Here is a 118,811-nt window from a genome sequence, read left to right as displayed (position 1 = left end):
GGGGAGAAAAATGCAAATTCAAAATGTGGGGGGGACATGTCCCCACCGTCCCCAGTGAAAGTTGCGTCCTTGAATCTGTAGCTATTTTGGCTGGCCAGCACAAATGAAACTGGCCTGATTTCTATTACAGGATATTGGATGACTGTCATTCATATTCCATTCACCCAGCTCAATGTAACATAGGTTTAGGCTACTACAAGACACTCAAACTTTCCCTAAAGTTTACAACATAGGTGTAAACAGACAGTGACGCCTTCAATACCGCCTTGCACACTGTTACCTGCATCTAGCTGATCTAGGGTGTAATCACTAGTCCAACAGTTGCAAATGAGAGTTTGTATTGGACAAATTTAGTTCCGTTTTCTTCCATTTAAGAAAGTGTTTTAACTGAATCGGCAGAATGAACATACCCCTGATCACATGCAAACGTTACAGCCTTATTCTAAAATGGATTCAATGGTTTTCCCCCCTCATCGATCTACACACAATACCCCACAATGACAAAGCAAAACAGGTTTTTAGATTTTTTTGGACGGATTTATAAAGTAACAACGGAAATATCACAATTACATGAGTATTCAGAGCCTTTATTCTGTACTTTTTTGAAACACCTTTGGGTATGATGCTACAAGCTTGGCACACCTGTATTTGGGAAGTTTCTCCCATTCATCTCTGCAGATCCTCTCAAGCTTTGTCAGGTTGGATGGGGAAAGTTGCTGCACAGCTATTTTCAGGTCTCTTCAGAGATGTTAAATCGGGTTAAAGTCCGGGCTCTGGCTGGGCCACTCAAGGATATTCAGAGACTTGTCCCGAAGCCACTCCTGCATTGTCTTGGCTGTGACCATCTTGTTTCCCATGGTCTGAGAGTCCTTTAGGTGCCTTTTGGCAAACTCCAAGCGGGCTGTCATGTGCCTTTTATGAGGACTGGCTTCCATCTGGCCACTGTACCATAAAGACCTGATTGGTGGAGTACTGTAGAGATGATTGTCCTTCTGGAAGGTTCTCCCATCTCCACAGAGGAACGCTGGAGCTCTGTCAGAGTGACCATCGGGTTCTTGGTCACCTCCCTGACCAAGGCCCTTCTCCCCCGATTGCTCAGTTTGGTTAGGAAGAGTCTTGGTGGCTCCACATTTCTTCCATTTAAGAATGATGGAGGCCACTGTGTTCTTGGGGACCTTCAATGCTGCAGAAATGTTTTGGTACCCTTCCCCAGATTGGGCCTCGACACAATCCTGTCTCGGAGCTCTACAGACAATTCCTTCTACCTCATGGCTTGGTTTTTGCTCTGACATGCATTGTCAACTGTTGGACCTTATATAGACAGTTGTGTGTCTTTTCAAATCATGTCCAATCGATTGAATTTACCACAGGTGGACTCTAATCAAGTTGTACAAACATCTCAAGGCCACAAAACCTTTCCAAGCCAAACATTCATATCATAACCTCGAGGCTTGGACGGGATACCATATATACCGTATACCGGGGTATTTGGGAAAAGCCACGGAATGCTTTTTTAATACCATCAATACAGTTGAAACTATTTTGTTGACGTTTTTAAATGCCTTTTATTATTTTTGCTACTTTTTATGTAAATACATGCAATGAATATGTTAGGACATAAAGAACATTACTTTCTTCATTTCACCTGTCACATTGTTATGAAGCTTATGGTAGTCCCCAGTCACGTGTCACATGTTGTTTGTTTACAAGCACACAACAACGATAGACCGGAGCCTTGTGAGTCACTCACTGTTGTGCAGCATGCGCCAGGTGAAATAATTACAGTATGGAAATCACAACTAAATGTTTGACAGCTAGATATCTTATAACTAAACTCAGCAAAAAAAGAAACGTCCCTTTTTCAGGATCCCCCCTTTAGGACACTAAAGAGGACTTTCTACTGACTCACCAAAAGAAAAACACCAAAAGAAAGATGCCCAGGGTCCCTGCTCATCTGCGTGAATGTGCCATAGGCATGCTGTAAGGAGGCATGAGGACTGCAGATATTGCCAGGGCAATATATTGCAATGTACGGACTGTGAGATGCCTAAGACAGCGCTACAAGGAGACAGGACGGAAAGCTGATCGTCCTCGCAGTGGCAGACCACATGTAACAACACTTGCACAGGATCGGTACATACGAACATCACACCTGCGGGACAGGTACAGGATGGCAACAACAACTATCCGAGTTACACCAGGAACACACAATCCCTCCATCAGTGCTCAGACTGTCCGCAATAGGCTGAGAGAGGCTGGACTGAGGGCTTGTTGTAAGGCAGGTCCTCAAAAGACATCACCGGCAACAACATTGCCTATGGGCACAAACCCACCGTCGTTGGACCAGACAGGACTGGCAAAAAGTGCTCTTCACTGACAAGTCTTGGTTTTGTCTCACCGGGGTGATGGTTCGGATTTGCGTTTATCGTCGAAGGAATGAGCGTTACACTGAGGCCTGTACTTTGGATGTGTCACAGCGATGTGTCACAGCATCATCGGACTGAGCTTGTTGTTATTGCAGGAAATCCTCCTCCCTCATGTGGTACCCTTCCTGCAAGCTCATCATGACATGACCATCCAGCATGACAATGCCACCATACTGCTCGTTCTGTGCGTGATTTCCTGCAAGACAGGAATGTCAGTGTTCTGCCATGGCCAGCGAAGAGCCCGGATCTCAATCCCATTGAGCACTTCTGGGACCTGTTGGATCGGAGGGTGAGGGCTAGGGCCATTCCCCCCAGAAATGTCCGGGATCTTGCAGGTGCCTTGGTGGAAGAGTGGGGTAACATCTCACAGCAAGAACTGGCAAATCTGGTGCAGTCCATGAGGAGGAGATGCACTGCAGTACTTAATGCAGCTGGTGGCCACACCAGATACTGATCCCCCCTTTGTTCAGGGACACATTATACCATTTCTGTTAGTCACATGTCTGTGGAACTTGTTCAGTTTATGTCCCAGTTGTTGAATCTTGTTATGTTCATACGAATATTTATACATGTTAAGTTAGCGGAAAATAAACGCAGTTGACAGTGAGAGGACGTTTCTTTTTTTGCTGAGTTTATTAAGTTAACTGTCTAAAATGTGTTAAATGCTCTGCGGTTGTGAATTTGGTTTGCTAATTTAGTAGCTATTTAGATATCTAACTAAGTGGTTAGCTTCTTCCAAAACCAAGCATTCGCTTAGTAACAGCATAAAATACCCTCCTGGATTGTTTTGTGCGTGCAGCAAGCTGTTGGTAACATTTTTGAGTCACTTGTATACTTGTATAGTTTAAGTCAGAAACTGTACAAAATGTTCCCAATGAGCTCGTTAGCATTTAGTTAGAATTCTCTATGGGATTTTACATTTACTTGTTAGCATTGCTAACCTTCGGATTAAAGAGTATCAGTTGGGGTTTGTAAACAGCACCCCTTGTGTTCAGTGCCGGTATTACCGAATATCTTGTTACGGCACAAAGTCGGTATGACAATCTAGATACTGCCCAAACCTAATAACCGCTAACCACTACACACAGCTTACATCGTTGTCACCATATTAGCTAACGTCATAGTCAGCATAGCTAATAGCGCTAACGCGTTTGTAAACCCTCTACAATCATGCGGTGCAGTGTAGAGTCAGCAACACAGAAGGTTGGTGGCACCTTAATTGGGGAGATTGGGCTCATAGTAATGTCTGGAAAGGAATTAATAGAATGGTATTGAACTCATTAAACACATGGTTTCCATGTGTTTGATACCATTCCATTCACTCCATTCCAGCCATTATTATGAGCTGTCCTCTACTCATAGCCATAGCCAGCTAGCTAACTTAGCATTCCTCTGTTTGAGCCAGGTGTTTGAGTAGGCTAAACTAGCTAGCTGCCTTTGCTAGCTAAGTAAGTGAAAGTGAAAAAAAATAGAAGGAAATATTTATAATTCTCTCTCTCTCACTTCACCTTCATTTTTGAAAAACTGTCAACTACTGTCTACGACTCACCATATTTTATGCACTGCAGTGCTAGCTAGCTGTAGCTTATGCTTTCAGTACTAGTGTAAGGGTTTTCGCAGGAGACGCACTGGAGACCAGATGTGCTGAGCCGGCTTCATGGCACCTGGCTCGATGCCCACTCTAGCCCGGCCGATATGAGGTGCTGCAATGTACCGCACCGGGCTATGCACGCGCACCAGGGACACCGTGCGCCTCACGCCATAACACGGTGCCTGCCCGGTCCCTCTCTCTCCACGGTAAGCACGGGGAGTTGGCTCAGGTCTCCTACCTGACTTATCCACACACCCCGTGTGCCTCCCCCCAATACATTTTTGGGGCTGCCTCTCGGGCTTCCAACCGTGCTGCCGTGCTGCCTCCTCATACCACCGCCTCTCGGCTTTTGCCGCCTCCAGCTCAGCCTTGGGGCGGCGATATTCTCCACCCTGTGCCCAGGGTCCCTTGCCGTCCAGAATCTCCTCCCATGTCCAGGATTCTTGCGATTTCGGCCGCTGCTGCTGCTGCCCGTTACCACGCTGCTTGGTCCTTTGGTGGTGGGTGTTTCTGTAAGGGTTTTCGTCCTCTTCTGAGGAGGAGTAGGAGAGATCGGACCAATGCGCAGCGTGGTAAGTGTCCATATTGTATTTATTATATGAACACAAAACAAAAACAACGAGAATGAAACAAGACAGTCCTGAACGGTGAAATACAAAACACAGAACAGAAAATAAACACCCACGAAACACAAGTGGGAAAAGGCTACCTAAGTATGATTCTCAATCAGAGACAACTAACGACACCTGCCTCTGATTGAGAACCATACCAGGCCAAACGCAAAAACACAACATAGAAAACGGAACATAGACAACCCACCCAACTCACGCCCTGACCATATTAAAACAAAGACATAACAAAGAAACTAAGGTCAGAACGTGACAACTAGATACATTCTCTGATCCTTTGATTGGGTGGACAACATGTCAGTTCATGCTGCAAGAGCTCTGATAGGTTGGAGGACATCGTCCCAGAAGTTGTCATAATAACTGTGTAAGTCTATGGAACTGGGTGAGAACCATGAGCCTCATAGGTTTTGTATTGCAGTCAACATACCCAGAGGAGGACAGAAGCTAGCTGTCCTCCGGCTATACCATGGTGCTACCCAAAGAGTGCTGTTGAGGCTTGTGTAGACCATTGCAAAACGGTGTGTTTAACTCAGTTATTTAGTATGTGATTATTTTTTAGATAAAACGATACTAAATATAATCACTTTTTTAATGTTTCACTATTTCATTTTTTCTGTAATTTACTGAGGAGGATTGGTCCTCTCCTTACTCCTCAGAGGAGCATCCACTGGTGTGCATGCATGCATGTATGTGTGTGTGTATGCACGGATGTGTACCACATATAGCACAAAAAATAAATGGCATATTTCCCAACAGACACTCACACAACAGTGAAAGAGAAGCCCTCCTTAACAAGCCTCAAAGTGGCAGGTGAGGAGAGAGAGGCTTGCTGGTCTGTGTGACAGTTCTGAGAATGAGGCTGCAGAAAGCGACAAATGGAAGATAGGCGAACCCGAGAGAGAAGAAACATACCATCTTCTATGCCTCAATGCCCCTTGCTCTGGGAAATAAGCCTGCCATATTATTGTCGTGTCTGTCAACGCTCGAAACTAAATGGAGGTCATCTTTGAAGAGCGTGTCAGGATTGAGCTGGGTTTATAGGAATGGTTCAAATACTGAAAGAGGGACGAGGGTATCGCAGCATCCACACACTTGGTCCTCTGTCATGGGCATACAGCTACTTGCACGGTTTGCCTGACAGACTGACTGACTAACTGACACGCAAACATGCACATGTTCGCATGATCACACTCACATGCAGACAGACGGACTCAGCTGTTTGTGGACCTCTATCGATGTCTCACTGACACATATAAACACTCCCGCACACACAGCTATCCTGACATCTGGAGCCTCATTGGTCTTCACTTCCCATCTTCTCCCCCCTAGAGAAGGAGCCTGCAAGTAGGCATTTTGTTGGACGGTGTATACCATGTGTATCTCGTACAGGTACAACATGTACAGGTACAACTTGAAACTTCATGATAATACTGCCAGTCTATTGTTTTTGGGCGAGTTCTTTTCCAATAGAGTAGAGGCTTACGATACAGATAAATGCTAATGAAGCTTTTCTGACCTTGTATTTTTGAGGCACTGGCCCAGTTTTAGTTTGTTCTACAGGGGGCATTACCGCATTACATCTATTTCAAATAACCACTCCAAAGTCTAATTCATGAACAATGAAACTAGGCAGTAAATATTCCAATATATGTTTCCACCCAATGCAAACTGAATGAGGGAGTAGCACTGAGAGCTGCTTTGATGATGAATAGCGGAGTTTCATTTGTGCTGGCCAGACCAAAGTAGCTACAGATTTATGACCGATGACGAATGGAGAGAATAGGAATTGCAGGTAGGAGGGAGGGAGGGAGGGAGAGAGGGAAGGGGATAGAGAGAAAGAGAGAGAGACAGAGGAGAGAGATGTTGTAGGAGAGGGAGCACATGAGAGAGAGAGAAAAAAATAGAGGGAGCAAGAGAGAGAGAGAGAGAGCACATGAGAGAAGTAGAGAAGGAGTGCAAGGGAGCAAGAGAGAAAGCACGACAAAGGGAGAGACTTCCATTCTATTTGAGTATTCCGTTCAGATACTCCATTCCCATGTTGTGGCGCTATAAGGACTGTCACAATAACCAACAAGAGAAGAATTATCCAGATGTACAGTGATGTAGAAGAAGAACTAAAATGTCACTTGGTAATGGCAGCCTGTTATGTTACTTTTCCACAGTCAGGAGCCTCCTTAAGGGCCTAGACATCCTCAGGGTGGAGTGTCATAAAAAATAACGCAGTAAAAAGAAGTGTGTAGAGATGCAGCATGAAAAATGGCCCCCATCTGCTGTGACTCAGCCCCAGAGTCCTAGGTAGCCTACAGAGGAATACATTCACCCTCTCTCTCTCTCTCTCTTTCTTTCACTCGCTTTCTTTCATTCTCTCGCTGGCTTGCTGTCTCTCTCTCTCTCTCTCTCCATGTCTCTCAAGGACACAGACGGACACATGACGGACGGACACAGGTTCGCTAAAACACATACACACTGACACACGCACGTATACACACAAGCAAGGTATAAAATACATGAATCAAGTCCACGTGCATACAGGTTCTCTCTCATTATGTGCAAAAATAGACACGTAAATCCAGGCACACTTCCTCAAACAATTGCCCTCTCACTTGCCTTTGTCAAATCAACCAGCACATTCCAGCTCTCCCCCTCTGGTTGACTAATCTGTTAATTCTATAGTCTCGGGATGAGGGAGACAATGAAGCCGATTGGCCTGAACCGCCAAATCCTCTGCTGGAGGATCTACATAGTAACATTACCTATTGTCATGGAGTGTAAATAGGGATATGTAAACATGGGCTACATGCTACTGTACAGATACTGTATGTGAGGGCGTCCGGCAATGTGAGGTGCTTCCCAATTGCATAGAACCACAAAGAAAGTGTATATTGTCTGCGCACATGGATGCACACACTCACTTACTGTACGTGCACGTACTTACTGTGCAGATATAGTAATGTGAGGCTGGCATTCATAATATAGGCCTGTAGAGAAATTACATTCACTCATAACATTCTGAATAATTCATTTCCTTCCTTCCTTCCACACACACACCACACACATAGACTGCATTTACACGGGCAACCCAATTATAGCCAAAAGAGTTGATCTGATTGGTCAAAAGACGCAATTGGCGTAAAAAGATCAGAATTGGGTTGACTGTGTAAACGCACACACACACACACACACACACACACACACACACACACACACACACACACACACACACACACACTTCCCCCCCCCTCTCTCTCCCACAGTTCAGGGTAGGTGCGGTGTCTTCACTCATCCATGGCCTACTCCGATGCAGAGGTGCTCCCCACCTCGTTAACCCCCACCAATGAGAGCTGCCCTTACGCAGCTGCGCAGCCGATAGGCCTGCTCTCTTGCTTACGCTCTCGCTCACCAGGCTGCTGGCTGGCACGAGAAAAACCACTATCGGCGAATCAACACACACATCTACTCCCACACAACCCATACACGTCTCCTCACAAATACTACACACAGACAGACATACCGTTCACCAGACACATGTATATTAGAATTGATAACCAGACATAACCTTGTTCAAGGTCAGAAATAAGTACTTTCAAATAGGCATTGGGAGGGGGGTTCATGTCAATTTGATATCTAGGCTTACTCCTACAATCTTCACAGCAGCACCGATTCCAACAACAGGCCATCTACCAACAAGATCTCCAAATTCAACGTATTAGGATGAACATCTATTTTGACACATTAATTCAGAGTGGTTACTGGACTCATTCAGCGTGGTTATCAGGTTAAAACAGAAACCAGTCAAAAGGTTAACAGTTTAAGCATTAATTCCATGTGGCTAAGGTTAGGGCTACGGTTTGGGGAAGGCTTAAAACCCAAATAGTTAAGACGTGCCAGGTATCATCAGTACTCATAGTATTCTCAAGGTTTGATATAGCATTGTGAACCATTGCAGCGCAGTGGCTCTGAGCCTCGTGAGTTGGTGCTCAGTGCTGGGTGATCTTTTGATGTGTTTTTTTTTTGTGTGTGTGAGCGCCGAGGAAGGCATATATCAACCTTCTCAGGACCTTTTCAAATGTCCGAATCCGGCCTGATGTGACTATTATCGGTGGTGGTGGTAACCATAGCAACTGCCACTGACTAGGGAGTGGAGGGTAGGTCAGGGTTTGAGTATTGTTCAGTGAAAAATTTAATTCCCTTGCCTATCTCACACACACACACACACACACACACACACACACACACACACACACACACACACAGAATATCCTCTCCTCACCCAGCTGAGACGGCAGCTCTGAAGATTGGCGTCCAGCAGAAGCAGGAGAGACTTGTCCTTCCTTCCTTCCCCTTAGCTCGCTGAGTGATTCTTTGCTTCTCTGACCCAGGCCTGAATCCCTGCTTCAGCCCCTCTAAGTGGGAGTGCATGGGCCTTTCCAATCTGGACTGGCCAGAATCTCCCTGAGGCTGGGGGTCGTTGCTGTCACCAATGCCTCCTGGGACTACCTGGGAACTGCACTAAGGTGACTCTCCTGGTTAAAAAAATTTGAATAATGAAAATGCCTGATTCACACTACTATGCTGACCTGAACCACACTGTGCTGGCTCTGATATTTTCTTTTCACATTGTCCTTTCCAGAACAGTTTCAGCAAGTGTGGTGGTAGTGGTGTAACCAGGCCAGTAGGGCTTGGTTTAGCTCAGACCAGTAGCATGAAAAGGGCAGGACCTATAAGACTTCATTCAGGACTGAGCCTGCCAAAGTAAATGATAGCTATGTGTTCTGAAATGTTTTAATTCAAGTCAATATGTCAATATCTGAAGTGGGTGCTTCCTGTACTCTTTACAACAACGGAAAACCCAACCGAACACCCACAGGTGGTCGCTTAACTTACCATCACCATGGCAACTGATCAGTGGAAATTGGAGGAGTTGAGTAGCGTTGGTCGGTGTGGAGAAGAAAAGGCCCTTTCACTTAGGTAGTGTATTGCCTGCCTTCCTGCCTAGCCAGTGTTGTGTGTAGGCGGTTGGTTTCCTACTTAGCTAAGTGTTTTAGGGCCCTCTTTGACTCATCATTGAGTCACACAGTATCAGTGGTGTGTCTCTGTATGTATGGGAGGAAGCCACCACTGCCCAGGTGGTCATGTAGCCCTCTGGGCTGGTCCACACACAGACCAGGGTTTGGGGTGGGATGTGGGGGCGAACTGGGCACTGAGGCCAGCCATCTGCCTGTCAGGGCTGCTCCATTACAGACCCCTAACAAACAAACACACACACACACACACACACACACACACACACACACACACACACACACAGATGAGAACACACACGAACACACAGATGAGAACACACACGAACACAGATGGGAACACACACAAACACACACACACACGAACACACACACTCTCTGGCTCCAGTGTTCCCTTCCCCACCACAGATGGACAGTGACAGCCCTTAGAGGGATCTACAGTATGTTAGTCACTCATGCCTGGGTCACAGTGACATTAGTGTGAGACCAAATGAAATCCAATTTTATTCATCACATGCTTGGTAAACAACAGGTGTAGACTAACAGTGAAATGCTTACTTACGGGCCCTTCTCAACAACGCAGAGACAAAGAAAATAGAGAAATAATACAAAAGTAATAACACGTATCAGGAGTCTTTGACCATTTGTAGGGCTTTCCTCTGACACCATCTGGTAAAGAGGTCCTGGATGGCAGGGAGCTCGGCCCCAGTAATGTATTAGATAGTACGCACTACCCTCTGTAGTTCCTTGTGGTCGGATGCCAAGCAGTTTCTATACCTAGCGGTGATGCAGCCAGTCAAGAATCTGTCACGGGTGCAGCTGTAGAACATTTTGAGGATCTGAACGAGCCATGCCAAATCTTTTCAGCCTCCTGAGGGGGAAGAGGCATTGTCGTGCAATCATCACGACTGTGTTGGTGTGTGTGGACCATAATAGATCCTTAGTGATGTGGACACCAAGGAACTTAACGCTCTCGACCTGCTCCACTACAGCCCCGGCGATGTGAACAGGAGCATGCTTGGCCCTCCTTTTTCCTGTAGTCCATGACCAGCTGTTTGTCTTGCTGACGTTGCGGGAGAGGTTATTGTCCTGGCACCACACTGCCAGGTCTCTGACATCCTCCATATAGGTTGTCTCATCATTGTCGGTGATCAGGCCTACCACCGTTATGTCGTCTACGGAGAGCGTGATCAAACAGTCGTCCAGAACAGCTGGTGCTCTCATGGTCCAGTGTTGCTTGCCTCGAAGGTCGAGGCTGGCTTTCCCTTTGTAATCCGTGTAAGTTTGCAAACTGCCACATCCGACAAGCGTTAGAGCCGGCGGAGTAGGATTCAATCTTATTCCTGTATTGACGCTTTGCCTGTACGATGGCTCATCGGAGGTCGTAGTGGGATTTCTTATAAGCATCTGGATTAGTGTCCCGCTCCGTGAAAGCGTCAGCTCTTGCCTTTTGCTAAGTGCGGATGTTACCTGTAATCCATGGCTTCTGGTTGGGATATGTACATACGGTCACTGACGTCGTCGTAGATGCATTTATTAATGAAGCCGGTGACTGATGTGGTAAACTCCTCAAAGCAATCGGATGAATCCTGGAACATATTCCAGTCTGTACTCGCGAAACAGTCCTGTGGCTTAGCATCCGCCTCATCGGACCACTTCCGAATTGAGCGTGTCACTGGTACTTCCTGTTTGAGTTTTTGTTTGTAAGCAGCAATCAGGAGGATAGAGATGTGGTCAGATTTTCCAAATGGAGGCTGAGCTTTGTACACGTTTCTGTGTGTGGAGCTTTGTACACGTTTCTGTGTGTGGAGCTTTGTACACGTTTCTCTCTAGTTGCACAGGGGACACGCTGGTAGAAATGAGGAAAGATGTTACGTTTCCCTGCACACTCCAGGGCCTACAGTATATCACGACAGTGTATCACCATCTCACAGCCTACAGGCTACTACACTGCTACTGACAATAGAGGACAGTCAGCTCCGGTTTGATTGACAGGGTCTGTTTGAATCAAGCCTAAGGGGTTAAGAGGCAAAGTGAAAATGTCAATAAGTGATATTTACACAGAGCACAAAGAGGAAGGCCCTCTGGAAATAAGAGACTCAATGTGCGTTACATGTCTTGCCCACTCGCTATTTTCCCTGGCTCTTTGGTCCTCCCTCTGTCTCGCTCTCTTTCCATCTCCCTTTTTTCCCCCCTCAAATGATCGGTCCTTCTCTTGCCTCGCATTGTATTTCTGTCAGTCGGTCTTTCCCTCCCCCCATCAGGTCTTTCCACCGGTGGTGATGGTAGCCCAGCGCTACCACGCTAATCCTGCGGGAAGTGGAGTCGAGGCTCTTGTGGGGTGGCTGGGAGTGGATTTGTAACAGAAACACCAGTAAGCCTCTCTTCTCCTTGTCTTAATGGCAGATTAGAGTGTTGGTCAGAGTTAAGATGACAAACGCACTGCATGGGGGTGTTAACAGGCAGGTACAGGAACAGGGCGGAGCAGCACAGGGCCCAGAGTAGACAATGTCCTGTTTTATGTTTAACCCTTTATTTAACGAGGCAAGTCAGTTAAGAACAAATTCTTATTTACAATGACGGCCTACCCCGGCCAAACCTGGAGAACGCTGGGCCGCCGCGTATCATTTTACAGTATGTTATTGTATAAGCTGTTCAAAAATGAACCATGTTGTTGAACATTTTGAATGGGTGGAAGTTAAAGTAGTACTGTAGCCTTCAAAGCAATTCAATGTAATGAGAGTAATACATGTAAGAGCTGTAGCCTCTGTAGTATCAACAGCACAGTGTCATTCTTTCTCTCCCTCTTCCTCTCCCTCTCTTTCCTTCTCTCTCTCTCAGGTTTTTATGTGACCACGTTTTCAAAAAACTCTGTTAAATATCTGTTCCGAATTAATATTCATAGATGTCGGCAGAAACAATAGGGTGTCAGCTATGACATGACACCTTGAGTTTAAAAACATGTTGGTTATTGAACTACAGTGAAGTGAAGTAGATTTACACCCGGTAACAGAATTGCAGTAATGGAATTTCATCATGTGTCCCTAATCTGTACTACACAGAAATATATTATTATAGATATGAGTGTCATTCTCTTCATGGTGATGTATCCTAAATAGGTACACAAAGGTATGCAATATCCTCCTTTTCATAAACGGGTATTATTCCACACACTGGCTATTATTTTAATGAGCTTCGCCACCAAACAAGACCCAATTTGGTTGTTCCTGACCAGACCAAATCTGAACCAATCATAGACATCTATGTTTCACAAGTTTGGACATCAAAGCACAACACAGTAGAGCTCAGTAGGTTACAGTAGAGTACAGTAGAGCTCAGTAGGTTACAGTAGAGTACCGTAGGTTAAAGTAGAGTACAATAGAGCTCAGTAGGTTACAGTAGAGCTCAGTAGAGCTCAGTAGGTTACAGTATAGCTCAGTAGGTTACAGTATGGCTCAGTAGGTTACAGTATGGCTCAGTAGGTTACAGTAGAGCTCAGTAGGTTACAGTAGAACTCAGTAGGTTACAGTAGAGTACAGTAGAGCTCAGTAGGTTACAGTAGAGTACAGTAGAGCTCAGTAGGTTACAGTAGAGCTCAGTAGGTTACAGTAGAGTACAGTAGAGCTCAGTAGGTTACAGTAGAGTACAGTAGAGCTCAGTAGGTTACAGTAGAGTACTGTAGAGCTCAGTAGGTTACAGTAGAGCTCAGTAGGTTACAGTAGAGCTCAGTAGGTTACACTAGAGTACAGTAGAGCTCAGTAGGTTACAGTAGAGCTCAGTAGGTTACACTAGAGTACAGTAGATCTCAATAGGTTACAGTAGAGCTCAGTAGAGCTCAGTAGGTTACAGTAGAGTACAGTAGAGCTCAGTAGGTTACAGTAGAGTACAGTAGAGCTCAGTAGGTTACAGTAGAGCTCAGTACAGTACATTACGTCTATGTGTGGGTCAAATGAAGGCCGGTCCATCTGTGGAAGTTGAATCAAGGCCAGGGTGGACTGACCAAATTTCAACTACTTTTCAACTTCCATGGATATCCGGTGTCGATCAGATCTCAGTGGGTGTGGATTCTGGTTACAGTAAATGTAAAGAGAGGTAGCTCAGGGGTAGGTGTCAGTAAGAGCCAGGGGAGGTGACATTAACTGAAGAGAAGAGAGAGAGCAAGAGCGAGAGAGAGAGGTTGTCCAGACTGTTTTAACCCTCTCGCTTTGACCTCCAGACAACAGAAAGAGAAAGAAAACAATTATGAGCTGAACATAACAGTATGCCAGTGGAAGAGAGGACAGTAGCAGGTCACCCAACGGTGGTTTGCGAATACTATGAATTCCCATTGTAGCAAATTCAATTACAGAAATGTAGTTACCAATTTTCTGAAATTTGGTTTCTCTCTCTCGACCCCTCTCTGTCACACACACTCCCAAATTTGCATCATTTTTTCAGACTATGGGGCAGGGGACATTTTCTGGTATATGTTTTCTAAGACCCCTTTTCCGTCTATTTGACAAGAAAGCAAAGCCTTTGCTTATACCAAATGTATATATATGCCTTCGTGTCACAACAATAGAGACGCCTTGCTTTCATTTGCCACTCAACTTGACATGCTCATGGAAATGGAAAGGACCTCATTCCTTGTCACGCCAAACACATGTTGCCATGATGAACGATAGAAAATAGAGTTGGCTGCGGCACACACCAAATGGAATCAGGCTACAGTGTGAAGAGAACCTGTGCTCACATCACATCCAATGACCTACATTGAACACATTCCGTGTAGCTTGCGACATAATGTGTCCCAATGGGATCCAGTGGGCCCCGAGTGACTCTACATGTCTGTCTGTGTCCAAAATGGCAGCCTATTCCCAAGCACACTACTTTTGTTTAAGAGCTCTGTCGCTTCACCAGCACCTGATGGGGCTCTGGCCATAGTAAGCGCATAGGGTGCAATTTGGGACACACCCATGGAGTAAGAGGCAACTACCCTATGTATCACATGATGTGAGTAGTGTCACATGCAGGGCACTGGGCATCTCTCCACCCATCATTTGTAGACTGACTTGTCTGTAAAGGTGTACAGTATGCCGTTTGACTGCTGATGCTCATCCCCAGTGAACCTGTCTCCTGATGCGTGGGCCAGTCACATCTTCCTACATAGAGAGACTAGAGGAGGATCTGGACATGGCTGAAATGAACACACACCCATACAGAGAGACACACGCAAGCATGCACAGTGCACAGATACACAACAAATACTCACGTTCACAAACACAAGACACGCATGCATGCATGCACACACCAACAGATACACAGAGACGCACAAACGGGCACACACTCAATCACAATGCAGACCTTTTCACGCTATCTGGACAGCCTATTAGTGGGGACAAAAGCATGTTTCCCTACTCAGTTAAAAAAGACCGGTGGATTTGCACAAATCGTGCCCAATTTAGACATTTCAAACAAAGCTTTCCTCTCTTTTCTCTCGCTCCCTCTTTTCTCTCTTCCTCGTGTCCTCTCTCTCTCTCTCTCTCTCTCTGTCTCTCTCTGTCTCTCTGTCACACACACATTCAGACATTTGCATCTTCTTTCAGGCTACGGGGGTTCTCATCCAAAAACCAGAGCTGGGAGAAAAGGGGATTTGAGAGAGGGAGGCAGAGAAACAGAACCAGAGGGATGGGGGGAGAGGGGGGAGGCGGGGAGAGGGGGGATCCTTCCCTAGAAGCTTAAGGCTGTTTTGAAAAAGCTTTGATCCCACTCTGCAGCCACACACCCAAAGGGTTAACACAGTCACACACCCAAATGGTTAACACAGCCACACAGCCAAAGGGTTAACACAGCCACACAGCCAAAGGGTTAACACAGCCACACAGCCAAAGGGTTAACACAGCCACACACCCAAAGGGTTAACACAGCCACACAGCCAAAGGGTTAACACAGCCACACAGCCAAAGGGTTAACACAGCTACACACCCAAAGGGTTAACACAGCCACGCACCCAAAGGGTTAACACAGCCACACACCCAAAGGGTTAACACAGCCAAAGGGTTAACACAGCCACACACCCAAAGGGTTAACACAGCCAAAGGGTTAACACAGCCACACAGCCAAAGGGTTAACACAGCCAAAGGGTTAACACAGCCACACACCCAAAGGGTTAACACAGCCACACACCCAAAGGGTTAACACAGCCAAAGGGTTAACACAGCCACACACCCAAAGGGTTAACACAGCCAAGGGGTTAACACAGCCACACAGCCAAAGGGTTTTAACACAGCCAAAGGGTTAACACAGCCACACAGCCAAAGGGTTAACACAGCCACACACCCAAAGGGTTAACACAGCCACACAGCCAAAGGGTTAACACAACCAAACACCCAAAGCGTTAACACAGCCACACAGCCAAAGGGTTAACACAGCCACACACCCAAAGGGTTAACACAGCCACACACCCAAAGGGTTAACACAGCCACACAGCCAAAGGGTTAACACAGCCACACAGCCAAAGGGTTAACACAGCCACACAGCCAAAGGGTTAACACAGCCACACACCCAAAGGGTTAACACAGCCACACACCCAAAGGGTTAACACAGCCAAAGGGTTAACACAGCCACACACCCAAAGGGTTGACACAGCTACACAGCCTCTGCTGCCTTATTAAGGACCTCTCTCTTTCTCTCTCAACTTAAATTAGCAATTCAGATGGAGGCTATTTGGCGCCCGGCTTCCTCCCCTCTGCTTTCCAGGCAGTTTGACAATATTTTTGTTAAGCACCATTTCCCCCTTACACAACTGTAGCGGAGGGGATGGAGAGGGAAGGAGGGGGGAGGGGGGGGGGGGGGGTGTGATGCAGTGGTGTGCAAGGGGGTGTGGGAAGGTCAAACAGGAGATAGAATGGCCTCTCAGCAGCTAGCTAATACTTGAACGAAGCTCATCGGAATGAATAAGGACCTGATCTGTTTATTTATTTGTGTATAACAAAGCAGCGTGGCTTTCTCTCATCTATTTGGTTTCTGCCACCTGGAATGATATGGAGCAAAATGCTATCCGGACAGTTTTGTTGTGAGAAATAGGATTGAGGAAATAATTGGGCCAAATAGGGCCAGCTACGTAGGTAAGTAAGGGGAAATACAGCTATAATATATTACACGGTAAAGTGTAAATGGTGACAAACACAGTCCTATTATTTCCAGCAGAGTAGAGCATCTTTATTATCCCCCGAGGACAATTAGCTTTAAAATACAGCACTTACAAACAGCATTTAGACATAACTAGTCAAATACAATATTGCACAGTGCTTCTTGAAACAAAATGGACCTACTACTGATGCATTTCATAGGACTCTTACGGATTGTAGCCAACACCTCGTATAAGGTAGGCATGATTATCCCATATGTTGGGGATGCCACCAAGATGGTGTGAACTATGTCAACACCATAAACTTTGCAATGACTTTCCTCCTGCAGCATGGTGGTGTGAGATTAATTTGCCTTATGTAGGCTTTGGTCAGTTCCCATTTACTAACCAATTACACTTCATATTTCCTCAGGTGATTGGGTCAGGAAGAGAGGATGATGGTGATGGTAGTCAGCTAGGATTTTTTATGGATTCATCTTCAGCGCCAGATCAGGCTTAATTAACATTGAGATTAAAGGTACTTCCAGAAGAAGAGCAAACTTAAACCTGCACGCACGCACGCACACTTCCATCCAGAGGACTGGACCGGCCCAGATTAAATATCCATTATTTCCTCTATCTGCCTTACTCCCTCTCTCGCTCTGCCTTGTGAGATCTGTGAATATGACAACAACGGCTAATGAGCCTGGTGCTGTAATATCTCCCTCCATGTGTGGCCTCAGCCTGGCCCTCATATCAAACCCAGCGAGAGAGAAGATCTGTGCTCCGGTCACTGAGAACAGCCCATCTCATTTAAGTATAATTGGATTCTCTGTTTACACAATGGTATCCTAAACACATAGAGTAGGAACTGAAATACCACACACACACACACACACACACACACACACACACACACACACACACACACACACATACACACACACACACACACACACATTTCCTCACTCTCTCTGTCAATCATGTCCAACTGATTAGTAGCATTTGTTCGTCTAAATGTATTGTATCAACTCCTTGCCAAAATATAATGGTGCTCCTTTCATGCATGGTGGTGGGGACAGTCTGTAGCACATCGCTAAGTCAGCTCCCTGGCTATTAAATAAGTCCTTTTCATTAAACAAGCTTTTCATTAAACATTAATTCATTCGCTCATCCTCATTTGCATTTTTTCATCATAAAAGCATTGATTAAACATTCATTTGTTCACTTGTTCTCATTTCCATCTGTTCAAATGTATTCTTAGAAGAGTTCAGATTTGAATAGGACAAAATGGAGAGAGGGTGAGGGGGAGAGAGAGGGGAGAGGAGAGAGTGGGAGAAGCAGGAGGGAGAGAGAGGGGGAGGGAGAGAGAGATGGGGGAGAGGTGAGAGAGAGACAGAGACAGAGAAAAAGAAGAAATAAATAATAGGATAGTTATTATGATAGACTATAGAGGATAGTTATTATGATAGACTACAGAGGATAGTTATTATGATAGACTACAGAGGATAGTTATTATGATAGACTATAGAGGATAGTTATTATGATAGACTATAGAGGATAGTTATTATGATAGACTACAGAGGATAGTTATTATGATAGACTACAGAGGATAGTTATTATGATAGACTACAGAGGATAGTTATTATGATAGACTATAGAGGATAGTTATTATGATAGGCTATAGAGGATAGTTATTATGATAGACTACAGAGGATAGTTATTATGATAGACTATAGAGGATAGTTATTATGATAGACTACAGAGGATAGTTATTATGATAGACTACAGAGGATAGTTATTATGATAGACTACAGAGGATAGTTATTATGATAGACTATAGAAGATAGTTATTATGATAGACTATAGAGGATAGTTATTATGATAGACTATAGAGGATAGTTATTATGATAGACTATAGAGGATAGTTATTATGATAGACTATAGAGGATAGTTATTATGATAGACTACAGAGGATAGTTATTATGATAGACTACAGAGGATAGTTATTATGATAGACTACAGAGGATAGTTATTATGATAGACTACAGAGGATAGTTATTATGATAGACTATAGAAGATAGTTATTATGATAGACTATAGAGGATAGTTATTATGATAGACTATAGAGGATAGTTATTATGATAGACTATAGAGGATAGTTATTATGATAGACTATAGAGGATAGTTATTATGATAGACTATAGAGGATAGTTATTATGATAGACTATAGAGGATAGTTATTATGATAGACTACAGAGGATAGTTATTATGATAGACTACAGAGGATAGTTATTATGATAGACTATAGAGGATAGATATTATTCCATTTCAGCAGAATGACCAGAAGATGAAAGTAGAAATGAGATTGCATGTTTCTCCACATCATTATGTAAACCCACTCACCATGAAACGAATAGCATGTTGCACAATACTGTACCACAGTATTTCCCTTTGGATGCCAGAGCATTTAACTGTAAATCGTTTGATACTTGATTAACTAAATAAATATACAGGGGAAACAAAATAAACAAGGAGCCTCGTGATATTTAAGATAAATAAAGCAATATGGTGACAATAAAGATTATATTATTCCTTATACCAACATTAACACACTGACTTTAAATCTGTTTCATTGGCCCTCTGTATGACTGTGCTATTTTATATACACTCATATAGAACTCAATGAAGAAAAGAACAGGTTTGGTCTACAGCAGAGCTCAGGGGTATGTGTGTGTATGAGTGCGTGTGTGTGCGTGCGCATGTGTGTGTGATGATTTGAATACTGATGGAGCGGTCGTCTCTAACCGTGGGAGTGTTACTTTCTTTTTCCTCCCCTCTCCCTGGGAGTGTAACGTTCTTTTCCCTCCCCTCTTCAGACACCGTCGGGGGACACATCAATCTCTTTGACCGGGGAGAGAGGGATGACAGAGAGGGAGGGGAAGAAGAGAGAGAGAGAGAGGTAGAGGAAAAGAGGGAGCAATGACAGCATAAATATCCCTCTGAAACCACAGTGGACATGGAGCAGGTATGACCACGGTTCTTCACACACGACCGCAGCTTGAACGCACGAAGAGCCATCAGTAAGGCTTAGTCGCAGAAGCCTGAGCCATCATAGCCACTGTCAAAACAGTCGGTGTGGCATCCTCACACTCGGGCATGCACGCAGACCTGTTAGTCATACATACAATCATGACCTCCAACTGCAATGATGCCCCCCCCCCCCATCCATCATGGAGAAACACTTGTTTTTTTAAGCCATTGGTCAGTTGGTCAAACCAAGGTGGCATAGCAGTTCAGGCGTCTTTTGTCCTCGTCTTGTCGTGTCCTGTATATATATATATTTACAACTTTTTCACGTACATTTTATTTTTATTTTCCATCAACTCATCTTCAAAACACTCTCCTGCAACCCGCCTCACCAATGTATATTTATAAAAAAGTATTATTTACCTCAGATCTGTAATCCTCCAAGAAGCTAGCCAGAAACTCCAGGAGGCTGGCCTGAAACTAGCCAGAAGCTAATCCAGAAGCTAGTTCAGAAGCTAGTTAGCTCCTTTACTGGCAAATCGTTAGTATTCAGCTAACCACGGTTTGTGGTCATCAGCTATCCTTTAGCTCGAAAATCTATCGCCAGTTCTGTACGGCGCAGCGCAGCTCGGAACGGAACATACCGGACCAATTTTTCTCTCCATGTCCCTGGATTTCGACTGCTCTCTGGACATTCATACCCGGATCTCACAGCTAGCTAGCTGCTATCCGTGTGACTATCGGCCTTCGTCGATTCCGGAGCAAACATCAATTATTCCGGAGCTAGCAAGCTCCGTCAATCACTCCTGAGTTCCATCAATCACACCTGGGCTGCAGTCACCTATCCGGACCCGTTTTACTGCTTTCGCGGAGCCCCACCGGGCCTTCACAACTGGACTGCCGACGTTATCTACCCGAAGGAGTTATTCGGCTGGCTCCTGAACGCCCATCTGCGGCCTGCTAACCGTTAGCTGTCTTACCGGCTGCTATCTGAATAGACAATCGGACAATTTTTTTTATATATATATTTTTTTTATTTTTTATTATTATTATTATGTTTTCTTCTTGGGCCTCTATAACTATATCTATTGTTTTTATTTTTGTTGTTGTTGTGTGATTTGGATTAATCCCCTCTACCACACGGAACCCCACTAATCTACTGACGGAACGCAAGAGGTAGCTAACAACAGACCTCCATCCTATGCTAGCTTGCTACCGATGCCCTGGCTAGCTGTCTAAATCACCAACCAACCTCTCCACTCACCGGACCCTTTTGATCACTCGACTAAGCATGCCTCTCCTTAATGTCAATATGTCTTGTCCATTTCTGTTCTGGTTAGTGTTTATTGGCTTATTTCACTGTAGAGCCTCTAGTCCTGCTCACTATACCTTATCCAACCTATTAGTTCCACCACCCACACATGCAATGACATCTCCTGGTTTCAACGATGTTTCTAGAGACAATATCTCTCTCTTCATCACTCAATACCTAGGTTTACCTCCACTATATTCACATCCTACCATACATTTGTCTGTACATTATACCTTGATGCTATTTTATCGCCCCCAGAAACCTCCTTTTACTCTATGTTCCAGACGTTCTAGACGACCAATTCTCATAGCTTTTAGCCGTACCCTTATTCTACTCCTCCTATGTTCCTCTGGCGATGTAGAGGTGAATCCAGGCCCTGCAGTGCCTAGCTCCACTCCTATTCCCCAGGCGCTCTCTTTTGACGACTTCTGTAACCGTAATAGCCTTGGTTTCATGCATGTTAACATTAGAAGCCTCCTCCCTAAGTTTGTTCTATTCACTGCTTTAGCACACTCTGCCAACCCGGATGTTCTAGCTGTGTCTGAATCCTGGCTTAGGAAGACCACCAAAAACTCTGACATTTTAATTCCAAACTACAACATTTTCAGACAAGATAGAACTGCCAAAGGGGGCGGTGTTGCAATCTACTGCAAAGATAGCCTGCAGAGTTCTGTCCTACTATCCAGGTCTGTACCCAAACAATTTGAACTTCTACTTTTAAAAATCCACCTCTCTAAAAACAAGTCTCTCACTGTTGCCGCCTGCTATAGACCACCCTCTGCCCCCAGCTGTGCTCTGGACACCATATGTGAACTGATTGCCCCCCATCTATCTTCAGAGTTCGTGCTGCTAGGCGACCTAAACTGGAACATGCTTAACACCCCAGCCATCCTACAATCTAAACTTGATGCCCTCAATCTCACACAAATTATCAATGAACCTACCAGGTACCTCCCCAAAACCTTAAACACGGGCACCCTCATAGATATCATCCTAACCAACTTCCCCTCTAAATACACCTCTGCTGTCTTCAACCAAGATCTCAGCGATCACTGCCTCATTGCCTGCATCCGTAATGGGTCAGCGGTCAAACGACCGCCACTCATCACTGTAAAACGCTCCCTGAAACACTTCTGCGAGCAGGCCTTTCTAATCGACCTGGCCGGGGTATCCTGGAAGGATATTGATCTCATCCCGTCAGTAGAGGATGCCTGGATATTTTTTAAAAATGCCTTCCTAACCATCCTAAATAAACATGCCCCATTCAAGAAATTTAGAACCAGGAACAGATATAGCCCTAGGTTCTCCCCAGACCTGACTGCCCTTAACCAACACAAAAACATCCTATGGCGTTCTGCATTAGCATCGAACAGCCCCCGTGATATGCAGCTGTTCAGGGAAGCTAGAAATCATTATACACAGGCAGTTAGAAAAGCCAAGGCTAGCTTTTTCAAGCAGAAATTTGCTTCCTGCAACACTAACTCAAAAAAGTTCTGGGACACTGTAAAGTCCATGGAGAATAAGAACACCTCCTCCCAGCTGCCCACTGCACTGAAGATAGGAAACACTGTCACCACTGATAAATCCACCATAATTGAGAATTTCAATAAGCATTTTTCTACGGCTGGCCATGCTTTCCACCTGGCTACTCCTACCCCGGACAACAGCACTGCACCCCCAACAGCAACTCGCCCAAGCCTTCCCCATTTCTCCTTCTCCCAAATCCATTCAGCTGATGTTCTGAAAGAGCTGCAAAATCTGGACCCCTACAAATCAGCCGGGCTAGACAATCTGGACCCTTTCTTTCTAAAATTATCTGCCGAAATTGTTGCCACCCCTATTACTAGCCTGTTCAACCTCTCTTTCGTGTCGTCTGAGATTCCCAAAGATTGGAAAGCAGCTGCGGTCATCCCCCTCTTCAAAGGGGGGGACACTCTTGACCCAAACTGCTACAGACCTATATCTATCCTACCGTGCCTTTCTAAGGTCTTCGAAAGCCAAGTCAACAAACAGATTACCGACCATTTCGAATCTCACCATACCTTCTCTGCTATGCAATCTGGTTTCAGAGCTGGTCATGGGTGCACCTCAGCCACGCTCAAGGTCCTAAACGATATCTTAACCGCCATCGATAAGAAACATTACTGTGCAGCCGTATTCATTGATCTGGCCAAGGCTTTCGACTCTGTCAATCACCATATCCTCATCGGCAGACTCGACAGCCTTGGTTTCTCAAATGATTGCCTCGCCTGGTTCACCAACTACTTCTCTGATAGAGTTCAGTGTGTCAAATCGGAGGGTCTGCTGTCCGGACCTCTGGCAGTCTCTATGGGGGTGCCACAGGGTTCAATTCTTGGACCGACTCTCTTCTCTGTATACATCAATGAGGTCGCTCTTGCTGCTGGTGAGTCCCTGATCCACCTCTACGCAGACGACACCATTCTGTATACTTCCGGCCCTTCTCTGGACACTGTGTTAACAACCCTCCAGGCAAGCTTCAATGCCATACAACTCTCCTTCCGTGGCCTCCAATTGCTCTTGAATGCAAGTAAAACTAAATGCATGCTCTTCAACCGATCGCTGCCTGCACCTGTCCAACATCACTACTCTGGACGGCTCTGACTTAGAATACGTGGACAACTACAAATACTTAGGTGTCTGGTTAGATTGTAAACTCTCCTTCCAGACCCATATCAAACATCTCCAATCCAAAGTTAAATCTAGAATTGGCTTCCTATTTCGCAACAAAGCATCCTTCACTCATGCTGCCAAACATACCCTTGTAAAACTGACCATCCTACCAATCCTCGACTTTGGCGATGTCATTTACAAAATAGCCTCCAATACCCTACTCAACAAATTGGATGCAGTCTATCACAGTGCAATCCGTTTTATCACCAAAGCCCCATATACTACCCACCATTGCGACCTGTACGCTCTCGTTGGCTGGCCCTCGCTTCATACTCGTCGCCAAACCCACTGGCTCCATGTCATCTACAAGACCCTGCTAGGTAAAGTCCCCCCTTATCTCAGCTCGCTGGTCACCATAGCATCTTCCACCTGTAGCACACGCTCCAGCAGGTATATCTCTCTAGTCACCCCCAAAACCAATTCTTTCTTTGGCCGCCTCTCCTTCCAGTTCTCTGCTGCCAATGACTGGAACGAACTACAAAAATCTCTGAAACTGGAAACACTTATCTCCCTCACTAGCTTTAAGCACCAACTGTCAGAGCAGCTCACAGATTACTGCACCTGTACATAGCCCACCTATAATTTAGCCCAAACAACTACCTCTTTCCCAACTGTATTTAATTTTAATTTATTTATTTATTTTGCTCCTTTGCACCCCATTATTTTTTTTTTTTTCTACTTTGCACATTCTTCCATTGCAAAACTACCATTCCAGTATTTTACTTGCTATATTGTATTTACTTTGCCATCTTGGCCTTTTTTGCCTTTACCTCCCTTCTCACCTCATTTGCTCACATTGTATATAGACTTGTTTATACTGCATTATTGACTGTATGTTTGTTTTTACTCCATGTGTAACTCTGTGTCGTTTTATCTGTCGAACTGCTTTGCTTTATCTTGGCCAGGTCGCAATTGTAAATGAGAACTTGTTCTCAACTTGCCTACCTGGTTAAATAAAGGTAAAATAAAAAAATAAAAAAAAGTTCCCATTCAAATAGGCCAGAACAGCCAAACATGCAGGGTTGTTCCACCTCCAAAAGCACAAGGAAGAGGATTCCAACACTTTCCATCTCAGATTGTTCTGAAATGGTTTCTGTTGTTAGAAACAGATTCCCGCAACACTTTGTTGAAATATAATTGAAGCTAATTGACTGCACCCAAATGTACAATTTTGATTTATAGGGTTCATATAATATTCTATGAATATAGCACTTAACATCTGATTTGGACCAAACTTTTTTCTAACAGTGAGTTAGACGTGAGGAATCCAAAGAAACACCCAATCACCCAGACCTACGCCAATCCCGACCCCAGATACAAATATATAGTATATAAAAAGTTAGCATTTGTTACAGTGGCCAGGTAAACAAACCAAAAGCATGGGTTGCTTCCATACCTGGTCCATAGACTGCAACACAGGGTAAGGAAACCAATGTACTTTTGTAATTTGGGTAAACTATCCCTTTAACAATGTGGATAGGGATTCTTTAAAACAAAAACACCTAACATAGTAGTCAGAAACAGGTAATATTAGGATGCAGTATGGGACATTAACCAAACAATTTCAATGACTAAATGCTCTGAACGGGGAGGGAGGGGGGGGGGACATCACCAAATTCAATGAGAATACATTACACAGGATAAATAAACAATAATCCGAGCCGCAGCTCAATTCTACTTGTCAAACGTAGAGAACTGATACTATATACTCATTGTTTTTTTTAAACCAGGATTCCTCATGTCTTACTCATAGAGAAAGGTTTGCTCCATATCCGATGTTAGGTACTTTAAATACTGAATATTATATGAATCCTATTTAAAATGGCCAATTTGGGTGCAATCAATTAGCTTAATTTCTCAGAGATCAAATTATACTGTATTATCTTATCTCTTTCTAACTACAGAAATAATTTCAGAACAATCTTCTGAAATGACATGAACCAACCCTGCACATTATAACCACTGAACACACAAGTTCAGCCACATAAACACACACCTCACACACTCAGACTCCATATACTCTCCCAGCCAAGCAAACACGCAACCCACAAAAGCGATGCTTTCTTTTAGACCTGCAGGTTCCAGAGCGCTAGAGAGGGCTGTAGGGGTCAAGGATCTGTAGAATATGGCGCAGACAGATATGGCAGCTCTACTTCTAGCTCCTAAGCAACTTTGTAGTATTTTGTTTTTAATTTCTTACTTATTACATTGTTATTTCTTACATTATTAGCCCAGAATTGTTTGTGTGTTATTACATACAGCTGGAAATAACTTTTGGATATCAGAGCGGCGGTAACTCACCAGCAATACGACCAGGAATACGGCTTTCCGGAAATGGATAGTTTGTTCGTACCCCCCAGGGCAATTGAACTTATTCCAGATGCTGCTCCAAAACACTGCCAGCGGAGAAGAGGTATTCGGAGTGGACTTCTAGTCTGACTCAGGAGGCGTGCACACCATCCACCACTTCCGAGTATATTACTCGCTAATGTTCAATCTCCGGATAATAAAGTAGATGAACTCAGGGCGAGGATCTCCTTCCAGAGAGACATCATGGATTGTAACATACTCTGTTTCACGGAAACATGACTCTCTCGTCCCCGTCCATACAGCCAGCTGGGCTCTCAGGACATTGCGCAGACAGGAATAAAGAACTTTCCGGGGAGAAGAAAGGCGGGGGTGTATGCTTTATGATTAACTACTCATGGTGTAATTGTGATAACATGCAGAAACTCAAGCCCTTTTGTTCACCCGACCTAGAATACCTAAACATCAAATGTCGACCGTATTACCTCCCAAGAGAATTATCTTCGGTTATAGTCACAGCTGTGTATATTTCCCCTCAAGCCGATACCACGACGGCCCTCAAAGAACTACACTGGACTTTATTCAAACTGGAAACCACATATCCTGAGGCTGCATTTATTGTAGCTGGGGATTTAAACAAAGCAAATTTGAGGTAAAATTTCGGTAGTGTTTTCTAACACATTGACTGTAGTACTCGCTCTGGAAAAACATTGGACCACTGCTACTCAACTTTTCAAAATGCCTACACGCCCCCCCCACCCCCACCCCACCCCACCCTCCCTTCAGCAAATCTGATATTCAATGCGGGTCTGACCAATCGGAATCCATGCTTCAAGATTGTTTTGATCACGCGGACTGGGATATGTTCCGGGTTGCCTCGGATAATAACATTGACACATACACTGACACGGTGACTGGGTTCATCAGGAAGTGTATAGGAGATATTGTACCCATTGACTATTAAAACCTACCCAAACCAGAAACTGTGGATAGATGGCAGCATTGGCGCAAAACTGAAAGCACAAACCACCACATTTAAAAATGGTAAGGTGACTGGGAATATGGACAAATACAAACAGTGTAGTTATTCCCTCCGTAAGGCAATCAAACAGGCAAAACGACAGTACAGAGCGAAAGTCACAATTCAGCGGCTCAGCCATGACACGTATGTGGCAGAGTCTAAAGACAATCACAGACTACAAAAGAAAAACCAGCCACGGTGCGGACATGACGTCTTTATTCCAAAGAAGCTAAACACCTTCTTCGCCCACTTTGAGAATAACACAGCGCCACCAACGCGGCTCCCTACCAAGGACTGTGGGCTCTCCTTCTCCGTGGCCGACGTGAGTAAGACATTTAAGTGTGTTAACCCTCACAAGGCTGTCAGCCCAGACGGCATCCCTTGCCACATCCTCAGAGCATGCGCACACCAGCTGGCTGGTGTATTTACGGATATATTCAATCTCTTCCTATCCCAGTCTGCTGTCCCCACTTGCTTGAGGATGTCCACCATTGTTCCTGTACCCAAGAAAGCACAGGTAACTGAACTCAATGTCTATCACCCCGTAGCACTCACTTCTGTCATCATGAAGTGCTTTGAGAGGCTAGTTAAGGATCATATCACCTCTACCTTACCTGACACCCTAGACCCACTTCAATTTGCTTACCACCCCCAATAGATCCACAGCCAATGCAACCGCCATCGCACTGCACACTCCCCTATCCCATCTGGACAAGAGGAATACCTATGAAAGAATGCTGGTTATTGACTATAGCTCAACATTCAACACCAATGTACCCTCCAAGCTCATCATTAAGCTCGGGGCACTGAGTCTGAACCCCGCCCTGTGCAACTGGGTCATGAAGATCATGAAGGACATTACCGCCCAAGCCACGGCCTGTTCAACCCGTTATCATCCAGAAGGCTAGGTCAGTACAGGTGCATCAAAGCTGGGACCTAGAGACTGGGAAACATCTTCTATCTCAAACATGGAATCACTGGCCACTTTAGAACACTAGTCATTTTAATAATATTTAAATAATAATAATTTACATACTGCTTTACTCATCTCATATGTATATACTGTATTATATTGTAGTGTATTTTAGTCAATCTAATATTTATGTATTTCTTAACTCCCTTCTTTTACTTTTAGATGTGTGTATTGTATCACTACACCCGCCAGAACATCTGCTAAGTCTGTGTATGTGACCAATAACATTTGATTTGATTTAATTTGATTGAGTGCCCATATCCCATAGTGGAGGAAGTGATCACATGAGGTCACAGGATTGGTGCCCTAGTACCACAGCAGACCAGAATACAGGACATGAGGGCCAGCAGGGCCAGCTCGCTGCTCAGTACCCATTGCACACATGCACACACAAGGAAACACACACAGACACGCGCAAACACACACACACACACACACACCACCCACTACTCACAGTAAGCTAGACAACGAGCTACAGCTAGAGCAGCTGCAGCGTATTACTCTGAATTCTGCTCTGTGGGATGTTATTAAAGATTACAGGATATAATCACAGCGGTATCATGCAGGATGCCAGGATCAGCAGCCACTACATCATCATGTGCAGAATTTTGGACTTGGCCGCCGTGGAATATTAGTGCTGTCGCTACCGTCCTGTCCCGTCTGTGTTGAAACAGACACAGCTAAGAGATAAGAGTACTAGGAAAAGGGTTATAGGATTTAACTGGACTGGATATGGAAATGCAGTGGCTGGAGAAGCGTGTATACACACACATACACACACATACACACACACACACACAAATTGTTAGCTGAGAGCCAAAGGACACCAATCCCTCCCACACCACCAACACTCCAAACAGTAGTCTCTGTCCCTTAGTCTAATAACATCACATCATACAATCTCCCTTCCCAGAATCTTGAACAGAACATCCTTCAACAACCGTCCGTCCCATTTAAAACTAAGAACTCCGTAATGAAAACGTGCCCGTGGGAGCATCTCTACCTCTATATGAGCTCAGTGACTGGTTATCGGGGCTATCATTATCTGCGCATCGCCATCGGCAGCTGCTCTGACTGCAGAGAGAGAGAGAGAGAGAGAGAGAGAGAGAGAGATGCACACAGGGAGTGGAGAGGTGCCCACTGGAATACTGATTAGGCTCATAATGCTACTCTCACTCAGCCTCCTCCCCTGTGACTGTAGGTAAACTCACACACAGGGTCATATCCATGTAAAAAGGACCAATGAGCACCAACAGGTGAAGTTCATAGGAGCATATCAAATTGGGTGCCAAATGAAAGTCAAGAGTCTAGAAAAAGTAATAAATGAAGGCATATATACATTTTTCAAACATTATTTGTCCTAAAAATGTGGACTAAGCTAAGACTTTGATTTCTGGTCAAACAGATGGAAAGGGGGTCTTAGACAACATCTACCAGAAAAGTCTTAAAAGGTGTCAGAAATACATCAAAACACAAAATTGTTGAAGTAAAGACCCCTGCCGACTAATATCAACACTTATACTGAACAAAAATATAAACGCAACATGCAACCATCTCAAAGATTTGACTGAGTTACAATTCATATGAGGAAATCAGTCAATTTAAATAAATTCATTCGGCCCTAATCTATGGATTTCACATGACTGGGAAAACAGATATGAATCTGTTGATCACAGATACCTTTAAAAAAAATGGGTCTCACAAAGGGCCTCAGGATCTCGTCAAGGTATTTCTGTGCATTCAAATTGCCATCGATAAAATGCAAATTGTGTTTTATGTGCATAGCTTATGCCTACCCACACCATAACCTCACTGCCACCATTGTTCACTCTTTCACAACGTTGACATCAGCAAACCTCTCGCCCACACACAAGTAGACTGCGGTTGTGAGGCAAGTTGGACGTACTGCCAAATTCTCTAAAACGACGTTGTAGGCGGCTTATGGTAGAGAAATTAACATTTCATTCTCTGGTGGACATTCCTGCAGTCAGCATGCCAATTGCATGCTCCTTCAAAACTTGAGACATCTGTAGCATTGTGTTGTGTGACAAAACTACACATTTGAGTGGCCTTTTATTGTCCCCAGCACAATGTGCACCTGCGTAATGATCATGCTGTTTAATCAGCTTATTGATATGCCACACATTTACATGTAACATTTAAAGTGTTGGTCCCATGTTTTATGAGCTGAAATAAAACATCCCAGAAATGTTCCATTTGCACAGAAAGTGTATTTCTCTCAAATTGTGTGCACAAATTTGTTTACATCCCTGTTATTGAGCATTTCTCCTTTGCCAAGATAAATCATCCACCTGACAGGTGTGGTATATCATGAAGCCATTACCAAAAACCCACATACACCACCGTTCAAAAGTTGTTGTTTTTGAAAGAAAAGCTTCTTTTTTTTGTCCATTAAAATAACATTGAATTGATTAGAAATACAGTGTACACATTGTCAATGTTGTAAATGACTATTGTAGCTGGAAACGGCTGATTTTTAGAGCGTCTAGTTTGAGAAACATCGCCTCACAAGTCCTCAACAGTAAGCTTAATTAAATAGTACCCACAAAACACCAGTCTCAACGTCAACAGTGAAGAGGCGACTCCGGGATGCTGGCCTTCTAGGCATTGTTCCTCTGTCCAGTGTCTGTGTTCTTTCGCCCATCTTAATCTTTTCTTTTTTGGCCAGTCTGAGATATGGCTTTTTCTTTGCAACTCTACCTAGAAGGCCAGCATCCCGGAGTCGCCTCTTCACTGTTGACGTTGAGACTGGTGTGTTTTGCAGGTACTTTTTAATGACGCAGCCAGTTGAGTACTTGTGAGGCATCTGTTTCTCAAACTAGACACTCTCATGTACTTGTCCTCTTTTTATATGCACCGGAGCCTCCCACTCCTTTTTCTATTCTGGTTAGGGCCAGTTTGCGCTGTTCTGTGGAGGGAGTAGTACACAGCATTTTATGAGATCTTCAGCTTTTTGGCAATTTCTCACATGGAATAGCCTTCATTTCTCAGAACAAGAATAGACTGATGAGTTTCAGAAGAAAGTTATTTGTTTCTGGCCATCTTGAGCCTGTAATTGAATCCACAAATGCTGATACTCCAGATACTCAACAAGTCTAAAGAAGGCCAGTTTTATTGCTTCTTTAAACAGAACAGTTTTCAGCTGTGCTAACACAATTTCAAAAGTGTTTTCTAATGATCATTTAGCCTTTTAAAATGATAAACTTGGATTAGCTAACACAACATGCCATTGGAACACAGGAGTGATAGTTGCTGATAATTGGCCTCTGTACGCCTATATAGATATTCCATAAAAAATCATCAGTTTCCAGCTGCAATATTCATTTACCACATTAACAATGTCTACACTGTATTTCTGATCAATGTGATGTTATTTTAATGGACAAAACATTGGCTTTTCTTTCAAAAACAAGGAAATTGTTTTGCCCTTTTCTAGTGGCAGCAGGTCACAAATCTTACTGCTGTGATGGCACACGGTGGTATTTCCCCCAATATACATGGGAGTTTATCAAAATTGGATTTGTTTTCGAATTCTTTGTGGGTCTATGTAATCTGAGGGAAATATGTGTCTCTAATATGGTCATACAATGGGCAGGAGGTTAGGAAGTGCAGCTCAGTTTCCACCTCATTTTGTGGGCAGTGTGCACATAGCCTGTCTTCTCTTGAGAGCCAGGTCTGCCTTTCTCAATAGCAAGGCTATGCTCACTGAGTCTGTACATAGTCAAAGATGTCCTTCATTTTGGGTCAGTCACAGTGGACAGGTATTCAACCACTGTATACTCTCTGTTCAGGGCCAAATAGCATTCTAGTTTGTTCTGTTTTTTGTAAATTGTTTGTTTTCTCATGATTCAGTTGGGTCTAATTGTGTTGCTGTCCTGGGGCTCTGTGGGGTCTGTTTGTGTTTGTGAACAGAGCCCCAGGACCAGCTTGCTTAGGGGGCTCTTGTCCAGATTTATTTATCTGTAGGTGATGGCTTTTCTATGGAAGGTTTGGGAATTGCTTCCTTTTAGGTGGTTGTAGAATTTAATGTCTCTTTTATGGATTTTTTAAATTAGCGGGTATAGGCGTAATTCTGTTCTGCATGCATTATTCTGTGTTTTACGCAGTACACTGAGAATATTTTTTACAGAATTCTGCATACAGTTTCAATTTGGTGTTTGTCCCATTTTTCTGAATTCTTGGTTGGTGAGCGAACCCCTGATCTCACAACCGTACATGGCAATGAGTTCTATAACTGATTAAAGTATTTTAGCCAGATCCTAATTGGTATGGTGAATTTTATGTTCCTTCTGAGGGCATAGAAAACCTTTCTTGCCTTGTCTCTCAGATCGTTCACAGCTTTGTGGAAGTTACCTGTGGTGTGGATGTTTAGGCCGAGGTATGTATAGTTTTTTGTGTGCTCTAGCAGTGGTTCCCAAACTTTTTATAGTCCCGTACCGCTTCAAACATTCAACCTCCAGCTGCGTACCCCCTCTAGCACCAGGGTCAGTGCACTCTCAAATGTTGTTTTTTGCCATCATTGTAAGCCTGCCACACACACTATACGATACATTTATTAAAGGTAAGAATGAGGCTCAAAGAGAAGTGACAAAGAGCTCTTATAGGACCAGTGCACAAATAATAAAATAATCAATAATTTTGCTCTTTATTTAACCATCTTACATACAAAACCTTATTTGTTCATCGAAAATTGTGAAAAACTCACCACAGGTTAATGAGAAGAGTGTGCTTGAAAGGATGCACATAACTCTGCAATGTTGGGTTGTATTGGAGAGAGTCTGTCTTAAATCATTTTCCACACACAGTCTGTGTCTGTATTTAGTTTTCATGCTAGTGAGGGCCGAGAATCCACTCTCACATAGGTACGTGATTGCAAAGGGAATCAGTGTCTTAACAGCGTGATTTGCCAAGGCAGGATACTCTGAGCGCAGCCCAATCCAGAAATCTGACAGTGGCTTCTGATTAAATAACATTTTCACAGAACCGCTTGTTGCAATTTCGATGAGGCTATCTTGTTCAGATATCTGTAAGTGGACTGGAAGCAGGGCATGAAAGAGATAACAAATCCAGTTGTTTGTGTCATCCGTTTCGGGAAAGTACCTGCGTAATTACGCACCAAACTCACTCAGCTGCTTCGCTATATCACATTTGACATTGTCCATAAGCTTGAGTTCATTTGCACACAACAAAATCATACAATGATGGAAAGACCTGTGTGTTGTCCTTGTTAATGCAGACCGAGAAGAGCTCCAACTGTGAGACCTGCGCCAACTTCCTGTGCTTACTGGAGAGAGAGAGGGACCGGGCAGGCACCGTGTTTCCCCAGTGCATGTGCATAGCCCGGTGCGGTACATTCCAGCTCCTCCTATCAACCGGGCTAGAGTGGGCATCGAGCCAGGTGCCATGAAGCCGGATTTACACATCTGGTCTCCAGTGCGTCTCCTCGGGCCGGGATACATGGCACCAGCCTTAGGCATGGTGTCCCCGGTTCGCCAGCACAGCCCAGTGCGGCCTATTCCACCTTGCCACACTGGTCGGGCTACGGGGAGCATTCAACCAGGTAAGGTTGGGCAGGCTCGGTGCTCAAGAGCTCCAGTGTGCCTGCACGGTCTGGTCTATCCAGTGCCACCTCCACGCACCAGCCCTCCGGTGGCAGCCCCCGCACCAGGCTGTCTCTCTGTTTTCTGCCTACAGGGTCTCCCGCCTGTCCAGCGCTGCCAGAGCCTTCATCCTCTCTAGCGCTGCCAGAGCCTCCCGTCTGTCCTGAGCTGCTAGAGCCTCCCGTCTGTCCTGAGCTGCTAGAGTCTCCTGTCTGTCCTGAGCTGCTAGAGTCTCCCGTCTGTCCTGAGCTGGGTACTGTCACGTTCTGACCTTTATTTCCTTTGTTTTGTCTTTATTTAGTATGGTCAAGGTCTGAGTTGGGGTGGGCAGTCAATGTTTGGTTTCTGTTTCGGCCTAGTATGGTTCTCAATCAGAGGCAGGTGTAGTTAGTTGTCTCTGATTGAGAATCATACTTAGGTAGCCTGGGTTTCACTGTTGGTTTGTGGGTGTTTGTTTCCGTGTGAGTGTTTGTCGCCACACGGTACTGTTTCTGTTTGGTTATTTCACATATTCGTTTATTGTTTTTGTATTTCATAGTGTTCAGTGCTTTTCTTATTAAAATCGTCATGAACACTTACCACGCCACATCTTGGTCCGATCCTTACTCCTCTTCAGACGAAGAGGAGGAAATCTGCCGTTACACCAACTTCTTAATCATAGCCTCAATTTTGTCCCGCACATTGAATATAGTTGCAGAGTCCCTGTAATCCTAGATTCAGATCATTCAGACGAGAAAAAACATCACCCAGATAGGCCAGTTGTGTGAGAAACTCGTCATCATGCAAGCAGTCAGACAAGTGAAAATGGTCAGCAAAGAAAACAATAAGCTTGTCTCTAAATTTAAAAAAATGTGTCAATACTTTGCCCCTTGATAAAAAGCGCAATTCTGTATGTTGCACAAGCGTTATATGGTCGCTGGCCATATCATTGCGTAGTGCAGAAAATACACGAGAGTTCAGGGGCCTTGCTCTGATCCAATCAAAGCAATCTATGTTTCACATGTTTGGACAGCACAGTACAGTGGAGTAGAGTTGTAGAGTTCAGTACAGTACACTAGAGAACAGTATAATGTACTGTAATGTACTGAACATATCTACTTTACTGTACAGTACTGTACTCTACTTTGCTGTTCTGTACTGTACTGTGATGTCCAAAGTTGTGGAACATAGACGTCTATGATTCTTTCAGATTTGGTCTGGCCCGGACCAACCAACTGTGGTCTTGTTTGGGGGCGGAGCTCATTATAATAATAGCTAGTGTATGGAATAATACCCAAATTTGCAAAAGAAGGATATTGCATATTTATACCTTTGTGTACATATTCAGGATACATCACCATGAAAATAATCATATGACTATCCATAATTACGCATTTCTATGACCCATGATGTAATTCCGTTACCACAATTACCGGATATAAATCCACTTCACCTATTTTAGTTCAATAACGAAAATATTGAGTTTGAAACCCAAGGTGTCATGTCATAGCTGACACCCCACTGTTACTGTAGACATCTTTGAATCTTAATTCGGAGCAGATATTTAACAGAGTTTTGTGAAAACGTGGTCGCATAAAAAAATTGATTTTACCGTAATTCTTTCACCAAAGTTTGTCAGTTCTTCCAGTAAATGTGTTTTTGTGGAATTGTTTGTGTAAATTGTTCAAAGTAGTCCTCGTGTATAGAGTTGTAATGGCTTGTTCAACTATGAAATCAATGGTTTTTGTTTGGCATACATTTTAAAGTGAAAAAATCAGAGTCAAAACATAATGCTGTTTCCATGGAATTTCCCACAGTCAACCTGGGTTTGTTAGCTAGTTTACTCCCAAAATCCCCAAATAAGCAATAATCCAAAAATAATCCAAACTAAAAATTGTCTATAGAGAAATGGCCTTGCCTTAGAAATAACCTTCCACACTGTGTCCTTAGACGTTGATAGTCTAGTCCACAAAAGGACACTTTTAATAATCAATAACCCTTACAAGTGTTTGAGAAAGTTTTCACTTACAAATGAGGGTTTCTTAAAGTGTGAACTGTTTCCTAGTCACAAACATTTCTGAACACGCACGCACACAGGCCTATACACGTCTCAAGAAACCATGGAACCTTGTGTGTGTGGATTAAGAGAGTGTGAGAATCCGGGAGAGAGAGAGAGAGAAAGAGTCAGCAAGAAAGCGAGACGGAGAGAGCGTCCAGAGCGTCCACAGTTCCCTGGATTCACATTCAGCAAGCTTTTTGCTGGGTTACGTAACTGGTTGCGTCTGACTCAAGCTCGGAAATGTCTAATTAGATTTCTCTTTTCCACTCGGAGCAAGGTCATTCCTTTAGTCATTTCCTAACAACCTTCAACTCAAATCATGGCAGGAGGGCTGAAGCAGCGTGTGTGAGGAGGAGGTTAGTAATAATTTGTATTAGGTTGAAAGCCACATGTTTTCTATGACCTACTCGCTTTGAACACAAATCTCCTGACTGTTAGACCTTAGAGCTAAAGCGTAGGTTTTCGGGTCTCAGGCAAGGTTTTTTAAATTTTTAAATCACACGATTAACCACCTTCATACATTTCGTCATCCTAGGCTAGCTACTCCGAAATAAACTATAAGCCCACAGTGTCTTCAGAAAGTATTCATACCACTTGACTTATTCCACATTTTCTTGTGTTACAGTCTGAATTTAAAATAGATTAAATATTTTTACAACATCTACACATAATACCCCATAATGACAAAGTAAATGTTGTGTTGTTGAAATGTTTTTTTTTAATAAGTATTCACACACCCGAGTCAATACATGTTCAAATCACCTTTGGCAGCAATTACAGCTGTGAGTCGTTCAGGGTAAGTCTAAGAGCTTTGCACAACTGGATTGTACAATATTTGCACATTATTCTTTTGAAAATTCTTCAAGCTCTATCAAGTTGTTGATCATTGGTAGAAAGCCATTTTCAAGTCAGGCCAATTTAAATCAAAACTGTAACTTGGCCACTCAGGAACATTCAATATCATCTTGGTAAGAAACTCCAATGTATATTTGGCCTTCTTGTTTAGATTATTGTCTTGCTGAAAGCTGAATTTGTCTCCCAGTGTCTGGTGGAAAGCAGACTGAATCAGGTTTTCCTTTGGGATTTTGCCTGTGCTTAGCTCTAATCTGTTTATTTTAGTCCTAAAACAAACCTCCCCAAATCTTGCCGATGACAAGCATACCCATAACATGATGCAGCCACCACCATGCTTGAAAATATGAAGAGTGGTACTCAGTGATGTGTTGTGTTGGATTTGCCCCAAACATAACTTGTTGTATTCAGGAGATAAATTAATTTCAGTTTTACTTCAGTGCCTTATTAGAAACAGGATGCATGTTTTGTCATATTTGTATTCTGTACAGGCTTCCTTCTTTTCTCTCTGTCATTTAGGTTAATATTGTGGAGTAACTACAATGTTGTTGATCCATCCTCAGTTTTCTCCTATCACATCAATTAAACTATGTAACTATTTTAAAGTCACCATTGGCCTCATGGTGAAATCCCTAAGTGGTTTCCTTCCTCTCTGGCAACTGAGTTAGGAAGGACGCCTGTATCTTTGTAGTGACTGAGTGTATTGATACACCATCCAAAGTGTAATTAATAACTTGCTCAAAGGGATATTCAATGTCTACTTAAAAAAAAAAAAGACAAATCTACCAATAGCTGCCCTTCTTTGCAAAGCATTGGAGGACCTCCCTGATCTTTGTGGTTGAATCGGTGTTTGAAATTCACTGCTCGACAGAGGGAACTTGCAGATAATTGTATGTGTGGGGAACAGAGATGAGGTAGGAAATCAAAAAACATGTTAAACACTATTATTACACACAGAGTGAGTCCATGCAAACGTATGTGACTTGTTAAGCACATCTCCTGAAGTTATTTAGGCTTGCCATAAAGGGGTTGAATACTTATTGACTCAAAACATTTCAGCTTTTCATTTTTAATGAATTTGCAAAAATCTCTAAAAACATAACTCCACTTTGACATGATCGGGTATTGTGAGAAGGCAAATGACCAAAAAGAAAATCATAATTGAATCAATTTTAAATTCAGGTTGTAACACATAAAAGACAACGGGAGGGGTGTGAATACTTTCAGAAGGCCCCTCTATTATTTCGTTTTTGCCTCGATGCACCACCACCACCAATACAAATATACAAACTGCTTCACCATCTACATTAACAGACACATATTGTCATCAATGATGTATGAGAATTAGATTGATTTCTTTCCTGATGACGTGGGCACCTGTCTTACACAAAAACATCATCGGTACTATACGATAATTATACTCTCCAACATGCATTTCAATTTCAAAGTGAATACATTCCCTCCTCCACAGAGTCACTTGATCAAACATGTTGGATGTGGCCACGGATCAGTGACCACGCTGCCATGCTGATGCCATGCTGTAGTCAGACTCCTGGGGGAGAACTGGGCTTCCCTTCCCATCACTTCATCACAGCCATTGATTGAATGTGAACTTGGACCATCTGGTCACCGTTAATTGCACACGTGCTATACAGTATGCAGCTAGCCAATCGGGTGGGTTGGGCAGTGAGAACTAAGACGATAGATAAGAGACAAGTGGGGGAGCAAGAGCAGTTGATGATCTTGGGTTGGATGGGCGTTGGTCTGTCCTTAGCCACTCAAACGGTTAACGGTTTTTCAGTGATTTGCCCTCAAATCACAGCCTGGAATCCAAGGTGAATAGGGATATTATTCCCTTTGGATTCCAGGCTAAACATATCCAAAACACGCAAAAAAAAAAGCTACTTCTAATTCAAACTGAGAAGTAGAAGTTTTAGCATGCATGTACGGTCTCTAGATTTTTGCTTCTTGTTCAATTTCAACTGAAATTTCCTTCAACTAATTTCCTGAAACCTACATACTTTATTCACAGGGTTCAGTTTGGAGGATGCAGCGATGGAGGAGGATTTGAGAGTTTGTGAATAATAATAAGTGGCTAAAGGGGAGATTTAGCCAAACCACATGAATCTCGCTGGGCTGGCTAGGCTGTGTGTGACATCGCTTTTCCTCTCTCACTCATCATTTCTTTCCTCTTTTGCGCCCTGTCTATTTTCCTCCTCTTTTCCCCCCTCTCTCTCTCTTCCCTCCTCTTTCCCCCCCCCCCCCCCCCCCCCGTCTCTCTTCCCTCCTCTTTCCCCCCCCCCCCCCCCGTCTCTCTTCCCTCCTCTTTTCCCCCCCCTCTCTCTTCCCTCCTCTTTTCCCCCCCTCTCTCTTCCCTCCTCTTTTCCCCACGGTCTGTCTCTTCCCTCCTCTTTTCCCCACGGTCTGTCTCTTCCCTCCTCTTTTCCCCACGGTCTGTCTCTTCCCTCCGTCTGTCTCTTCCCTCCTCTTTTCCCCACGGTCTGTCTCTTCCCTCCTCTTTTCCCCACGGTCTGTCTCTTCCCTCCTCTTTTCCCCACGGTCTGTCTCTTCCCTCCGTCTGTCTCTTCCCACCTCTTTGTCTCTCCTCCTCTGTTTCCGCCCAGACAAGCTCCTCCTGGAAACAGCAGACCTGCCCCCTCTGACTTTATTATTACATGGTCGACATGAAAGGAACACAGGGCAACAGAGAGTACCGCGAGAAACAGAAAGAGAGAGAGAAACAGAGAACATTTGCCCAGTCATCTCGCAGTCTTGATAGGTGTCATGTCATGTTTGTGAGAGCATGATGTAGCCGCTCTGACATCCATAGTGGCTCAGGCGAACTGAAACCACAACTAAAATGTGTTACTACTCCAGTGCATTCTCCTCTCTCTTGGTGTGTCACTGAAAGCACACCAACACAACAGTAGTGCATTATTATGGCCATTTGCCACAGTAGAGAAAAGATGCAAGGTCGGGTCCTCCAGAGAAACAATTAGCCGAGGAACTTCAGAGGAGAACAATCGTTGATTAGCATCTGTTTAGGGCACACAGGCAGACAGGATTGGAGGAGAGGAGAGCAGGGAGCTGTAGGGCTTGTCACACTAGCTGCAGCCTATGGATTTGCTTACATAATGAAGCAATGCAGAATTTTTTTAGCGCACACCCCTCCTTCTAATCGACGCGCACACGCCTCCTTTTTCCCTCTTCACTGCAATAACCTCATTTGGACCATTGGACTAATTACAGACTCAGTTTGCATACCATATTCCCAACCTGCCATATGCTCTCTACCCCCAACAGTAACTCGGGTGTCACAACGTCAATTGTCCGATTTAGCTTCTTGGCCAAAACTAAGATTCCTCCCCTCCCCCCATCCCATTTTAACACTCGTATCTCTTAAACTGTTCACCTCATCTGCCTCCTGCAGAGAGCTCGAACACTAACAGTCTATTTATGATTTGTGGTATATGAAGGACCATACCGTATACTGCATTATCAGTACTAGAACCTAGAAACCCCAAAAGGTCTATTGTCTATCTGAAGGTGTAAGAGTATTATCAAAATCGCCACTACCGCTGCGATCATTACCCGATGAACAATGATAACAACAACCGCCATGGACAATAATGTAGGCTGAAGAATAGGAGCCACAGCGCTGCACATCTCTTTTGTATAGGAGGACATACAGCACGAACAGCTAGAAACTTTTTTTGAGCGCCGTACATGAAGAGAGCCCTTGAATCCTCTCCGGTTCGACATAGCTGCTGTGGCACCCTTTCTTGTTACAGTGGAGTGTACGTTATGAAAATGACAAGAACAAAGAAAGGGGCTTCTCATGAACTGTATGTAGAGTCTAAAGTAGAGTACAGTAATTAGGGCCCTAGGCCCCTGGGCAAAGTCTAAGTCACCCAGATTAAAATATAATAATCATTTTTAAAAAGAGGGCATAGGGAGAGAGTCCTGTATTTGGTGTTCCATATCAAAGAGCGTTTCAAGCATTTTGCTTGAGGGAAGAGACACGAGACACATTTTTCAATCCTTTATATTCAATATTCTCTTTTGATTGGAAACGTCTGGGGTCTCCCTGCCCAGAACAAAGACTGTGGCTCTCCACTGCTCCGCACGGTATTCGATTCGCTCCAACTCCTTGAGGCACATCTTCCAGTTCGTTGTAGTGAAGAGCAATGGGTATAGCAACCGTGGTGATTCTCACAGAAAAGCAGTTCAGACAGCAATTCCCAAACACTAAAACCCCAGGTCCAAGCTCCCTTTTAATGGCGTAGCGTAGAACTAGAAGGGAATTTGACATAGAACAGAAGCCTTACGAGAGACATGGGGCTCGTGTCCGAAGCTACCTCTCTCTCTGGGCGCCTTTCCTAACTCTGAGGCCTGTGTGTTAAGTATGGCAGAACTGTCTCTCGCCGGAGCAAAATGCCCCCCCCCCCCACCATCAGATCAGACACATCTAATTGTCCCCCTTGGGTAAGGCTATTCATTATATCAGCTAGTGTGGTGGCCTCCTCCACCACATCCAGTCAAGGAGGGTTAGAGATACAGACAAGATGCCAGACAGACCAGGCATGAACACAAACGGTCGGTGGTGCCTCAGTAAACCACCACTGAACATGAACCCTCTAACCACCCACTTCCACCCAGCCCAGCTAATTAACAGCCTGCTACTGTAGCGCTAACTCCCTCTGAACCAACACACGGACCCTTATGAGAAAAGACCGGCAAATCTAGGAGGCATTCTTCACATCCTTCTTTCTTCTGATGAGAGAGTTCTCCCATTTAGCCTGGCATGAACTCTAAGTAGCTGACTAACCGCAAGCAATGATGTTCTTACGCTAAATGGGAAAAACACTTGTATACGGTAAAAAAGTGCTTCCCCAACTTAAAACGGCCAAAGAGGACCACAATCTGCAATAAAAACCTTTCAAAGAAAGAAAGTCAGTGGTAAAGGAAGTCATTTGGAAGTAAATTGGTAGTGTATTTTGTTTGGACTGCTTTATAGCAGGGTGTGATTAGCTTACATTAGCTTTGTGTGAGTGTGTGTATGTATGTATGTATGTGTGTCTGTATGTACGTGCTCCAGCTCTCGGGGCTCAATCTCTTTGTAAGTGCACAATAAACACATCAGCCTGCCCTGCCCTTAGAGAAATAACTCCCTTCCAAAACGTGTGTCTTTATTCCAGCTCTACAATAGACCCCGACGGGATTAACTAGTGTGTGTTGCTGTCTAGGGATGGAACAGCGCAGGAAGCACAACTCCTCTGCATAAACAGAAACAACACCTGGTGTCATGTTGCAGAAATGCCACCTTGACTTGGCAAGATGCCCACCGAGGAGCAGTGATACACCACAGCAGGAGGAGGATAATCAACCGCAGGACTCCAGACGATTACAGAGACCCTCTGGAGATAACGGAGACAGACAGCCGGAGGAAGAGAAGTAGAAATGTTACCGTAGAACAACATGCGGATGAGCGAAAGGATGTTGTTTGTAACGTGTCCAAATGATGCCCAACCGCCAGTAGACGACTGTCCTGTCGCGCTGAGGCAGCGGGCGTTAGAAAAGGGCACGGCGAGGATACCGCATCCAGCGGTCCCACGCCAGCACAATAAATGTGACACATTACAACCAACTGACAAACGAGTGTAACATCAGCCAGTGACGGTGTCATAACACCATGTTGACGGTCTGAGCCTGTGAGAAGAGGACCCTGTGAACCAGGCTACGGCGGTCACGTCTATCCAGGGGACGGCGTCCAGTCGTCTCCGAGGCAGTCTGTCACACCCATACACATAGGGGGTTTAAGGGCCTCTGTCTGAGCAAGGGACGGGAGAGTGGAAGATAGGGGAGGCCACAGGATAGAGACACACTGAGTCACTCTCCTCCAGCCTCCAGACACAGAGAGAGTGAGAGAAAGGGGGGGGGGGATTATGGGACAGAGAGTCACTCATCACCATGCTACGTCCTCATACCATCACATCATGCCCACTTCCTTGTAGTGCCCGTACTGTAAACAGCACCCCTCCCCTTCCACTGCAGACGGCACCCACTGCAATAAGCACTAGCCAGCTACACACGCACACAGGCGCACGCACACTTTTAGCGCTGGTAGAGAGGAGTAGCTCCTATATATCAGACTAGTAGAAGCAGCTTAACTCTAATGGAGAGAGCAGCCAGAAGCTTTAGCATAACACTCATCCACAGTTACAGATGTAGGATCTTAATTTCAGCCAGTTTGCTACAGCACGAAAGTAATCCTGTGGCAACAGGAATTATTATTAATGGACATTTTTTGTAGGTGTTGATACATTTTTCATTAGATCAAATCACATCTGACATTTAAAATGGAAATGACAAACTTTAGAAGCTTTTTAAAACCTAGAATACATTACCTGTTTGCATTTCCTGGTCTGCAGGAAAATTCTCATTAACAAAAAAAACGTGTGATTAATTAAGATCCTACATATGTATAGGATATGGGATATAATGCTGCTCAGATGAAGAGCAGTCTTTCAATAAATCTCAAATGTGGTTAAAATCATTTGTAAATCTAGTCATTTTAGAATGGGTGTCACACCATGTACTGTGTGCTATCTAACCTCCAAACGAGCTTCAATGCCATACAACACTCCTTCCGTGGCCTCCAACTGCTCTTAAACGCTAGTAAAACCAAATGCATGCTTTTCAGCCGATCGCTGCCTGCACCCGCATGCCCGACCAGCATCACCACCCTGGATGGTTCCGACCTTGAATATGTGGACATAGATGAGTACCTAGGTGTCTGGCTAGACTGCAAACTCTCCTTCCAGACTCATATCAAACATCTCCAATCGAAAATCAAATCAAGAGTCGGCTTTCTATTCCGCAACAAAGCCTCCTTCACTCACGCCGCCAAGCTTACCCTAGTAAAACTGACTATCCTACCGATCCTCGACTTCGGCGATGTCATCTACAAAATGGCTTCCAACACTCTACTCAGCAAACTGGATGCAGTCTATCACAGTGCCATCCGTTTTGTCACTAAAGCACCTTATACCACCCACCACTGCGACTTGTATGCTCTAGTCGGCTGGCCCTCGCTACATATTCGTCGCCAGACCCACTGGCTCCAGGTCATCTACAAGTCCATGCTAGGTAAAGCTCCGCCTTATCTCAGTTCACTGGTCACGATGGCAACACCCATCCGTAGCACGCGCTCCAGCAGGTGTATCTCACTGATCATCCCTAAAGCCAACACCTCATTTGGCCGCCTTTCGTTCCAGTACTCTACTGCCTGTGACTGGAACGAATTGCAAAAATCGTTCCAATATATCTCCCTCACCAACTTCAAACATCAGCTATCTGAGCAGCTAACCGATCGCTGCAGCTGTACATAGTCTATTGGTAAATAGCCCACCCATTTTCACCTACCTCATCCCCATACTGTTTTTATTTATTTACTTTTCTGCTCTTTTGCACACCAATATCTCTACCTGTACATGACCATCTGATCATTTATCACTCCAGTGTTAATCTGCAAAATTGTAATCATTCGCCTACCTCCTCATGCCTTTTGCACACATTGTATATAGATTCCCCCTTTTTTTTCTACTGTGTTATTGACTTGTTAATTGTTTACTCCATGTGTAACTCTGTGTTGTCTGTTCACACTGCTATGCTTTATCTTGGCCAGGTCGCAGTTGCAAATGAGAACTTGTTCTCAACTAGCCTACCTGGTTAAATAAAGGTGAAATATATATATTTTTTTTTAAGTATGCTCTCTGGCGTAGGCCAGTTTTACAGGTTGTAGACACCCTTGGCGTAGGCCAGTTTTACAGGTTGTAGACACCCTTGGCGTAGGCCAGTTTTACAGGTTGTAGACACCCTCGGCGTAGGCCAGTTTTACAGGTTGTAGACACCCTCAGTGTTGGACTTATTTTACAGGGTCTTGATTTAGTATGAAAAAAATTGATCAGCGATTAACCGAATAGTATGTTTTTCTTCTGTTAAAAAATAAATAAAAATCAATTCTTTGACAGTATTCAGTTCAACAATTTGAATTTTCAGTGAGCTCAATACTGCATATTGCACAGTTCTCTAGAGATAAACCCGATTAAGCCCGAACTGTGTGATGTAGTAGGGCAGTTGTAGTTTCCAACAGGCCAATATTCTACCTAGTTTAGTGTAGAAAACGTGGTAATTAACTACAATGACCATAATCTATTGTGCGCCTACTTGTCTGTAGTGATTTTGTCAGACAGCATAGCCAGCACCTCTATGGAGATGAGGACTTGGAATGAAATGATAAAGTCACCAAATAGAACAAATGTAATATACACAACAACTAATATTTTAGTAAAGTAAAGTGAACACATGATGGTTAATAACTGATAAGCAGTACTGGGCAGTCACTACCATCATGGGAATTTTATATTTAATTAAGTGTTGTTACAGCATTCAAACCACATAATGCATAGTGCATTTAACGTTTCAAACCGTGATCATCTTTTAATAGTCCAACCGAAACCGAACCAACCTCAAACAGCACTAATGGCTCAGCAATAACAAAAAAAATGAAAACAAATGAAAGCCTTTTATTCAGTATATTTTGTTTGGCCATGTGTGGAGTAGCCTGCATGTGAGGACAACTGTCGGTGCCAGAAATGTCAAAAGCCGTGTGCTGCAGCAGAGTAAAAAATGATAAAACACCTAGAAATCTATCGTGCCTGGAGTAGTAGTGACTGTCTGATGCTGCTACGCAGGCTTATCCAACACACAGATAAAAAGCGCTTTCACAAGCAATTACTAAATTAGTGGAGAAATGTATTTCAACCCAGTGAACTAACACAAAAACACACTGAACTACTAATCTGGGAGCAGAATGGCTAAAATACCCCTGGAATTGAAAGTTGAACGGCTTAATTGATGTCAGGGCTCTCAAGTGTACACGAATGAGGAAGCGCAGCTCTGGACAAATTACTGCTCATGTGGAGGATGTCAGTCAGAAAAGCAAACCTAAAGATTGCCTCGTAGCGTGTGGTGGATTCATGCAGACCTGGGTTCTAAATCACTGGCAGGCTTACCATTAGGCAGAAGAGGCAATGGCCTCAGGCCTCACCTCATCAAGGGGCCTCATGAGCTGGGCATAAAAATATATATTGGAACATATAGATTTTTAAAAAATCGTTCAATAATTTCCCAGCTTGAGCCCCCCCCCCCCCCCCCCCCCCCCCCATGCTTTGCTAGAGGCATAAAAAAATGAATAAAGAAATCTCCATCAATATCTGTCTGCTTATACTAGCGATATGTTATCTCTATTGTGCATGGGCTGTGTCTCAATCGTCCGCATCCTCCGATGTAGGCTTTCCACATCTGTGGCGGAGGGTGGCAGAGCTACCGTGGTGTTTGTCAGACCAGGAGACATCTCAAAAATCTGTCTTCTCTTGCAAAAGTCTGTAGCGTCCGAATGGTTTGGCCTACAAATGAATATGACCCATCTATGGAAAGATGACTCGAGAACACGATGGTGGCATCCCTTTTGCGACGCGTCTGAAGGTAACCCAGTACCGGGCCAAAAGAATGAATAGAAGTGAATAGGGCATTTCAATGTTAAAGATATACTGGTAATTCCAAGTAATAATTTTTATTTTTTATTTGGAGCTTTCTTATATTTCTCAAATATAGGACAGACACTACAAAACATACTTCTTATTTATTAAAATTTTGACTATTTGTTTTTCCATGTATGAATCTTCAACGCGTTGGGCTAATAGCAGTAAGGCCAAGGGGGTCCTAAAATTCTAAATCAAATATCTAAATGATCCTTCGTGTGACCATATTAAAACAATTCCATATGTTAGCTTAGTAGTAGTCTCGCGTTGCCATATCTCCAAATCACTTAGCTGTCACGCCTCCCTTGGGAGGTCTGGAGAATTCTGTATTGCAAAACCGTTTGAGTGGTCCGGCTGAGATTTCGATTGGATGCTACATTTCAAGAACCCTCTCCCGACATGCTTGTTGGTGCTACGTTATGTTTGTCACTGTTTTCAGACCGGGAAGGACTCATTTTGCAGAGTTGTTCCGAATGCTACTTTGCAACATTAATCAGCTAATTCCCCAGCCATCCTCACCATAGACTGTATAAAACAATCATCATTTACTGTTGCACCTATGACACTAATCTAGTGACCACTATTGGAGCTCTGCCCAAGCAAGGCATTTGATTGGTTTGACATGTAGTGAGGCGTCTGATTTACACCGGGTCTCCACTCCTATTTAGCATTTTTTCTGCCATGAACTTCCACAGGTTTACCTGTATTAGAGAAGCCTGGTTCTTGACGAGGCTAGCTTAGTAGCCTTTAGACTCTAGGCGGATACATTACACATTTCTTTAGTAAAAAGACAGGTGCTGCTGACAATACTGCCATCGTCGTTGAGGCAGAAGCGATGTACGTGTAGCCCATGTCTCTGATGCTGTCATCAAGTTCGCAGACGACACTACAGTGGTAGGCTTGATTACCAACAACGACAAGACGGCCGACAGGGAGGAGGTGAGGGCCCTCGGAGTGTGGTGTCAGGAAAATAACCTCACACTCAAGGTCAACAAAACAAAGGAGATGATCGTGGATTCAGGAAACAGCAGAGGGAGCACCCCCCCTATCCACATCGACAGGACAGTAGTGGAGAGGGTAGAAAGTTAAGTTCCTCAGCGTACACATCACGGACAAACTGAATTGGTCCACCCACACAGACAGCGTGTGGCTCGTTACCAAAAGCACTAACAAACTTATACAGATGCACAATCGAGAGCATCCTATAAGGCTGTATCACCGCCTGGTACGGCAACTGCTCCGCCCACAACCGTAAGGCTCTCCAGAGCAAACTACCTGCCCTCCAGGACACCTACACCACCCGATGTCACAGGAAGGCCATATAGATCATCAAGGACAACAATCACCCGAGCCACTGCCTGTTCACCCCGCTATCATCCAGAAGGCGAGGTCAGTACAGTTGCAAAAAAGCAGGGACTGAGAGACTGAAAAACAGCTTCTATCTCAAGGCCATCAGACTGTTAAACAGCCACCACTAACATTGAGTGGCTGCTGCCATACATGTAAAAAATGTATCACTAGCCACTTTAAAACAATGCCACTTAATATAATGTTTACATACCCTACATTACTCATCTCATATGTATATACTGTACTCAATACCATCTACTGCATCTTGCCTATGCTGTTCTGTACCATCACTCATTCATATATCTTTATGTACATATTCTTCCTCCCTTTACACTTGTGTATAAGGTAGCTGTTGTGAATTTGTTAGGTTAGATTACTCGTTGGTTATTACTGCATTGTCGGAACTAGAAGCACAAGCATTTCGCTACACTCGCATTAACATCTGCTAACCATGTGTATGTGACAAATCAAATTTGATTCGATTTTTTGATTTGTCTGAGAAAAGAGAATGTCATGTCGTACAAGTTTTGGGCCAGACAGCATCAGACACATGGGCTACATATAGTAAGACAGAGGGTTGCTGTTTCGCTCTCTCTCTGATGCTTTCTCTGGTGAGATCGTTTCAGCCACTTGCGAATTGAAGGAAAGTTGGCAGGTGCACATTGCACTGTTTGGATGCTTGCTGGAATAATTTTGGATGAACATGCAGAGAAGTAGCCTACTTTTTGAAGTGATTTGTTTGACAATCTGATGAAAACGTCATGATTGGTTGTATTCATGGCACATTAAAATGTAATACATGTTTAATATAAAACCCACAGACAGGCCTCAGACAGGGGCCTCCAAATAACTAAGTCTGTCCCTGGTTCTAATATACTTTGAGCATTTCTCTAGCCTGCCTGGCGTGCCATATGGGTGGATCTAGCCGTTTTGGGACTGCTCTATTGGTACATTAAGCCAGGCAAGCGCAGTCAACCACAGAGAAATGATTTTGAATAGTATTTGAAACCAGGTGTGGCTATGTGTAGAATAGAGTAACTTTGATGTGATTTGCCGACGGCGCTCTCTGGGCTACTGTCTGTCTGAGCTTACATTGGCAACCATTCATAATATATTACAGAGCTTGACGCAGAAGAAGGTTATTGTCGGCATTTGTATCATGTCCCTCATTTGGCTTGCTTTACTGTACAAGCTCTTGAGTGGGGGCAGGGTCGAGGGTGAAACAAGAGTGTCTGCTTGTACCAGATTGTCTAGTCCTAGAAACTTCTCAAAAGCCCATTCGAGTGAACCGTCACGTTAACACACCTAGAGAGCTTTCGAACAGATGTCTCTTTTTATTACCCGATGTGTGGCAGAATGCTGTGAACGGGTAAAAAGGTTAGTGCTATGTTCTGGCTATTTTGGCCATCTTGGTTTTACGAGGTTCTAAAGGTAGCAAATTGAGAATACTGTATGTTCTTAATTGACCAACCTGAATAAATAAAGGTTAAATCAATACAAGGGGAAAAAGATGCAAGGATATACATAGCTTGCAAAAGAAATACACCTATCTGTAGAGAACCACACACTATTCTGCAGGTGTTCAAACGCCACATTTCCCATAGTAAGAAACAATGTTTGAAACCACTTATGGTGGTCTCTGTGAAATGAAAAATACGAATCCCCATCACTGTCCATCCTCCAGAACCCCCACCCCCTGGACATCCCCCTACTTTAAATCCTCCGGACCCCCCCCAGCTCCTGGACGCCCCATCACTGTCCATCCTCCAGATCCTCCCCCAGCCCCTGGACGCCCCATCACTGTCCATCCTCCAGATCCTCCCAGCCCCTGGACACCCCATCACTGTCCATCCTACAGATCCTCCCAGCCCCTGGACGCCCCATCACTGTCCATCCTCCAGATCCTCCCAGCCCCTGGACTCCCCATCACTGTCCATCCTCCAGATCCTCCCAGCCCCTGGACGCCACATCACTGTCCATCCTCCAGATCCTCCCAGCCCCTGGACGCCCCATCATTGTCCATCCTCCAGATCCTCCCAGCCCCTGGACGCCCCATCACTGTCCATCCTCCAGATCCTCCCAGCCCCTGGACGCCCCATCACTGTCCATCCTCCAGATCCTCCCAGCCCCTGGACGCCCCATCACTGTCCATCCTCCAGATCCTCCCAGCCTCTGGGCAAAGTAACAACACAATCCAGAAGGCCCCAAGGGGGGGGAATCTTTTTTTTCTTCCTTGTCACTATGCATGAGCAGAGGGCCTGAGTGAGACAACAACCGTCTCAGACATGAGGAGGAGGAGAAAGTACCTCCCTTTAAAACCTCCATGCACCAAAAAAAGGAGGAAACCTTAATTAGAAAAGGATGAGAAGCTCGCTGGGGCATGGAGTACTCTTTGATTCACTCCAGTTACATATCAATGAAGGTATTTTTAGACTCCCAAGTTGCACGCTCCTGAACGTGACGCTCGCTCTCCGTCAGAGTTCGCTAATGGACCGTGTGCCGATTCATTCCCGTAAATAAATTGTTGTTGTGTTTCACGGTTGAGAGGAGAATATAAAAGAGCAGCAGGAGGTCAATGGCAGAGACATTTGAAGAGCTACAGGGAAAAGCTGCGCTCTTTGAAGTCTTTGCGTCTTTCGTCGTGTTCCCGGTTGTCTTTATTGCAGTCGCAGAAGCAGATACCATCTTCCGTATCATATTCGTGAGGCTGCCGAGCTATTGAACACTTCTCTGGGCGCTGTGAGATCTGACATAATTGGGCGTCACGACCAGCGATGAAGACAACCTAGGAATGTGTCCTTCAATTTGGTGTGTCATTAATAACCTTGTCATATAGCATCCAGGTGTCCCCATAGGAGTACATAGACACAGTCCAGTCTCAGAAAGCATGACATTCTCAAGTGCACACCTGATGTCTCCCCTGAATTCTCTGTCCTGTCAGGGCATTGATCAACAACCCAACAGGACACTGCTGCAGTGCTGCTTCTAAAATCTACAGACAGATCTGCTCATCGGTGTGAAGGGTCTTTGTTGAAAATTCATTATAACCACACAACCTTGCTCCAGGGACCGTACACACGGACACAAATAGACCATAGTCCTTTTTATTCCAGTTGCGTGCTTTTCTCACCTGGCTGGCTGGCGAGTCCCCGGGGTAGGTGACAGAGGTCAGGGGAAGCGTGATGAGGGTTCTGGGGCTGACATACGCACACACGCACACACACACACACCCACAGAGGAGAGGGGCCCGAGGGCAAACCACCCCACCATCATCATCACATCTTCTGAAGGTACCCAGGGGTGGTAACCATAGTGACAAACAGAATAAGGGGGCAACTTTCTCACTAGATAGAGTGTGGTGCAGACAGTGTCACTCTTACACTACGCCTTGTACAGGTCTCTGTAGCAACACATTTGTTAAGGCACTGTAAAATAACTGACTTCTTTACACGCGTGTTCAGTCTCAGTTCATTGTGGATATACATCAGGATTGCGTTCAGTAGGGCACACCGTAGCCTAACGTCTTGTATACGAAACGCGAAAAGACGCGTTCTTCTTGGCCAGCTCAGGTAGTAACCTGTTTTTTGTCGGAGGGCTCGTTGATCGTCGGTTATCACTGGTCATCAGTCACAATGTCATCTAGAAACACGGATATGACTCAGCTATCAGCCGGCTAAATGTGAAACGCCTCTAAGGAAGTGCGTGTCCATGTGTGCTTAGGATGACTCCATGCCGCAGGCTGGAGTGTGTGTGCTGGGATTCGTCAACATGTCTCAACCATGTGTGCCCAGTGCACGTGGGCAACAATTCCACCTTGCATTGGGTGTGTGTATGTAGTGGGAGTCCATATTGTCTACGTCAATATTGTATGTTGAAATGATGTGAGTGTGTGTGCATACAGTATGTGTGTGTACATGTGTGTGAGTGTACACCATCACACCTCAACGAGCCACGATCACACACACTTCCTGCCTGCTCTGTCAGAGAGAGCAGCAAATCTCAGGCGACAGAAGGACCACAGAATGAAAATAAACCCATGAAACATTAAGCAGAGAGGCTCCCTGGAGAAGAGAAGGCAGTTGTTCAAATATATACCAGATCTCCAGGTCTTATCAAATGTGACATGTCAGCCTCTGCTATTTCAATGGCTGGTCCATTCTACACGCCTGGCCTAATCATACATTAATGGGGTTGGAACGGGGCTGGGCTGTGGCTGGGGATGCATCATTGGGGACTTATAAGGAGGGGTAAAGGCATGGCTCAATTGATTTCAAGTGGCTGCCAACGTCTTATCAGTCTGTGGCTAAGCGGACCACTAAACACCCTCCACCGGAAGGCTATTGCTGCTGAGGCATGAGAAAGATATAACTGAGGTATGAATCGCACTACGACAGTTTATTGTGATGCTTTTTCTTACTGCAGAACCACATCAAATGTGCAGTGAACTCTAAAATTGGAGGGGGCAAAAAATAAGCGTATTAATTACGAAAATACGGTTGGGGGGGGGGGGGGGGGGGGGGCATCTGGAACATAAATTGCAAATCCTAATTTTATTCGGTGGTCTCAAAGGGTATCCGCGTAACATCAAAGAATATCCCTCACAAATCAAAGAAAGACCAACACTCAGAGGATTCTCCTCCTCCAATCACAGGAGGCCTCACTGAGGGGGATTCTCTTCTCTATTTTCTGCACTCACAGATGAGCTCATATACTCCCGGACCCAGAGAGAAGGAGGGGGGGGGGGGGGGGGGGGGGGGGGAGTGCGAGGGGGATGGGAGAATGATGGAGAGGGGGAGAAAGGGAGGAAGAGAGAGAGGTGGGGTAAAGAGAGATGGAGAGGGTGGGAGAGGAAGGAGGTAGGAGAGAGGTAGTAAGAGGGGGAGCGAAGGAGAAATGGAGAGCGCGAGACAGACGGAAAGATAAGGAGAAAGGAAGAGAGAGGGGGGGCGGAGAGAGATGGAGAAAGGCAGGGAAAGAGAGTGATAGGAAAAGAGAGAGTGGGATGGGACAAATAGGGAGGAGGAGAGAGAGAGAGATGGAGAGAGGGTTAGCACCTCTAGGCTTTGAGATGAGCAATTAACCTCCTTTAAAGGATGGATCAGCATTCTCAACTAATGAGACCTGACATTGGTATTTGAAAACCCCAACAGCAGCCAACACACACACACTCACATCCTCATCCTCCCACACTGACACAAAAAAATATCTAAGAACGCTGTCAAGACGAGAATGATTACAAGTGTTGGGAGAATGATGTTGAAGGCAGCCCTCCCCTGCTGTCAATACTAGAAAACACTCTCAGTCATAACAGACAACTAGCCACAGTAAGGTTTTCTTAAGGGGAAGTTATTCAAGAAAAATGTTATCAAATACTGAGAGTAGCCAGTGGAGGACCTCAGATGAAAACAGAGCCCCAAAGTAAAGAGGATTGTAGCCTTACGGCTGTGCATTTTACAGATAATCCTCGGGATGAGAGAGAGAGAGAGAAACCTCGGAATTCTGTGCACCACAGAACAGAGTGAAGGGAAAAAAAGACCATCAGAGACGCTTATCTGTGAAAGGGTCAGAGGAATAAAGAGGTTTTAACCTAATTTCTGACATCAACCACAACTCTCGCTGGGCCTGTCCACAGAGAGAAAGAGAACGGGGGGGGGGGGGGGGGGGGGGGGATTAATCCAGTTTTTCACATAAAAACAGCAGCAGCAGCTGTATGTAATAAATCCATGTTGGTCAAGGCTGCACATCAAAAGCTATAGCTTACAATGACAATAGAGCAGGGTTTCTCCCTCCATTATTTTTCACTACAGGTACAGTAGGCTATACACAAAATGGGCCTGGTGAGCCCTTTGAGCATCATGGAAACGTATTTCAGATGCATTGTGATCATACATACATGATAAGGGAACTGACAATCAATGAATGGCAGCCCCAACAAGTGATTTGTAAGAGGGTAGATGTCACACAACTAGATTACTGGGGTTCAATTCCCACAGAAATGGAGGCACAGATGTAGGATCATAATTTGATCACCCTGTTGCAGGATAACTTTCCTGCAATGCAAAACATTTCAGACTCGATACTCCCTTCCGGAAAATGTTTCAATCCCTACAAAAATTGAAATGAATCATAATCCACGTAATAATTCACATTTCCTGTTCCTGCAGGATTATTTTCATGCGGTAGCAAACTGTCTCAAATTAAGATCCTAGATCTGTATACTACAGCCAGTAACCTCAAATTGAATCCAAGGCTACAGTGCCCTCTGCTGGGCCCAAATGCCATCTCCACTATCCAGCACTGAATGATGATGATGATGGTTTGCAGGTTTGGGTTGGATGGCACCTGCCTGTATCTGGGCCTTTGATAACTGCTGATGTAAAAAGTCAAGTAAGTAAGTAGCCTTGGCTTGGATGATGTACAAAAGGGATTTATTAATATATTTGATTGATTAATACTGGGATATGTTTAGGAGGGAGCAACATTCTGACTGGCAGATGTACGGACTTCTCTCTATATGACAGAGAAGCATGTCTGTTAAACACATTCTTATTAGAAGCTACGTTAAGAACTAGTGAAGGTGATCTTGTAATAGACATCTTGAGGTTTGGATGCTAAAACAGCCTTTAAAATATATGTAAACAGACCATAAATTACCATAAATATGTGTTTTCTTGGTAAGCTGTGAGTGCTATTGTATGATACAATATCAGTTCTTGTTGCTTTTACAACTTGTCTAGGTCCTATCATCAACTGATTTCAGCCAGTGGGTTGACTGCATTGTTTGAATGGAATGTTGACATATTGGCAGTTAATTAGAAAAATGTATGGAATCATTCCTCTAAAACTGGCTGGCAAGCTAGCTAACAAACATACAGTGCAGATAAATTATTCAAATTCATTTGCCACAGAAGTGGCAAACCATGGTTGACAACTCCCTGACCAAAATGACTGACCTTTTATCCCATCATAAGAAGGTTCATGTCCATTCTAGTATTGGAATTCCCATAGTCCAAGGCGATAAGGAATTTCCCTCGACCACAAATTGGGGAGAACAAACATTCTTTCCCAGTCACCCCCCATTGTCAGAGCCAACTTCGGCGTAGATTTTTTTTGTTATACAGATACAACAAAACACACCGTATAGCTGCTTTGTTGTTCAATGTACATGTAAATACAGACCTATGGATCACAATGCTGTGAAATAGAGCCTTCTGAAGAGCCCTGTGGCTTCAGGCTATTTGGCGTGGGAGAGTGGGAAATGTGGGGACCCGGTGTCCAAGTAGGCTACACGTAGCTGTGTGTGTGTGGAAAACATGATCACTGGTAAGACATTTAACTTGTTTTGTATAGTCAATTTGTGTTATTGGTCTTGCCTAGCGTAATGTTCTGGTCGGTAGCTAGTTAGCAACCACTCACCTGGCTGCTAGCACAGTCATGAAAATGGGCATAAGGGAAGCCTTACAATATTATGTTTTTTAAAGTAGTGAGAACGCTCTGGAGCAGGCAATGTTGAAAAGTAATCTTTACACAAGTTGTACTTTTCTTAATTAAATGTAGTTTTGTAATTGACTAAAACAAGGAGACAACAGGAAAATTGTGTTTGTGTCACAGCAAAAACTTTTTCAATGGGGTAACCTGGGTAACCACAAGTTGTTTTCCTATTCCTTCTATCTAATATCGATTGGGGACTATATCAGCAGAGCTTGAAGATAGACTTTTTATGAATATTCAAGGAAATAAATACATTTTTTCTAAATAGAACTTCATTATGAATATTCAAGGAAATAAATACATTTTTTCTAAATAGAACTTCATTAATTTGTCATTATCATGACAGCAAACAGAGCATTTCTGTATTAAAATAAGAAAACTATTTTATTATACGATAGTTAATAACTTAAAACCTAAAGGTCTTGACTTTTTCCAAATGTTGTTACGTTACAGCCGTTTTCTAAAAATGATTATATAAATAAAAGGCAAGGCTTTCTGGGTGGGAAACAACCAATGGATGAGTTTCCGTGTGGGTCCTGCTTTTTGTTACAAATCCATGGGCTTATCAACACTAAAGATAACAATTATATAACGCAACATTCCTTTTTGAAAAACAGCCACGCTAACTATTCTCTCTTGGAATTTGAAAGGACTAAATTGTCCTATCAAACATTCCAGCAGTCTTGATATCCTAGCATGAAACCATATTGACACAGCAATGCTCCAAGAAACACACCCGCTACAAAAAGACGAATAGAATAGAGAACCATTTGTACAAACTGGCTGTTTTTTTCATCAGCCCCAAACAAAACTAAAAGGTGTAATCATGATGACACATAAGAAACTCAAAATCACCATCTTGGGTAAAAGCGAATAATAAAAAAGGCAGAATCACTTTCCTTAACTGTAGCCATAATGGAAATAAAATGGCCTTTATTCATATGTATGATCCAAATACATATGATCCTATGTTTGTTTTTTTGATTCACTGAACATCATATTGTTAGAATTAACTGGATTCTAACTGGTTGTTGGGACGGACATGAAAACCATTTCGGACATGCAGGACGCATCTAATAAGACAACCTACAATCCGCACGCAACCAAAGGCTCTCCAACATATAATGTCTGATTACAACCTCATTGATGCCTGGTGAAGACATACTCCAAAAGCAAGAGAGTACACTTTCTACTCAAATAATATAAATTACATTCTCAAAATAATGTTTTATGCCCATCTACACCTGTATCTTCTACAATTAAGAAAATAGAAACATATGAGCTCATCTGATCACCACGCTTACTACTGCCATCTGCACATTTCAGATTCCCCTAAAAAGAGCCACAAAAAAAAAAACTACATTCTGGGATCAATTTGAAATTAAACTAAATTAATTAATGATGATCAATAGAAGTGTAGTCGATGACCCCAGGATTCTATGGAATGGCGTAAAAATAATGCAACTGCATTTGCATACAGGTTGAATAAATCCCAATTAAAAGAAGGAATCAGAATGTAAAATGTTAACTGCTTTAGAGCATTCTCAAACAGATTCAGACCCCCCATTTTGTTACATTTTTTTTTTAAATCCCTCAATCTATACACAATACCCCATAAAGACAAAGCAAAAAAAGGTTGTATTTTGTGTGCATATAAAAAAAAATATTACATTTACATAGGTATTCAGACAGTTTACTCTAGCACTTTGTCTCTAGCACTTTGGGGCGGCAGCGTAGCATAGTGGTTCGAGCGTTGGACAAGTAACCGGAAGGTTGCGAGTTCAACCCCCTGAGCTGACAAGGTACAAATCTGTCGTTCTGCCCCTGAACAGGTAGTTAACCCACTGTTCCCAGGCCGTCATTGAAAATAAGAATGTGTTAACTGACTTGCCTGGTTAAATAAAGGTATAATAAAAATGTGTTGAAGCACCTTTGGCAGCGATTACAGCCTTCAGTCTTCGTGGGTATGACGCTTGGCACACCTGTATTGGGGGAGTTTCTCCCATTCTTCTCTGCAGATCCTCGCAAGCTCTGTCAGGTTGGATGGGGAGCGTCGCTGCAAAGCTATTTTCAGGTTTCGATGGGGTTCAAGTCCGGGCTCAAGGACATTCAGAGACTCCTGCATTGTCTTGGCTGTGTGCTTAGGGTCATTGTCCTGTTGGAAGGTAAACCTTCACCCCCGTCTGAGGTCCTGAGCGCTCTGGAGCAGGTTTCCATCAAGGATCTCTCTGTACCTTGCTCCCTTCATCATTCCCTCTATTCTGACAAGTCTCCCAGTCCCTGCCGCTGAATAACATCCCCACAGCACGATGCTGCTACCACCATGCTTCACCGTAGGGATGGTGCCAGGTTTCCTCCAGACATGACGCTTGGCATTCAGATCAAAGAGTTCAATATTGGTTTCATTAGACCAGAGAATCTTGTTTCTCATGGTCAGAGTCCTTTAGGTGGCTTTTGGCAAACTCCAAGCCGGCTGTCATGTGCCTTTTACTGAAGAGGGGCTTCCGTCTGGCAACTCTACCATAAGGCCTGATTGGTGGAGTGCTGCAGAGATGATTGTCCTTCTGGAAGGTTCTCCCATCCCCACAGAGGAACTATGGAACTCTGTCAGAGTGACCATTGGGCTCTTGGTTAGCTCCCTGACCAAGGCCATTCTCCCCCCGATTGCTCAGCTTGGCTGGGCAGCCAGCTCTCAAGTCTTGGTGGTTCCAAACTTCATTTAAGAATGATTGAGGTCACTGTGTTTTTGGGGACCTTCAATGCGGCAGACAGTTTTTGGTACCCTTCCCCAGATCTGTGCCTCGACACAATCCTGTCTCGGAGCTCTACGGACAATTCCATCGACCTCATGGCTTGGTTTTTGCTCTGACATGCACAGTCAACTGTGGGACCTTATATAAACAGGTGTGTGCCTTTTCAAACAATTGAATATACCACAAGTGGACTCCAATCAAGTTGTTGAAACATCAAGGACGATCAATGGAAACAGGATGCAGCTGAGCTCAATTTCAAGTCTCATAGCAAAGGGTTGAACACTTAGGTAAATTAGGTATTTCTATTTTCTGAAAACCTGTTTTCGCTTTGTCATTATGGGGTATTGTGCGTAGATTGATGAGGAACTAATGAATTGAATCCATTTTTAGAATAAGGCTGTAACTAAACAAATGTTGAAAAAGTCAAGGGGTCTGAATACTTTCAGAATGCACTGTATATACAGTACCAGTGAAAAGTTTGGACACACCTACTCATTCATGGGTTTTTCATAATTTTACTGTTTTCTACGTTGTAGAATAATAGTGAAGACATCAAAACTATGAAATAACACATATGGAATCATGTAGTAACAAAAAAAGTGTTAAACAAATCAAATATCTTACATTTTAGATTCTTCAAAGTAGCCACCCTTTGCCTTGATGACAGCGTTGCAGTCTTGGCATTCTCTCAGCCAGATTCATGAGGTAGTCACCTGGAATGCTTTTCCAACAGTCTTGAAGAAGTTGCCACATATGTTGAGCACTCGTTGGCTGCTTTTCCTTCATTCTGCGGTTCAACTCATCTCAAACAATCTCAACTGGGTGATTGTAGAGACCAGGTCATCTGATGCAGCGCTCCATCACTCTTCTTCTTGATCAAATAGCCCTTCACAGCCTGGAGGTATGTTTTGGGTCATTGTCCTGTTGAAAAACATATGATAGTCCCACTAAGCGCAAACCAGATAGGATGGCGTATTAATGCAGAATGCTGTGGTAGCCATGCTGGTTAAGTGTGCCTTGAATTCTAAATAAATCACATTTCTTGACATTTTCCGTATTGACTGACCTTCATGTCTTAAAGTAATGGACTGTCGTGTCTATTTGCTTATTTGAGCTGTTCCTGCTGTAATATGGACTTGGTCTTTTACCAAATAGGGCTATCTTCTGTATACCACCCCTACCTTGTCACAACACAACTGATTGGCTCAAACGTATTAAGGAAAGAAATTCAACAAATTAACAGCACACCTGTTAATTGAAATGCATTCCAGGTGACTACGTCATGAAGCTGGTTGAGAAAATGCCAAGAGTGTGCAAAGCTGTCATCAAGGCAAAGGGTGGCCATTTTGAAGAATCTCAAATATAAAATATATTTTGATTACTACATGCTTCCATATGTGTTATTTCATAGTTTTGATGTCTTCACCATTATTCTACAATATAGAAAACAGTAGAAATATAGGAAAAACCCTTGAAAAGGTAGGTGTCCAAACTTTTGACTGGTACTGCATCTGTGACCAATAGATGCATATCTGTATATCCAGTCATGTGAAATCCATTAGAGCCTAATGAATTGATTTAAATTGACTGATTTACTCACATGAATTGTAACTCAGAAATCTTTGTGGCATGCTGCGTTGACATTTTTGTTCAGTGTAGGCGGTCTTGCATCCCTGTGTACTGTAAAAGCAGCAGCTGGGCTGGTAAAAGCATAACAGTTGTAAAAAGGTTTCAACTTCAGAGAATGAGAATCGATCTGGATACAGTACAGGAAGACACTACTGTTTCTATGAACGATGTGTCTAGCCCGGCCACTCCTCAGTAAAAGCATCTTCAAAACTATATATATATATATATTTTTTAAATATTCCTTTAGCCCATCATTGACATTGGCTATTATTTGCAGGTTTGATTGTTACATAGCGCAGCTGTAGGGTTGAAAGTATTTACAACAACGAAAAACAACATTTTGAAGGACAGATGGAAAATATATTTTTTTTCCCATTGGTCAAAGCAAGAAAGAAACATCAGAGCCTGACAAAGGTTCAACAGAGAACATGGACAGAACATAACATACTGGTTGGGAGGTGGACGAATAGGGATCGTCTTATTCCTGACCTAAAGCTTCCTGTGTATAAAAGGATGACAACGTCCCTCCTTTCAGGGGGTGACTGTTCCAGAGTCTGTTTTCAGGAGGAGCAGACACGAGGAGAGTTTAGTCTAGGTCCGACAGGACCTCAGAGCGCAGTCACTCCCAACATCCCTGCAGACAGCTCCTTCCCTCCCCCCATGAGGTCCTGCAGGGTGGGGGTTAAGGGTGTTGCATCTCTCTGCGGGGCCTGCAGGAGATCCTCCACCACCACGCACCCAGGCTTGGAGCGATGCCGCTTGAACGCCCGCTTCTCTGCCCTGCTCCTGGGCAGGCCGTCACAGAGGCGAGTGCAGGAGGTGGCGGCAAGGCCGCATAAGGAGGGCTCGTCCGACTGGGAGGAGCTCTCTGAACTGCCCCCGGAAGGGGGGTCCATGAAGGCGTGGTGGCTGAGACGCCCCATGCGGGGTGTAGGGTCTGTGGTGCCACTGTTACATACAGGTGCTCCGTGAGCAAGCAGAGGAGCGCAGAGTGCAGTGCATTTCAAGGTTTCCACGGTCTTCATCTTACTCCGTTTCTTCTGCAGAGGGAGAAGGGTTGGGGACAGAGGGTGGAAAGGTTGAGGAGCGGGAGATTTGACTTGTCGAGGTTGGCGATGAGACATCATGTTCGTAAGACAGTTATACTCTGAGAGTATGAGAGAGAGACGTTCCTTGAGATAGGGACACTATTCCATCCATACCTTTTTATTAGCTGGTAGAAAACTCAATGGTTCAACAGTGTGCGGTGACTCTGGACCTGCGAGCACAAGGAGGAAACCAAGTAAATAACTTTTTTTACTATTGAAACAATATTAATCAATCAGCAAAACAAAAACTATCATAAATATAAAATGACAAAGTCAAGATATATTTATATTCACCAGCAACAAAGAAATCACAAGGGAGAACACTACACACAACATAGTCATAGGTAAACTTGCCTTCAGTGGTGGGTACCTGGAAGGAGCCCGAGTGCAGGAGAGGATATGACATTCCTCTCTTCAAGCTCATGTCTTCATATTCCCAGAAACGCCTGAGAGGAACAGATGTGTTAGTTTGATTAGGACAAGACTTAAACACAGTATCCTGATGACACAATGTGCGGGCGAATGTGTGGTGTCCCTTGGATGGGACAACTCCAGTTCAAGAGTACCTTTATTAGGACTTCATAACACATTCGTAAGCAGTACATAAGCACAAACAATGGTGTGTGTCCCCCCTAGTGTAGATACCTCTCTGGGCAGCAGTAGCTGTAGCTCTTGGGTATAGGAGGCGCGGGGTCTGTGGAGGGAGGATCAATGGCAGACATGCGACTGTGCTGGACACACAGCAGCAACCCCAGGAACAAACACAACACCAGACACAGCAGGAGGTAACTCTGCCTTTCAGACACCTACAACATAGGCAGAGCAAAACTAACATAGTGCAGCCATGTGGTGTGGGTTGGTAAAGACTTTAAAGAAATATAGAATTCATTTGAATACTGCTGCGTTCCAGGTTTGGGATCCATTCCATGTCAATTCAGGAGGCCAAACTTCCTTGTTCAAAAGCAATGAAGAATAGGACTTGTTTAATTACCAAATTGACTGACTTGAAATTGACCCCAACCCTGCTGTATTCAATAGGCTAGGTTAGGTATGCAGTATCTACCTGGCTCTGCAGCTGACTGACTCCGACAGACAGGTTGAGAACCAGCTGTGTGATGTCTTCCAGCTGGCCCTGCAACGACTGGATGGACTCAGTCTGTCTCTGGTCCTATAGGGATCCAGGAAACTAATGAGTTGGGCCAATCACAAACACTCTCACAAGCCACATTCCCATACATTGCCAATCACAGCTTGATTTTTGATTGATTAACATCCAACCAGAGCCTTTCATGCGACATTGTCATTATTCAAAAGGCCAAAACGGTGCGAGATTCCATCTTAAGATGGGCTGCGTAGTATGTAACACTCTATACAAACACATTGAAGGTGGCCCTCCACTACGCACCTGCTCCTCTGCGATCCTGGATGTGTTCTGCAGTTTGATGATGGTTTTGTTGAAAGCCCTCTGCATCTCTTCCATCTGCCTTCGGTACCTTCAATACAATGACAAAACATCACCATCTAAACCTTCAACGGACTGACTGTGTTCAAATGGAATTGAAAGCACTGGTCATTTCAACAGCGTTTCACTGTTTGACATTGGACATTTTAACAAAGGCTGACTGGATGATGCACAATGCTTAGTACGAGCCATCAACCTCAGAGGGCCCATACCTCTGACTGAGCTGCTCCAGGTAGCGTCCGCTCAGCGACATGTTCATCTCCAGGGCCTTGATGCGGTTGTTGAGCCTCATGAACACAGATTCCTTCTGGCTGGTGGAGCCGTGCATCGGGTTCCCGTTCGCCTGTTCCGTGGGTTTGTGGAGCTCTGCGTAGAAGTCTGAGGGGGAGGGTGGGGGAAGCAGCTGCTGACCGTTGCCATTGGGCGACGAGGTGAAGAGGATGTCCTCCACAAGCTCCGCTTCCCCCTTGGTTTCTGTTGCGACAGCCTGGCCACGCGAGGGGGGTTCTGTATTAACCACGACGGGGACAGAGCGGGACTCCCCAGGAGTAGTGTTGCCACTGCCAGCAGCACTCTCTGGTTCAGCTGTGGGGGCGGGAGGCTGCTGCTGCTGCTCTGTGGGGGTGGAGACAGGGGGGAGGGGATCGGGCACATGTGGGGTGTGGATGACCGGGATGTCTTGTTTGGCAGGCTGGACGTCCGGACAGGGCCTCTCTACAGGGGCTCTCCAACTCTGCTCTAGTGGGCCACTGGGGCTGGAGGAGGTGGTGGTGACGACAGTGGGAAAAGGCCGTCTGTTCTCCTCCTGCTGCACCTCCCGGTTCTTCTCTGCCCCAGTGGCGGGCTGCTTCTGCCCGGGCAGGTCTTTCGAGGAGGCCTGGTGGGAAGGCTCCATGGTAGGGGTGGGCCTAGTGGCAGAGCTGGCAATGTCGGTGGAGCTGGGCCTGGACAGGATGGAGGTCTGGCTGGGCTCCAGGTGGGGCAGCTCAGTGCTGGGCTCTCTCTCTCCCACTGCCTCCGTCTCAACCCATGGAAGGTGTGGTGGGGCTTGAGTGGGACTTGCTGCCCTCTCCCCGAGGGCAGAGCTGGCTTCTCTCTCCTGAGGCTGTTCCCCCAGAGTGTGGGGCTGCTGTGGGGTCTGAGTGGCCGTGGGGGAGATGGTGAGATGCTGTGACGGGGTGATGCTGGTTCCTAGGACTGGGGGTGCCTCTGGCTCCCTCTCCTGGCTGGTGCAGTTCCTTTGAACGTAACACTGATGGAGGAGGTACTCCTGGAAGGAGGCTGAGCAGGAGCAAGGATAGGAGGAAGACGGGCCACAGTAGTCAAGGCTTTCTTGCTGTCGGAGGCCAGGGCAATGGTGCACATCTCTGTCCCTCCCTTCCTCTTCCTTCTCCTCCTCTTCCTCCTCCAGCATGGTAACTATGGACTGGACCTCCCCCTCCTCTATAGGAGTCACAACCGGCTCCTCCACAGTTAGATTCTTTAGTTTGGGTTCCTCTGTGACAGGGGGTTCTGGAGTAGGGGGCTCTGGTGTGTGATCCTCTGTGGTAGTGACAGGGTGTTCTGGTACCTCAGACTGTTCAACGCCTACAGTGTCAGGCCTGGGACAGAGAGACGGGGACATAAGCTACTACAGCGGCAAAACAACATTATCATGCACATCCAAGCACAGTACATGCTAGGCAGAAAGATGCAAGACTCGAAGGAGTCTTACTAATGACAGAGTTGCCTCTAATTTATCCTGGTAAATGTCATTGCTTAAAAAATTTTATAAAAGTTTTAAAATGACAAGATGTGTGAGATAATTGTACGTGTAGATACAGTAAAAGACTAGGTGAAGAAGTGATTGGTTGGCTGGTACTTACACAGGGCTGACGGCGGAGGTGGTGTCGGGGTCAGATGAAGATTCACTGGCAGTCATGTTCACTGCCTGGCCTGAGAAGTTCCCTTCCCCTGGTCCTCCTCCCAGCACGTTGACTTTAATGTTGTTCACCATGTTCAGAATGACATCTGGAACAACAGGACAGTGAATACTTATCCCAGTCACTGAATCCATCTCCACATTGGCATCGCCAAAGGAGAGCGACTCAAGTATGACACATCACATTCTTTCAATATTGATGTGCAGTTTGATACCACATTTGTGCGACTGGTGTAACAGGATATTTAGCTGGCTGTACGGTGTCGGTAAACTCACCCTTGGCTGATCCTATGAGGTCATTAGACGCCTCGTCCTCTACAGGGACATATCCAGGAGGATAATCTGAGGGTCACACAGCAGAGCGATAACACTACACTTACCAACATCAGTCATCCAAACAGTTCAAAAGGTGAGCGGTAACATGTACGAATAAAACCTGCAGTAGAGTCGCTTCGGGACTTCAGACGTTCACATTATATTACACCAGGTTCTCCTCATGAAAGTGAAACTGTTATTTTGTACATGTAACATATAAATGACCATTGGTCAATGTGTCATATCTTATCTAGCATTCACTGTCACAGTGATTGTGATTGACAGGTATTCAAGCTACTGTAGAAGAGGAGGCTCTCCTCTCACCGAGGTGGTCATCCTGGTCGCCATCCTGGTCTTCTGGTCTGTCCAGGGGGTCAGCGATCTCCTCGTACTCCTCCACCATACTCGTTCCAAACACCCTTCAACAGAGCGGAGAGAAACCGCTCTAAGCCATCTCACATAGTTGTGTTTTTGAATGAGATTGAGGATTGCCAAAGAATGGCCTACATTGACTGGTGGCCATATTGGTGAAGAGCTGTTACACTCTCGAGGAGCCACTAGAGGGAAGACAGAGCGACGCCAGTAGCCCAGTAACAACACACCAAGTAGGTTGAATAATAGTTAAGGTTATTTTAAGAATCCTAAAGGAAAAGGTTTCAAACCAAAAAGGTTTTCAAGTCTTGCAGGGTAGCTACCATCCAACTGGGACTTGGAAATACTACAAATCCCACAGTACTTACTATGACTGTGATATGTGCTTGTCTCACCTAGCTACTTTAAGATGAATGCACTAAGTCATTCTGAATAAAATGTAAATGTAGTCATTATCAAGGGTGTATGCGTGGTTGAGTCTTTGGTCCCTTACAATAATGACCCCCTATGCTCCCTAGTGATTGGATTTGGTACATTATTTTCCAGTTTCCTTTAAAAAAAATGTTTTATTTCAACTCAGCAAAAAAATAAATGTCCTCTCACTGCCAACTGTGTTCATTTTCAGCAAACTTAACGTGTGTAAATGTTTGTATGAACATAAGATTCAACAACTGAGACATGAACTAAACAAGTTCCACATGTGACTAACAGAAATGAAATAATGTGTCCCTGAACAAAGGGAGGGTCAAAATCAAAAGTAACAGTCAGTATCTGGTGTGGCCACCAGCTGCATTAAGTACTGCAGTGCATCTCCTCCTGATGGACTGCATCAGATTTGCCAGTTCTTGCTGTGAGATGTTACCCTACTCTTCCACACCAAGGCACCTACAAGTTCCCGGACATTTCTGGGGGGAATTGCCCTAGCCCTCACCCTCCGATCCAACAGGTCCCAGACGTGCTCAATGGGATTGAGATCCGGGCTCTTCGCTGGCCATGGCAGAACACTGACATTTGTTTTCTAGTCTTGCAGGAAATCACGCACAGAATGAGCAGTATGGCTGGTGGCATTGTCATGCTGGAGGGTCATGTCCACCTCCAAATCGATCCCGCTCCAGAATACAGGCCTCAGTGTAACGCTCATTCCTTTGACGATAAACGCGAATCCGACCATCACCCCTGGTGAGACAAAACTGCGACTTGTCAGTGAAGAGCACTTTTTGCCAGACCTGTCTGGTCCAGCAATGGTGGCTTTGTGCCAATAGGCAACATTGTTGTCAGTGATGTCTGGTGAGGACCTGCCTTACAACAGGCCTACAAGCCCTCAGTCCAGCCTCTCTCAGCCTATTGCGGACAGTCTGAGCACTGATGGAGGGATTGTGCCTTCCTGGTGTAACTCGGGCAGTTGTTGTTGCCATCCTGTACCTGTCCCGCAGGTGTGATGTTCGGATGTACCGATCCTGTGCAGGTGTTGTTACACATGGTCTGCCACTGCAAGGACAATCAGCTGTCCGTCCTGTCTCCCTGTAGCGCTGTCTTAGGCGTCTCACAGTACGGACATTGCAATTTATTGCACTGGCCACATCTGCAGTCCTCATGCCTCCTTGCAGCATGCCTAAGGCACGTTCACGCAGATGAGCAGGGACCCTGGACATCTTTCTTTTGGTGTTTTTCAGAGTCAGTAGAAAGGCCTCTTTAGTGTCCTAAGTTTTCATAACTGTGACCTTAATTGCCTACCGTCTGTAAGCAGGTGCATGTTCATTAATTGTTTAAGCATGGGAAACAGTGTTTAAAACCCTTTACAATGAAGATCTGTGAAGTTATTTGGATTTTTACTAATTATCTTTGAAAGACAGGGTCCTGAAAAAGGGACGTTTCTTTTTTTGCTGAGTTTATATATTTTTTACAACCATTCATGCCTCTATAGGAGAAAAACTATGTCGGTGATTGGTTGGCTGTACTTTTTTGAAGAGATAATGTTCTGCAATCTCTGACGGCCAGAGCTGCCCCCCAGTGCCCCTGACAAAAGGCAGCTTATTTCTATGGTGTTGGAGAGAGCTAAGTTCAACAGCACTAGAAGAGCAGTCCCAGATGCAAAAGTCCCCTCGGCTCAGCCTTACCAACTGGTTTAGGAGGGGTGACTAGGGGCACATTTTTACCACTCCTACTCTATTACTTAAACCCCCCCACCCAACACTATCTTCAGCTTGATGGTATCCATTGGCAAACATTACTGTACAATACCTGTGGATTCAGTAAATATATGCTTTTTACAGCTAGCTATATGTTATTTTTATATTATCTGAGATTTTCCCAATTACCTTTTAAAATGTTCCATTAATTCAGTGTTTTCTATTCATTACCTTACGAGACTGAGAGGGCAGAAGTGTTCAGATCCATGGTGAGAGACCAGCTCCACCTGCGATGAAACAAAGACATCATTTATATCCAGGAAACAGGCATCGGCGCATGGTGGGATTTGGCCGGTGGTCAAATTCTCATTGAAATCGTGGGACAAATAGTCAAATTCCACAGGTAAGTTGTTAACGTTGATGCTTTCTGGGTGACAGACAAGCTTTCGCACTTTGAAGCTGTGATCAAACATCCTTGCCCTAAAGGATGGGCTTCTCTACAGTAAAAATTATATGGAATTCTCATGAGTGACATGACTAGATGAATGATAATTACAAATATATTTTGATTGGCTTGGTCCAGATTGTATAGATTCTGTGCTACCTGGCCTGCAGTAAGCTAGGGCTGATCAGTTCGCAAGCTTCTCCTATTGTTAGCATTGTGACTAACACCAAAGCCCTTCCATTCCCTCCACTATCTACATGCTCCTCCACAGACCGATCACCTCTATGTGAGAAATGGGCTAACCTTTATGTACTTGGTGAACATCTGAAGCAGGAGAAACAAGAGAAGAGAAACAAATAATTACAGGAAGAAACATGCAGACATGCATTTAAAACAGGACCGAGTGTATGAATGCTGGTTCCTGCTCCAGTCCCCGGAGAAGAGGTACAGAAGCATCAGATTAAATACGAGAAAAACAGCGAGGTTTATACAAATCTCCGCTGTTGAAAATGAACTGTTAGTCTAAAAGAAATGTGAGATCATTTCTAGATGCTTTTTATAGTGGAGATCAAGTTTATAAATTGCCTGGCTGGGCTGATGAGACAGTGGGACAGATTAAAAATGAATTTCAGCGTCATAGATTTGGCCGGTGGTAACTTGTGGAATAGACACCGGGCTGGAATGCGGTTTTAACCAATCAGCATTCAGGATTAGACCCACCCGTTGTATAATTGTAAACTATTACTCTAGAATGAGAGGACCAGCATACATACACAGGCCTGCAGGATTTGAGTAAAGTGGGGGATACTCTAGTATTGATTATCTTTTCTTTTAATTTAAATAAGAAGTCCCATTCAGAGTACCTCTTTCCCACCAAAAAACTGAAAGAGTAGAGTGGGAGTAGAGAAGGAACACGAGGACGCCATACACACCTTGACATATTTGGTATACAGATGCTCATCCAGAGGGAAACTCTGAACAGTGCGCTCGTCCCGAGCATGAAAAGTTCCCCGCTTCACCCACTTGTTGGTTGGGTACCTGACGGAGCATCATCCAACATAATTCAACCTACTGATCTATCCTTAGTGCAGTAGTAGTGACTGTTTCTGTTTGTAGCATTTATGATGTTCAGTATCAAATGACAGATTAAAAGATATGAGAACGAGACATTCCCATTGAGGTCGTGTTCATTAGGCACCAAAAAGAAGAAAACTGACTAATACAGAGAGAAAAAAAAACAGCACTTATTTTTGTTTCAGTTTCTAAACGGTATAAAAATGTAATTGTTTTGTTGTTGAAACTGAGAAACGGAGGAGAGGAGCCTCCGGTAGCGTGATATTTTTTTTTATGGCGGAACATATTCTGCTGTTCTATCACGCGTGCAATGATGTCCAAGGGGGGGGGGGGGGGGCTAAAAAACAGGGTTCGTTATTTGCAGTAACTTCTTTGTTGTAATATCCCGAACGGACATGGCAGTTTCACCAATTTAAGGACACCAGCTTTAATGAACATGACCCAGGTCAAACCTGTCACTGATGGAGACCAGGAAGTCTTTGGGTGTGGAAGAGAAGAGCTCAAAGTTAGCGATGTCCAACTGCTTCACCTGGATGGGATCACACAGCTCGATGATGAACCTGAAGAAGAAAGAAAGAAAAAAAGAAAAAGAAAGAAAAGGAGAGAGAGAAAAGAGAAAGAATGAGAGAAAGAAAGAGGATGTTGAAGGATGAGGATACAGTAGGTGGTGAGTAGAGTAGTGGATGTTGTTCTACCTGTGGTTATAAAGGGGAAAAGCAACAGGGAGGTTTTACAGGAAGTATAAGGATAAGGACAGAAGACATTTTTGAGCGACAGAAACACATGAACTCTTACAGGGATCTAGACACACACACACACTCACCAGATCTTGTTGCTGCAGGGATTTAACATGTAATGATCCATGCTCTCCATTAATATGGCCGAAGTGCTCTGAGAAACAAAGATCCTTCCATCAAAATCTGCAAAGCTAAACATCTCTATTTTAGATAGGTTTGGAGGGTGACAGTTTGAAATAGATACCTTAGCCTCTGGGTTAGAACCCAGGATCTTTGCCCCACACTCCACCGATGCATAGTTGTTGAAGTTCTTTTGCACCTTCTTTACAGCGTGGGAGCCGCTGTTGGTGGAGGTATGAGTGGCCTGAGCTATGAAGAGAGATAGACTTTTTAATCAAAACCAGTAATTGATTGAGTGACTGAGAAGGGCCAAGAACACCATCTATCTTACTCTTCTCTGTCTCCACCTCCATCATTTTCTTCTTCCACTCGTCAAAGGTGGGGTTGTCCTCCGGGTCCTTGGTTGCCACGCTGGGAACGGTCTCTGTGGCGATGTGTGAGTTCAAGCCCTAAGAGGAGCAGTCAACAGACAAGCATCAGAGCTGGGTCAAATACATACTGTCTGTGTGTCACAAATACTTTCCTTTGAGGTCGGGATTATTAAGCTTGGAGGTTGTTACTTTTGGGACTATCAGCATCAGAAAACGTTATGGCCATGCTACAAATGTTGGTGTTTCTCTACCTGTTCTTTGAGCATGTGGGAGGCGTTGGCCCCCTGAGCCAGCCCCACTAAGGCCTGACCTGCCTGGGCCGGAGGGGGGTCTATGTCAGTCTTGGTGCCCTTTCCCAGGGCATTGGATGTGTTCTCCAGGACAACGGGAAGACTAAATAGGGGGACAATAGAAAGAGAGCCTACATTCAAAAAATGGGTACGAACCTGAGCACCACTTGACTGTCTTAACCTGCTGATTTAAGCCTAGCCATTAGCTCTCTGGGTTCAGTCCTGAGGTAAGGCTACTCACCCCGGGAGCACCTCCGTTACACTGACCTGGTGAGGGTGCCGTCAAAGGGGTTGGTTTCTCCAGCTTCACAGTCGGCTATGGCCAGATCAGCGTCGCTGGATTCTGACAAAGGGACATCAGACACAATTTCCTCTGGTACACTAGAGGATGAGCTAGGGGTGCTGGAGGGGTCTTCGGGGATGGGGTTGAGGGCAGTGGCAGATGGTGGAGGGGAAAGGTCAGAGGCGGGGGTTGGCTTCTGCTCTTGGGTGACAACAGCCTCTGGAGGTGGCTGCTCAGCCTCTGGCCGGGCCTCTGGCCGTGCTGTCTCTTGCTCCTTCTCTGCTACAGAATCCTCCAGGTCCAACGTCTGGGAAACATCATCACGGCACTAAAACACCGAACTTAGTATTGATGGCCCACGACAACCACCCACCTGCCTGAGCCGTACGTGATGTATAACCTTTTACGCTAAAAAGATTTCAGGAACAATCAAAATGTCTGATCAATAGGTCTGACGGACAGCATCCAAGTCTCAATCTGCACTTACACTAAAGAGAGAGAGAGAGAGAGACACGTCTGCTTTCACATCTAGTAAGCAAGCCAGGGTGGAGTAGTTTTTCAGGCCTAGTCGTTAGGATTCATCATTGCAGTACCTTGTGGACCCCAGGAGCAGTAGGTTGTAACAGCTATGTGGGGGATCTAAATAAACCAAACAAATACCTTGACATGCTCATTGTCGTCCACCTCTGTGCCTGGAGTCTCCGCCGCCTCCTCCTCATCCTCCTCCTCTAGGCCCTGCTGCTGTGTATCCACCTCCTCTCCCTCTGGCAGCGCCTCCTCTTCAGATAGGTACTGGACATACTGTGACCCCCAGCCCTCCTCTACCTGAACAACACCCTGACAGATGGGACAGGAAGGAAACATTTGTTGCTGTTTTATCCAACATTAAAAGAAACCTGTGTCAACAGGAAAGTTGGTTATATTAGGTATGTAGAAAGAGAATGAAAACATCTCATGGTCCAACAGGTGGGGCAGGTTATGTACCCTGTGATGGGACTTGTCGCCTGGGTCTTCCTCTCCACTGCTGTCCTGAGCAGGTGCAGGCATGCTCCGAGCCTCTGGGGGCTGCTCTGTGCAGCCAACATACTGAGTGGGGTGCCTGGGGAAACACAGGAGAAGACATCAGTGTTATTGTTATGGGCAAGGGGAGTTGAGTTCGAGTTAGAAGAGATGAGAGTAATGGGAAAAGTGGAATTGGAATTTCAGTTTACTCCCTGAAACGGCTTCATTTAGATTAAATTGACCCCGAATCCTGTTAAGATGTGGCAATATCCTGTAACCTAGAGTCACTATGTTTACTATACCAACAAGGACAAGCCTTAATCAGAAGGAAAACAACTTGATTTCAAAAGAATCCATGAATGAGTCATGGGCAATCAGAGGGGGCTACTACCCAGCAGTCAGAGCTGAGAGAGGTGATATTGGGAGCGACCAGGTGGCTGACACTGCGAGAGAGACACATTTTATCTTATCACTGTGGGGGGCTGGCCAAGCTGGAGGTCAAAGTCAAAACCTAAAACCATGTGGCTGCACAGAGAAAATGACAACTGCATGCTGTCTGTTGACAGTCTGACGGTGTGACAGGGAAACGGACAAGTCAATGTCACAGCTGTCCTGTTCATCCTGGCATGGGACAACAGAGATCACCAGTCAGTCATAACAAGGCTTTAAATAGTTCCACTAACAACAATGTCACATTTCTACTGGGGACACAGGTCATTGTCTTAAGCTCCAGTGTCAAAATACTTCAACACAAACTTGGCCTTGTCAACAGAAAGTCTATTGTCTAGTAGTGAGGTGAATAGAGTAAGTTACCTACCTCTGCTTGGCCACTGGAGTCTGGTAAGACACAAATACTGTAAGCTGTACAGTGTTTGTTTACCTTTTAATTCATAGCCAACAGTCTTAATATAACCCCTGAGAAGCCATGCTGATTTTAAGGCACTAGACAATGAATAATGTATCAGAGTGCGTGACCATTTTAACAACAGAATGGATCGTGGAAGGACATGTAAATCCGAGCATCTGCTGACCAACTGGCAAGTGTCTTAACTGACATTTTCAACCTCTCCCTGGCCGAGTCTGTAATACCTACGTGTTTCAAGCAGACCACCATAGTCCCTGTGCCCAAGAACACCAAGGTAACCTGCCTAAATAACTACCGACCCGTAGCACTCATGTCTGTAATCATTAACTGCTTTGAAAGGCTGGTCATGGCTCACATCAACACCATCATCCCAGAAACCCTAGACCCACTCCAATGTGCATACCACCCAAACAGATCCACAGATGACGCAATCTCTATTGCACTCCACACTGCCATTTCCCACCTGGACAAAAGGAATGCCTACGTGAGAATGCTGTTCCTTGACTACAGCTCAGCGTTCAACACCATAATGCTCTCAAAGCTCATCACTAAACTAAGCTGGGAATAAACACCTCCTGCTGCAACTGGATCCTGGACTTCCTGACGGGCCGCCCCCAGGTGGTAACAACACGTCTGCCACGCTGATCCTCAACACAGGGGCCCCTAAGGGGTGCATGCTTTGTCCCCTCCTGTACTCCCGGTTCACCCATGACCGTGTGGCCAAGCACGACTCCAACACCATCATTAAGTTTGCCGACCACACAACGGTGGTAGGCCTGATCACTGACAAAGATGAGACAGCCTATAAGGAGGTCAGAGACCTGGCAGTGTGGTGCCATGACAATAACCTCTCCCTCGACGTGATCAAGACAAAACGAGATGATTGTGGACTACAGGAAAAAGGAGGGCCGAGCACGCTCCCATTCCCATCGAAGGGGCTGTAGTGGAGTAGGTTGAGAGCTTCAAGTTCCTTGGTGTCCACATCACCAACAAACTATCATGGTCCAAACACACCAAAACAGTCATGAAGAGGGCATGACAATGCCTATTCCCCCTCAGGAGAATGAAAAGATTTGGCATGAGTCCTCAGATCCTCAAAATCCTGCACCATCGAGAGCACTGGTTGAGTCACCGCCTGGTATGGCAACTGCTCGGACTGCGACCGCAGGGCGCTACAGAGGGTAGTGCGTACAGCCCAGTACATCGCTGGGGCCAAGATTCCTGCCAAGTAAACAGTAGAAATATGATAAAAATATGAAATATTTTAGATGTTGTATTTCTTATTCAACAAAACTGTATGAATGAGGCTTGAAGTGACTTATGCTTTCTAAATATAGTATAAATCAAATTATAAAATGACTATAACTATAATATTTATATATTTGCATGTTCAGTGTTACAGAAAATGTGCACACTTTCTACAGGTCTCTTGATCAAAACGTCCGCGCCCATCACTGTGAACGTCTCACACAGCTCTAGCTTGGCTAACGGAACTCGTTAGGAACTTGCCTTTCATGTCTATGACAAACAGAAAGTGCTTTTTGTTGTTGTTGTTTAAAATCAATTCATTCATTATTTTTAGATCATTGGCTATAAATTGATCTCTGAACAGGGCTTGAAATGATATGTTGTGGCCACATCCTTTGGACAAGTAGGACTGAGCTCAAGTCATTTATCCCAAAACTAGAAAAAGGTCTACCACCACGGGCCAAAAAGGTGACTGAAAATTGTGTTGCATGATGCACGGAACCCCCTTCACAAAACAACACTCATTATCGTCACTGGTATTGACGACGGAAGACTGCTGGTCTCTGATCCCATGTATCACACAGTATATCCTGCCGTTGAGGTCTCGAAAAAGACACTTAACCCTCCATAACGTAAAATACCGCACTGACAGGCCACTGTATAAAACACGCGGTCCGTCAACCCTCCAGCTGGAGAGCAATTGGGTGTGGCAGGCTTTTGATCCAACCCTGCTCAAAACGCACCAGAGTCAGCGTATCAAGGTCCTGTTGAGCCGCTGATATTTTACAATGTGGTGTGTTCGAGCATGAATGGTAGCAAAAGCCTGCACACCCAGTAGCTCTCCTGGAGGACAGTTGGTCACCCTGCAACATTACAATCAAATATGTTTTATGTCTTTATAAAATAATTCCCTCATTCAGTGAACCAGGGATCAAATGGCTACGGTGGGAGAGGTAGCTAACTAAGATGTTTATCTATTTGTAAGGTTAAAATATGCAGTGTTCAGGGGAGATCTTGACAGCATAGGAGTTACGTGTCAATTAGGCTATTCGAAGATTATTATTATTATTAATTTTTTTACTTTGTCAGAATTACATGGCCAGTATTGAATAGCGGAGAATCCTAGCCAATTTTGAGCGCTTGAGAGACGGTTTTATAACCAGAGTATGCAGCATTGGTTTCAACTGTGCACCCGTATCAACTGTGCACCCGTATCAACTGTGCACCCGTATCAACTGTGGTTATGCACAAGTGCCGGTGGAAGGTTTTTAGGACATTGGACACAATAATGACATTAATACAAGCTAAAAGCTAAATAGTTAACTAGCAAGATAGCCTGCCAAACTACACTATCATTATTTTACTTACCTCTCTTCCCTCTGGCAAGGCCCACAGGCACACACAGGCGATGCGTAACCCATGACTTTTCCAGGATTTTCCTTGCTGACCAAAAATGATGCATTGATCTCAAAAACGCATCTCGCAACTGCATGATTGAAAGACCACTTGTGCCTGTCAATGCAGGCCTCCAATAATTATACCCTGACGCTCTCTGCAGAGATTGGGAGGACACTGATCCAATTCTGATCGGAGTAGCCTAACTGGTTTCATATTGTGATTTTTTTACTTGCCCCAGGCAAGCAGACAAGCGTTAATGTCAAGCCCTGTCTAAATGTACTACAGAGGCGAAACCACTCTCCCCTGCTGAGCTACAATGTAAGAATTCCAGGTATATGTGTTGTTAGTGGCTGTGAGGTAAGGTTAAGCCAGGAGTTGGACAGTCAGAAGACCGAATGAAATGGCAGGAGGGACATATCAGCTTCAAGTGGTGTCACATTTCACATCCTGCTTCACACAGGCAAAAGAGACAGCCCTGATTCTCACGGACACATGAGTATCTCACTCAATGCAAGCCATTTCAATCTATGTTCTCCACAAATCGATTTGTAAGCTAAAATGTCTGTCGGAACCGGCTTGTTGACCATGTAACGTACGTAGTGAACGACAGAGCAGCATTTCGTGTGAGACACCAGGCTAGGTTCTTTGACCTTTCCTCGAAAGGTCTTCAGGCTATTTAAATATCTGACTGAGTATGAATGTAGCATTGATGTGTAGTTAAAGTAAACTTGGTGCGTTCTTCTCCATAAGCACCTCTGGATGGACCGTGTCAACGGATTCACAGCCAGGGGTCAAGACCTAATCGCAGCGAGCCTGCTAGCTGACTGACTAACGTTAAGTGGGCTGTAATCCCCTCAAGAGCTGAAGAGTCAAATCCGGTCTTTCACAGAACAGAACACATGCCCTCAGGCTCAATACTGGCCGTGCAACAACCCAGCAAAGCAATGGCATACAATGCAGTGCCAGTTTTTTGACTTGATCTATTTTTTATTATTTTTTAAATCTATTTTTTAAATCTGTCCTATTCAGTATTTTATAGGGGTGTTGTTGATGTAACTAATGGTTCCATGTTTGTTGCAATGTTGATGGATGGTGAGGCAGGGTGAGGGCGGCATTTGATGGAACGTTGACATACCCTGAATTGGATAGCTAACTAGCTAATGACACTGAAAACAAAACAATAACACGGAAAAATGAACCGTTGAATTGAGCTAGTTAGGTATAGTAACTGGCAAACTGCATTTGACATCTCAGACGAGTCGACTAAACTAGCTACAGTAGCTAGCTACTGTATAGTATAGAGCTACGTTAACTTACCAGCGAGTGGCTAGCTACCACTAAACAAACTAGCTAGCAGCAAGCTAGTTAACGTTATGATTTTGTAGTTCATTATTTTAGCATCTCCTCGAACGACTTTTGAATAACGTTACTAAGTGATGCAAAATATCTTTCTTGGTGTGAAAGTACTGTAAGGCTTAACTTACCAACACGGTAAAAACACAAGTAGGCACACTGTCACAACTCGCCACAGTCTCTTTTTCATCATCATCCCGCAGGGACCAACATTCTCGCCGTTTACCTACAAACGTATCAATACTGTCGTTATTCAACAGTTGTATGTTTCAAGTCAACTTAGTAACGTTAGCTATCTAACTTCTGAATTGACCAGCTACTGATCCGACATCTAAAACTGCTAGCTAGCTAGTTTCCTAAAAGTGTACTGTACTGTTGGCTGTCAAATCCAGTGGTGGTGTGTACCCGCACCCGCCAACCTGCCCCAGCTGTCATCCGGTCCCCGGCTCTGTCCAATGAAAACGCAGTCAAATCAAAGACAGTACAGTATGAAGATAAGCAGAAACTGCTTCTCTAATAGAAATGTCCGATATAGCTTTTAGTCGATGTCATGGCGACGTTGGCTAGCTAAACTCATGAGCAGACACACGTCCAACGGTCATCTCGCGCCGAACTGCGCATGTGCAAGCCGTCACCTCAAAAGCAGCTGTCGATATCAAGTTGTTTTTGACGAAAATGAAAAACGTGTCAGTTTGTCACTTTCACGAGGTTGTAATAATAACACGTTCCACTACTTAATATATTGGCTCGAATCTAGGTCGTGCCTTTAGATTTCGAGAAAATTAACAACTAAGAAATTTTAGTAAGATGGCACAGACAGACATGGCATCTCTGCATCTAGCCCGCAACCGCAAGGCTCTCCAGAGGGTGGTGCAGTCTGCCCAATGCATCACCGGGGGCACGCTGCCTGCACTCCAGAACACCTACAGCACCCGATGACACAGGAAGGCCAAAAAGATAATCAAGGATATCCTTTAGAGGCTTCTTCCCTATATACATAGACATGGAATCACTGGCCACTTTAATAATGTTTACATACTGCTTTACTCATTTCATATGTATATACTGTATTCTATTCTACTGTATTTTAGTCAATGCCACTCCGACATTGCTTGTCCTAATATTTATATATTTCTTAAATTCCATTATTTAACTTTTAGATTGTGTGTATTGTTGAGAATTGTTAGATATTACTGCACTGTTGGCGCTAGGAGCACAAGCATTTCACTATAGCCGCAATAACATCTGCTAAATATGTGTGTGACTAATACAATTTGATTTGATTTTAATGTTTCACTTCTCTCATTGACATCTCTAACCCCAAACCCCGGACTGGTCTGCTTCAAAAGCGTTCCCGGAAGTCTCGCGATGTTGCGCTTCTGGGTTTAGAAACTCTGTGGTAAAGTTTAAAAGTTTTTGAGGTAGCTCTCAAATTCCCAACTATCACATAAATAAGTATAAAATATTAAATTCAATAAAAAAATATTTTGTTGTTGATTACCGGATATGTTAATGGACTTTTACAGTAAATTGGCAAATGACTCATTGATGAGTTGGAGTTTCAAAAACAAATTAGTTGGAGCTTTCAACTGAACCCCCCAAAAATGTCTGAGTTGCTTTCTTTTCTCTTCTCATTGTCTGTTATAAAATATCCCACTTAAGACAATAACCCAATTCTTGTGTGCATATTAATATAATAATGTAATTACAATGACGTAAGACCATAGTCTACTCTGTGTAGAACTGTACTTCAAGATCAGTGGCGATTTTAGCATGTAAATCTTGGTGGGATAACAAAAATAATATAATCTTAGATGAATGCCAGCAAAGCCACAATACTAAACAATACACTAATTGCACTATAACGGTGACAAACTGTGCCCACAACCTGTTAGGGCCTACATAAAGCTGTCCCAACAGCAGACCTTTCTTTTCAGCACCATGGAGTGAATCCTTACCCCTGCTATACCTGGTTATCAGCAGAGCCTTCTGGCAACGAAACAGTTAATTCAGCCTAATTTACTGCCATAAAAAAAACAGCTGATATGGCTGACTTGCTTTAACAAATGTGGTTTCCACTGACAATTGAGATGTACAAACTATGACATAAGGGGACGACGAGCGCATAGGACGGACGTAGTCAATATAACTTTGTTCAGCACTTTTGAAATGTACAGCAACATAATTCAGAATATGGGCTGTTCTTACAGTATTCTCTCTGCACACCAAGTCAGACCCGTAGGATAAATAAAGGGGATATAAGCAGACAATGAAAGCTCTTACAATATTCAATGATTGCTCTAAAAAAGGCTATAGGATACATGTGCACCACCATGTCAGAACAGCAGGCTAAATTATGAAGGGGAAAGTGACCAAATTATTAGGGTGAGGCAGATGGGCTACTAAAAGATTACTACACAACATACACTTAGTATTACTTTCTTAGCTACAGTTTACATATCTCCCTGGCATTTTCCATCATTTATACAAGACATTTTTGGACTCACCTTGTTGAGCTGTGCTCACTTGAACAGGAAGGTGGCGACTTGGAATTCCGAGTTGGATGACCATTCAAAATATTTTCCCAGTCAGAGCTAGTTTTATCTGAGTTCCCAGTTTTCTTTTGAACTCAATGAAGTCGGAGATTTCCCAGTTCCGAATTCCCAGTTGTTTTGAACATGGCAGAAGTCATGCTGGATGACAGCATGGCCAATGTATTCAATATTTTCTGGCCCATGGCGTTAACCCCATTTTCGTGATATCCAAGTGGTAGTTACGATCATGTCTCATCACTGCAACTCCCCTACGGACTCGGCGAAGGTCGAGAGCCAAACCACACTGCTTCTTGACACACTGCTCACTTAACCCGGAAGCCAGCCGCACCAGTGTGTCGGAGGAAACATTGTCGAACTGACGGCCGCAAGGTCAGCTTGCAATTGCCCGGGAACGCCACAAGGATACATGCTAGAGTGCAATGAGACAAGGACATCCCGGCCGGCCAAACCCTCCCCTAACCTGGATGATCCTGGGCCAATTGTGCACCACCTCATGGGTCTCCCGTTCACAGCCAGCTGTGAGACAGCCTGTGATCGAACCCGGGGCTACAGTGGCGCCTTAGCACTCATTGCTGAATTTGAGATTTCCAACTTGTTGTGTAATGGTTTATGTCCAATGGCCGATGAGCACCGATACGTTTGATCTATAATTTCTCTTCATATGACAAGGATTGCAAAGGATTTGCCAGTAGATTGCCGACTTGATGCATGATGAAGACCCCTTGTCTAGCTTGCTCAGTCCAATCAAAGCTATGGTAGATATAACGTGATTTGACGTAATTTTGCGGTGACAGTGTCCCCATGAGTGACAGAACACTGAGCTCATCAAGGCGCAACTAGAGAACATTACCAAACCCTACGTTTTGTAATTTCCGGTGGCTGCCCCACCACCACAGAGCTAGGCTGAAACACCTGCATTACTCAAGAAAGCAAACAAGCAAAAGTGATACAATGCAACCACTGATGTATATAAACCCTGGATTGCTATTCACGCTATGTGTTGGCCTGTTTGAGGCTTTGAAGCCACCAGTCAGCCATATTGGCAATGCACGGAAGGAGCAGTCCTCCATAGGAATTAATGGAATTCCACAGCATTTCAATATTTTTGTTGTAGTGGGGACAGTAACAATATATATTTAGCTAACATACTGTATAGTTTAGAAGTATGCATTAATGTATCTGTAATAGAATAAAAAGCAAAAACAAAATGTTTACATTAAATGCATTTCTATAGCTTCCAAAATATTTTTTTATAACGGTGAGGGAGTGCCAAGATGGAGGCGCAGAGGCTTCAAAACAGTGCCCCCTGTGAGTCATCTAGTGTATATATAAATCTTTGAATGTAACTCAGTTGGTGAGGTGTTAAGTGGCCCCATAATAAATTGAATAGTTTCGTTCCAAAATCCTTTATCAGAAATTGTTTATGTGTACCTTTGTGTGTGTTTAAAATATTACTGATCAGATTTTTTATCAATAGATTTTAGATGTGTATTCAAACAGGTTATGTTGCTAAATACTATATATTCATCCTTTAGCTGGAATGGAATGTTTGTATCCTGTATATTTCACTGTTATGTGGTTCTCATCTAGCTATCTTAAGATGAATACACTTATAGTAACTAAGTCGCTCTAGATAAGAGCATCTCTTAAATGACTAAACTATCAAATGTACATTTTTACATAGATCTCATATTACTGTATTGATTCATTTAAAAACTTTTTAAAATATTGATGTCACAAATGTATCATTTGTACACTTTATTTAAAAAAAATTAGTTATAACATTTGACTGTGAAACTTAGTATACTCGGACTGAGGCAGATATACAGTATAGCATTTTGCAACAAAACGTCTCTCCGAAATAAAACCATCAAGTAATCATTTTTCATACATATGTCATTGACCACCTCGTGCCATGATTAGATGGTGACAAAACGTACCAATAGAAGTTCTTTAAAACAATAAAAAGGTCATTTACCAACATTGCTGAAAATAGATGTATAGCTTTCTGGAATTAAACTTCAATTGTAGGCCTGCAGTTAGTTATGGCTATCCAGCGCCATCTCTGGAGGAATATGTATTCTGTTCCTGAGTGTATCATCATGGATTATGGGTAAGGTGATCGCCTAATACAAGAACCACACCACAATATAAATTGTTGATTCAATTAATACAAACCCGCCGTCTTAGTACGATGTGCAGTGCAGTCAAGGTCCTTTGAAAGAATTTAACAACTTGTATATTCAGCTACTGTTTATAGTTATAGAGGGGCTAAGGGGTTGGCATGCAAGGGGTTAGAAATGTATTTTGAAGAGAAACACTATGAACAAATGGAAAGTGAGAGGGGAGAGAGTTTATTTTAGAGAGATAGACACACAAATAAAATAACCACCGTTGTTGCAACTCAATTCCCCAATTACTCCTTAGGTCTATCTATACCCTCCTACAGGCAAGATATCTTCATACCGTTCGTTGATGTTCTGCTTGATATTGTATTATTTCCTCTACCAATAGCGTTGGCAAGACAGACTTGTAAAATCATGCCATTGAAGTGGTCTAATTTCCAGATCTAATTTCCAGATAAAGAAGTAGAGTGAGATGCTACTAGAGACACGAGAGTGCTAGATTGTAACAAGGTCATTATAGTCAACCGTTCTCAATCATACCTATGTTTGTATGTGTATATACACACACACACACACACACACACACACACACACACACACACACACACACACAGCAGAAAACAGTTTCAAAAGAGGACAGGCCCACATACACAATAACATACTGACAGAGAACACTTTAGACAAATCCACCTTAAGCTCTGGCACAGCGGCTGACTGGACTCAGGACTGGGGAAGGAGGGGGGGGGGGGGATGAAGAGGTGGTGAGTGAGAGGAGAAAAGGTTTTACACATAGAGAGAGAGTTCTGAAGTGACCTGTGATCTGTCAGGAACCTGGGAGGGCTTCAACCCAACCCGAAGAAAAGGCTAAATGGAACATGTCACCATGTTCTCAGTCATACAGGGATATGTGTATCCCCATAATTGTGGTAGGCGAAGTAATATCGGTGAACTTGTGTCTGTCTGTCTTTGTGTTGGGAATAGCCTCCCTCCATCTTTCCAGCCAGCCTCTGAGTTTGAGCTTTAGAAAAAAAAAGAAGGCGTGAGGAAGATGACCACCGATACAGCAGATACAGGCATACCAGACTCCATTGACAGGGTTAAGTGCATTTATTGCGGCGGTTGTGTGTGAAACAATACACTGTTGGTACTGGTCCTCAGCCTTGTTATATGTGTATCGGCTGCTGCGGCTGCTACTACAACACAGGAACAAAAATCACACAACGTTCCAACATCAAATTACTCTCAAGGGTCTTGATTTATTAACAGCTTGGACCATGAAAACAAATCAAACTTAAAAACAGCAACAAACGTGCAGACAGACAATACATGCACACGGGGTTGACACAGGCACACTTACACTCTCTCACACACACCCTTTCGTCTCTTAGAGAAGAACACCTAGGCAAAAACATACAGAGAGGGGGTGTTGTACAATGTGTAATATATAATACTAAAACGAACTTGGCATATATATATATATAGGCCAATTTTTCCACCTCCCACATACACACAAGTACGTGCAGCAAAAGCAGCCTATGTGCCATGCCGCATTTGGAATGGGTAGGGCAGTGCCACTGCTGAGCATAGATATGTAGAGAAGCAGCAGCTGGGGTGGAGGGGTTCTACGCAGGTTGTGTTCTAGTTAAGGGAGATGGAAGTTCTAGGGTCTGGAACCCAGTCGGAACTGAATCTGCTAAGAAAACCTGGACCACAGGCGAGCACAAGCGCACATAGAGATATATACACACCACAAGACAAGCACCATACTGTACATAAATACATGGACATTGATCGTCACTTGGCCTGAGGTCAGAGGGCAAAGGGTTCAATGTCTGCACTGGGGTGGGACGGGGGGTAAAGACCAAGGAGAGAGAGATAGAGGGGCTTGGGGAGGATAGGGGAAGGATGATCACTGGAGGATGAGCTAGGAGATGAACACTAGTCCCATTAGAGATGGCAAGCTCCTTGCTTATGATGGGGGAATATTTCTTGTTGGAGAAGGAGGGGGTCGCCTACTGGTGGAGAGGAAGGGAGGGTGGGAGGGCAGTAGGGTTTAGAGGCCAAAGGATGACAGAAAGGGAGAGCGGGAAGAGTGAGAGGAGGGAGGAAGAGTGAGAGGAGGGAGGAAGAGTGAAGGAAGAGGGAGAGAGAGGGAAGAGAAGCAGATAGTTTAAGATGGGTTAAAAAACAGGCAATCACATTACTTTTAACTTTAATTTTAAAAAATACATTCAGTTGTGTATATTCCTTCCGTTTATTTTATTTTAGGATTTTATTTGTCATTGCTTAAAGTCATCATCTCATCTCTGCTCAGGCAGAAGCAGCCAGCCAACCAGACAACCATCTAACGTTATCTCTGTGCTCCCCATTGAACGAGTCATTCTATTTAGCAAGGCTAGTAGTAGCTAGCTGGCAGACAAAATAATTGTACTAGTTCGTCAATGTAGATAAGGCATACTTTCAAGGCTGCTTATTACCAACTACTAAAACTATCCATCGGGTAGAGCTACCTCACAAGCTGTCTCTATCCCTCTCGTCGTTATGTTGCGTCATTCCTCTCTCATGCAGAAAGAACAGGTGCAATGGATTAGGGTCATTGTAACTAATTACCACGTTTCTGCGCTGAACTAAGTTGAATATTTGCCTAACTTCCAAAATCAGCCCGGCGTCCCACATAGTTGTTGACTTAATTTCTCATGGAAGATTTGATTTCTCTCTAGAGAAACGTCAGGTTGAACTCATAAAACAAAACAAAAATGGAATTCAAGTAACTTAACTGACGTCGGTCAATTCATTGTTTAATAACCAGGAAAATTTAGCATTGTCGTTAATCACTCAGCACGAAGAGAAACACTTTAGCTTGTGGACTCTTCCTTGTTTCATTAACCACAAACCACTGGAATGTGTTTTACTTGAACTAATAACCCTTCAAATATTCCGCTTAAGATAATGGAACGTCTACACATGATGTTGGGAACTGAGTCAGGTTAGCTATATGGTCAGGAAAAACTCAGGGTTACCCCTGGTTATGGGTACCAAATTGTTCAGTGTCTCCATGTCCATATACACTGCTCAAAAAAATAAAGGGAACACTAAAATAACACATCGGAGATCTGAATGAATGAAATATTCGTATTAAATACTTTTTTCTTTACACAGTTGAATGTGCTGACAACAAAATCACACAAAAATTATCAATGGGAATCAAATTTATCAACCCATGGAGGTTGGATTTGGAGTCACACTCAAACTGAAAGTGGAAAACCACACTACAGGCTGATCCAACTTTGATGTAATGTCCTTAAAACAAGTAAAAAATTAGGCTCAGTAGTGTGTGTGGCCTCCACGTGCCTGTATGACCTCCCTACAACGCCTGGGCATGCTCATGATGAGGTTGCGGATGGTCTCCTGAGGGATCTCCTCCCAGACCTGGAGTAAAGCATCCGCCAACTCCTGGACAGTCTGTGGTGCAACGTGGCGTTGGTGGATGGAGCGAGACATGATGTCCCAGATGTGCTCAATTGGATTCAGGTCTGGGGAACGGGCGGGCCAGTCCATAGCATCAATGCCTTCCTCTTGCAGGAACTGCTGACACACTCCAGCCACATGAGGTCTAGCATTGTCTTGCATTAGGAGGAACCCAGGGCCAACCGCACCAGCATATGGTATCACAAGGGGTCTGAGGATCTCATCTCGGTACCTAATGGCAGTCAGGCTACCTCTGGCGAGCACATGGAGGGCTGTGCGGCCCCCCAAAGAAATGCCACCCCACACCATGACTGACCCACCGCCAAACCGGTCATGCTGGACGATGTTGCAGGCAGCAGAATGTTCTCCACGGCTACTCCAGAATCTGTCACGTCTGTCACATGTGCTCAGTGTGAACCTGCTTTCATCTGAAGAGCACAGGGCGCCAGTGGCGAATTTGCCAATCTTGGTGTTCTCTGGAAAATGCCAAACGTCCTGCACTGTGTTGGGCTGTAAGTACAACCCCCACCTGTGGACGTCGGGCCCTCATACCACCCTCATGGAGTCTGTTTCTGACCGTTTGAGCAGACACATGCACATTTGTGGCCTGCTGGAGGTCATTTTGCAGGGCTCTGGCAGTGCTCCTCCTGCTCTTCCTTGCACAAAGGCGGAGGTAGCGGTCCTGCTGCTGGGTTGTTGCCCTTCCACGGCCTCCTCCACGTCTCCTGATGTACTGGCCTGTCTCCTGTTAGCGCCTCCATGCTCTGGACACTACGCTGACAGACACAGCAAACCTTCTTGCCACAGCTCGCAATGATGTGCCATCCTGGATGAGCTGCACTACCTGAGCCACTTGTGTGGGTTGTAGACTCCGTCTCATGCTACCACTAGAGTGAAAGCACCGCCAGCATTCAAAAGTGACCAAAACATCAGCCAGGAAACATAGGAACTGAGAAGTGGTCTGTGGTCACCACCTGCAGAACCACTCCTTTATTGGGGGTGTCTTGCTAATTGCCTATAATTTCCACCTGCTGTCTATTCCATTTGCACAACAGCATGTGAAATTTATTGTCAATCAGTGTTGCTTCCTAAGTGGACAGTTTGATTTCACAGAATTGTGATTGACTTGGAGTTACATTGTGTTGTTTAAGTGTTCCCTTTATTCTTTTGAGCAGTGTACATCAGACCTTTTTATCAAAAGGTCAAAGCAACTTAGTGAGTACACACATTTTTTGTGTGTGATCCCTGTGGGAATTGAACCCACGATCTTAGCACGCTCACACCAACTGAGCTACACAGGAGCATATAGGCATAAAGTAGGATACCCTGGCCTCACCTGGGGATGTTGGGAGGGGCCCGGTTGGGGCGGCTGGGGATCTGGGGGCTGTCAGCACTGTTGTTGAAGGGCCCCAGGGGTCCTGGGCGGTTAGGAGGGTGTGGAGCCCCTCGCCCTCCTCCGGGACTAGGGCGTTGGCCTGATGACATCCTCCTGGAACCAGTGGGGCTGGTTGGAGGAGACCTGGGGGGGAGGGGCCATCAGTACCCTTTCATGCATGACATATTCTTGACATCACATAGATAAGACTGCAACAATCTCCAAGTAAAATAAAAATGAATGACAGTCTTCAAACACGGTTCTCCTGCTCGCCAACCCAACATCTTCACCTGTCGACCAATAGTTGACTCCATTACATTACACTTAGATATCTAGGGAAGTCATTATCCATGGAGTACCAGGATGCCTACCTGTTTCCGCCTCCACCGCGCCAGTCGTTCACGGGCGGGGGCATGGGGGTGGAGATGGTGGTGGTGGAGATGTCTCCTATGATGGCCAGGGCCTCCTTCAGGGACTGGTGGGTCCTGAGGACCTCGTCCCTCCTCTGGACCTGCTCCTGGGACTCATCCATCAGGGCACCCTGGTCCTCGGCCGAGTACAGCTGGGCCAGCAGCTCCGCGTTGATGAAGTCCTTCACCTGGTGGCGGGGGAGAGAGTTGATGGATCAATCAATCATTCAAATTATTTGATAAAAGCTCTTTTTTTACCATGGTTGTCACACAGTGTTATACAGGAACCTGTTTGAGTTAGCTTGCCTGGCACAACGGAACCAATGGAATCACGTGAAAAGTTGCACACCAGCCAGGCCCAAGCGAAAGCTGAAAGTATTTGTAAAAAAAACACCAACTACTATTTGAACCCATGCCCGATACCATTCCGCCAGCGTGGAGCAGAGGTCCCTTACATTACTAATCATGAGGTGCATGATGGTCTTGGGCATGAGGTCACGGATGCACTTGTTGACGATGGCCATGTAGGAGTCGACCAGGTTCCGGATGGTTTCCACTTTCCGCTCCAGCTGAGGGTCCATGGAGAAGTTGTCCTGGGACGAGGACGATGCGCCGCCTCCCTCACTTTCCACCTGGAGGAAGAGAGCTTCAAGTTAACATACCTGTATTTAGTGACACAGATCTTGTGGCTTGCATCTTTAGATGTAGAAAACTCATGTGCACATCAAATGACAAAATAATAAATTGTATTTGTAAAGCGCTTTTCATTACACATGGGAATCACAAAGCTCTGTACATCATCAGCAACAACCTTAAGAAAGGCTTTAAAAAAAATAAAAACTTTTAGCAAAAATGAGTCACTATAACAGTAGCATAAATGCATGCCAGTCTCTCGTGGTTCAAAGTGGAAGAGAGATTGACATCATCACCAATTGTTTTTCTAAGAAGTGTTGACAAGCTGAATGCACCGAGGTGTCTGTTTAAACTACTAGAACACAGCTCGGACACCCATGCATACCCCACAAGACATGTCATCAAAGGTTTCTTCACAATCCTCAACTCCAGAACAGACTATGGGAGGCGCACAGTACTACATACAGCCATGACTACATGGAACTCTTTTCCACATCAGATAACTGATGCAAGCAGTAGAATCAGATATATATATATATATATATATACAGTGCCTTGCGAAAGTATTCGGCCCCCTTGAACTTTGCGACCTTTTGACACATTTCAGGCTTCAAACAAAGATATAAAACTGTATTTTTTTGTGAAGAATCAACAACAAGTGGGACACAATCATGAAGTGGAACGACATTTATTGGATATTTCAAACTTTTTTAACAAATCAAAAATTTAAAAATTGGGCGTGCAAAATTATTCAGCCCCCTTAAGTTAATACTTTGTAGCGCCACCTTTTGCTGCGATTACAGCTGTAAGTCGCTTGGGGTATGTCTCTCTCAGTTTTGCACATCGAGAGACTGAATTTCTTTTCCATTCCTCCTTGCAAAACAGCTCGAGCTCAGTGAGGTTGGATGGAGAGCATTTGTGAACAGCAGTTTTCAGTTCTTTCCACAGATTCTCGATTGGATTCAGGTCTGGACTTTCACTTGGCCATTCTAACACCTGGATATGTTTATTTTTGAACCATTCCATTGTAGATTTTGCTTTATGTTTTGGATCATTGTCTTGTTGGAAGACAAATCTCCGTCCCAGTCTCAGGTCTTTTGCAGACTCCATCAGGTTTTCTTCCAGAATGGTCCTGTATTTGGCTCCATCCATCTTCCCATCAATTTTAACCATCTTCCCTGTCCCTGCTGAAGAAAATCAGGCCCAAACCATGATGCTGCCACCACCATGTTTGACAGTGGGGATGGTGTGGTCAGGGTGATGAGCTGTGTTGCTTTTACGCCAAACGTTAAGCCAAACGCCAAACGTTTTGCATTGTTGCCAAAAAGTTCAATTTTGGTTTCATCTGACCAGAGCACCTTCTTCCACATGTTTGGTGTGTCTCCCAGGTGGCTTGTGGCAAACTTTAAACGACACTTTTTATGGCTATCTTTAAGAAATGGCTTTCTTCTTGCCACTCTTCCATAAAGGCCAGATTTGTGCAATATACGACTGATTGTTGTCCTATGGACAGAGTCTCCCACCTCAGCTGTAGATCGCTGCAGTTCATCCAGAGTGATCATGGGCCTCTTGGCTGCATCTCTGATCAGTCTTCTCCTTGTATGAGCTGAAGGTTTAGAGGGACGGCCAGGTCTCGGTAGATTTGCAGTGGTCTGATACTCCTTCCATTTCCATATTATCGCTTGCACAGTGCTCCTTGGGATGTTTAAAGCTTGGGAAATCTTTTTGTATCCAAATCCGGCTTTAAACTTCTTCACAACAGTATCTCGAACCTGCCTGGTGTGTTCCTTGTTCTTCATGATGCTCTCTGCGCTTTTAACGGACCTCTGAGACTATCACAGTGCAGGTGCATTTATACGGAGACTTGATTACACACAGGTGGATTGTATTTATCATCATTAGTCATTTAGGTCAACAATGGATCATTCAGAGATCCTCACTGAACTTCTGGAGAGAGTTTGCTGCACTGAAAGTAAAGGGGCTGAATAATTTTGCACGCCCAATTTTTCAGTTTTTGATTTGTTAAAAAAGTTTGAAATATCCAATAAATGTCGTTCCACTTCATGATTGTGTCCCACTTGTTGTTGATTCTTCACAAAAAAATACAGTTTTATATCTTTATGTTTGAAGCCTGAAATGTGGCAAAAGGTCGCAAAGTTCAAGGGGGCCGAATACTTTCGCAAGGCACTGTATATAAAAACAGGTAAAAATACACCTTATGGAACAGCGGAGACTATGGGGGACCCTTAAATAAATACAAATATCAAATAGCATATCAACAAGGTGTCGCCTACATCTATTGTGGCCCGCTACACCCTCTTCACAGTTACCTCAAACTTCACTGAGACAGAGAGGATGGAAAAAGGGAAAATAAAGTGATATGATGGACGACATAACAGAAGTGCAACATGGGAAGGGAGTGAAGGGTAGTCATGGGTTAATAGGGAACAGGATAAACAGGGCAGATGAGGTGGACAATAAGTTGCAGTGACTAATATGCAGTGACACCACGGTAAGTGGTCACAGTGGTGGGGCACCAGGGTTGGGGGTCAATTTCATTTCAATTCAGCCATTTCGGTTTACTTTCCTGAACTGAAATGGAATTGACCCCCAACCCTGGTGGCCAGTGCAGTGGTCACTCACATTAGAAGACCTTTCGGGGTAGACTCCAGCGCGCAAGAGAGAAGCCCTCCAACTGTCCACCTCGTCCTGAGTGTCACAGGCCAGCTCCAGGAAACGATTGTCCTTGTACACATTCCTGTCAGACCACAACACACGGGAGGGGAAGAGGAAGTTCGTTATGCTTCCGGGTCATTTTAGGGCCACGTGGCAGGCTCATCAATTCAAATAAAAAAGAAGAAAACGAGCCCAACGAGACTATCTGGTTTCTGTCTCCCTCTACAGTATGTATCGTTATTATTAAAACTAGTGGTACTAAAGTAGGAATATTTTAAGTAGAAGTGGTGCCATAATATTACAAGTAATGTTAAGATGTGTCTTGTCTGGTTTCCTGACCTTTGTTCTGTGTTGAAGATGGCAAAGGCATGCTTGCTGGACATGAACCCCTTCTCCACGTCACGCACCTTCAAGTTGTCCAGAGGGAGCATGTATTTCTTTTCCTTCTCCTGAGATACAAACAGAAAGGGACAGAAAGGGTACCATCAGCAGTTTTTTACAATATAAACAAGCAACTGCAAAGAACCATGTTAGGGAAATGTTTACTTCATTTCTGATTACTATCTGATCTCTGTGTGTCATATTATGTTTATTTTTCAGCTTGATTTTTAAAATCAACAGGTTGGCTTAGTCGGGCGATGATCCAGGGAGAAAGGGAGAGAAGGGGAATGTGGAAAGATGAGTAGGGAGAAGGAGGTGAAGTTGGGGGAGCACAGGGGAGAGGGTGGGGGGAGCACAGAGGTGGAGATGGAGTGGAGTGGGAGGAAGAATGAGAGTGGGCGGCAGAGCGGGGCAGGGAAGGGGAGACGACATGTGAAGTCATTAGCGTGTGGGTCGTTCTCCACGGTACGTTTGAAAAGGGAGGGAGAGCTGGGGCTGGAGGAAACGTTCTGGCTACGATAAAGAGGAGAAATACAGATGTGGAGAAACACAGGGGACTCCGGGGAATGCACTGTGGTGTGCATTTGAATGCATGGACGTCGGATCAAGCAGAGGTCTGCTGGTCAGGATAACACTGAGCATGACATGGGTTTTAAATCGTGAGTACAAAGAGTTGATAGAGAGTCAAATTCACTGTAAAACTCTCCATCACACACACACTCCATCAAACCTCGCCATCTCATTTCTTCCCCCTCTCTCTCCATTATCCCTCCCCCTCTTATTTCTTCAATATTTCTACTTTCCAGAGGCCCACTTCCTGCCTGATTTTCCAGGGAGTGAGGGAGAAAGAGAGCGAGGAGATTAAATGACAGCCTGGCGTTAAGACTCGACATCTGGTACTGCTTAACAGCACAGAGACACGGAGTGCAAGAGAAGGAGAGAAGAACTTCCAGAGCGGAGTTAAGAAAGAGAGGGAGACCTGAAGAAGAAACAAAGTGAAGGATTCCCGAAAAGTGGTTCAACAGAGGTGTCCATGTGTGACCCCCTGCAGAGCGATGGTAGGTTCTCACTAGGATTGTAGGGTCTCACTAGGATTGTAGGGTCTCACTAGGTATGAAACGAGAAAAGAACCATTGCAGACTTCTCTCGGTTGTATTCCCCAAGGGGTCACTCCAACCCATATATGGTCACACGTGTCCCTCCCTCTTCCTCCATCTCTCCCTCTTTTTCCTTCCCTCTCTCCTTTTTTTTTTTACAATATCCCCTCCCTGAGTGCTCAGCCAGTCTGTCCCGGTCGGTCGTCTGAGTGAATGTGCCACGTCAAGCCTGGATACTCTGCAAGGCCGGCATGACCCAAACGGACAGTGACGGGAACGACACCCAGAAACACAACAGACAAACGACAGAGAGGGGGAGAAGAGGCGACACAGACGGGTGAAATGAAAATAGGTTTTGGGGTTTGAGAGGGGGGGGGGGGGATCCCTACTTCTTGATGCCAAAATGGAGGAAGGAAGACAAAGATCAGCAAACGTTACGGCCTACGGAATGGCAGAGAGTCAATGTCTTTTGGGGCCTAAGACAGACTGTCCGGCTCCGTCCTCCCAGTGTTCAGACTACCTGTTCATTGTCATACTGGTGTACAGTAGTCTGCACATTGGTTAGACTGGGCAGGGAGCACTTCTCATCCATTTGGGGAAACACTGGCTTTCAAAAGGAGGTTTCATAGTGGGTTTGATCATCTACACTCCACCACCGACCATCTTCCACTGCCGTTTGCTCATCTCTTTGCTTTGTATTCTGCTCTGTGTCGGGTATCGGTTCCTACTTTGTACTTTTTGAATGTTCTGACTGCATTTAAGACTTATTTTACCTTCGTGGAATAAATGTACATCATTGGTTTCAAAGAAAGAAGAAAAAAAAGACCTATATAAAGTTAAAAAGTCAGTCAGATCTCAGACCAATGTGTTCTAATGTCCTTGAAACAGTCGGTTTACTAAATGTACGGTATAAACAGCAATAGAAGTGTGTCGGCTCTTGGATCTTTACACAAAGAATCCAGACCCGATTCTGATGCAGTAGATGGGGAGAGGGAGGACCATAGGCTCAAACAGTCATGCAAAGTGGTCAATCCATCCATCAAGTCCTGTTTCAAATGCAAAACACATCCTTCCAGTATTTCATTGGCGTTAGGTTGGGAGGTAACAGTAACAATGTTGCCTAAAGATACAGTCAAAGTCAAGAGATGGAATATGATAATAGTATCATTTAACTCTGTGCTCAAACTTTTGTGTGGCAGTTGGTCTTCATACTGTCCAGTGTGAATAAGCAGCAAAAATATTATTTCACTGATATAATAAACCAACTAGAGAGGCCTAGTGGTTTGGTAGTTTAGTGGGGCTAGTGGATGATGCTGTTAAAAGGATGTATAAGGGTTATTATGTATGTAAGGTTATGTTACAGTAAATTACTGTATTGGGAGTTGTGTACTGTATAGGGAATACTATTTGATTGGGTAGGGAGGCTACTGTAGGATTAGCAATGGTGTTGGGAACACGGTTACTGTAATATTAGGGTGGCTGTGGAATTGTATTGGTGATAGATGGTTTGGATAACGAAGGGCTATTGGGTTCAGAAACAGAGAGGGAGGAATATTGCCATTTAATAGGTTATTTCTCCCTGAAACATTGGAGGCTGATGTTTGGATTACAAATGTGTGATTTTCCTGCCAAGAATGTGTGCAGTTTCAGAGAAACTGCCAACTGCACCGAGAAAGAGAAGGGGGGAGGGGGTCAGAGAGAGAGAGAATAAATAAATATACACTAAGACGCCCAAGGAAATTTGGAAAAATGCTTTGGTTGAATGCAGTGGTGCGATTAGTTGTACATTAAATATTACAAAAGTAATGTGTTACTTTACAATATTACTTTGTGGAAAGTAACGCATTACTTTATCATGTACTTCCATGAAACAAATCTAAAAATCTCCCCGTTTGACTGACTGTCAGAGGGAGGGAGCATGGCGAGCGCACTACCAAAAATAGCTATTTACTAACTCAGGTTTATCTCTAGTTTCTCCTTTCAGCTGTGGCGCTGCTTTCCTGTGCTAGTCTACAAGTCCTGCTTAATTAGCCATATATAAAATGTAAGCCAAACATCTGCACAGATTTCTTATCTTTTCACTCAAAATCTCTCTCGAGCCGCCAGTTCTGGTTATAGACCGCACGTAAAGGGACCCATAGAGATGTACAGAGGGCACATTTACCACTAGATGTGAAAGCCCTCTATGGGCTTTGCTATCACAGAAGCGATCAATGGCAAAGATCAGAGGTGCGTACTCTACATTTCTATGGACAGCAGCTGTTATGACATTTCTCCAAAACGGCCTTCCTCCGCTCGCTCAAGAACTAAAACGAGGAAACAAGTCGGGATTGGATCATGGAGACACGCGTCTGGTGGAGACATGATGCTGAAAGTCTTGACAAAATAACTGTAATAACGTTACCCAGCCGTTACTCATGAAAGTAATCCGATTACACAACGTGTTACTTTTGTAACAGATTACCCCTAACACTGGTTGAAAGGTCAGAGATTCGTAAAACAACTACTTTAATAGTCAACGCGACATGAGGATGTCTACGATCCATCGAGTTACCGTTTTGAATTATTACTCGTCGAATGATGTGTCATAGAGCCGATGTATGTAGTCGCATGTGTGTGTGTGAGCAGTGGTTTTCTTTGGGATGGTTCCAATTGTGCAAAAGAAAACCAAATGCCTTAACTCCCAGCGCAGCGAGGAGAGGTGGAGAGACAGAAAGAAGAGGGGGGGGGGGTGGGAGACAGACAAAGAGAGAGCGATTTCTGTCCAGTGAATTTAGCTGTGTATCGACCACGTACTGTATATAGAGACGATTTAAACCATGTGTTCTGCTTGTTACCCGTGTGATGTCATCTGCTGACCAGTGCATGGATTGGCTGACTCCGGGAGTTGCTGTGTGTCTGCCTGTCTACACTTGCTGTGCAGAACATCCTGGAACCTGTACAGCAGGCACAGACAGGCAGACAGACACCAGCCCGTCAAGCTATGAATGACAACATCCAGCCAATCAACGAGCACCCTGCATCGCAAGGGGAAGAGCAACGTCACTGAAGAGCCAATGTGGAACCACCGTTGAGTTGTGATTTAGTGGGTAGTCAGAAGGTATGGTTTATATTATGTCCTCTACAAAGATAACGAACAAAATACTTATCACTTGGGAATCACTTGTATATTTTACCATTTGTTGACCTGCCCACCCTTCTGCCAAGCTTTAAACAGAAAGGAGGGCTGTATATCAGGGGAATAGGTGTTCCAATCCACCATCACCTGAAGTCTAGCCAAAACTACATCAGACTGACTGTACTAACTCACCCTGAAGAGGGTCAACTAACTCACTCACCTCATCATCCTTGAACCAGGACAGACTCTCAGCGGTCAGGACAAACCAGTATTCCTTAGCCCCGCCTTTAATTATACTGATGTTGTTGATGGTCAGCCAGCCCTTACGGATTACCTGTAGAGAGAGCAGGGGGCAGAGGTTAGAGGTCAGGGGATGAAAGATGGGGTCATAGTTGTGGTGGGTTGTGTAATTGCCAGGAAGTAGGAGAGTTTAAAAAAATAATAATAATAATTAAAAAGGTACTGAAGAGTTGTCATGTCCACAAGGATGCATCATCTACTGTACCTAATCCTACTTCAATCATAGTCAGTCAAACCTGGCCAGCTAGTCTACTGCATGTACACGAACCGATGTGCACAAAAGTGACATATGAATAATAAAATGCAAATGAGAAAGTGTGTTGTGTGAGAACTCCAAGTTAATTGATATTGAAAGCGTGTATCTTTGTGAATAAACCACAGGTTGGCATTTATTGTCATAAATCTTGCCCTGGAGGCAGCTCTGTAGTGGTCACTAGCTGGCACAGCCACAAATCTGATTTTAAACCTAACCACACTGCTAACCCAAATGCCTAACCCTAAAACAAAAAGCACAGATTTGTTTTAATGAATTTTTACGATATAGCCAGCTGGCCAAACTAGCGGAAATTGCCTCCAGGGCAAGATTCATGACAATAAACATCAACCTGCAAATAAACCAAACCATAATTTATATTCAGTGATAGCCTCCAGGCACTATGTTGAAAGTTACAAACAGAGGTCTGTGTCACAGCGTTAAAGAAGTGTCCATCGTGTTATTAGTGCTTCATAACATTCCCCAAACAAACAATATTAGCATTATAGCACTATAGCATTAGAGGTACATCAGTGTTTGTGTTAGGTGTGTTAACTAGCCGGTACACACACACAACAAGCCAGTGGCAGTCAAAGGATTGAGTGATATTAAGTTAGGTGTCTCGGATGGCCTAGAACCACTAAGGGGGGGGGGGGGGGGTCTTATTTTTGTTCAGTCCTGGTACAAATCAAATATTTTTTTCTACACCATTTATAGTGGGAGGCTGACTGACAGGTAACCCCCCCCTGTGGTCAAAGGGATGAGGGAGTGTCGTAACGTAAACGGTTGCTCTTACAATCAGGCCTGAGGCGGGAGGAGAGGAGGCCTGAAACAGGAAGGAAGTGGGCCGTTAAAACACCTAAGGCACCACGTCGGGATACAATCTCATGAATGGAACCTACCACACTGGGCTCAAATACATCATGGTAAATACTTTCTACGGGGTGCTTCATTTAGCTTGGAGCTTATGCTTTTGGGACTATTCTACTGGTCCCATTGTATAGCAGGCAAACTAAATCAATGCAGATCGAGCATTTGAATGTATTCGACATGTATTTGACTGACCCAGAACCCGTGTAAAGTAGCTAACTAACAGCCATAGCAGTTGAGTGGGTTCAAGTTGGCACTTCACACTTGTACCCGTACATGGGTTGAAAAATGGCAGATTTGGGCACTGATAAGCGCATAAATTGGAACACAGTAACATGCTATAAACGATGCCAGAGCTCAAAGCTCAGCGCTGTATGGGTTTTGATCCAACACAAAACGGAACCTGCCAACTCCCACTCCTAAGGACACATCCAACTTACTGATGTTGACTCTGTTTTTTTTGTGTTTTTTTTTAAAGTAACTTGACATTGTTGGTTTCTGCCTAACAGCTTTTCTGGAATAAAAACAAAGTAATGTTCCCTAGTTATTTAACTTTAACTGGGATTGTTTCTATGCCACTATAAGTAGCCCTTTACACTCGTACCTCTATACGGGTTGAAAATGGCAGGTTTGTGCACTGACAAGCGCATACATTGGAATGCAGTGGGTGTACAGTAACATGCTGTACATGACGGTGAAGCTCAGGCCTCACGGGGCTGTATGGATTTTGACCGAAATCCGTTCTGATATCCAGCACCACAAGAAGTTGCCCCCGGATCCCTCCTACTAATTGGGAATCTTTGTTGTCTGAGTGAGGAAATGCTGTAAATGAAGACGGCCGAGTGTTTTGAAGGATGAGACGCCGTACGAGCACGCCAAACACCTGCGAGTCCAAATGTGCACGTCACATTTTCATATCATAAAACAAAGTCATACACAGTGTCAACATTTATGACCAATAGGTCTGATGTACAGATACAACGTGACATGGCGTCATGCCCTGGGTTGTTCGGAACAGAATGTCTGTCTATTGTGGGGGGAAAAAAATCACAGCGGAACACGGACCTGAATGCACCCTTCCTACGCACACCAAAATTACAATCCGTTTCTCTGAATTGCCCTGTGAATGCCTAACACTGTAATAACAGATTTTATAACTTAGCTAGTCATGTTGGCAATGGAACAAGCCTTCAAATGATGCAGACCTGACCTAGATTGCTATGTATAATGGGCCTTTTTTTGGATTGCGCAAACAACTCCAGTCATTGTGTGATGGCAGGGATGCAGGGCTGTGTTCAAAGCTAAACAAGTGTGCTTCCTGAACGGCACAGCTAGGAGAGCTGCAAAAAGCACATTCTAGTTAAAGAAGCTTCTGTGAGTCATAAAAGTGTATTGAAATGACTTAGGAACTGTGTCCACCTTGGAGACACCCGTTAGTTCTTTCACTCAAACCCTCGTAATTTTTCCCCAGTTACTGAATTCATCCAGAGTATTTTTACGTTTCGTTATCAACAAATGCTGCAAAAGTACAGTAAATGTAAAATGCACATAAAATCAAGAGTGTAATTGTTTGGAATCAGTCTTCTGAACTGTTGTGCCCTCAACTTTGTTCAAATAATTTCCCCAGAATCTCCAAACTGTTCCCTTTCATTCGCTACCATGCGTATGCTTGTCAAATATATTTTATAAGAATCATTTTGATTTATCCCTATCCATATAGGCTAATTCCCAGGAGTGTAAAGGGTTAAAGCTTGAGACGTGGAAAAAGCTTTAAAAACATTCAACTCAGGGTGGCCACAAGAGGGAGCCACACAGTGGCCAGTAGAGTAAATAGAGACAGCAGGCAAAGCCCAACCCCAACCCCAACGAGTGATACTCACCAACCAGGCCAGACGCCCAAAACAAGGCTGCTCAGACTCTCACTAAGGGTTTGGGATGAAATGCATGGGGGGCACCTTGATGACATAGAAGGGGTTTAAACATAGTGATAAAAGGTAAATAAAACTTAAAACATCCATTTGTTTTGAACACACACACACACACACACACACACACACACCATAATAATAATAAAGTGTCACCATCCAACTGAAAAAGACAAAGGCAATCAAAAGGTCCCCCAAAATCAACATGAAATGTTTAAAAAAATAATACAACAAAGGCAATAACGTACGTAGAATGTACAGGAGTATACATACGGTGTGCAAAATTAATGACACAAAGGAACCAGGAAGCATTCGAGTCGCTGTCCCTATGGCCCCATCTCCTCCTATATGGCCTGCAGCCCACTGTTGGGAGTGTGGGCGACCTTTGGCCTTTTGTTCTGGAGCACGTGCATGCGTGTGTGTGGCATTTCAGATCCTCCTCTATGTCTCACCTGGCTGACCTGGCTCGCAGCGCTGCTCTGCTTGTTACTCTGCTTGCTGCTCTGCTGTGCACTACGAAGCAGAGGAAGCAGAGACAGAAACAGACAGCGATAGGAAAGTAAGCACAGAGAGAAACAGACAAGGGACGGAGAGGTCCGTACGGTATTATCTGCAGGTATTCAGCATCTATGCCCCCCCCCCCCCCCCCATCTCCACTTTGTAATAACATTAGCAGGCCAATAAAGGCAGGCCTGGTCAGTAATTTACTTAGCAAAGCCTATGAAGTCCTCGTGGTTAGTGTTGATGTACGAGAGCTGGACATCGATTAGCAGCAAGACCTGCAATTGAAAACAGAAAGATTTGGTCAATAATACATGGAAGCTTCATTTACAGTGTAGTCACTAGCCCCTGGGTCAATAAGTCTACTGTTTACATAACCATGTGTGCATTTTTACTGTGTGTGTGTGGGTGGTGTTGGTTCTTCTATCCTTGTGGGGACCTAAAATCCCCAAAATGTCCCCACAAGGATAGTAAAACAATGAAAATTCTCCCACGTGGGGACATTTACCACATCCCCATGAGGACAAAAGGCTATTTTAAGCTTAGGGATATAATTAGGGTCAGGGTTATGTTTAGGGTTAGATTTTGAATGGAAATTCATTTTAGAAGAACATAATGTGTGTGTAGGTTGTTACCTGGTCCTTTGCCCTGCTCTCTCTGTCTCGGATGTGTGAGGTCACAATTCTCTCGGTTTCCTCACGCAGTCTGGGGAAGCAATCCAACTGAAAACACACATCGCATCCCATCACGGCACATCGCAGGAAATAATATCATTTAAAAACGCACCACGTTTTTGAATTCTAAAAAGGATACCAGAATGAGGATTGATTGACTGAAAAGGTTACCTTGTTGGTACACTGGCGCACGGTGTTGATCAGCTCCTGAATGACCATGTCCACACACTTGATACACGGCTCCTTGATCTTCACTATCTGCTTCTTCACGATGGCCTCAAATGCCATGTCTGGAGTGAACAGGCCAGTCCTGCGGAGAGAGAGAGAGAGAGAGGGGGAGAAAGAGGAGTAGAGAACAGTCAGGAAAGGAGATGTGTAGGAGGAAGAAGAGGATCGTTGAAGGTGGTAGGAGAGAGGTAAACAGGAAAACACCCACCTGATACCGTGGATGTTCTTGATGGCGTAGCTGATCTCCCGCCGCATCTCCTTGTCATCACACTCCATCTGGCAGCGAGAGCGAGAAAGGGAGAGCGATTGAGAATGAGAGTGTTTTCTAGCCAAGCACCAAAATGAAACAAGACGTGCATCAGTCAGCTAGCTAACCTTCACCAGCTCGAAGGGGAATCGCTCGTGGAAGATGCGGTTGATCTTGGCTCCACCAGAGAGCTCTACAGTATCCACTTGGTCCCCAGAGCCCTCGATACGCTTCTCAAAGTCCACTGAGAACTGCTGCACCATCCTACACACACACACACAAAATCAAAATTGCAATTTCAGTTGATTTGCTGAATTGAGAAGAAATTGACCCCAACCCTGATTGTGAAACGTATTTCTTTCTGAAGGACTCACTGCAGCAGTTGCTTGGTCTTCCGTCCCGGGTCATCAGGGCGGTATCCTCGGTACTCCTCGGCCTCCTTGTCCAGAGACAGCAGCTGGGTCTGCAGCTTGCTACGGAACGCTGGCAGCGTGTCACGGATGTGGTTGGTCAGTTGCTATGGAAACACAACACAAAATGTACCCTAAATGTAACGTTGCTAAGCAAGCCTATTATGCTGGCTTTGGGACGCATAGCACAGATGTAATAACAGTAACTGAGTCTCTCCTACAGGTTAACTGGTCAGTCTACAGTCAGTCCGTTAGCCTACCTGGTTGAGGACTTTCTGCAGGCAAGGGGTGCCCATCTTTTCGGCCATGTGTCTGTAGGCCGGGTGAGTCAGGAAGAACTTCCTCTCAGCAGCCATAGCCATCTTGATGTCCTTCTTCCCATCAATGTCCTTCTGACTGCGGTTCACCACTCCAATGTAACCTGGCAACACACAGATGGACAGGGTGAAACCACTCCAATGTAACCTGGCAACACACACACAGATGGACAGGGTGAAACCATTCCAATGTAACCTGGCAACACACACACAGATGGACAGGGTGAAACCACTCCAATGTAACCTGGCAACACACACACAGATGGACAGGGTGAAACCACTCCAATGTAACCTGGCAACACACACACAGATGGACAGGGTGAAACCACTCCAATATAACCTGGCAACACACACAGATGGACAGGGTGAAACCACTCCAATATAACCTGGCAACACACACAGATGGACAGGGTGAAACCACTCCAATGTAACCTGGCAACACACACAGATGGACAGGGTGAAACCACTCCAATGTAACCTGGCAACACACACACAGATGGACAGGGTGAAACCACTCCAATGTAACCTGGCAACACACACACAGATGGACAGGGTGAAACCACTCCAATGTAACCTGGCAACACACACAGATGGACAGGGTGAAACCACTCCAATATAACCTGGCAACACACACAGATGGACAGGGTGAAACCACTCCAATGTAACCTGGCAACACACACAGATGGACAGGGTGAAACCACTCCAATGTAACCTGGCAACACACACACAGATGGACAGGGTGAAACCACTCCAATGTAACCTGGCAACACACACACAGATGGACAGGGTGAAACCACTCCAACGTAACCTGGCAACACACACACAGATGGACAGGGTGAAACCACTCCAATGTAACCTGGCAACACACACACAGATGGACAGGGTGAAACCACTCCAATGTAACCTGGCAACACACACACAGATGGACAGGGTGAAACCACTCCAATGTAACCTGGCAACACACACACAGATGGACAGGGTGAAACCACTCCAATGTAACCTGGCAACACACACAGATGGACAGGGTGAAACCACTCCATTATAACCTGGCAACAAACACAGATGGACAGGGTGAAACCACTCCAATATAACCTGGCAACACACACACACACACACACAGAAGGACAGGGTGAAACCACTCCAATATAACCTGGCAACACATACAGATGGACAGGGTGAAACCACTCCAATATAAACACAGACAAATGGTCGGAGGGATGAGGGAAAAAACATGACTGGGATGGAACCAAAATAAAATGTACTCGCGGAGGATAGAACAGAAAAGCTGGTACCAAAGACAACCAAAGTAGATTGGTTGGACATAAAGATGGAAAAAGACAAAAGAGAGAGATATTGGTAGAAAGAGTGAGTAATAGACAGATGTCCCACCTCTCCTCAGGGGCAGCAGCTTGTTCTCCAGGACCTCCCTGGCATCTGTTCCCTCATCCATCAGGTCCAGCTTGGTGATCACTCCTATGGTCCGCTGGCCTGGAGGTCAAAGGGTAAGGGGCAAAAGGCAGTGGCAGGCCAGTCACAACACAAAGGCTACGTTCCAGGCGGACTTGATTGCAGACGCCTTGCGAGAGCTCAACGCCTGGATAGGTAACCCCATCATATGACAGAGCAATAATGATCAACGTCTTACCCTGGGGGTCGACGTCTTTGGCCAGTTTGAGGGCGTCGGAGTTGGCCAGGTCAGAGTTGGCCGGGGTGACAGCCAGGATGAGACAGCTCTCCCTGCAGATGAACTGCATGATCATGTCTCTGATCTGCTGCTCAATGTCCACTGGCTGGTCCCCCACCGGCACCTTGGTGATGCCTGGCAGGTCGATCAGGGTCAGGTTCAGCACTGCAGGCAGAGGGAGAGGAGAGAGGACACATGTCATGGTGAATATTACCTAACACACAGGAGGGTGAGGACAACAGCCCACAATGAACAATACACAACTGTTCAGCAGTGCAGGAGGTAGAGGGACAGAGATGAGAGATGGAAGAGAGAGAGAGTAGTTAAGGGGTTGTGCATGTCTACCATGTGGGGAGTAGACGCGCAGGTTGATGGGGACGGGAGAGATGCCCTTATTGGCCCCGGTAATGCGGTCAGTCTCTGCCTCAATCTCCTGGCGAACCTCGTCAAAATCTGTGAACTTCTTCCCTTTGCAGTGCAAAAACTCTGCCCATTCTGTGAAGAAAAAGGCAAATATTAGATTCCAAATGTGTGTGCGGGTGTGTGTGTGTTTGTGTGTTACCTGCATTGGCGCTGATAAGCTGCAGGACAAGAGGCCTGCGGGTGACGATCCCAGAGCCTCGGGGCAGGAAGTCCCTGCAGACAGATAGCCAATCAGGACAGATACACAGAGAGGAGGTGGGGTTGAATTTAACCTTGCATTCCAGGAGCGAATGAGACAATAAGATGGTGTCTGGCTATGTGAGACTATGTTGACGGTGACAGTGATGGTGTTGCACTGTAGGAGTCTGAGGCCTACAGCAGCCACTGACTGCTATAGTGTACGACGACTCACACATACTGAACACACACAACCACACAATGTAGAATTAAATCACAGCACACAACCAAATGGAATCTCTTCTTACTAACAGAAGATATTAGGAATGCAAAAGAAAATATCTGAAAATGTCATCAGGCTCTTACAACATTTAGTCCAGTTTACCCTCAGAGCCCCGAGTACAACTCGATCCCCTTAATGCTGCTGATCAAATTAAATAGTCCTAAAAAAAATGTTATCAATTCTGACCTAGTACAAGAAGTCAACATGAACAGCTGCACAGTGGCAAGTAGCAGAGCACTCCGTTAATGAATGATGACTTTAGTACATACCAGTCTGATACCAGGCGAGAGAGTGCATGTGTGTGTCTATTTTACCAGGCAGGTCAGTTAAGAACAAACTCTTATTAACAATGATGGCCTGGCAAGTGTGTGTGTGTGTGTGTGTGTGTGTGTGTGTGTGTGTGTGTGTGTGTGTGTGTTGACCTTGGGCAGCATCGGGTGGAGGTGCTAGCTGGTGGCGCTGATATTCAGCAGTCTCAGTCACACACACAGGCTTGCAGTGTGTGGCCTCCAGATTGCTGGCCTGACAAAAACGAGGGCAAAGCAACTGGCTAGGTACTGCTCTGTTTCAGCTGTCCTCGGCAGCCTACCTGTTTGGAGAAAGAGGTGCTTCCTGTACCCTGGACTGCCATGCATACAGGCACCTTTGAACTGTTTGGATCCTTTTTTTTGTCCATTTGATTGGTGGATTCAAATAAAGTATTTAAAGTGTGTGTGTGTCTACATGCATGTTTAAGGTCCTTGTCATCTAGTTGTCTAAGTGAATAAACACATATTGACATTGAGACCTCTTATCTATGGGCTAGCAGGAAATATGAGTCAGACACCGGCTGTCCATTCGGCAAGCAGTGTGGGTGGGGGAGCCAACCCTGGACAGCAGGACCATTACTCAGCTGGATCCCAGGTCTCAGGGGTGGCTGGCTGGGCCTTGACTGATGCTGCTGCCAACAACCCTGCAGCTAACAACCCTGCACTTCTTCTATCTAGACCTGGGTCATATTCTCTAGGCACAAAACAGAAGAAAACAGACTGAAATAGAGAGGGACTGTGAACCTTGGTCAATAAGAAACAACTTTTTCTTACCATTGCAAAATGTTTTGCTACATTGTGCACTAATTAATATGACCCTGGAGATTAGTAGGAAACCTTCTATACCGAACCTCAATTGCCAGTCTTCACCATTCACATGGCTGTAAAATATTTGAAGGTATATGCAATCTTTCTGAACCCATACCCTCCTGTCCATATCTAATGGTATCTGTTTTATGTACCAACATTGCCATTATGCCATAATTGCCATAATGTACCACTAAATCCCACAGCGCAGAAAATCTAATGGAAGCTCTTCTTTGTGATTGACAGCAGAACGGATTTGATCATATTAAATGTATTAAGAGTGTTGCCTGGTGTTAATGTATATATCCAGGCTGTACAAGTCATTTCCTTACCTATTTTACTGGGGGACATTTTACATTTCAATGAGTTTAAGCAAATGGTTCAAAGCAAATGCTTAGATTTCAGGGACTGAAACAGGCTAAATGGGGCTGGCTGATTGGGCTGGAGTCTCGAGTGGTTATCGGCTCCCTTTTTCATAAAGCCGGCTATTAAATAGTAATGCGCGTTAAAAAATAAGATGGAGACGAGCTCTTGCCTCAAAGAAGATCGGGACGCCACAGACGTTTCGAAAAACGAACCGTGACGGGGATGGACCCGACATCCCCGACCCCATGCTTAACACGAGATAGTATTATTTATTGCCCTATAGTGATGAATTTGTGTTTGGATGCTGCTCCTTTACCTGCCAACGAAGTTCTCCAACACGGAGCTCTTGCCAGCGCTCTGTCCGCCGACTACCGCGATCTGTGGCAGGTCAAGATTGCAGCTCTGACCGATGCCGCTGAAAGCGTCCTGAAGCTTGTTGACCAACGGGATCAAGTCCTCCATCCCCCGGTTACCCATGGTGCTAGCGGGCGTGAGAGGCTCAAACTGAGAGAGGAGGAATTGGGCGGTTATATCTTTAGTCCAGTGCTACCGTGCTTGTTGATGTAGTTGTCATCCAGACGCACATTGCCCCAAGCAAAGCAAGGGTTGATTCGACTGCGAGAGAGAGAGAGAGAGGGAAAGAGAGCAGTCAGAGTAGGATTGCGCAGTCGCTCGCCACCAACACCGTGCACACACACCATTTTCTTCAAGGGCATTTGGGTAATGAAATCCTTGATAAAACCCTACTCTCAAAGCACAGAATATAAAACCGTGCATGGAATTGTAGACAGTCTAATCCCATAGGTTTGGAATGACCTACCCACACCAAATGATTCGCGTTGCATCGAACCATGATGCGTTTTGCTTACAGGCAACACGTTTACAATAAATACATCACAGCATTCATTCTATTCTTTATCTATAGCCATTTGTCATTTACCCTTTCTCAAGGATTCCTTGGCGTTTGAAGAACAGGCAGATCCAATCCAAAAACCTGATCCATACGCAATTATAGCCTACAAGCAACGCCACCTGCTGTAACTGAGCATCGGTTTAATGTGAATATCCTGTGGTATATAATTATGTTTTGGTAGCGTTGTTATGCACGGATGGACTTCAAAGCCTCATTACGAGCGAACACAAATTCGCCTCTATAACGGATTAATCATATTTATTTTACGCAACCGCGATAATTGCGATGCTCGCCGCGCCTGGTGATAAGATTGACATAATGAGGTGCCCAATGACAGAAATGGAGTTGTGGTCGCGGCACACAAACGCGGCGCGGTAGGCCTATAGGCAGAGCGCACACCGGTTAGGCAAAACAAACCCGCCCCCTGTTTACGTCGTGCCAGTTTTTCCGTCGTGACTCACGACTGCGAATCACCTCACTGAGCATGATTGGTTGGGTGCACTTCATCAATCCCCTGCAGTGAGACAAAAAATTACATTTCGAATATTTGAGGCTGAAGGACACTGACATTCATGTTCAACTCAGCCCCCCCCCTTTCCATCACGGCCTCTTCTATCGTGTATGCATAGATAATGTATTTTGTTAGATGGCAAAGTATTCTGTTCCATAGCAGGTGGCCAGTATAGTGGTCACCACAGTCAGTTTGTAGGCTAGTGCTAGGCTACTGTAGGCCATAGGGATGTCTGGAGAAGGAAGTCATGCAGAGAGGACAAGGCACAGCCTGCCTATTTTAACCTCACCAGGCCAACATCTGTGTTAGATAAAAGCCATTTTGTTTCTTCCATTCATTATAACAATAGCTATACCCTGCATTTGCATGCTCATTAAACATCAGCATTAGAATCTGTTGCTAAATGTGATTTGGCATTAGGCCTACCAATTGTCTTTCAAATTGTAGTTGTCGCATGCTTTGTAAACAACAGGTGTAGACTAACAGTGAAATTCTTACTTACGGATCCTTTTCCAACAATGCAGAGTTAAAGATAAAAATATATATCTATAAATAGTAACACAAGGAATAAATACACAGTGAATAATGAATAACAATGAGTAAAAATAACATGGCTATATACATGGAGGACCAGTACCGAGTCGATGTGCAGGGGTACCAGGTAATTGAGGTAGCTATGTAGATACACAGTACCAGTCAAGGTAGTTACGTGGAATGCATTTCAATTAACAGGTGTGCCTTGTTAAAAGTACATTTTTGGAATGTCTTTCCTTCTTATTGCACTTGAGCCAATCAGTTGTGTTGTGACAAGGTATGGGTGGTATACACAATATAGCCCTAATTGGTAAAAGACCAAGTCCATATTATGGCAAGAACAGCTCAAATAAACAAAGAGAAACGACAGTCCATCATTAATTTAAGACATGAAGGTCAGGTAATGTGAAAAATTTCAATAACTTTGAACGTTTATTCAAGTGCAGTCAAAATAACCCATCAAGAACTATGATGAAACTGGCTCTCATGAGGACCGCCACAGGAAAGGAAGACCCAGAGTTACCTCTGCTGCAGAGGATACATTCATTAGAGTTACCTTCACATCAGATTACAGCCCAAATAAATGTATCACAGAGTTCAAGTAACAGACACATCTCAACATCAACTGTTCAGAGGAGACTGTGGGAATCAGGCCTTCATGGTCGAATTGCTGCAAAGAAAGCACTACTAAAGGACACCAATAAGAAGAAGAGACTTGTTTGGGCCAAGAAACACGAGCAATGGACATTAGACCAGTGAAAATCTTTCCTTTGGTCTGATGAGCCCAAATTTGAGATCTTTGGTTCCAACCGCTGTGTCTTTGTGAGATGCAGAGTAGGTGAAGGGAGGATTGGTTCCGACCTGTAAGCCTGGAGGAGGAGGTGTGATCGTGTGGGGGTGCTTTGCTGGTGACACTGTCAGTGATTTATTTAGAATTCAAGAAACACTTAATCAGCACGGCTACCACAGCATTCTGCAGCGATATGCCATCCCATCTGGTTTGCGATTAGTGGGACAATCTTTTTTTTTTAACAGGACAATGACCCAACATATCTCCAGAATGTGTAAGGGCTATTTGACCAAGAAGGAGTGTGATGGAGTGCTGCATCAGATGACCTGGCCTCCATAATCACCTGACCTCAACCCAATTGAGATGGTATGGATGAGTTGGACCACAGAGTGAAGGAAAAGCAGCCAAAAAGTGCTCAGCATGTGTGGGAACTCCTTCAAGAAGGTTGGAAAAGCATTCCAGGTGAAGCTGGTTGAGAGAATGGCAAGAGTGTGCAAAGCTGTCATCAAGGCTAACACCATACCCAAACCGGGTGTGCGTGTGCGTCCGCAAACGCCATTGTGCGCAAAACTATTTTGTCCCCCCCACACCAAAAGCGATCACAAAACGCTGGTTGAAATATCAAAACAAACTCTAAATCAATTATATTAATTTGGGGACGCACACGCACACCCTCTCTCCTCCCTCTCTCCCCTCTCTCTCTTCCATCCCCTCTCTCCTCCCCCTCTCCTCTCCCTCTCTCCTCTCCCCTCCCTCCTCTCCCCTCTCCTTCCTCTCTCTCCTCCCTCCCCCTTCCCTCCCCTCTCTCCTTCCTCCTACCCTCTCTCCCTCCCTCCCCTCCACCCTACCCTCCCTCCTCTCCCCTCCTACCCTCTCTCCTCCCTCCCTCCTCTCCCCTCCTACCCTCTCCCCTCCCTCCCTCCTCTCCCCTCCTACCCTCTCCCCTCCCTCCCTCCTACCCTCTCCCCTCCCTCCCTCCTACCCTCTCCCCTCCCTCCCTCTTCCCTCCCTTCCCTCCCCCCTCTTCCCTCCCTTCCCTCCCTCCTCCCCTCCCCTCCCTCCTACCCTCCCTCCCCTCCCTCCTACCCTCCCTCCCCTCTCTCCTTCCCTCTCCCCTCCCTCACTGTTTTGATGGCAGACTCTCTAATTCTTAGATTAGCTTCACCAGAGTTCACTGTTGTTAAGCTGTCATCGATGAGGAAAACAGTTGTCCCTTACATAACATGCACATAACGCCTTCCCCATGCGCGCACTGTACACACGCACGGACATAAAACACACACACACACACACACACACACACGCACACACGCACACACGCACACACGCACACACGCACACAGTAGTTGTGTGGCTAGTGGAATGTGCTTGGTTGCACAACAAGAGTCAAAGCATTTATTGGGACTTTTAAATATACAGTATTATGGTCATTGGTATTCCGAGGACCTATACTTCTGGAACAATGTGCCTGAAGGCTTCTTTGTGAAGAGGGAATTACTGGAATTATGAGCTGGAATTCCATGATTTGACCCTATATATTTACATTACGTGATCGGAGACAGACGGACATTACAGATGGACAGGGAAAGAGAGTGAGGGAGAGAGATGACAAATGGGGATTATATTTGCATATTATATTACAGCATGGTAGTGTAGTCCTTTACAGTAGCAAATGTCAGATACGAAAATAACATATCTGAATCAACATCAGACTGTTTCATTGGATCAGAGAGAGAAAGAGAGAGAAAGGCTTATGTTCAGAAACACCTGGCAGTCAGCACTGAGTGACAGTCAGTGACTGAACAACACTTCCAGTAAGAGTAGCAGTAGGAGGGCGATAGTGTGTGATCAGCCATCATCACACCTGGCAGACAGTCATAACAGACAGAAGGCAGACGCTCTTTAAAAACATCCCATCCCACCATCGAATCCTACCACCTGAAGGCTCAATTAGGACTCAACAAAACAACACCCCCGGTATCCACCCCAGTACTACTGTACCAACCTTGAAGGATACCTTTCCCAGAAACATGAATCAAAAGTAATGAGTCATTTATGTTTTCACCAATCTTATATTATGGTATAGCATATGTACTCATATGCATGTAACGCTACACGTAGCAAAGTAAACACTGAGGTAACTGAAGAATGTCTGTGTATGTCTCACTCTGTTTATCAGAGACCAGTCAAGCACCTCCACAATGTAAATGAACCTTTACCCGTCTACATTACGTTTCATACCAGTGAATGGGTCATTCCACGAAATGAGTGACTTTTGCGTCCGCTTGACTTTTTTTTTTTTTTACCCCCTTTTTCTTCCCAATTTCGTGGTATCCAATTGTTAGTAGTTACTGTCTTGTCTCATCGCTACAACTCCCGTACGGGCTCGGGAAAGACGAAGGTCGAGAGCCATGCGTCCTCCGAAACACAACCCAACCAAGCCGCACTGCCTCTTAACACAGCGCGCATCCAACCCGAAAGCCAGCCGCACCAATGTGTCGGAGGAAACACTGTACACCCCGCGACCTGGTTAGCTCGCACTGCACCCGGCCCGCCACAGGAGTCTCTAGTGCGCGATGAGACAAGGATATCCCTACCGGCCAAACACTCCCTAACCCGGACGATTGTGCGTCGCCCCATGGACCTCCCGGTCGTGGCCGGCTGCGACAGAGCCTGGGCTCGAACCCAGAGTCTCTGGTGGCACAGCTAGCACTGCGATGCAGTGCCGTTTGACATTTTAAGTAGAAATTGTGCACCAGTATTGAATTATTTTCTTTTAGCAGCTCTGGACAGGCGGGAGACTCTAGCAGCGCTGGTGAGGAGGAAGGCTCTGGCAGCGCTGAAAAGGCGGGAGCACCCGTAGGGATGAGACGGAGAGACAGCCTGGTGCGGAGGGATGCCACCGGAGGGCTGGTGCGTGGAGGTGGTACTGGATAGACCGGACCATGCAGGCGCACTGGAGCTCTTGAGCACTGAGCCTGCCCATCCTTACCTGGTTGAATGCTCCCGGTCGCCCTGCCAGTGCGGCGAGGTGGAATAGCCCACACTGGGCTGTGCTGGCGAACCGGGGACACCAAGCGTAAGGCTGGTGCCATGTACGCCGGCCCAAGGAGACGCACTGGAGACCAGAAGCGTAGAGCCGGCTTCCTGGCACCTGGCTCGATGCCCACTCTAGCCCGGCCGATACGAGGAGCTGGAATGTACCGCACCGGGCTATGCACCCGCACCGTGGACACCGTGCGCTCCACAGCATAACACGGTGCCTGCCCGGTCTCTCTCGTTCTCCGGTAAGCACAGGAAGTTGGCGCAGGTCTCCAACACACTCTCTGTGTGGCCTCCCCCCAATAAATTGTTGGGGCTGCCTCTCGGGCTTCCTACCGTGCTGACTCCATTCGCCGGTATCCCTCCTCACACTGCTCCAGAGAATCCCAGGCGGGCTCCGGCACTCTCCCTGGGTCGACCGCCGACCTGTCTATCTCTTCCCAAGTAGTGACACAGTCCAGATCTCGCTCCCATGTCCACAAATCCTGACTTCGCTGCTGCTGCCCATTACCACGCCGCTTGGTCCTTTTGTGGTGTGTGGTTCTGAAATATTAAGTTGAACATGCTGCTGGGTTTTTCGCACTCAATTGTTTCCTGTGTGCATTAAGAATGATTCATCACACGGAAGGACAGCCAGCCAAATTGACACTGTGGAAAGCTTTCGACACCTTATAGAGTCAATGCCCAGACAAATTGAGGCTTTTCTGAGGGCAAAAGGGGGTGCAATGCAATATTAGGAAGGTGTTCCTAATGTTTTGTATACTCCATGTATATTGTACATAGCCCAGTTGTTGCACGTATTGAAATTCCACCTGTGTATGTACTAATGTGTCTTCCGTTGCATTCAAAGTCAGTAGGGCCTTTTAAGGTTAAAATCAATGAGCGCATGACTGATTGGAATTTCTAAATGTTTGTCGTCTCAGTCGAGAAGGTTTTGAAGCTGGTACATGTTTTCAGAGAAGAGGGGAGGCCATTCCATTTCTTAGCTTGCTTTGAATGAGAAGGCCGATTGTGCAAAGGACGTGGACCGTCTGGGGATGTTACGGTCCCCACTGGTTTAGAGTCTTGTTTCCTTGCTATTTTGCTTGGAGTAGAGGCAAGAACACTCTGGAATGGATTTTCTTGAAGTCGAGGGTTGGATCGAGGATTATGTCGAGGTATTTGAATTCTGAGACCGTTTTGATCTGTTGGCCATGTATGATGATGTCGGGGAAAACCTGCTTTTGACTGATGGAGAAATACATGGCCACTGTTTTCCCCACGTTTAGGGCGAGACAGGAGTCATCGAGCCATTGTGAAACATTACCCATAACTGATGTTAACTTGGCAGCCACTTGCTTAACACCCGTTCCACTGTGTCGTCAGCATACACCTGGATCTCCACTCCCTGGAACACAGAAGGAAGGTCATGGTTATTGATGTACAGTATAGGCTGATTAACAGGGGCCCCAAAGCTGGACCCCCTGAGGCACTCTCTACCATACCTCCTTTATCCAGCTTGGCCTTGATCATCTCTAGGAGATAGCAACATGCTGTCTCTTTTGAGTGGTTCACCCTAAACCCAAACTACATGGGGTGAAGAGGGACAGACCCTGTGTTCAGGTGTGCTGTGAGCTTGTTCGGCAACCTTAGAGATGACGGGGAGTATACTGACAGGCCTGTAGTTGCTCACTTCCTGCTGGTCTCCAGATTTATATACAGGAGTCACGATGGCAGTCTTCCATGCTTTCGGGAATGAACTTTCTTGCAATGATAAGTTGATTATCTGGGTAATTGGGGTGGTTAGGCTGTCACTGTACTTTTTTTAAAAATGCAGTAACTAATCTTGTCTGTTTGTCTGTTGACAGGATGGCAACACTCAGATATTCCAAATACCACTCAGGAACATTCAATGTGGTCTTGGTAAGCAACTCCAGTGTATTTCTTTGCCATATTATTTTAGTGCCTTATTAGAAACAGTATTTTTTTTCAGTACAGGCTTCCTTCTTTTCACTCTGTCATTTATGTTAGTATTGTGGAGTAACTACAATGTTGTCGATCCATACTGTTATGTCCGATCACAGCCATTAAACTCTGTAACTATTCTAAAATCACCATTTGCTTCATGGTGAAATCCTTGAGCGGTTTCCTTCCTCTACAGCAACTGAATTAGGAAGGGCACCTGTATCTTTGTAGTGACTGGGTGTATTGATACACCAGCCAAAGTGTAATTCATAACTTCACCATGCTCGAAGGGAGATTCTATGTCTGCTTCTTTTTTTTGCCCATCTACCTGTAGGTGCCCTTATATGCAAATCATAGGAAAACCTCCCTGGTCTATGAGGGTTGAGTGTCACGGCAGATTTCCTCCTCTTCCTCTGAAGAGGTGAAACAAGGATAGGACCAATATGCAGCGTGGTAGGTGTCCATGTTTTAATAGGGGAAACTGAACATGAACACAAATACAAAATAACAAAGTGAACTGGAAACGAAACAGTCCCATGTGGCACAAACAGACACAGGAAACAAATAACATTAAGGTCAGGGTGTGACATTGAGTCTGTGTTTGAAATGCACTGCTCGACTTAGTGACCTTACAGATAATTGTATGTGTGGGTACAGAGATGGGTAGTCATTTAAAAATCATGTTAAACACTATTATTGCATACAAGTTGAGTCCATGCAATGTATTATGACTTGTTAAGCACATTTTTACTCCTGTACTTACTTGCCATAACAGAAGGGTTGAATACTTATTGGCTCAAGACATTTCAGCTCTACATTTTTCATTAATATGCAAACATTTCTAAAACATAATTTCACGTCGACGTTATGGGCTATTGTGTGTAGATCAGTGACAAAACATCTTAATTTAATCCATTTCAAATTCAGGCTGTAACAAAATGTGGAAAAAGGCAAGGGTTGTGTATACCTTCTGAAGGCACTGGTCTTCACTCCATCTGATCTTGCTGTCCATAATTCTCCTAGAAAATCTGCCATGCAGATTTTGTGTGTGTGTGTGTGTGTGTGTGTGTGTGTGTGTGTGTGTGTGTGTGTCTAGCCTGGTCTCATAGAAGAGGTGTAACATAGTAAACGGAAATATGGAACACTCAAATTAGTATGATAGCCTATGTTATGTTTGGCGGTTACATAAAACAGAAGGTTATTTAAGGCAAAAACTAAAGGAGGGTGGTTGGGTCGGAACACGAAAGTTGCGTGTTTCGAATCTCATTACGTACAACTTCAGCATTTTAGCTCATTAGCAACTACTTACTACTTTTTTAGCTATTTTGCAAATACTTCGTACAGTGCATTCAGAAAGTATTCAGACCCCTTGACTTTTCCCACATTTTATTACGTTACAGCCTTATTCTAAAATGGTTTAAATAAAACATTGCCCTCATCATTCTACATACAATACCCCATAATGACGAAGTAAAAACAAGTTTTAAATATTTTTTTGTACATTTATTACAAATAAATATCTGAAATACCTTATTTACATAAGTATCCAGACCCTTTATTATGAGACACGAAATTGAGCTCAGGTAGATCCTGTTTCCATTTATCATCCTTGAGCCCTCCTGTCTCAGCCTCCAGGATTTATGCTGCAGTAGTTTATGTGTCAGGGGGCTAGGGTCAGTCTGTTATATCTGGAGTATTTCTCCTGTCTTATCCAGTGTCCTGTGTGAATTTAAGTATGCACCCTCTAATTCTCTCTCTATGAGAACCTGAGCCCTAGGACCATGCCTCAGGACTACCTGGCCTGATGACTCCTTGCTGTCCCCAGTCCACCTGGCCATGCTGCTGCTCCAGTTTCAACTGTTCTGCCTGCGGCTATGGAACCCTGACCTGTTCACCGGACGGGCTACCTGTCCCAGACCTGCTGTTTTCAACTCTCTAGAGACAGCAGGAGTGGTAGAGAAACTCTGAATGGTCGGCTATGAAAATCCAACTGGCATTTACTCCTGAGGTGCTGACCTGTTGCATCTTTGACAACCACTGTGACTATTATTATTTGACCCTGCTGGTCATTTATGAACATTTTAACATCTTGGCCATGTTCTGTTATAATCTCCACCCGGCACAGCCAGAAGAGGACTGGCCACCCCTCATAGTCTGGTTCCTCTCTAGGTTTCTTCCTAGGTTCTGACCTTTCTAGGGAGTTATTCCTAGCCACCGTGCTTCCACATCTGCATTGCTTGCTGTTTGGGGTTTTAGGCTGAGTTTCTGTATAGCACTTTGTGACATCAGCTGATGTAAGAAGGGGTTTATAAATACATTTGATTAATTGATTGATTGAGATGTTTCTACAACTTGATTGGAGTCCATCTCTGTTAAATTCAATTGCTTGGACATGATTTGGAAAGGCACACACCTGTCTATAGAAGGTCCCACAGCTGACAGTGCATGTCAGAGCAAAAACCAAGCCATTATGTCGAAGGAATTGTCCGTAGAGCTCAGAGACAGCATTGTGTTGAGTCACAGATCTGGGGAAGAGTACAAAGAAAAGGATCCCCAAGAAAACATTAAATGGAAGAAATTTCTAGAGTTCCTAGAGCTGCCCCCCCAGCCAAACTGAGCAATTGGGGGAGAAGGGCCTTGGTCATGTAAACGTCATTTTTCAACAAAAGAAAGATCATCACTAAGCAAAGTGAGAAATAAAGAGACTGTCCCCCAGAATGTGGCTCCCCCAGAATGTGGTAGCCTTGTGTCTGTCCTGCCTGGTGCTGTCTACCCATGGCCGGGACAGAGTCTCTCTGCGACGCTCAAACGACCACACCGGGCGCTGCCAGTACACCTTCACCGTGGACAACCCTGCCGAGGCCAGTTTCTGTTAGGCGTGCTTCGTTGCATTAGAAGAGTGGTATTAACGACACAGAAGATCCTTTTACAGCCCTGTCACTCATGCATGTTGCATGTCAGTTTAAGTTTCTGTGATCCTTTTGGGGACCGTGCCCGTGCTGCAGGTCAAATGACTGAGGCATCTAATAAGAGGTGTTCATGTTGTCAGCGTGTCACCTTTGAATGTGTTTTAGGTTTATCAATACCGTATGTTTATGATTTGAGTTTATGACTTCAGCAACCAGATTAAACACTAAATAAAACTGTGTTTCATCTCCCTCCCTCTCCCCCTCTGTCAGACCCTGACTATGCCCCCTATCAGGAGATAAGGCCGAGGTGACCGAGGTCCCAGCATCACGTCTCATTCAAGAAGCTGGGCAGAACCACACAGATATGTCCTGTTATTACCACTCTACAGCTGTACCACCCAGACTCCCTCTATCTATCTATATCCTCCTGGTGGCTTCTTAGAGTCACTACACACCAAACTATATAGATGCATATCACCTCTCACAATCCAAAACTCCTTTCAGAGATAAAGATAGCTTTGTGAAATGTACTGTGTATTTCACAAAGCACAATTTCCAATGTACTTGGCATAGTTCTCTTGTGGAGACAAAGATTGAAATTAATGTAAATACCCTCTGTCTGTTTCTCCAGGCTGTGGTGAGCTGGTGTCTGTGGGAGAGCCTGTCCTGCACCGGAAGGCTGATAGCGTCACAGGGAAGTATGGGGTGTGGCTGCAGGACCCTGAGCCCCCCTCCCCCCGCTCAATACAGCAATAAGACGGTGTGGCGCATCGACACGGTGGGCAAGGACGTCCGCCAGCTGTTTGCACACGAAGACATGGAGCAGTTCGCCAAGGGCTTCCCCATGAATGTGCTGGTGCTGCCCGTGGAGAGCACTGGGGCAACCCTGTACCGCGACTCCCTCTACTACCAGCGCAGACACCGCCGCACCCTGCACCGCTACGACCTGCCTTTCGAGAGCCTGGCAGGACGTCTGGAGCTCCCCCACGCCGGCTTTCACGGCCAGCACACCTACTCTTGGGGCGTCTACACAGACATCGACCTGGCGGTAAACTAACAGTGCCCGTGGGCCATCTACAGCCCCAGCAAGGCCAAGGGAGCCATCGTGGCATCCCAGCTGGACCCTGAGAGCCTGGAGGTGAAGAGGAGTTGGGAGACCAACATCAGGAAGAACACAGTGGCTAACACCTTCATGATCAGCGGTTGGGCCTTGAAAGTGGCCAGCGACACGGCCCCAGACACCACAGTCAACCACGTGTTCGACACGGCCCCCGGCCAGTGCCGAGGCATGGCGGTGCCCTTCAAGAACCACTACCGTTACAACAGCATGGTGGACTTCAACCACGCCCAGAGGAAGCTCTATGCCTGGGTCTACTTCCACATGATCACCTACAATGTCAGGTTGGCGAAACCTAGCGGAAACAGCCAATAAGAGGAGGCTGGGTAAAGATGATGGATTGGTGTGGAGTGCTGTTACTAAAATATGATCAACCAATATCATTACTAACAGCTTTCTAATAAGTTCATAGTGAGGCCTTTGTTTGTGTGCGTTACTCTGTCTAGTAGAATGTACTAATGTAAATAACATGAATCTTACAATGAAATACCTCACTACGGTGGAACTCGTTGTGCTACTCCATGTAAACAATCTAAGATATTGCTCTTCCTGTATTATATATTATGTCTTTTACTTATTTTAATACATTTTTTGACTGTATTGTCCATGTAAATTTTCTAGTAAAGTTGTATTTTCTCTCTTCACCATTACTTTGTCATTTTATCTCAAAATAAAATGTAAACGATAGAGATCCCTAAAAAGATTACCAGTCTGCATTTGTTTTGTTCTATAAATTACAGTGGGACAATTTGCTCAGAATATCATTCATGACCACACGATACAAACATGTGAGGATATAACTGCATGTTGTAAACATCCAAAGAAAAAGTTACGTTTTTTTTGTTGTCCCTTGTGTATTTCCATTTCCTGTATTTCCGTTTGCCGAATCAATTTCATTCATTTCAAAGCCTTGAGATATACATTTAACTACAGAATAAGCCACAGTACATGAAGGGCAGAGCATTTCAGACAATAGACGTTGCAGGTTTGTTTTTAACCTGTCATGTGGTGCCATCTGCTGGCCATTAGTTGACGTGTCTAGTATCAGATCAAGGATTTGTACAACATTACAGCTATGTAACCTTGAATCTGCACTGAGACATATTCAGTGTGGATTCCAGGTTAACAGTTACACTACATGGCCAAAAGTATGGAGACACGTGCTCGTCAAACATCTCATTCCAATATCATGGGCATTAATATGGAGTTGGTCCACCCTTTGATGCTTCCACTCTTCTGGGAAGGCTTTCGACTAGATGTTGGAACATTGCTGTGTGGTCTTGCTTCCATTCAGCCACAAGATCATTAGTGAGGTTGGGCACTGATGTTAGGCGATTAGGTCTGGCTCGCAGTCGGCGTTCCAATTCATCCCAAAGTTGTTCGATGGGGTTGAGGTCAGGGCTCTGTGCAGGCCAGTCAAGTTCTTCTACACCGATCTCGACAAACCATTTATGTACGGACATCGCTTTGTGCACGGGGGCATTGTCATGCTGAAACAGAAAAGGGCCTTCCTCAAACTGTTGCCACAAAGTTGGAAGCACAGAATCGTCCAGAATTCCACTGTATTCTGTAGTGTTAAGATTTCCCTAGGGGGTCCTAGTCCGAACCATGAAAAACAGCCCCAGACCATTATTCCTCCTCCACCAAACTTTACAGTTGGCACTATGCATTTGGGCAGGTAGCATTCTCCTGGCATCTGCCAAACCCAGATTCATCTCTATTGCCAGATGGTGAAGCGTGATTCATCCCTCCAGAGAGCGCGTTTCCACTGCTCCAGAGTCCAATGGCGGAGAGCTTTAGATAACTCCAACCGACGCTTGGCATTGCGCATGGTAATCTTAAGCTGTGTGTGGCTGCTCGGCCATGGAAACCCATTTCACGAAGCTCCCGACGAACAGTTCTTGTGCTGACGTTCCAACCAAGGACAGACAATTGTATTTCATTCTCACAGGCTCACCCACAGGATTTCACTTCCTGTCCAACGATAAGATAAAGAAAACTATGCGGTTTGATACTTCCCTTCATTTATATAATTTTTTAGTGTGAAGGTGATAGGTTGGCAACGTCGTAATTGACAGTCATGACAAAACAGTGTCCTTCCCAGTAGAACATGTGACACACAAAACAATATCATAAATTCTGATCCACCCATCAACATTTTTTTTTTTCAAACTATAATAGCTCTGGGAGCTTTGACGAGTAAATATAATGAAATATCAACAGTGCATATTACAACTATTAGGCTTGGCCTTTTCATCAACTGTTACTGTGTGCCACTTGGCAATTGGTAGAATAGAATGAAATACTGTAAATGCATTCCATACCCCTCAAAAAGATATACAGAGACATGTTTTCCAAATTGTGTTAACAATTGCGTTTTTCTATTCAATTCTAGCTCATTTTAAAACAGAATACAACCATTCTCTAGGCCAGCTGTGCTTTCGCTAAGACAATAAAAATACACTTTTCCCACAAACGAATGCAATATCAGACACTTTCGTGAATTGATGGGACTTTGGCAAACAACACAGCTCTGCCCAGCACTGTCCATTAACTTAATGCAGCTTTAACAACCTTTGTTGTGGTTAGTTCAACGTGCTCACAATGCATATGCTGCACGTAATTGCGCATAGGCTACTCATTTACATAGTGCAAAGTGTGCAGATGGACCCCTGAGGGACATTATGCAGGACTCGAGAGGAACCATCTGTCGTGTACTAATATGACATCACCACGTCAGTAAGAATGCTGGGTTCTCGATGCACCGACAGTCGTGGAGTAAACCAGGCTATCCTAAAATAGGACAACGGTAAGTCAAATCCAATCACATCACAATGTTATTTATCACATGTGCTCAACCAGCGTAGACTTTAAAAATGCAGAGTAAAAAAAAGAATAAAAAATGAAATAGTAACAGAATAAAATACCGGGGCTCCCGAGTGGCGCATCTGTCTAAGGCACTGCATCTCAGTACTAGAGGCGTCACTACAGACTCTGGATCGTTTCCAGGCTGTATCACAACCAGCCGTGATCGGGAGTCCCATAGGGCGGCACACAATTGGCCCAGCGTCGTCCGGGTTAGGGTTTGGCTGGGGTAGGAGGTCATTATAAATAAGAATTTGTTCTTAACTGACTTGCCTAGTTAAATAAAGGTGAAATAAAAAATAAATAACAATAACGAGGCTATATACCGGAAGTACAGGTACCAAGTCAATGTGCAGGGGTACAAGGTAGTTGAGGTAATTTAGGTAATATGTACTTGTAGGTGGGGGTAGAAGTGACTAGGCATTCAGGATAGATAATAAACAGTGTAGCAGCAGCATGTTTGAAGAGTGTGAAAGTGTGTCTATGTGTGTGAGCGTATGGGTAGAGTCCAGTGAGTGTGCATAGAGCCAGTGCAATAGTGTCAGTAAAAAAAGGGGGTCAAGGTAAATAGTCCGGGTAGCCATTTGATGAACTGTTCAGCAGTCTTATGGCTTGGGGGTAGAAGCTGTTCAAGAGCCTTCTGGTGCCAGACG

General features: G+C 44.7%; 2 protein-coding genes and 1 pseudogene across 7 annotated transcripts; 1 reads left to right on the top strand and 2 right to left on the bottom strand.

Moving 5' to 3' along the window:
* Window positions 1-59,675: 59,675 nt before the first annotated feature.
* LOC109871757 (SUN domain-containing ossification factor) lies at window positions 59,676-76,518 on the bottom strand. Of its 4 annotated transcripts, none has more exons than XM_031806739.1 (22): window positions 76,053-76,518; window positions 71,040-71,154; window positions 70,716-70,892; window positions 70,040-70,383; window positions 69,734-69,875; window positions 69,443-69,560; window positions 69,236-69,360; window positions 69,078-69,145; window positions 68,707-68,814; window positions 68,113-68,218; window positions 67,484-67,504; window positions 66,967-67,022; window positions 64,559-64,653; window positions 64,196-64,261; window positions 63,864-64,008; window positions 62,211-63,599; window positions 61,942-62,029; window positions 61,600-61,704; window positions 61,182-61,342; window positions 60,891-60,982; window positions 60,651-60,706; window positions 59,676-60,488 (listed from the first exon to the last, which is right to left on the bottom strand). In XM_031806739.1, exons 1-22 carry the CDS (start codon window positions 76,115-76,117, stop codon window positions 60,057-60,059), a joined length of 4,074 nt encoding a protein of 1,357 aa, XP_031662599.1. In that variant the 5' UTR covers window positions 76,118-76,518; the 3' UTR covers window positions 59,676-60,056. The 4 variants fall into 4 exon arrangements, with proteins under 4 accessions (XP_031662599.1, XP_031662600.1, XP_031662601.1 ...); XM_031806740.1 differs by having other exon boundaries at window positions 70,040-70,362; XM_031806741.1 differs by lacking the exon at window positions 67,484-67,504.
* A 4,291-nt stretch (window positions 76,519-80,809) lies between these two features.
* On the bottom strand, window positions 80,810-104,926 carry LOC109871692 (dynamin-3-like). Of its 3 annotated transcripts, none has more exons than XM_020462657.2 (21): window positions 104,474-104,926; window positions 103,850-104,148; window positions 101,732-101,805; window positions 101,515-101,664; window positions 101,131-101,334; window positions 100,875-100,973; window positions 99,429-99,589; window positions 99,133-99,275; window positions 98,887-99,022; window positions 98,720-98,787; window positions 98,455-98,593; window positions 98,245-98,331; window positions 97,817-97,887; window positions 97,561-97,621; window positions 93,981-94,094; window positions 89,504-89,613; window positions 89,132-89,246; window positions 86,311-86,487; window positions 85,817-86,043; window positions 85,407-85,589; window positions 80,810-82,617 (listed from the first exon to the last, which is right to left on the bottom strand). In XM_020462657.2, the coding sequence occupies exons 2-21, from the start codon at window positions 104,008-104,010 to the stop codon at window positions 82,572-82,574; spliced, it is 2,526 nt and encodes an 841-aa protein (XP_020318246.1). In that variant the 5' UTR covers window positions 104,011-104,148; window positions 104,474-104,926; the 3' UTR covers window positions 80,810-82,571. The 3 variants fall into 3 exon arrangements, with proteins under 3 accessions (XP_020318246.1, XP_031663047.1, XP_031663046.1); XM_031807187.1 differs by having other exon boundaries at window positions 80,810-82,614; XM_031807186.1 differs by having other exon boundaries at window positions 80,810-81,620.
* A 9,874-nt stretch (window positions 104,927-114,800) lies between these two features.
* On the top strand, window positions 114,801-115,608 carry LOC109871511 (myocilin-like; annotated as a pseudogene).
* The last annotated feature ends 3,203 nt before the right edge of the window (window positions 115,609-118,811 follow it).

The sequence above is a fragment of the Oncorhynchus kisutch genome, linkage group LG27 (genome assembly GCF_002021735.2).
Source record: "Oncorhynchus kisutch isolate 150728-3 linkage group LG27, Okis_V2, whole genome shotgun sequence".
Taxonomy (NCBI): Eukaryota; Metazoa; Chordata; class Actinopteri; order Salmoniformes; family Salmonidae; genus Oncorhynchus; species Oncorhynchus kisutch.
This window is presented reverse-complemented; position numbering and strand designations above follow the sequence as displayed.

Excerpts from the sequence above, each read along its gene's own strand:
- LOC109871757 (XM_031806739.1), bottom strand. The coding sequence starts at position 76,117 with ATGATGATGAAAAAGAGACTGTGGCGAGTTGTGACAGTGTGCCTACTT. Across the intron at positions 62,030-62,210 it reads CTGGAGCAGCTCAGTCAGAG|GTACCGAAGGCAGATGGAAG; the intron begins GTATGGGCCCTC and ends ATTGTATTGAAG. Across the intron at positions 60,489-60,650 it reads TTCTACCAGCTAATAAAAAG|AAGAAACGGAGTAAGATGAA; the intron begins GTATGGATGGAA and ends CTCCCTCTGCAG.
- LOC109871692 (XM_031807186.1), bottom strand. The coding sequence starts at position 104,010 with ATGGGTAACCGGGGGATGGAGGACTTGATCCCGTTGGTCAACAAGCTT. Across the intron at positions 99,276-99,428 it reads TGCAGAAAGTCCTCAACCAG|CAACTGACCAACCACATCCG; the intron begins GTAGGCTAACGG and ends GTGTTTCCATAG. Across the intron at positions 98,788-98,886 it reads TCCCCTTCGAGCTGGTGAAG|ATGGAGTGTGATGACAAGGA; the intron begins GTTAGCTAGCTG and ends TCTCGCTGCCAG.